A 134,870-nucleotide genomic window follows, 5' to 3' on the forward strand; every position below is an offset into this window, starting at 1 on the left:
CATTCAGCCGCACCGATCAGCGCTGTGGTGGCGGGACCCTGCTCCAGACAGACAGCCGGGTGCGGTCAGGCCCTACTACCAAGCTGTGGCCACGCTGGGCCTGGTCGCCTTCACACACGGGGAGACAGGGCCTGTGAGGGAGGTGGGTGGCGTGGTTCGCTGCTGCTCGCCCGTCCTCAACGGCTGTGTGGGAGGCGGACTCCCAGGTGCTGCTGTGTGACCTGGGGCTGGGTGGCCCTGGGGCTCCTGGGGGTCTGGACTTGCCCTTCGTGCTGCAGCAGCAGAGGAGTGGCTGGTCAGTGCACGGTCGTGCTGCCTACAAGGCTGGCAGGCACGGTGGGCACCGGCTGGGACCTTTTCCCTCTGTGGAAGAGGCCGGCCCAAATTCTCTGGCCCATCACCTCCAGGGCTGCGTCCCCGCACCCCATCCGCCTCTTGCCAAGCAAGGGCAGGAGGAAGGCTCATTCTCTAGATGCCAGCTGACCCCACAGCTGACCCCCACTTTGGGGGACGACAGCAGACCTGCAGGAGCAGGCGGGGCAGTGCCTCCCCGTGCCCCCTCCCCAGGGGCCTTCCCCGCCTCCAGTCCAGCCCACGATGCCTACTCAGTGTGGAGGCAGACCCCTGACCCTGCACGGGGGTGGGTCTGCCCTCTTCACCCGGGGCAGAAGGTGGCATCGAGCATCATGCACAGCGGCAGAGCCCGGAGGAGTGGGTTGGGGACAGGAGCTGCTCCCGCTCGCCCCACATCCCCCCCCCCGGACGGAGACTGGCGTCGGGTGTTTTTACTGAAGGAATTTATTGTTCTTGAACTAAGGGTGCTCACAGTTATTCGACAGGAATACACTGGGTGGGGCTTGTTTCCGTGACGTCCGCGTGTGTCCCGAGTACAAAAGAGGAAGGCTGACAAGAGGTATTGCTTTCGGTGTCTTCTGTCTCTGGAGAAGCCCCTCCCGCTCGTGCCGCGAGGCGTAGCTGCTGTGGGTGTGTGACTGTCTGTGTGCGGAGATCCCAGCGGTGGTGGGGGGCGGCGTAACCGAAGCGTTAAGAGCGATTCACAAGGGGGAGGCGGGGGGGGGGGGGGTGCGGAGGAGACACCAGAAGCAAAGTGGACTCCTTACCGCAAAGGCATGCAATCGGAACCCGCCGGCCGGCCCCTGTCCCCCGGCGCCTCCCGGGGGCAGCCGGGCACCTGGGCGCTCGCAACACGCGGGCTCGGCGCCGGCCTGGAGGGACCGGGCCCACCAACACAAAGCAGCAGAAGCTGGGGACAGGACGAAGCGAGGCGGCCGCATCCCACCACCTCGCTGTGTACAGAGAACACACACTGCGGAGAGTGCCGCTAACTTTCTTTTACTTTTTCCTTTTTTTTTTAAAAACTTTTTGTCATTTTAGTAAAAAAAACCCTGCGGTGCCTCTGCTGTCCTGTGTGTGGGAGGCCAGCTCAGGGCGTTTCTGCTACCCGCACTCTCAGCCGCAAAACCTAGATGGTCCCCAGCCTGCGCCGGGCCGCGCGCCCCTGGGCGGTGCCATCCCGCTCCCCCGACGGCGCCCCGGGCCCCCGTGGGGCTGGAGTCGTTTCTGCGCAGGGACGGGACAGAACATGGGACAGAGCGGACCGCGCCGTTCCTTAAATATATATATATGTGCATGTATATAGAAAGACCCGAACACAAAACCTGGCCCTGCCCCAGCGGCTCCCCCCACCCCCACACCCTTTTCCAAAAACAACCAAGAAAAAAAGTTTATAAAAATATCTTGCAGGAATTCTTTAAAGTTTACAGTAGCTCGCGGGCGCTGCCCCCGCCAGCCTGCCCCCGCCGCCGCCCCCCTTGGGCGCTCTGCCGGCTCCAGCCTCCGGGCGCCGCGGCCCCCACCCCGCCCCAGACACGCAGACAGACCGACGGCCGCTGCCCCTTCCCTGAACGGAGGAGTAAGGGACTCAATAAGTTAACGCAGCAAATAAATAACACTGGTCTCGGCCGGCCCTGGCGCGGGCAGGCGGCTCCGGGGCCTCCAGGGTCCGTGTCCACCGGGCCGGGAAGGGTCGCCAAGCGCGAGCGCACGCGGCAGCCCCGGGCGAGCGGGGGGCGGGGGCGGCGGACGCGAGCGAGCGGCGGGAGGGGCGGCGGGGCGGGGCGGGGCGGGGCGGACGCGGGCGGGCTGGCCGGCCGACTCGGCCCGCCGCGGCCCTGCCCCGGACGCCGGCCTGGGCCTGCCGCGCGGCGGAGGGGCGGGGGGGGGGGGGCGTTCCCCGCCGGTCCGGAGCCGAGCCCGGGCGGAGCCGCCACGCCGGCCGGCGCGCGAAGGGGGCGGGGCCTCGGCGCGGGGGCGGGGGCCGGCGCGCGGAGGGGGCGGGGCCTCGGCGCGGGGGGGCGGGGCGGCGGCGGCAGCAGGAGACGAGGGAGGGCGGGTCCGCGGCAGCTGCCTTCGGTCAGCCGGTGTCCGGCGCGGAGCCCCGAGGACGGCCTCGTGGAGGTGACATGTTAAGTTTTCGGGACAGTTCCTGGTATCAGAGCGGAAACAGTGGCCGCGTCAGAGACAGGCAGAGACAGAGACAGCGGGAGAGAGAAAGCGCGGGCGCGGCGGCGCGGGCGGTGGCCCCCGTGCCCCCTTTCCTCTCCTCCCCGGGCGGCCGGCGGGGGCAGCGGCTACGGGGCTAAGGCTGCTCGCGGCGGGCGGCGGGCGGCGCCGTCCGGGCCGGGTCCGGGGCCGGCGGGCGCGCGGCGTCCCCTCCAGGGCCCGGGCCGGCGGCCGCGGCGTCACCGAGGGGGCCGTGGGCACTCCGCTTGGCGGCCGTGCTGGGGGCCGGGGCCGCCTGCCCGTTCTTCTCGTCTGAAAAAAGTTGTTTAATTACGTCAAAGAAGCTACTCAATGGGCTGCCTGGGTGCACAGAACAGAAGGAGAGAAACAGAAGAGGGGGGAGGGGAGAGAGAACACACGCGTGAACCCGCGGTCGCCGCCGGGGCCGGGCCCACCAGCGAGGCGCGGCCGGCCGGGCGGGCGGGCGGCGGGCGGGGCGGGCGCGCGGAGGGACCCCCCTCCTCCTCCCTCCCCGGGCCGGGCCCCTCCCCTCCCCCATCCCGGGCAGGCCGGGCCGGCCCGTCCCTCGGCGGACCCCGCGGCGGAGGAGGAACCACCGCGCCCGCACGCCGCAGGGCTGAGCAGGAGCCGGGGCCCCCCAGGCCGGCTCCGTGCGTGCGGCCGGGGAGCCGACCCTGGGCCGGGGAGGCTGCAGCCAGCGCGCCCGCCACGCTCCTCCCCGGAGCCTTGGAGCCCCGCCCCTGGCCAGCCCGGGCAGCACCGCATGGACACAGAGGTCAGCAGCAGACAGACAGATGGACGGATGGGTGGACAGGCGTGGAGGGCTTGGGTGTGGGAGGGCCGGGGGCAGGCAGCCAGAGTGGAGCCCTGATCCCAGAGGGCCTGTCCTGAGCGCAAGAGGAAGAGGCAGACATGGTCTGACCACCCCCACCTGGGTGGGCCTGTTCTCGCTGTCCTGCGGCCTCTGCTCTGCTCTGATCGTCAGACCTGACTCCCGCGGCCCCAGCGGCGGTGCACTCGCACCGCACGCCGTCACCCCCCTCCAGGGCACGGAGAGCGTTACCAGCCTCCTGCTCAAGAGCTGCAGTCCACCCAGACCCCAGGCCAGAGCCCACACGCAGGACCCTTGCCAGCTCTGGGGCATGAGGACCCTTTACTGCTCTGAGCCTTGGGGTCCCTTCCTGGCCTGCTTGGATCCTAGGGCAGGGCCTGTGGCTGCCCTAGGGCGGTGGGTGACCGAGGCTGCTCCTCGCAGAGGTGGGGGACTGGGTGGGCACGAGTGTGCACGTCTGGACCCCGCGTATACACAGGAACCCCAGGATGGCCCTAAGGGTGGTGGGGGCAGCACCCTGCCAGGAGCAGGCTGCAGGTGGGGGTATAGGCTGGGGGGTCCCAGGTGAGCGTGGGGGGTTCTTACCACATTTGGAAAGCCTCCCCGTCATCATTTCCATACAGTTAGTGGTGTCTGAAGCACAGAATGGAGAAAGGAGGGAGGGAGACGTGTGAAAAAGTCTTCCCGCTTGGACTCCTGGCCAGGCGCTGCCCTCAGCCTCTGGCCAGGCCCCCGGGGAGGGGCGGGGCCCGGCGTGGGGCGGGGCCCGGCGTGGGGCGGGGCCCGGCGTGGGGCGGGGCCATAGCCGAGTAGGGGGTTTGCTGGGGCCGGCCCACCAGAGGGAGGGGCAATGCCGGAAGAGGTGGAGCCCAGAGCGGGGGGAGGGGGGGCTCGGGGGGGGGGCTGGGGGGTGGAGCCTGGGGTGCGGCCTGCCCAGAACGTGGGCACTGAGTGGGGGCCTTCTCAGGGCAGAGGAAAAGTCCTGCCACCAGAGCCAGAACACAGGCCTTGCCCTGCCCTCGGGTGTCCTGGGCCTGGTCCTCCATTCCCTCTGTCCTCCCCTGGGCCCCAGACATAGGCTCTGGTGCCGAGAATGCCAGGCTCTGGCCACTTGTGTGTCCTCCCTCTGCCACTGTGCGGCTCCGGCAGCTGCACAGCTCCCACCTGCCCTCAGCTCGAGTCGCCTCGCCCTTCTCTGACCGTCTCCCGTCTCTGACCCTAGCCCCCAGCAGGGACTAGGCTGGGGGCTTCTCCCTCAAGGCCCTCACAGGGGCCCCCGCTGAGAGGGAGGTGACCTCTCGGCCTCCTGTCCCTGTTGGAGCAGCCACCAGATGTCTTGCCCTGGTAGCTGAGCGGCCCCCACTTCTGCCCCCTGCTCCCAGCGGCTCTAGGACTGAGCTCGCCAGAGGAGGGCACCCAGAGCAGGGGGGTGGGGAGGGAGGAGGGTGCTGGGAAAGGCCAGAGTCCAAGGAGACCCTCAGAAGGCCTGGGGAGGGGGCTAGGGCATGGGCTGGCGTCCTGGATTAGGCTTCCCAGGTCTAAGGCCCCTGAAGGAGGGCAGGGGAGATGGGCTTGAGGCCCAGACGGGGCACCCAGGAGCTTGCAGGGACAGGGCTAACGGAGGCCCCTGCTCTGGCACGGGGTTAGGACCGGGGCAGAGCCCAGGAGAAGGGTGGTGTCTAGCTCGTTCACTGCTGCGCCTGGGACTTGGCACGAGGGACGCCTGCTAAGGGGCAGGATGACCCCTCTTAGGTTACTGTCCATGGCCCAGCCAGGGGCAGAGAGACTGTGACCCCCAGACAGTGGCTGCAAGCCCAGGCATCCGCTGGACAGCGCAACAGGCACTGGCCTTTGCTCACCTCACTGGACAAGCTCTGTCCTTCCCTGGCCTCAGTTTCCCTCTGTCACCCCTATTCTGCTCTGAGATGGGCGCCTTCAAAGCTCGGGGAGACACCCCTGCCCCACGGCCTGCCTCCTATGCCAACCCGGCTCCCGGGGCCAGGCTGCTGGGCCAGCCCTGCCCTGCCCTCCCCATGGGGCGACGAGGCACATGTCGGGAGAGAACAGGGTAAACACACACAATGAAATGAGGATGGCGGGGGTGAGGGACGGGCGGGCCAGGCTGGACGAGGGGCCCACGGAGGCGCCAGCCAGCTGCCGGGGATGCTCGAGCGACGGGGCTCTGGCTGGATGGGGCGCTCCGGGCCCCAGACCCTGACCCTGACACGGGCCTCCCGGCAAGCCGTGCCTTCCCAACATTCCGACAGCCGCCACGGCCTCGCTAATGGACAGTGACGCAAGCACGTGCCCGCCCGGCCCAGGCACAGGCTCACCCCCCCCCACAGGGGGCACGTAGCCCACTCCCCGCCAGATGCTGAGCGGTGTGGGCCCTCTCGGGCCCTCGGAGCCCCAGCACGTCCAGGCCTGGGCCGACCCTTTCCGTGTGACCCCCTATAGGCCCGGCTGGGGAGCTCCTCCTTTGGGAACTCATGGCCAGATGATCACAGGCCTGTCGCCGGGAAGGCGGGCAGCAGGCAGCCCCACCGTGCGTCAGCCAGCGTGGGCGCTGGGCCCACAGCCTCGCAGGGTACCACTGGAGGAGCCCCGAGGGCGGCCGGCTCCCACGCAGGACCTTGGCCACTGCTCTCCTGCCCTCACTGACCCGGGGCCAGGCTGCCCGTGACTGGCTGCTCAGCCTAGGTGCTGGGCCCTATGCGGCCTCTCCAGGCCCAGGAGTGGCCGCTGGATGTGTGAGCGGGCACGGGGTGCCCTTCTGGGGGCCAGTCTGGCTCTCGCCAGAGGACCTGCCCGCAGCCCCCTCCCTGCCCCTGTGGCGGGGCCAGACACCTTACCTGCCAGCGTCAGAGGCTACTCTCGTAGCTGGTGGCCACCTTCTGGCCCTTAAGCCCAGCACCCCAGCTTAGTCCTGGCGCTGGCGGGGGGGGTTCTACAGTGGACAAGAGGCGCCTTTCAGTGTGGTGTGCTGGGCCCTACCTCCCTGGGTGTGCAGAGATGGGCCGGCCCACTGTGCCGGGGAGGGCCCTGCCCCCTGGGGGGGCCACGTCAGAGGGGCCACACCCCTGCTCACCAGCCCGCAGGGCGGCCCGAGCTGAGCCCCCGCTCACCTGACAAGTGCTGGGCGGAGGGCTGGTCATGTGTGCTCAGTAACTGGGTCTGAATGGTCTCCACGACCCTCTTGAAGCGGCGGCTGGGGCCTGGGGGAAACAGGGCGTCACGGCCGGGACGGGGCTGGTGCCCGGAGCCCGCGCCCGGCCCACGGCTCACCTGACAGGAGCGTGAATGTGACGGAGTAGATGCCGTTCTCCTTGTGCGCCGCCCCGCCCTCGGTGTAGGTGATGTCCACTTGGAATTTGACCGGCTTCTGGAACACGGCCGGGCCCCCCGTCGCCTTATACTCCGCCCGGAAGCTCGTCTGGGAGATGACGCTGTGGCTGAGGCTGGGGATCTGCGGGCGGGAGGGCGGCGTGGGTGGGCGGCGGGGGTGTGCAGGGACACCCGCCCGCACCACCGCACCCCCCGCAAGCCGGGCCCGGACCTCTGCCTCTTGGCTTGGGTGCGGGTTGGGGACGTGGGAGCAGAGTGGAAGAGGAGCGGGCTGGGGGAGACAGGGTCAAGGAGACCCCACGACGCAGCAGCCAGGACCAGGGTGAGGGCCTCCGAGGCAGGGGCCCCACGGCCATTGCCGAGGTTGGCACCCACTGCTCTGTGGGCTCGGGAAAGGGGCCGCTCCCAGGATGGGCAGAGAGGCCTCTGAGCACTTGGCATAGGAGCAGCCAGGGGAAATGCCCTTGAAACCAAGTCAGGAGGCCGTCTGGCCCTGGAGGGGTCACCCCAGGCCAGGGCTCTGCAGCCCAGGAGTGCTGTGCTGGCCTCGCAGTTGGAAGGCCCGGTGCATGCCGGGGGCCGAACCAGGCCGCCATGGCAGCTGGGCCCCCAGCCCTTGGGGAACCTGAGCTGAGGCCACACCAGGCTGAAGAAACCCATGACAGGTCCCAGCCCTGAACGGGGGGGTGGGGGGTCCCCAGGGGACCCCACGCCGGGCCAGGCCCCCTGCAGGACGCTGGAAGCAGACATTCGGGGCTTTCTGTTCCTCGCGCTCAGGGTCTCACAGACGCGAATGGAGCACCCCCAGGGCCCGAGCACAGCCTGGCCTCTGTGGAGCCAGAGGGGCTCCAGGAGGCGGCAGCCAGTGGGGGGTGGGGAGCGCGCATGGGAGCCAGAGACAGGCCCTGGGACGGACTCGGCAGAGGTCCCTCTGTGTCCAGGCCCCGGTCCCCGCCCCCGCGAGCAGCCTGTGCTTCACTCCCTGTCTCAGTGAGCTGTCCCCACCCAACCTGCTGCTCCCGCAGCTGGGGCTGCTCACGATGACAGCCGGCCTCCCTCCCCAGCCTGGGGCCGTGCAGCGACCTTCTGGCTCCAGCCAGTGTCCATGTGGGACGCGTGTCCCCAGCCGGGGGGAGGCTCACCGACAGGAAGGCGTGAACTATGTCCGCTTTGATGGAGCTCAGGGCTTTGTCCTTGATGACCACGAAGATCTGCTCCTCCTTCTCCAGGTTGATAAAGTTCCCGAACCAGGACTTCTTGGCGAGCCTGCGGGAGGGGGAGGGGGCAGAGGGCAGCTCGCGTCAGGGTGTGCTGTCAGCCAAGCCTCCTGGGCAGGGCCAGCTTACTGCCCCGACTCCTGCCGCCCTGACCCTACAGGGCTAATGCTAATGCCACGGTCTCGGCCTGGCCCCGTACCCGCCCCTGCCTGGGCCCGGGCAGTGCCCACCAGAAAGGACAGCAGAGCACACCCTGACACCCAGGCCTGCTCCTCTCTGTTTCAGCCACCAAGTTTTGGGGCAATTTGCAGCAGTCCTGCAGCCACCTGGAAGAAGGTGTCCCCTGGCCCTGGGACTGTATGGGGGGGGGGGCAATGCGGAAGGCCAGGGTACGGGGTCGGGGCTGGTGGGGGAGCTCTGCACCCATACGGACAAGTGAACGGGAGAGACCCTGCATGGACAGTGGGGCCTGAGGGCTCGGGATGCTACGTGCCCCTCCCATCTGGTGGGACAGCCTCGGCTCCCCCCAGCCACCCCGTCCTCGAGGACCAGGGGCTACTCAGCTGCCTGCTGCCCAGCCCAGGTCAGTCTGGGACACAAAGGCTGTTCCAAAGCCCAGTGCTGTGCTGGGCAGGTCAGCGGTATACCCTCCTGCACACAACCCCTCCCTCACTGGTGCCCAGGGCTCCCCTTCCTGCCCTGTCTTCTGTCCAGCCTTGTTACCCTGCCCAGCATCTGCATCTGACCTGCGCTGCCTGCAACCCCCCCACTGCCGTGCACACTAGCATGGGTGCCCTCAGATGGCCCCGTGATCCTGCACACCCCTCCCTGAGGCGGGGACAGGCCAGTACTTTCTTCTAAGCAGAATGAGTGACAGATGTCACCTCCAAAAACATGGCACTCAAGGCCATGTCTCCTGCTTGCTAGCAGGTCTCCACTGCATGGTGATGGAGCGGCCCTTGGTCCAGAAGCCAACAGGCCCTGAATCCCACCGCCGACTACAGGAGCTTGGCCACAGGTCCTGACCCAGCTGAGCCTGGAGGTGACCACAGCCCACAGACTGTAAGGTGGAGGGACCTCCTGAGCCGGCCTGGGGCCTGACCCACAGAACCCGAGACGTGGAGTGGGTGGTGTCAGAGCTGCTGAGCCCAGAGCCATCTGCCAGGTGGCAGGGCCAACGTGTCCTGACTGCCGTCCCGCGGCTCCGCCGATGGAACACACCCATTCGGCCCACGAGGCACAAGCAGGGCCGCGGCCCATCATCTTGCCCCGGCATGGGCATCAGCGCTGGCAGGGGGAACTGTAAGGGCAGATTCTCCGGCACCTCTCGGTGGCTTTCCCAAGCACGTGATTTCCCTTTCCGTGCCCGATTCCACCGCTGGCCCCTTCTCGGCCCAGGGATCCCGGGCCAACCACAGCGCGGAGGGGATGACGGGCAGGCATGTCCTGCCTTCTCCCCCACATCCTGCCTTCTGCCCACTGTGCGCTCTAGGTCCAGCTGCTCCCCGCCGTGCCCTAGCACCTGCAGCCCAGCAAGTACACAGAGGGGCAGTTCTGGGACCCGCATACAGGGTTCCTGCTTCCTCCCTTGACAAAGAACAGCACCAAAAACACGACTTGTTTGCAGTGTGGGAGCTGGCAGTTTGGCACCGGGTGGAATAGGCAGTCCCGTGCCCGGAAGAAGCCTGAAGGAGCCAGAGAGGCAGTGCCAACCAACTGCGGTGCGGGCTGGGCCATCCAGGCAGCTGCTGGGCATCTCGGAGTAAAGCAGACCACTCTCCTGGCGTGGTGGGCCTTGTCCAAGCAGGTGAAGGCCTCCGGAGCAAAGGCTGCAGCTTCCCCAAGTGCTACTCAACGCCACAGCGTGAATTCCCCACCTGCACATGTCACACTCAGGGCTGTGACGTCACCCAAACCGGAACCTGCACCTGCTGAATCTGCGGTCTCAGACCTGCCAGCCTCCAGACCTGCACACTCATGCACACGCGCCGTCCCGGGAGCTTCCCTGCGGACCCCGACACGCCGCAGGCGAGCGCGTCCTCCATAGGAGGCACTAGCTGCACAGGCCTCTGGGGCCACGGCGTGCCTGCTCCGTCCCATCGGCCACACCCGCCAGGCGGTGGGCGCTGGCCAGGACCCCTGGGGGTGGGGGCGGCGAGGCCTCTGGAGGGACTGGAGGGGGAAGGAGGGGAGGCTGTGGGCCACCGACTCGGCGTCAGGTGCCGTGGGGTCTAACCAGCCTGAACGCCCAACAATCCCGTTACAGGGGTGTCTGCGAGCGCCGTGACAACAGCAGGACGTTTCGGCCGAGGGGCACTAACGGTGGGATGGGTTCCCTAACCCCGACACACTGCGGCCCAGAGTCAGCCCGCATCCCCAGGCCTCACGCAGAGCAAGCCACGTGGTGGCACTTCTGCTTGGCGACGAGACTGTGGCCTCTGCGGAGGCTGCCTGTGCCCTCGCCAGCCCTGCCCAGCGTCCGCAGCAGGTTCCTGTGTGCGTCGTCTTCCCGGGGCTGCAGGACCAAGGCCGCTGCCGGGGTGAGGAGAGCAGGCAGGGCTGCTCCAGCGAGTCCTCTCGGTCCAGACTGGCTGTGGGCTGAGCTGTGGCTCTGCTCGCCCACCGCCTCCCACGGCAGCTCCCTCCTCTTGGCAAAGGTCTGCAGAGGGCCTGGCTGCTCCTGGCCTTGAACAACGCCACCCTCCCCTGGACACGAGCTCCCGCCACGCCAGTCCATGGCTCTTCCTCATCCTCTTCGGCTGGCACCAAGTTTTCACCTTGAGACGCTCCGTCCCCGCGAGCCCCCAAGTTTCTGGCCACATTCCGCCTCCGTTGTGTCCAGCACAGGCCTCCTTGGAGGCTGCCCGGCTGCAAACCCCACAGGCCGGTCCTCCTCGGGCTCCCTGTACTGGGGCTGAGCCCGTGTCCAGATCAGGGTGAGCACCCGTGCCATGAGGCTGGGGTTCTGGTCCCCACGGCTCCCCCAGCGTGCAGGCCGGAGCCTTCAGCGGGCAAGCCCCAGCCCCGCCGAGGCCTGGCTGTGCCGTCCGTTGCCTCCTGCCAGCCCCAGGCTGTGGCTTCTGAGCCCAGCCAGGAGGGGCCAGCCAGCTCCCTCTGCACTGAGAGTCCTGCTCCCTAACCTGGCATTCCGGGTGTCCGAGACAGAGCTGTGGGTGCTGGAGAGGAGGTGTCCCAAGCGGGAGGTAGAGGGGGGACCTGGGCAAGCCCAGGGGCACAGGGAGAGAGGAGAGAAGACCTGGAGAGGCTGGGGTGCTTCATCCTGCAGCCTTTGAGGGCCCCCTGGCCTGCCGTGTGGGAGGCTCCAGCGCAGACCCCCGGCCACCTCGGTGTCTGGGCACCGGGATAGCGGCCAGGGGCTCCCCCTCAACCTTGGGCAGCCGCCACTTACTCTGGAGACGACTCCGGGGTCAGGTTGGACATCTCCTCGGGTGTTGGAACTGTGCACGTGGAAAGGACAAAAGACATGACCGCCGTGCTCTTGTCGCCCCTGCCCCAACGCTGTGCCCGCAGTCCCACGCGCCCACGGGCTCCTGCCCCTGCCAGAGCCCAGGGCCAGGGGGCTGCCCCAGCCTCTGGTGCTATAATCAGGCCAGGCCTACTCTGGCCTCCAGCTGTCCCTGCTGTCCCCCGACAGATGGCCCTGGTCCCCCGCGCCCACCCATTGGCTGTGCCGCAGGTCCGGATGGCCTGGCAGTGCCCATGGAGCTTTGGCAGCTGGCACTCTGCAACGGGCTCCCCCCGCAACCCCGTCCCACAGGCCTGCGGACGGCCCTCCGCCCACCCGCCTGGACTCTGGCCTCTGGCTGTCCTCCCAGGGCTCCAGGAGCCTGGCCTCAAGTGACCACTGGGCTGAAGAGAAGCCCCGGAGCTGGGAGGGGCCCCGAGGCCACGGCCACCAGGCCCCCATGCGCAGCGGGCAAGCCTGGGAGCGAGCCGCCATCTGGAGGCCCCGCCTGGGCCTGTGCTGGCCTAGAGAACAGACTACTGCCCGGGGCCCGGCGCAGAGCGGCGACCCGCGTCCCTCCACGGACCCTGCAGTTTCCGGCGGTGGAAGCGGGGCGACCCCAGGAAGCTGTTCTTGATGGAGTTGAGCCGCGTCCTCCAGGGCACCCCTCCGACGCTGGGGCTGGACGGGGGCGTGGGGTTCGGCGTGCCGGCCGGGCTCTCCTTGGGCGTATGCACGGGCGTCCCCTTAGGGGTGGGGAGGGGACTACCCCTTGGAGAGGGGTGAGGGGTCACCTGTATGGTGGGGACAGATTTGGTGTTTGGTTCAGTCCCGGCGGCCAGGAGCCGGGTCGAGGCCGGCAGGGTCGGCGGGCCCGGGGGCAGGGCAAGCTGGGGGCCTGGGCCCCCTGGGACAGGGGGTCGGGCCTGGGTGCCGGCTGGGAGTGGGTTGGACTTGGTGCCCTGCAGCGGCTTGTCGGTCAGCTTGGCCTTGCTCGGCAAGGTCTGGGTCTTGGGGTTGGGCCGTGAGGCGGCCTGTGGAGGGAGGACGTGTCCGGGCCGAGAGGCGCTCCGGCAAGCTTCCGGCTCCGCGGAGGTGGCCAGGGGGCAGGCCACGAAGGGGCTCTCGGGGGGTGGGGGGGGCAGGGCAAACTTTCTAACAGGCTACAGGGTGGTGCGGAGGGCGGGGGCAGAGCGCGAGGGTCCCCGAGGGTCCGCCATGCGAGCGCCCCCCGCCCCCCCCCCGCATGCACACACACAGCACCAGGAGGACCCGAAAGAAATGTTCAAGCAGGACCCCAAGGCAGGACCGGCGGGGACAGGCGGGCATGGGGGGTGGGAGCATTTGCCATAAAAGAAAACAAATAACAGACGAGAAAACAAACAAACAAAACAAAAGAACGTGCAGTTAGCCACAGCAGAAGCAACCACGGGGGCCCGGCAGCAGGTGGGGGGGCACGGGCCCAGCCTGGGCTCTGGGAGCCTCCCTGCCCCCCCCGCCGGTGCACGCTGGGCTTCTGGGAGCTGGGGGTCGGGGCGGGGGCTCACCCGGGGGCTGCTCAGCGGGCTGGCGGACAGGCCCGAGGAAGCGCCACTGATGGACCTGGACCTGGGGACACCGGTGCGGGCAGGTCAGCCGGGGGCCGCAGCTCCCGGCTTCTCTCCCCCGGGCCGACCCTCCGAGGGGCCGGGAGCCCCGGCCGAGAGCCTTGAGGCCGCCCTGGCCTGCGCACACCTGGCCACACGCAGGGCTGTCCTGCTGTCCCCGCCCCGCCTCTCCCAGGACCGGGGAGGCCCCGTCAGAGCCCAGTGGGGGGGCTCGATGCCCGTCTCGGGCTCGTATCCTCCAGGCCGGGTGGCACCAGGGAGCCCTCAGCACGGGTGTTGTCTGGGGCTTGGGTGGACGGAGGGACGAGGGGAGACAGGTGCTTCCTGGGAGCTGCGTCCAGCCCCTGTGTCAGGTCCGCTCTCCAGCTCCTGGTGCTCTGAGCCCGGCCAGAACCCCCAAAGCTGAATTGTCACAGGCCCTGAGTCCTGTGCTCGACAGAGTCTCCCGTCCTAGCGTGTGGGCCACCAAGTGGGCACTGGCTCAGTCCTCCATGCCCACAGCCCACCTGCCTGGCCCAGAGCTGCCCACAGCATGCCAGCCCATAGCCCTCTCCTCACTGGCACCCCGAGGGCTGGGGCCAGGCCAGGCTGGGGTGAGCACTGGCAGGGACCACGAGCCTGGTCCACCACTGGCCCCACTGGGCCCGCAGACCTGGCGGGGCAGGAACCAGGCCGCCTGCGAGGCAGGAGCCTCCCTCTACCGCACCACACGGCCTCAGAAAAGGCCCACCATGCTCGCTCAGCCCTGGGTGCTGGCACCTGCCACCCTTCGAGGAAGGAAATGGGGCGGGGCGGGGGGCAAGGCAGCCCCAGGAGAGAAGAGGAAGAGTGAAGGCCCGCCCCAGGCAGCCCAGCCCCAAGGGGGCCCGCGCCCACCCACTCACACCCCGGTCCAGTCCCTGGGCCTCAGGGAGGCACTGAGCCCACTCCAACCAGGGCTCCGGCATCTGCGGGCCGGGGCCCCATGGCAGGGACCCTCCAACTGCACCACCTAACGCAGCCACGGAGCCAGGGTGTGGCGCTGACCTTGGTCCCAGTCCCCCCGCCCCCCGCCCCGCCTGCGCACAGCCAGGACAGTGCCCAGAGCCAGGCCTGGGTCCAAAGCTTTCAGACGCTGGAAGGGACTGGGGGCCATCGGTCCCGGCTGCTGCCCACCCCAGCAGCCACAGGCCAGCCGGGCAGCCGCCAAGAGCAAGGCCCAGCGCCTGGGGCCTGCCTGCTCCTGAGCCAGCCATGCACCCGTCGCTCGGCACAAGGAAACCAGAAAAGCAGCAGTGGAAGGGGGGGCTGGGGAGCCGCCTCCACACAGTCCTGTCTGACCAGGCCGCACCTGCCAGGGACAGAAAGGAGGGGCCCGCGCGCAGAGCAGCCAGGGCAGGTGGGCGGCGAGAGGCCAGCAGGGCGCAGGCAGGGGCATGGAGAGGCACGGGAGCAGGCGGGAAAACAGGTGAGGCCCGGCCACCGTCACCCACGGGCAGCGGGTCCTGCAGGGACAGGGCTGGGGGCTCGGGAACGCCGGGCCCCATGCAGAGACCCAAGAAACCGTCATGCTTCCTGCCGCCTCCTGGGGAGCCTGCCACGCCCTGGCCTGCCGCGCCGGCTCCGACCCCTGTGGGCAGCACGGCGTGGGGGAGGGGAGGGCAGCCACACAGAGGAGGCCTCGCAGCTCGCAGACACTCGGGGGTCCCCGGGCAGGGAGAGCGCAGCGGGTCTCCCCACCCGGTCAGGCTGGCCACGGGCCTTGCCCCAGCAGCCCACGCCTCCTCAGGGCCTCAGGCCCGGCCCTGCCACCAGGCCCAGCGTCGTCCTTGGGGCTGGGGGGTGGGGGATGGGCGGGCAGGGTGTATACCTGTCTTCTTTGCTGAATTGGGGGTGGGCTTCAGCGATATCCAGGCTTTTACTGAACACTGCTTTACTACAGCAGGAACAAAGTGAGAAAACAGAGTTACTGACGCAGCCCCACTCAGCGGCCCGGGAGGCTGGGCCTCCGCGCAGCCCCACACGAGCTGGGCATGGCCTACCCGGCCCGAGGCCAGGCACGCGGACACGAGGGCAGGTCGGGCAGGAGAGTGCCGGGGCCACGGCGCGCCCCACCCTGGTGACCTGCTGGCGGGGGGCCTGGCCAGGCCTTGGAGGTGCCCAGCACCCACCACCAGTCCGAGGACCCCTCCAGCCCCGGCCAGCGGCCCGCTGTGGCCCAGGGCCAAGCGGCCAAGCCGGAAGAAGAAGCAGGGCCTGGGGCGGCAGGGCTGTGCAGGGGCAGCCGGCAGGAAGGGACTCGCCAGGGACCGCCAGGATGGTCCACAGCGGACCCTGTCCCAGCTCCTCCGGCCCCAAGGTGGCCAGGCCTGGAAGGCGGAGCAGACACTGGGCTTGGCGGCCTCCCGTGCCCGGCCCCCGCTCAGGGCGGACGAGGAGGGAGAGACGTGGGGTGGCCGAGATGCGGTGGGCCCCCCGTTGGCACGCAGCCGCACTGGGAGGTCGACCCGGAGAGCAGGGCGAGGCTCAGGAAAGGTGGGCTGCGGAGAGGCAGCCTCTCGCCCTGGGGGCCTGCTGGGGACAAGGGCGCCCACAACAGGCAGGACCCGAGGCACAGTCAGGGCAGCGGCTCAGCTAGCAGAGACCTTCTCCCCCACCACCCTCACCAGCCCCTCCAGTGCCAGATCCCACGGGCAGGGGCCGTGGTGGTCTGCAGCCAGCCTGTTTCCCCAGTGGAGGCTTGGGACCACCAAGGGAGCTGAGAACCACCAGCCCAGTTTTATCCCGATGGTGGCCATTTGCTGGCAAATACCTTGAGAGGCCCGGCTGTCCCCAGCGCTCAACCCTGAGCTGACCAGGGGCAGCCTCAGAGCTGGGACCCGCACAGCGGGGTCTCCATGTCCCAGGGCTAGGGCGCAAGCCCCCACCTAGACAGGAACACGGGGTCCCTCCCCGTGCAGGCCCTGCCCAGGGCCAGGATGAGGACTGGCCAAGGGCCCTGCCTGGCCAGCCAGAATGAGCCGAGGCTCTGCAGGACCAGGTCACCCTTCCTTCCTCCAGGGGGCGCTGCTGGCACAGCCCAGACCTGCTGGTGTCCAGGCTCCTTCCTTGTCCTTGACCCCCACACTGCCACAGGGGACCCAAACACAGGGCCAGCATCACGTGGGGACAGGCCTTCCGGGTGGCTCTGAACACGGCCTGACCCCACTGTAGCCAAGTCCAGTCCACTCCAGTCCAGCCCAACCAGCCCCGTACAACACAGGCCAACAGAGCACAGCCCAGTCCAGCTCAGCCCAGCCTCGCCCAGTTCAGCCCAGCTCAGCCCAGCCCAGTCTAGCCCATACCAGCTCAGTCCAGCCCAGCCCCGTCCAGCTCAGCCCACCCCAGACCAGATTAGTCCAGCCCAGTGGCTCAGTCCAGCCCAGCCCAGTTCAGCTCAGTGCAGTCCAGCCCAAGCAGCCCGGCACAGCGTTGTCGGGCCCCACCCAGTGGCCTTAGCGCAGCCCCAAGGCCGGGGGGGCAGAGATGAGCCAGGCCAGGCCCAGCACAGCCGGCGAGGGGTGCCGACGCTGGCCAGGCCAGGCCACCAGGAGGCAGAGCACTGGAAGCTCCTGGAAGGCACGCACCTCTGGCCATGCTGGGCCATCTCGATGGCCCTCCGCGCGGGCACCGGGGAGCCGCCGTCCGTCACGCTGAGCACCTCCATGGACTTGCGTTCAGGCCGCCGCTTGCCGTGCCGGTTCAGCATCGGGGAGTCCACACGCTTCCGGGGAGGGTCTGTGTGCAGACAGGGGTCAGGGCCCAGCCTGGGCCTGAGAGGGGCAGCATGGGGCCAGACCACCCTGCCACCGTGTACCTATTTCATTTCTGGGGGGCAGGTCCTCGTCCTCGTGGCTCGGGTACCTTTCTTTCCGGTCCAGGAGAAGGAAATAAATCATCTTCTCCTGGTTCTCCCTGCGGGGTGGGGAGGGGAGGCAGCGAGAGGGATGGGCAAGCCGGCTCCCGGAGGGGCCCCGCCCCGCGGCCGCGCCGCCCCAGCGCCGACGTACTCCTCGGACAGCAGGTCCTGCAGAAGCTTGTTGCGGTCCCGGAAGCAGCCCAGCGAGTGCATGCTGTCCAGCACGTCGGGGTCCATGTCCTCCAGGCTGGGCAGCGAGCGGATCTGCACCTTGCGGGGGATGGGCTGCTCTGGCTCCGGCTCGTTCTTGCCTCCTCTGCGGACGACAGGCACCGCGGGGTCACTCTCCACCTCTTCCGCAGCCTGGGCCTCCTCCACCCCCACCCCGAGGTGCCGGGACGGCGGGGCCCACCCCTTCCTGGGCCCCGAGTCTTACTGCTCTCCCTGTGCCCAGCCCCTGCACGCCTCCTGCGTCCTGCCCGAGCCCAGCGCAGGCCGGCCCGGACCCTGGAGAGCCAGGAGTGGCTGAGGCTTGGGCCAGGCCTGCGCTGGGCTGGGTCACCCCCCGCCTTCCCTAGCAGGCCCTCCAGGCCACAGTGACGGGTGACAGGCAAAGCAGGTGGTGTGGGAGGAGGAGCTACTTACATATACCATATGTGTTTCTGAATGTGCTCTAGCTACAAGGAAAGAGAAACAGGGAGTTAGTACGAGGAGGGACCGAGGAGCCCACGTTAGGAGGCGGGGTGGGGAGCACGGAGCTCAGGAGTGTGCAAGAGAGGACAGCAGGGGAGGAAGGGGCTGCGGGACGGGGACAGGGCATGGGGACAATGTGGGTGCAGGCCGGGAAGAGTGTGGGGAGGGGCTGTGTTCCCGGAGGCTCCAGGCCAGCACCCCGACCCTGCCTACCCCCGATGGAAGAGAAAATGCTGACGCAGAGAGAGAAGGAAGGTGAGCAGGGCCGGAGGGGCTGCAGGCGTGGGGGGCCTGGGCGGCAGAGGGACTGAGCTCGAAAGCAGAGTGGCCTCGGGGGTCTCAGGGCTCTGGGACGGAGGTCAAGGGAGGAGGGCAGGAGGGCAGGGGAAGCGGCCAGGGCGGCCCTCCTGTGCACAGGAAGGGGCTGGGTGCAGGTGTGAGCAGGAGGCTGGGGGCCGGCCCTGCTCTCTGCCCGGCTCCCCGGGGGACAGCTTGGCTGGGGAGGGAGGGGGAGAGTGGCCTCTTGGGCCCTGGGCCGCCCTTGTCCCGGAGAGAACAGCCAGACGAGTCCTGCCGGCATGCTCTGGGGACCGGCCCTCCTGGCAGTGACTGAGCCCCAGGGAGGCAGGAGGTGGCCAGCTGGGGGCTTCTTTGAGAACCAGCTTTCCTGGACCCTCCCCAGCCCACCTGCCAGGAGCAGGGGTTGCGCGGAGCCCTTCACACTGACCAGGCCCCGGAGAGCCCAGGACACGGGGGCCGGCATCAGCCGGCGCTCCCCTGCCAGGCACAGCAGCCCTGTCCACACCCGTGCACGCGCACACCGTGCCCGCTTACCCAGTGCTCGCGCACCACGCACGCCCCGCACGGGCACGGGGAGGGGGTGGCCCCCGGCGAGCGCCCATCCTGCCCCCGAAGGAGACGCCCGGGGGGGACGGGGCCCAGGCAGGGTCCCGCGCGGGGCTGGGGCGGCGTCGGAGGGAGCGGGAGGCCGCGGCACGCACCGTGAGGCGCCGGGCGGCGTCCACCTCGATCATGCCGCGCAGCAGGCTCTGGCAGTCGGGCGGGATGAAGTGGGGCATGTGGAACACGCCGCGCTTCACCTTCTCCAGCAGCTGCCGCAGGTTGTCATCGTCGAAGGGCAGAGCCCCCTGCGGGCAGGGGACGGCGGTCACCGCGGGAGGGGCGCACGGGGCGCGCGGCGGGGCGGGGGCGGGGGGCTCACCACCAGCAGGGCGAAGAGGATGACGCCGCAGCTCCACACGTCCGCCTTGCGGCCGTCGTACTTCTCCCCCTGTGGGCGGCAGCGGGGGACCCGGTGAGCGGCCGGCCTCGCTGGGACGCTGCGGCCCCGGGCGCAGGGGGGGGGGGGGCGGGGGTCGGACGGGGCCCGGGGCATGGGGGGCTGCGAGGCTCCAGCGGCGAACCCCCTGGATAGACGGTGACGAGGTGGGGGACGGGGCGGCGGCTACTCACCCGGATCACCTCAGGGCAGGCGTAGTGGGGGGATCTGCGGGCAAAAGCAGCCGTCAGGCCCGGGGATCGGACCCGCTGTGGGCCCGGGTCACCCCAGCCCGCCCGCACTCGGGGCTGCCCCCCAGGACCAGTGGAGACGCCGGAGGCACACTCTGCCTGCAGGAGGTGCCCAACAGGAGGCTCAAGGTAGGGCCGAGCCCCTCACAACCTAATCCCCACTGCGTGCTTCTAGGGGAGACTGAGGCACAGGAGGCTGTGGGCTCCGCCACACTGCAGGCGGTCAAAGGAGAGAAGCGTCCCGGGAAGCAGCACAGGGCTGAGCGCGCAGAGCGCGTGGGCAGCCGCTGGGATAGGACCCGCCTCCCGGAACCGGGGAGGGGGGGGGCTGTCCCGAAGGGTCACCAGGTGGTCCCTTCACAGCATCGCCCTTGGCAGCGAAATCTGGGAGCACAGGCAGAGGCCCTGGAGCTCCAGGCCGGCCCGGCGGGGCAGCCGCGACCACGGGCAGCGTGGACAGGGCGGGCAGGGGCCTCAGGGTCGGACACTCACCCGCAGCTGGTCTCCAGCAGACTGTCGCCAACCTGCAGCGACGCCATCCCGAAGTCGGCCACCCGGATGTTGTTCTTCTCGTCCAGCAGGAGGTTTTCCGGCTTCAGATCCCTGTGGCTGGAAGGCGGCGGGTTGAGGCTGAGCAGTCCCCCAGCTGCCGCCCCTCCCCAGAAGCCCATCGGCACAGTGTGGGGCCAATGGCAGCCCAGCCTGGTGATGTCACAGGCAGCCAATGGGAAGTCACCATCCTGGTGGCTGTGGTCTCGGGAACGGAGACACAAGGACCCTCTGGGGTCACACCACATGCTCCCGGCCCCACCATTAGTGCTCTGCGCCAGGGCCGACCTGGGACCCCCAATCCAGAGTGGCCTGACCCCAAGCCCCCCCGAGAAGCCTGAGGAGGGGCTCCTGGAGCCTGGGGCAGACACCTAGCAGAAGCTTCCAGACGCTCCCGGAGGGGGTGGGTCAACAGAACGTGTGCCGCCGGCTCCAGGCGCAGAGGGGGGCAAGGGTGGGGCAGAGGTACCTGGTGGGCGGTTATCTGATGGGGTGGGGGGCACCTGGGGGTAGGGGGACCTGGTGGGGGATGAGGGTGTCCCTCGTGGGGAACGGAGGCGCACCCTGCCGGGGCTGGGGACACCGGGCGGGGGTCGGGGCGCGCACCATATAGAGTGGCTGTGACAGAAGTCCAGCGCGGAGATGATCTGCCGGAAGAACTTCCGGGCCTCCTTGGGGGTCAGCCTTCCCTTCTTGACAAGGTAGTCAAAGAGCTCCCCGCCGGACACGTGTTCTAGCACCAGGTATCTGCGGGGCACAGGTGGGCGTCGGGGGCTGCACGACGTCCGACCCACCTGCCCTGGGGCCACTCAGCCACGGGGGCACTGGCCAGAGGCCTCAGGCCGGCACCCCGCCCCAGCGCCACCCCCGACCTGTCCCAGCCTCGATCGCCCTCAGCACAAGCCCCTTCCCCCCACCTCCTGGCAGGCCTGCTTCAGGCACCGCCATGCGGGGAGCCCTCTGCTGTGCAGAATTCCAGGCTCAGGGCCACCCCCGGGCCCCTGGCTGAGGGGCACTGTGGCGGACGACCCCCGCGCGTGACCGTTCCAGGCCCTCCCAGGCTAAGCCAGCTCAGGCTCCCAGAGCAGGGCCCTGATTCAGACACTCGGGCCCTCAGGGAGGCCTGGCCAGTAGTCCGGACCTCTAAATGGGGTGAGCAAGGGGCTGGAACAGGGCAGGGCCCGGGGTCCCTAGGGGTGGCCCTCACACCGGGCCTCGGAAAACAGACGGGAAAGGTGGGCGTGGCCCAGCTGGCCGGTGGCGGGGGCGCGACTACCCCGTCTCAGCTCCCCAGAGCCTAGAGGCCTGGACTGGTGCAGGAGCTGGGGGCTGGGCCACCAGAAGGGCTGTGACGGGGTACGGTGGGCCAGTGGCCTTGAGGCCCACCACTCCCCTCTGCCACCCCTTCGTGCCTTCCCCTCTGCCGCATCGTGTCACTGGCACAGGGGGGCCCAGGGCCACGGTGGGGGCAGGGCATTCCGTGTCCAGCCTGCTGACGAGGGCCGCAGGGTGAGGGCGGCTGCAGGGAGGGAGGGACGCCGAGGCAGGGGGCACAGCACGGCCCAAGACGTGCGCACGAGGACACCTGCAGGACCCCACGGAGGTGCTGGGAAGGGGGCGTCTCCAGAGCAGGGTGTGCAGGAAGGGAGGGGTCCGTGGGGGTGGGGGTGCAGGGGCCCTGCGTGCAGGGGCTGGAAAGGCGGACAGGGCACCGGGTGGGATTCAGGCCGAAGGGGCCATCCAGGGGGTCCCACCCTGCTCCTGAGCGGGAGGGTCCGACCAAAGCACAAGCCCTGGGCTGGCCTCACTGGCAGGGACCCCCGACTGCCCTCCAGCTGCAGGCTTCCCAGGCGGCCTTGGGCTTGGGGGGGTCCTAGGGAGCGTGCAGGGACCTCCAGGTCCCAGCTGGGCCACCCGATCCCCCTCGTGCTGGGCGTGGTGTCCCTGTCACCAGGCCTTTGCCTGGGCTGTGCCTCCCCGCCCCGCACTGGGCTGCTGACCAGGCCCTCCCTGGCTTCCTGACCCCCCCCCCCACCAAGGTGGCCTCCTTGGGGCCAGAGGCTCTGCCTGTCACCCCCCGCCCCAGGTCTGTCCTCACGAAGATCCCCGCAGTAGTGAGACGCGATGCATCTGCTGCTGTGTGTGGAGGCGGCCAACATCACCTGCCCCCAAACTCATGGGGCACCACTGCACACTGCAAGCGGGACCCCAGTCAGGCCGACGGTGGGGGGTCGTGCAGGAGCGTGTCTCAGGGGGCAGGGTTCCTCCTGCCCACAGCATCAGGGACCCCAGGGCCGGGACCTGCCACCCAGCACCTCACACTTGTACTGACCAGCCGGCTCCTGTCACCCGCAAACACTGGGGTCCCAGCTAGCACAGCAGGGACACCGCCCACGGGGCCCAGAGAGTCAGTCCCTTGTCGGAGCGCCCGCGGTTTGGACCGAAGGCCCGTCCTCGACCCGTGTGCCCGAGCCTCCCTGCTCCCCCGGGGCTGCCCTCTGTGGCCAGCTTCGTGCCCCAACCCCATTGCCCAGGACAAGTGGGCTGCAGACGGCCACCTGAGCCAGCGGGCTCCCAGGCCTCCCCGGGGCTGGGGCTTGGAGCTGAGCCCTCAAGGGTCCCCTCCCCTGCTCAAGTTTCTCCACTCAGGGCCAACACGCCCGAGGGCTTGGGCATCACAGGCTGGGCCTCCTGCGGTCACACAAGCGGGAGTGACAGGGCTGGGCACCCCCTTGTTGGGACCCTGGCAGGGTACCGCCACCCACAGCCCAGGTGAGCTCAGGGAGGCCACACAGCTGGCGATCGGGGCTGGGGGGTGCTCCGCTTTCCCACCCAGGTGTGCCTGGGACATGAGATTTCCGCTGGCCTCTGAGGTCAGCCGCGCTCAGCAGCATGGGAGCCGGGCATCCCGGGGAGGGCGGGACAGCGGGTCAGGCGAGGGGCCTGGTGAGCCATCGGCCGGCCTGGGGTCTCAGCCGCGTGGATGAGCAGACGGGGAGCTCAGTGGGAGTGGGGAGAGTCCCCAGGAGCCCCGGCAGAGTCTAGGGGCTTGTGGCATTAGCTCGCTGGGGCCAAGGGCCTCCTGCTGCTTGACCCTGGCTGCCAGCCTCCGCCTCCAGGAAGCCCTACCCCCTGGGTGGTTCAAGCTGATGGCTCGGCCAGGAGGTCTGGGCCAGGAGCGCTGAGCGTGGAAGCCTCCGGAGAGCTCCCCTCCCTGCTCACCGGGGCCCCCTCCCCAGGGGGCTGCCTGTGCCCTCCCCGAGGCCCCACCCCGGCTCTCCAGACCCGGCAATACCTACAAATATTTTTTGTTTTCATAAACATCGTGTAGCTTTAGGACGTGGGGGTGTTCGATGAGCTTCAGGATGGCGATCTCCCGCTCCACCTGCTCGGGGAGAAGAGGTCCGGTTGGGGGCAGGCTTGCTGCCCAGCTCCCCGCACCCACCGCCCCATCCGCCCCGACCCGCAGCCCCGGGGCCGTGCTGTGGGGGACACCAGCACCCGCTGCCCTGCCCTCCACGGGTCTCTGGCTGGTGGGGAGACAGGGCGCTCGAGCGGACCATGCTCCCTGGATGCCTCGACGGGGTCACGGGGGCAGCAGGAGGCTTGGAGGAGGGCCGGCCTAGCGCTGGGGCCCGCACCTCTGTGGACTGGCCCATCCCCCCCAGGGGCATCCCACGAGGGGGCTGCCTCCCGGTGCTTGCACCCAGGCCCTGCCAGGCCTCCGGCAGAGTGCGACCCAGTTGGACCCCCAGGCCCCAGCCATGGAGCTCTCGTCTCTCTGGCTTGGAGCGCTTTCGGGCATCTAGAACACTGTCCTCAGTTGAAGACATGAGGCCCGGGTGCTGTCAAGGCAAGGTCAGGGTCGACCTGCTCCCATCCAAGCAAGCAGCACCTCCCCTTGCAACTGCACCACGCTTGGCCCTCAGGGTTCCCCAGTGGGGCCCACACGAGTCCCCCCCGCCCTCCGACGAGGTCCTCTTCCTCGTCGGCAGCCTCCATCCCACAGGCGGCCGGTCACCGCCCTCCTGGCACGCGGGCCCCACCCGCCCCCTCGGGAGATGTCTGGGAGCGTGTGGGAGGCACCGTCCACGAGGCAGGGGCCGGCGTGGAGACAGGGCCCCGCTCCCAGCATGCCCCCTGCCGGCCAGGTCTGACGGCTCCTCCCCCACAGGCAAGCGGGCAGGTGGGGGAACCTGAGGCCCTTCCTGCTGAGCATCTGGAACCAAAGGGGCCCAGACTCCACCAGGTGAGGGGCTGCTTGGTCCCGGGAACCCGCCCATTCTCTTTCCCCGCTCAGGGGCAGGGGCCCCTCCTGAGTCAAGCTGTGGAAGCCAAGGCCCCAGCGGGTGGGCACAGCGTCCCGGGGGACCCGCTGGCCCGGCTTCCCGACACCCCGGCTCACCTTCATCAGCACAGACTCGCTGAGCTTCTCTCGGTTGACGATTTTAATAGCCACCTTCTGGCACGTGACACAGTGGATCCCCAGCTTCACCAGGCCTGCGGGGTAGAGAAGCCCCTGAGACCCGAGCCAGGACCCAACCAGCACGGCCCTCCCTGCTTCCCCCCGACACCCCAACCCACCCCCGCCCCCGGCCCCTCATCTGGGCTCTGAGCCCTGCCCCCACCCCCATCGGCCCAGCGCACCTCCTGCTGGACGCCGCCGGCCCGTCTGCCGGCCCACACTCCTTGATCCTGCCAGGACGACTCGGTCCTGCGGCGTCCCTGCCCCACAGCACAGCCCCGCCTCGGAACCAGCCCTCTGACCTCCTAGAGTCCCCCGTGCTCTGGAGGCCATGGAACCCAGTCCCCCCACGCCAGGCCTTCCGCCACTGCCCAGCCATCTCCAGTGGGGGAGGCAGGGTGACTTTGGGCTCAGGGCCACCCCGCCCCCTTAGTGCCCCCTCCCCCCAGGATGCGCGGCCTCTGCCACCCGACCCCCAGCCTCCCTTCAGCCTGCATGTCTCTGGACAGAGGAGCCCCGAGTCTGGTCACTGCCGTCTCCAGGACGGCAGGACGGGCCCAAGGCTGCTCCCCGGACAGCAGCACCCCAACCTTCCACGCCCCACGCCCCTGGCCGCCCCCCATGGGGCAGAACACAAATTCACTCTTTCTCGTGGCCCCTCTTCCAGGGCCCGAGCCCAACACCCTGCTCCAGTTCTGACCGCCGGCCCCACGCCTCCACCTCTCCTGCCTCCCCTCGCTGGCCAGGAGAGCCCTCTGGGGCCACCACAGCCCCACCCCTCCTGCAGCCCGGGCCGCTGCCAGCACCCTCCAGACCTCTGGGTGGACTGCTCTGTGGCCTGCGGCCTAGGAACACCCATCTCCATCCCCGAGCCTGGGCGCCGACTGCGACATTCCCCAGGGCGACTTTCATTCCTAGGGAGGCACGTGAAAGCTCTCGCGATGGCTGGACCCACTCCAGCACTTGGGGGCCCAAGGGGAGCCAAGGGACCCCATTCACCTTGGCATCGCACCCCAACCTCGGGACGCCCTGCCTGTGGACACTGAGGGGCACCGTGCTGTGTTAGCCAGACTCCATCAAAGTCGGGACCCTGACTGCATGCGCACCCCATGCTGCTGGGGTGACCCGGCCTCCCCCACTGTTGCTGCTTTAACCGTGACCTTGACCCCTTTGTCATGCTCACCGGCTGCTGGGTTTCGCCTGGGTCGGGGGGGGATTCTTTTTTTTTTTTTTTTATAAAAGATTTTATTTATTTATTTGACAGACAGAGATCACAAGCAGGCAGAGAGGCAGGCAGAGAGAGAGGAGGAAGCAGGCTCCCTGCTGAGCAGAGAGCCCGATGCAGGACTCGATCCCAGGACCCTGGGATCATGACCTGAGCTGAAGGCAGTGGCTTAACCCACTGAGCCACCCAGGCGTCCCGGTCGGGGGGATTCTTACCAACCTGGAAGAGCCCCTCGATTTTTATGGGAAATGAATTCCTTGTCACGTGTGCAGAAGACACCTTCCCTTCACAGACCACACGTCCGTAATTTTACTTGGCCTCTGTGTCCCTCCACGGAACATGGTCCCAGCTGCCCTTCCCAGCATGGCTTCTTGCCCCTGCCCCGTGCTGGGGTGGGTGGGCCTGCGGCCAGCCTCTCCGTGCGCTTGGGGAGCTTGGCCGAGGGAGGACGCCGTGCTCGCCCAGAGGGCAGGAGGGGGGGCGTGGGCCTTCGTGGGCGATGCCCAGGGGTCGTGTGCACACTCAGGGAACGACAGATGGGCTCCTGGGCTCCGGCACGGTGTGCCCAGCGAGCTCCCGCACCCCCGGCTCCCACCCCAGGGAGGCCCGCAGACCCCAGGGAGGCCCGCAGACCCCAGGGCTCTTGCCAGCTGTCTTTGATCTGCTCCGGGCCCTGTGATTCCAGGGCAGCAGGAAGAGCACAGAGAGCCCCGCAGGAGGGCGCTGCCGGCATCTGTCTGTAATTCAGGGCTGGAGGCCCAGGACTCCCTGCCCCCAGCCCAGCCCCCCAGACCACAGGCACCAGCCAGAGTTAGAAGCAAAACTCGTGCCTGACAGGTCCCCGGGACAAGGCTGACAGGACGGGGGTGCCAGGGAGATAAGCAGCAAACACGGCCACCCCATGGAAGACAAGCTCCTCCAAGTCTGGAAGGGCCAGGGACAGACGCCGGAGACGGCTGGCACAGGAGCCCCAGAGACCCCCCAGGCCCAAACGCCGTGGCTCCATTCCCGACCACAGGTGGGCACGGCCCTGGGCCGGCTCTGCGGGCCGTTCCCGCACCGACCAATGGGAGGGACGGGGCATCTTTGGACAAGAAGGACTTTGGGAACCATGGCTCGGGCATCAGGGTAGTGGGCACACGGCCAGGAGGACGCGTCCACAGACGCACCTCACACAGCCATGCACACGGGTCCTCGGAAGGCGGGAATTGCAGACGTGTGGGGAGAAATGTCATCCTGCTTCCAGAAAAGGAAAATAAACGGGCGTCCAAGGGACAGGATGCTGTCCAGAAGCAGAAAGTCGCTCCGTTGGTGTCGCCACCGAGCGCCACGCCAGGCACCGTGGGACGCCAGGGAATGCGGCGGCCGCACCACCAGCCGCTGCCCAGCTGCCCAGGGGAAGAGACGTGCTGAACGAGCCCCGCGCAGGGCAGCCCCAGAGCAGTGGGGACCCGGATGCTACGGGCCAGTCCTGCGTGGAGGCCTCCTGCGGTTCGTCCGTGACCTTCCCCTCCTTCTTGGCCGTGGCCCTTCAGAAAAAACCCTGCTGGAGCGCCCTGCGTCCTGGAACCCCCCAGAGTAGGACCCGAATTCCCTTTGGTCTGGACAGGGGTCTGGGCGCAGGTGACGGTGTCGCATCAGGGAGAGCCACAGTCTGAGTGTCCACCATGGGCCGGGTGTCGAGGGCCCTCCGCAGAGAGGAGCCCGGAGCCTGCGAGGTGCGCAGACAGCTGCGCCTGTCCCCACCGCACTCCAGCTGGCTGTGGACCAGGGCCACATGAATGCCACAGCCTCTGCAGGCACCTGGGAACACCACCGGCCCGAGAGAGTCCGCAAAGGGACGCACACAGGGCACCTGCAGCTCCTGCTCGGGGCAGTGGGAAGCAAAGGGAGAAGTGGCTGTTTTTGCGTTTTCTCCTCCAAATCACCGAGCACCTGCATAGGTGGGGACCTGGGAAGGCCGCTGCCCACGGTCGGTTACTGTCCAGACTCCCGGGCCTTCGATCGCCCCTGCCCTCTCCGGCCCGCATGGTCCCCCCCTCGAGGAGGCCAGGAGTTTCTGCCAGAGGCCCGCCTGCTGCTCCCCTCACCCCCGCAGTCCCTCCTGCCCCCGCCCAGAAGAGGGTGGGAATTCAGGGAGGGGTGGGAGTTGGTGTCCGCGCACAGGGCCCGTGAGGAAGGCCCCCGAGGGCAGCGGATGTGGGACGCGGGCAGGCTCGCGGGTGGTGAGCTGTGGTCCGGTCGCAGCAGAGTCCCCTGGGGAGGAGCCTGGTCAGGAAAAGGACGGCCACTGTCCACGGTGCTGACTGAGCCTGGGGCGCCCTCGCAGGGCCCCGCCTGTGTGCTCACATCGGCCCCCCCACGCTGTGTCAGCGGGCCCTTGGACTTAGGGGACCCGGGGAGGGCTCCCACTGCAGGTTCTGGGAAGGGAGACTCGTGATGGGGGGAGGGGGGTTGCTTCTGCTGGGCCAGGACGGAAGGGCAGGGCAGCGTGACGCTCTGTCTGCATCTCAGGAGAAAACAGTGTCCAGCCGCTGGCCCTCACGGGACCATGCAAGGGTCACTAACACCGGGGATGGGAGATCGTCCCTCCTCCGTCATGAGCTGCCGCACCTCTGGGGCCCTGCAACCGCTCCCAATACCACAAGTGTAGCCAAAGGGGACCCATTTTCTGCCTCCATGGCCAGTGTCACTGTGGGGCCCCATTTGTAGGCACGTAAGGGGGGGTGCTCCAGGGCCCGGCACAGCGGACATGACAGTCTTGCCGGGGTGGACAGGCCCTGTCACCCCTCCTGTCTGGGCTCTCCTGGGAGGAGGGAGGAAGGGGCACCACACCCGTTGTTGGGAAAATGAGTCAGCAGGGCTGGTGGCCCTGAGCCTGGCCCAGCTCCCCGGGGCTGGGCTGCCCACAGCTGGGCAGCGGGAGAAGGCGGGAGAGGGCAGGCAGGGGCACATGGGACTGCGGGGGGGAAAGGGACTGGGAACACCCACCCCCAACATCAGCACACAGACTCCTCCTGGGAGCCGCCTGGACCCGTGCTCCGCGCAGCCCCCACCCGCCACTGCCCTGGACCTTCTCTGGGGCCTGAACTTCCCAGGCTCTGCTCCCAAGGGCCAGCCCGGCAGCCGCACTGGGGTAAGCCACAGACCTCACAGGTGGCCCTGCCCTGGCCACCGGCCCCACATGGAGCAGCTCCGCGTGCCACGGCCAGGACCCACATGCCCGGGTGTGGAGGCGGAACCAGAACGGCAAGGCCCAGGCACAGTGCTCCCCCAGGACCTGCGTGGGCAGCCAGCTGGCCCAGGGGGCTTCCCAGAGAAGCTGAAGATCGAACTGAGCCCAGAGGACAGCAGGACTCAGGTGGGACTGCAGAGGCCCCGCCCCCAGCTCTTGGGAGCAGCTCGAGGGCAGAGGCAGTGAGCACAGGCCGCATGTGCAGGCCAGTGGCCGTCTGCAGGGCCCCCTGCGGCCTCTTCCTGCCACGCTGTCACTGGCCTCTCCGGACTGCAACAGCCTCCCAGAGGACCCCTAGAGAACCCCCCTCCTAGAAGCCTCCCAGCCACGTGGCCCCACCCGTACCGCACCAGGCTGGCCTGTGTGCCATGAGATGTGGTGGAACAACCAGCCATCCTTCAGGCTGGGTGGTGACCAGAGCTTTTGGGGTCTGCTCCCTGGGATCCCTGCTCTGAGGAGCCTGCTGCCTCGTCCTGTGGCCAAGAACCAGCCTGACCCACCCTGGGAGCCTCGGAGGAGCCCAGGCATGGCTGCCCAGCTTGGCTGCCCCATGATTCCTCACCCTCGGGAGCCATGAGACAATGTTCACAGTCTCAGGCCCCCAAGTTTTGGGGAGACGTTGTTAGGTCACAGGACACGGAGACGCTGCCTTCCCGCCCCCTGGGTCCAGGTGGATGCCGGCCCCAGCATTCGCTAGGAGCTGAACCAACTGGCGGGGTGGCCTCCCAGAGGCGGGGTGGCCTCCCAGAGGCAGGGACAGCCAGGCAACCCGGGCGGGTGTGCCCAGACACGGTCTCAGTGTCCTCACCTCACCTGTGCAAGTGGGGAGAACAGCCTGTCCCACCCAGGCCCTTCTGGACACCCTGGAGCTCTCTCCCTCAGACTCTGGGATGGGGGAGGGGGCGGGGGACACACGGGGGAGGTCTGGTCTGCCTCTTTCTCCGCATCCCTGTCTGCGGTGGGCAGCCCCAGAGACCTGCTGGTGGCCTCCCATGGCGAGAGGCACCCCGTTCGCCGGTCTCGACCCCCAGCCTGCTGGGCAGCTCCTGACCCTGGGTCTGAGAACAAATGCTCCCGGGCCCTGGGCAGGAGGTGGTGCGTGGGGGGTGGGGGGTGCTCAGGTGCATGGACGCTGGTGGGGGAGGAGCAGATGATACCTGGCCGTCCCGCTCCTGCTGGGACACAGTGCCGCCTGGTCCCTGGGGGGGTCTGTCCCTCTCCCTTCAGCGCCGGGGATGTTCCTGCCACTGGGTGTCCCCCGAGGAGAGGGAACTCCTCACACTGGCCCTCTCTCTTAGCCTGACCCAGAGCCCCTTCCACGGTGTGCCTGGGCAGGCAGGGAATCCCGAGGCTGGGCAGGAGGCCGCCGAGAGGGGCAAGGTGAAGGTGCCCTTCATGCCCTCCTGGTTCTCCCCCATGCCCTCTTCACCCCCACACTCAGCCTCATTCAGGGCCGGGGGCACCCGCGGAGGCAGTGGGGGGCCCTGGGGGTGCCACAGTGAGACTTTCAAGAACCTCACAGGGGACTTTCCAGGTGACCACCGAGGGCTCCCGGCACCAACCGAAGCCCCCTGAGCCCACGGGCAGGAAACTGCGGTGCAGACGGGGACAGCGTGGGGACCCCTGGGGACCCAGACCACACACAGATTGTGCAAGGACGGGTGGTGGCCTCGAGGAGACACGTCCATGTCCTAATACCTGGACCCCATGGATGCGACCGTAATTCGGGGTGGGGGGAGCCTTTGCAGAAGTATATTTGTAGATCTCGATACGAGCATTCTCGGGGTTTGGGGCAGCCCCTAAATGCAGTGACGGGGCTCTTACTAGAGGCACAGAGAAGTGTCGCGGGGACACGACGGGGCTCCGCGGGGCGGCCGGCACACCAGGGGCCTGGAATGTGCCCCTACAACCCAGAGAAAGAGACATAGTCCTTCCGGGGACAAGGTATGGGGCAGCTCCTCATAGCGGCCCCAGGAGCCCAGCGCAGGACCTGCTGCACTCATGGGAGTGTTTACCTCGAGTTTCCTTTCCTCTCAAATGAGATGAGACTCAGAAGGGCTTTCTGCACCTGCTGCCACAACCCCAGCTAAGCACACGGCTCCAGATCCCTCACGGTGACCAGAGCCCCTCCCCCCGCACGCCCACACTCAGCCAACTGCCCTGCTGCCTGCCCCACCCCCACCACCAGTCTCTCAACCCAGCAGGGCTCCAGGGATTTAAGGACAGGATTTGCTGCGGGGCTGGGGGGGGGGGGGCGCGGATTCTGCTTCCTCCCTAAGCGGCTCTGCCTGCGCCAGGCACAGCCCTGTGGGGAGGCACCCTATGAGCTGCATCTAGTCACCTAAGGCCGTGCTAAGGCCCTGGGGTAGGGCGTGCTCTGGGGGATGGTCAGGCCTGAATGTGGCCGCCCGCTCCAGCCAGACCACTGCCCAGAAAGGAAGCGTCCAAGGATCCTCCTCTTAAGCCTTGATCCTTACAATGGTCCACTTCCATTCTCAGAAGAGGAGACAGGCCGGGCCTGCCTGACCCCAGGGCCCATTCTCCTGCCACTGCCCAAGGGGTCAGGGTGAAGCCTACCCACGCCTAGGCCTCCCCAGCAGGTGCAGCCACAAGCCCCACCCCCAGCACCACCTCACAACAGGCTTAGTTAGTAGGCGGGTGCTGGGCAAAGACACAGGATGAACCCAGGTTCAGGTTCCCAGGGCCCCTCCCCCAGCCACCGCCCGGTCCCTTCAGCACCATGGACGGGGCTCAACGCAGCCCTGGCTTGAGTCCAAGCAGCGGACTGCTCAGGGCTACTGGCGGAGCTGGGGGCGGGACACGGGACACCAGAGCCAGGGTGCCCTGGGGTGTCAGCGCTCCCTGGGCAGCTCCTCCAGCCACACCCCTGCTCCTTTCTGAGCCTGGAGCCAAGGCCTGCCTGCACCGCATTCTGGGGGTCACAGCCCTGTGGTAACCTCTAAACCCAGGATACCAAGGAACACAGAGCTCTCCGGGACAACCAGGGCGGCGCCAGCAGCGATCTCAGGAGATCCCGCCCGAGGTCCCGGGCACCTGGCGCAGGGTGTGGGTAAGCCCTCAGTGTCTATAACGCCTCCTTCCAAAGGGTGGGGAGGAGCAAGCCCCCATCCCTCTGGGAAGAGCACCCGGCTTGTGGCAACCTGCAGCCGGGGAGAGTTGAGGAGGCCAGGACCCGGCAGGGGCGCAGGGTTGGCTCACAAAATCCCCCAGGAGTGGCGTGGGATGAGGATGGAGCCGGGGGCCGAGCGGCTGCCTGCTCTCCAGTCTCCAGAGGCTCCGAGCCCCATGCTCACGGAGAACGCAAGGTCCCTCTGGCCTCCAGTGTGATGACATCAGTGTGCAGGCCCCACGAGCCGTCCCCCCGCCTGGAAGCCCCACCAGGTCTGGGTTGACCCCTCTTTAGGCCAGGCAGGGGGAGGGGGTTACTCGTGCTCCCAGGGAAGCTGTGCTGGGAGAGCGTTCACACAGGTACGTGTGAAAGATGCGGGCAGGGCCGTGCTGAGCCGCGGCCCCTCCACCCCACCCCAGCTGCCTCCCACCACAGGACAGGTCCCTCACCAGCTGCTTGACCGCCATTCCCACGAGCCTCCCCCTCCTCCCGGACTGAGGTGCTTGTGGGCAGGCTGGGGAAGGTCAGGGACTGAAGATCCAACCTTAGACCCCTCACCCTGTGTTTGCTCCCTTGGATAAAGGGCCACACGCGCACCCTCCTGCTGGCAGCACCCCTTGCCCCCCGCACTCTGAAAGGACATCCAGTCGTCAGACCTGAGCCCAGGAAGAGGGTTGGGGGCCACCCACCCCAAGCCCTCAGCAGCCCCCTGTCCCCTCTTCCAGGGGCTGGTCCAGGGCCGCCCACACTCACATCTGGCTTCCAGGGTCGCTCCTGGGCAGGCAGAGGGCAGAAGCTGCGCCTGCGGGGCGGGTTCGGTTCCCAGGTTTCAGGAGACCCTCTGCCCGCCCAGTTGCCTTAAGTCCTAGCCCGGGGCACCTGGACCCAGCCGACGCCCTTCAAACGCACCGCCTTGGCAGACGTTGGGCCGCCAGCCCGCCCTCCCCAGCCCTGCACCGCCGGGGGCCCACGGACTCGCAGACCGGGAGGGCGGCCCCTTTGAAGTTGTCCAGACATCAAAGAGCACTCGTGGCCTCCCGCCCCGCAGCGGCGGCGTCCGGGCCTGCGGTCCTCCCGTGCGCCCACCCGAACTCCCTTCCCGCCTGTGGGCCCCCTGCCCCAGCTCTAGGGAGGGGGTGCGGGGCTGGCGTCTTGGTTCTCTCAGCCTCCTCTGGGGGCTCAGAGCTTCCCCACCCCCTCCTCCGTTTGGGGCGGCGGGGAGGCCCGGATCGCATGCCCCCCCCCAACCTGCGCGCCCATCCGCCCGCGTCCGCCCGCATCGGCCCGCGCGCCCCGCTTCTGGGCCGGCCGCCGCTCCCCGCGACGCCCCCGCACCCGCCATCACGCGGCTGGTCCCGGTCCGCCCCCACGCACGCTCTTCCAGGTTGGAAAGGAGGCCGATGGGGGACCCGGAGGGGGCAGGGACGGAGCGCGGGCCCCAGCCGGCTCCTCTCAATATAGACTCCGCGGTGTCCTTCGCCCACAGGCGCGGGGGGCGGCGCGCGTCTCTTGGGAGACAACTGTTCGCGCTCTGAAAAGGAACCTCTCAAATTAAATTAATTAAGGCCTGGAATATTTCACACCCGCCGAAGCCGCTGCTGCCTCTGCGGAGCTCTCCGCCCTCCCACCCACAGCACCCAAACACGACGCGGGGGCCTGCCAGCCCCTCGGCTCCGTGGACCGCGGCCCGGCCCGCTGCTGCCCTTGACCCAGGGGAGGAGAGGCCGGCCCTCCGCCCCCGCCCGCGCCCGCCTCCCCCTTCCGGTCCCCTCGGGACAGCCGGGATCTTCTGCCCAAAAGCCCTGGCAGGTGGAGCAGGTGGGGGCTGCCGGGCGGCGGGCAAGGGCCACGGAGCCAGGGCACCGGCTTTGAAAGCTGGCTCCTGCGCCCCTCGTGGGGTGGGTGCTTAGGTGGCCCCTTCAGCCTTGAGGGTGTCCTCACACCCTCTCCTGCCTGTGCTAAGTAAAGACGGCATGAGCGCCCCCCAGGTGGCTGGTCCTGAGCCTCCTGTCCCTGATCCCTGCCCCTCCCAGAAGCAGTCTGGGCCTGGCCCCCGGGACGGCCCAGCTATGCAGGTAGCCAGGGGTTCTCTGTGCTGGAGACCAGTCAGTCGAGCCAGGCACACTCTCGCCAAAGCCCAAAGTCAGCCTTCAGAGGCTTGGCACGGTTGGGGCACAGAGCCAGTTAAAGATCCGAAGAGAACTGCATGTGCCCCTCCTCCAAAAAACTCCCTATTGGTTCTTCGCCCACCTGGAGGGGGTGGCCAGGGACCACCCACTGGGACCCCAGGATTAGGAACTGGTTTGCCAGGACCCAGCTGGAGGGTTGAGGGTGCGGCCCTCCTGGGACCGCAGACCCTCCCGCCCCATGTGACCTCCCAAGTTCAGAGCTGAGAAGGGCGGAGATGCTGGGCTTCTGCCGGAGGAGCACAGACATGTCAAGCCCCCAGACCCAGGCTCAGTGACAAAGGCACTCCCCACCCCGCCCAGAGGCAGACATGTGTTCAGGAAGCACCAGAAGCATTTCCTCAGCAAGCCACAAGAAGGTGCCATTCAAAAGGTGTTGCCACTGGGGACACATGAGAAATGAGACAAGGAAACTGGAGGGAGGAAGATGGGCCCCCAGAGGACTTTGCTGGCCCAGGCGCTGGAAGAGGAGGCAGAGCTGGGTGCAGTTCTGGAGAAAAGAGGGAGCCCGGCAGATGCTGGGGGGGGAGGGGGGACGTGGGGAAGAGGCCCCGCTGCGGACAGGTGTCTGGCGAGGCTGCCAGGGCCCTGCGGTCCAAGAGACCTGCGTCCGTTGTGTTTGTCTGCTGTCAGTGCCACCTTCTGGGTTAAAAAATGGTGGTGGAAAGGAGATCTCGAAACACTCCAAAAACAGAAGGCAGGGGGCAGGTGTGGGGGACAGGGCAAGGATGGGGCCTCCAGTTGCCAGGGGACCCAAGAGAAGTGCCAGGTGTCAGGCTTAGCCAGGGACCGCAGGGCAGGCCTGAGGGTAGAGCTGCGGAGACAGATGTGCCACTTACTGAGGATGCAGATGTGGGAGCAACCCAGGCTGGCGCCCCCTTCTCCATGCCCAGAACGGGACACAGACTGGGACAAACCGGGACAAAACCCTGTACTTTAGGGGCCACAAGCCTGCCCTGAGCAAGTCTTCCTTCTCCCGGCAGTCTCACTGCCCAGTCCCCGCCCCGCGGCGCACCCCCCTCAGCCTGACCACACTCTGTGCGCAGGAGTACCCTCCCGGAGGGACCCGGTTAAGAAAACATCCCTCCTTCTCACACAAGGAGCCTCACCACCCACCCAGGCCCCCTCCATGTAGGTAACAGCCAACTGGATGTTACCAGAGGGAGTCCAAGACGGAGAAACAGAACTGACCTGGGAGAAACAGGCAGTCCGAAAGGCTTTTACGGATCACTGCGCTGACGCAGATCTAATAAGTTGCTACATCTATAAAACAAGAGATCTACAAGAAGGATTAGAAAACAAGAAAGAGCTCTAGGAAAGCAATGACAGTAATTGCTGGAAAAAACAGCAGCTGAAAGAAGGACCACACCATGGAAAATGCCAACGAGCCTGCCCAGAGACCGGAAGGAAGGTGGACCGGAAGGTGCTGATAACCCGGGAAGTTGGCAGCTGACCAAAGGAAGAAGCTGAGAGTGGGCAGCAGAAGTCCCCAAGACCCCAGGCCCAGTGGGCATAGACCGTCCCAGGGAAAGGCCCCACAGTCCTGCCCGGCCACGGAACGCAAGCAGAGCCACATATGGGCACAGCCTTGCCAGTGAGATCCCAGGAGCTTGTTTCACTGCCTCAGTCACTCACTGACTCGGCGAGGATTCACGGGGCTTCTACGAGTGACAGGCATTCGAAACAACAGGGAATAAAAAGAAGCAACGTCCACACTGTGGGGTTCACGCCCTGCATATACTTAGCTAGAGCTGACCAGAAACTCCCGGAAGTGACCACTCAGTCTTAACCCAGCCAGAGCCCTGCCCAGATCAAACTGACCTGCCCTGCCCTAAATGCCTGAGAGGGAAAGTGGAGCCCATTCTGGAAAAGCCCAAAACCCTCCCTACTGCAGTTGAACTGTCTTCTTAAAATAGACAGTGTCCAGCATACAATAAAAAGGATGCCATCCATAAAGAAGCAGAAAAGTGTGACCTATTCTCAAGAGAAAAAACAGCCATTAGAAGCAGGCTACAGGGCACCTGGGTGGCTCAGTTGGTTAAGCAACTGCCTTCGGCTCAGGTCATGGTCCCGGAGTCCTGGGATCGAGTCCCGCATCAGGCTCCCAGCTCCATGGGGAGTCTGCTTCTCGCTCTGACCTTCTCGCCTCTCATGCTCTCTCTCACTATCTCTCTCTCAAATAAATAAATCTTTAAAAAAAAAAAAAAAAAGAAGCAGGCTACAGCTAACCCAAATATTAGAGTTTTCAGAAAAGGATTTCAAGATAATATTATAAATACACATTTTTTTCTCCTCTCTCCCCCTCCTCTTCCCTCATAAATGTATTTTTTAATCACAGTAAAGGACAGACCAGAAGAATTCACCAGATGGGCTTGTGAGCAGACCAGGCACAAAAGAAAGGATTCATGAACTCTAAGACAGGGCAACAGAAAGTGCCCAGACTGAAACACAGGAAGCCAAAGAAGGAAAAACCAAGCAGAACAGCACATCAGAGGCCTGTGGGACAACAACAGAAAGTCTCATTGTAACAGGAGCCCCAGGGAAAGAGGAGAGAAAGAAAACAGAGCAGAAGACATATCTTAAGAGGTAAGAGCCATGATCTTCCCCTAACGGTATTACATAGATCAGCCCACAGATCCAGGAAGCTCACCGAAGTGAAAGCGGAACAGAAACACGGAGAGCCACGCCAAGCGCACCCCTGCTACCATGATACAATGGAAAGAGAGAGAGAAAAATCTGAAAACTAGCCAGCGACAAGGAGGCCCAGCACACCCGGGGGAGGGCCAGCTGTGCCCGTCTTCTTGCGGCCAGGAGTCAGTGGCTTGGTCACTACCTCAGTGCGAACTCCAGATTCAGCAAAAATAGCCCTCAAAAGTAAGGGGATATAACGACATTTGTAAGGACCTCCCCACGGGATCTCTGGCCCGAGATTCTGAGAATCACATCCATAGAGTAACCCCTCATGAGATTCTAAATGGAAAGACGTATAGCAAAAATATGAATGAAAAAGAGATTAAAGTAACTTTAAAAAAGACACGTTTGACACAAAATAAGACAGGGAAAGAGGAACACGTGTAGCAAGACGGGACAAACGGGAGGAGGGCACGCTCGAATCACACCGTGTCCGCAGCTACATAGAACATCTACGCAAAACGTAAATGGCCAAATGCTACGGTAATAGGAGGCTGTTACGGGGGGGGGGGGGGAGCCCAGGGGCTGACCGCATGTTGTTTACGAGAGACACACTTTAAATCAAAGGACACACTAGGTTGTAAGCAAAAGGGTGAGGAAGACGGGCCCTGCCAACCCTCGGCACACGGGCAAGGACAGGATCCCCAGGATGAGCAGGGACGGAGGACGGGCGAGCTGACCTGGGCGCTCCTGGACGGGGAGGAGCCGCTGGGCAGACTGGGGGGCGTGGGGTGGGGACAGGACAAATGTGGAGTTTCATCCGTGAAGTGCAGAGCGGAACACAGAACGTCCGACTGCGCCACGTGCTCGTTGAGGAAGGCCTGAGAAGGGACCCTGGTGTGGTACCGCACAGGTCACTCAGCAGGGTGGCAGGGTCAAGAGACAGACAGATGTGGGCTCAAGAGCTTTAATGTACATGGGGGTGACGAGAAAGGCAGGTGAGCCAGACGGGCACCTTTCCTCCGTCCCCCTGAGGTCAGGAGTTAATGGAGCCAAAGTCGCTCAAAGCGCCGGGGGCGAAGGACTGCCCGCGGGGGCCCGGGTGCACGGAGAGGGTCCTCTCAGCTGCGCGACAGAAGCCCGCTCGCCCACGTACCTTCTCCGAGGAGGTCACCTGACACAGTGAGCGGCAGAGGAGGAGGACGTAATGGATCCCACCCAGAGGGGGCTCCTGGGAAACCCCCTGAAGGTGGCTTCTTGAGAGAGAGAGAGTGCTGAGCAGACTCCACAGCCGGAGCCTGACGCGGGCCCGGTCTCACAGGGCCGAGCTCACGACCTGAGCCGGGACCAGGAGCGGGACAGAACGGAGCCGCGCACGCAGCCCTGAGGGCCGCTGTTGCAGAGAGACACGGCGGTTTGAAGGACGTCCGGGGACTCTCAGGAGGCCACCAGGAAGACGGAGAACTGGAGAAGATGAATGGGCTGCGCGCCCCCTGCGCATCCCCCATCCTCCTGTTTTTCTTTCTCTCTTTCTCTCTCACACACACACTCAATGAGTTTGTGATAAATAGTGCAATTTTTTTTAAAAAAGGCAACTAGTAACTCTAGAAAAATCAAAGGACTCCAAGCAAGTTGTGTTGCACAAGGAATGCGTCACAGATGTAAACATTCATGGGATATCAGAAAAGAGAATCCACTCAAAGGACTTTGAAAACTCGGATTTTCCCAAATCCTAACAGCCCGGCCTCGGGCAGGCGCACAGGCGCGGCCTCCTCCCAGTGGCCCCACCGCTCCGGCCCGACAAGGGAGAGATTTCGGGCCTGCGACCCCGCCCAGCACTGAACGACATCCCCCCGTCGACGACAATCATGAGACCCTCCTTGTGACGTCCGTTCTGAGAGTCAAGCTACGGCCACCAGACAACGCGGAGCGGCTCAAGCACAGACGGGGGTGTGATCTGGGGCACAGGGACAGGAGGAAGAGACGCTGCTGCCGCTTGGAGCCAGGCCAATGTGTTGGTCACAAACCCAAACCTCGCCGGGGCGCCGGGGACGCGCCGCGCTGCCGAGCACGGCCGACACGGGGGTGCAGGGGCCGCTGGGCTTTGCCTCGAGTGCCAGTCCGGATGCGGGGATGAGCCCCCCTCCGGGAGCACCAAGACTGGAAACAGCTCAGGGAAGTGGCCGTGGGGGCTGCACGCGGGGTGTCGCAGAGCCAGACCACTCGGAGCGGAGCCCGCAGCCCGCGACTGGCCCCGGCGCGCGCTTGTGACCCCCAGGAGAGGACAAGGTCAGAGGAGCCGGTAAGGTGTGTGGCGCGTGTGCAGACTTCGGAGATCCTCCCCCCACCCCCAACCGCTTCCCTCCGACGCGTCACACTGCCGTCCGGAGCTGAGAATCACACAAGTCAGCGCTCCGCGGAGGGGCCGCAGCGCCCGTGCGGACCACGTGTGATCGGCCACTCGGGCAGCGCCTTGGTACAGAATAAAGAAGAGCCAGCGCAGGGTCTCTAGGGCTGTCGAGACCAGCGGCGAGCTCTCAGGCCCTGTAGAAAGCCCGGCGGGCACAGGGGACGGTCCCACATCGATGCGGGACACAGTTCTGGGCCACCCCAGGCAGGAAGCAGTCCTCCCAGGAGGACTCCCTGCACCTGCCGCCTGGCCTCCCAGCGGCTGCCTCCCCCCAGATTGCCCCCCCCCAGCCATGGGGAGGGACCCCATGTGCTAAGGGCCCCGGGGTTGCCACAGGGGCCAGTAATGAACTCTGTCCATCTTGTTCTGAGTGCCGGCCGGCCACGGACTTCAGAACTCCTGACTTGCACAGATCTGTAAACGCTAAGTCACAGAAGTCCTGAGAGCAACGGTGGCCCCCAGGAGTTCTGGTGCCTCTGTGCAACCAGGAGGGGGGCGGCAGGGCGGGTGACCAGGCAGCAGGTGACCAGGTTACCCACGTGGCCCCCCCAATCCCAGAACTGTGCTCCGCTTTAAAACTTTAACCAATGACACATGGTGAACTGCAGGCACAACTTTCTTGATCAGTACAAATCTCAGTTCCTACGTGGGGTATTTTACTGTTTGAAAATGGAAATAAATTCTTCTTTTCAAATTGATGATCATTAGTTGTTCTAAAACTAAAGCCCAGGGGGCATCTGGGTGGCTCAATGGGTTGAGCCTCTGCCTTGGACTTGGGTCATGATCCCAGGGTCCTGGGATCGAGCCCCACATCGGGCTCTCTGCTCAGTGGGGAGCCTGCTTCCCCCTCTCTGCCTGCCTGCCTGCCTGCTTACTTATGATCTCTCTCCCTCTGTCAAATAAAAAAAATCTTAAAATCTTAAAAAAAAAATTTATTAAAAGAAAAAAAAAGAGAACTAAAGCCCAGATCAAGAGAAAGCAGTCGTCGCTGGTCAGCACTTAATAGTCACCCACTGGCCATACAAAGGACGGCCCAGGCGGCCCACTCTGGGCATCAGGGTGGGACAAAGGTGCCGGTCCTGGGGAGGGGTCCCTTCTCCAGGGGGAGTGCAGCGGGGCTGCAGCCAGCTCCCCACACGTCCCCACGGGCATCCGGACAAAGCCGTGGTGGGCAGCCCCACTCCCGTGCCAAGCTCTGCGGATAAGCCTCGACCCCAGGGGTGGCCCCAGTCCCATGCCCTGCAGCGCTGACCGGGGCCGCCTCTGGCCTTGGTCCTTGAGCCACTCCAAGGGCCACATCCATCTCACTGCAGGCCACCCAGGCCGGGGCCGGCAGCCAGTACGCCCAGCAGAGCATCCCTGCCCTTTCCCAGGAGGGCCAGAGCCACTGCCAGGTTCACCGGCCCCTGGACCACCAGTGTCACCAAAGACAGCACGCGTCACTGGTGCAGTGCGGGTGGGTGGCAGCTCGTCCCTCCAGCTGTGGAGCTGAGCCCAGGACCCCTTCTCCAGGCTCCCGTAGCTCTGGGGTACACGGGGTCAGGGCACAGCAACCACGTGGGAAGCCAAGCCAGGGCTCAGCCCCGGCTCCACAAGCCCCGGCGCTCCAGGTCCACTCCCCTCCTGCCCTGGGCGGCCTGGGTGCGGCCAAACCCACAGCCCTGCACAGGCCCCTGGGCCCCAGCCCAGCCTGGCTGGCGCCCATGTCGCCACACTCAGTGGGCTCACCCCAACTTCGTCTGCTCGGGCTGCCCCTCCCCCGCCTCCCAGGAATACTTTTCTTAGACTGGAAACAGTCAAATTAAGTCCAACCAAAAAAAAGCGAGCATTTTACCAAACCGGCTCTGAAATCTGTCTGCTTGTCCAGTGCCAGGAGCAGCGGACACCCCTTTGCCGCCAAACGGCTTCTCAGGGGAGCAAGCACAGCAGGTATAGCCCCAACTCTGAAAACGACCCCTCAGAAAAGGGACAGGAAGCTGCTCCCAGTGCTGACCCAAGGCCTTCTTCCTGCTTCCCACCTGCTCTCAGAGGCCTGTGTGCTCCTACCCCAGGCCCTCAGCCAGAGGGGAGGGAGGCTGCATCCGCCCGGGGCCAGGACCCCAGCCTTGGGAATAGACGGAGACCGCACAGGGTCATGAGGGCAGGGGAACAGGGGAGCTCCCCCAGAGCCAGCAGCCGAAGGCCCCCACCAGTGGCTTTCCTGGGACCCTCCCTGCCCCCGGGAATAGGTCAGCTTCTCTGCTCTGAGGCCACGTCCCCAGAGGGAGCCTCCTCACCCCAAAGGGGAGGGCAGCCGCAGGGGCCGGGCATGGGGAGGCGAGCCCACCACACACGCCGGCTCTGCCCCTGCAACCGCCCACTGCACTCCCTCTGGTTAGTGCTGGGCAGGGAGCGCGGGAGGGGCCGGAGAAGCACACTCACACCCACATACACACGCATGCACGCCGCGGTCCCAGTGTGACGTGCTTCCCATCACCGAACGCCTCCTTCCTAAGGAAGGATCGAGAAGCCAGCCCGCAGCCTGGGCCTTCTGAACCCTCTGCCACCAGGGGACTGCCCAGGCCCCAGGCTCCCCACAGCGGCCAGTCTCCCACAGCCGCCTGCGCAGGGCCCCTGATGGAGAAATCCAGTCCCGGGGAAGCGCCCTTGGAGCGCCCCCAAGGGTCAGCACTGGGCCTGCAGGGCCGTAACAGAAGGTGGGGGCGGGGTCCCCTGGGCGGACGAGAGGGCAGCCACGCCAGGGCACAGACCAGGGGCATGCGTCCGTCCTTGGAGGTCCCAAGGGAGCCTTCGGAGGCATCAGGCTGAAGGCTGCGGTGGGGGTGGGGGGGGGGGACATTGCCGGGCACAGCTGATGGGTCATAGGCCCCCAGGGGGTCAGCACAGCAGCTCCAGGACAGGTCCTGGGATGCCACCGGCCCCCTCTGACCCTGGCTTCTCTCCCAGCCCTGAGGTCTGCAACGTGTCCCGGTCCTTCCCAACAAGGCCCACAGGGCAGAAGGCATAGAAGCTCCTCCCACGAGCCCAAGAGCCATGGGGGGACCTCTGGGTGGGGGCAGGGGAGGGGCCAAGGGATAAACCCCAGGGAAGAGAGAGCTCCTGCCCGCAAGCCCCACCCACAGCTAGTTTTGGGGAGGAGCTAGTGGGGTGGGGGGGGTGTGCAGGACAGGGCCTCTGACACCGAATCGCGTGGGAGAGCCCGCCCCTGAAGTGGCCCGGCCAGGGGACCCCAGCCTCAGCGGGCGGCCAGTGGCCTCCTCAGCCACGGGGTGGGCAGTGGCAGGCCCAAGGACTCGGCTCAGGTGCACACCTTCCCACCTGGGAACCTGACAGCTGGGGCCCGCGTGGCCCAGGGGAGACACGGAGCCCTTCCCATGGGTGGCTCTGTCCCACTCGGACCCACGCGCGCCCGCACGGACTCACCCTCGTGTGGGGAATAAGGCGGTCTGGGCTGAGCCCGCGGGTGGAAGGTGCCTCTGGGGTCAGGGCCAGCCTGGCTTTGAGAGCTGGGGGTGCGGGCTCCAGGGGGCCCAGGTGGTTTCCCAGGGGGGCCCGGGCCCCGCCTCTCAGCAGCAGAGGAGCACAGGCAGGGGAAAGGGTGTGTCGCCAGAGCTGGCTGGGGTCGCTGGGGTCGTGGGGTCGGAAGCCTGTCCGGGGCCGGGGGGGGGGGGGGGGGGGGGGGGGGGAGAGCCCCGCCCACGGGGCAGCTGCAGGCCCCTCCCCGCCCCGACTCCGCTGACTCGGGCTGGGATGTCGGGTGGGGGCTCTGGGCCAGGAGCCAGGACGAAACAGGGAGAAGCAGGCGAGAGGGCCCCACGGGGAGCAGGGGTGAGGCTGGAGGCTGCCAGTGGGGTTACCTCTGCCCCCCGGGGCAGTGGGGCCACTCTGGAGGCCAGGTTGGGGAGCCTGCTCAGCCTGGTGGCGGGCGCTCCCACCGCAGCCCTGAAGGACCCCCGGCTGGTCTCCAAACCCTGGAGGACCCCGGCTGGTCTCCAAACCGGAGCAGCCTCATACAAAGCCCTCCCCTCCTCTCTCCTGCCAAACCGCCCTCTGTTGCCATGGCAACCAGAGCGGAAAAGGCAGGCCGCACTAAGGCTCCCCCTCCACCCCCCGCCCCTGCTCTCCGGGCTCCTCGGCCGGGCAGCACCCAGCGGACACCCGGCCTCCCGCCCCCGGCACGCGGGCCTGGCTTCAGCTCTCGAACACCCGCTCCACCACCCACTCGGCGCCCCCCCCAAGCCCCGCCCCGGAGCACCCTGCCCCGGGCAGCGCCCGCCCGTCTTGCACTGGGGAATGGCTGGTGGCCTGTCTGGTCCCTGCTCCTCCTGCCCCCCAGTGCTCAAGCCCAGAAGCACCCAGGGGGGGCCAGCCCCTCCCCGACGGCCCACCCTGAGGGATAAGGAGACTCTGCTGGGGAGGCTCAGGAGGGTCCCGGCTAGCGCGTGGGTGCGCCCCGCAGGTGAGCCAGCCGCAGCCGAACCCGGGCCGGCCAAGGACACGGCCCAGAATCACGGCGGCCCCCAGGCTCTGCTGTCCGGGGCAGCTACAGGGGCCCGAGGGCGCGGGGCGGGTGCAGGGTGGAGGCGGCCCAGAGCAGCAGCGGCCTGCGGGCGCCCTGGTGCGTTCTCACACCCCTGGCAGGCCGACGGCACACGGGTGCCTTTCTCCACAAGGCCCCGCTCGGGTTCCTCAACCTGCCCGAAGGCCCTCAGGCGAGCGCCCGGCGTGCGGGATGGAGGCGGCCCTCGGGCTCGTCCGGGTTACCGCCGAAGCCCGCCTCTCCCCCGGGCTGCCCGCGGCAGCGGCTCGAGGCAGCTCCAGGGCCAGGAACCATGCGGCCTCTCTCTAGGTGCACACCGAGACCCATCTGCATGGTCAGCCAGCCATGGGGACCCCCCAGGGTCCACACGCCCCCGTAAGAGCCCTCGGCCCCTGCAGCGGCCGCCCGGTGTGTGCAGGGGAGCACTGCGGGCACGGGCGTCCCTGCTCCCCCGACCACGGAGGAAAGGCCCACTGCCCTGGGGAAGCGGCCCCCGACCGGCTCCTTCAGAAGCCGCCGAGGCCACGTCGTTCGAGAGTGCCAAGGGTGAGATGAGCAGCTCATCACACACCCACCCAGACAGCGGCTGCGGGCCGGCCTGCGCAGCGCCGGAGGCCATCCTGGAGGACCGCTCCCGGCCTGGCCACAGCTCTCCACACTCAGGCACAGGACCCGGGAGCGGGGGAGGCAGCCGGGCTCCATGCTGCTCCGGGGACTGCAGGAGCAAGAGGATGCCAGCACTCCCGGGTTGGTCTGGCCCTTTCTGCCCAGGGACCCCCTGCACCGGCCACCTCCCTGGTGGTGGACAGGGCAGACATCGAGTGCGCCCCCCCGTGATACTGCATCCGCCCTCCGAGGGCTGCTGCCCAGGGACCCGTGCCCCAGGTCTGTCTGGACTCGGTCCCACTGCAAGCGGGGACGTGCTCAGGGCCACAGAAGGGGCGGGGGCCAGGGGGCCAGAGGGCCGGTCTCTTCTCCCAGGAGTACGGCTGCGGAGGAAACCAGAGGCTGGGGGCTGCCACAGATCCCCAGACTGGCGGGAAGGGCAGGAGCCCCCTCCGGGGGACTGCTGGCTGGGAGGAGGCAGGGATTCCCTCTCCCCCAGAGTCACAAGCTTGGCGCTGGGTGGTTGCCATGGTAACCACAGAGGCACCAAGATTCACAGGGCTGTGTGATGCAACGGGCACCGCCTCCCCCCGACCCCCTTGACCATTCCTCCAGGACGAGGAGCCCCAGATGGCCTCCTCGCCGGGAGCCAGGCAGGGGGCAGCCGTTCCTCCCTCAGCCGCCTGCCCCTGGCTGACAGCCAGAGCAGGGGCTCCCGCAGACCCAGCAGGGCCCACGCGCCCAGCTAGCATCCCCAAGGGATGACCACTGACGGTGTGCCCAGCTCTGCGCCCTATGGGCATGAGCCCCAGGTGCTCGGGAACCTGAAGACCCAACCTGAGAACCACAGGGGCCCCTCTGCCTGGGGGAGTCGGGGGACAGTGAGGAGGTGCCCCCCAACCTGGGTCCCAAGGCCCCCTGGCCACATGCAGGCTGGGGCAGGATGCCCAAGGGACCCCGCAGCCTGGCCTGGGGCACAGAAGGCTGTGGAGCCAGTAGTCCTGGGGCTAGCCCGGGAAGTTGCCCAGCAGACGGCGGGCCCCACCCCTGCAGGTACCCCCTGCCCCCCACCCGGAGCCTCCGCCCACTCTGCACCATGAATCCGGTTCCCACAGGGGCAGCTGAGCGCAAGAGACTTTGGCTAACTAGTTTTTCAATTCAATACTGTAAAATTATCCCAGTGAAATATTTTGATTAAGCCGAGTAGCTATTCAGAAATTCAACCTTGGCAAGTTCTGTTTTTTGTTTTGTTGCTGTTGTTCAAGCTGGTGCCCTAGTTTAGAAGCCTCAGGACTGGGGCTAACGTGTGGGGCCAATGCCCACATGCCGGAGGGGAAGGTGCGGCGCTGAGGAGCCTCGGGAAGGGGGTGGGATTGCGGGGAGCATCCGGCAGAGGGCGAGGGCCTGGGGGCTGCCGCGGAGGGAAGAGGGCTGGGGAGCCCCACGTGCAGCGAGGCAAGACCCCAGGGGGCCAGGCTCACACCCGCAGAGTGGACGCCATGGCGTGGCCAGCAGCTGTCCAGTGCCCCAGGGAGGTGTGGAGGGACAGCCGGCAGACTGCCTGAGTCTGCGCCCAAGCGCCCGGCAGGGGAAAGACCGGGGGTTGCCCAGAGAGAGGAGCAGCTGGCAATCCGGGTCCCCGGGGTCCCAGCAGCAGACTCAGACCTCAACCTACCTGCCCAGCAGAGCACAAAGGCCTTCCGTCCGCACTGTCTCCACACCTGCCAGCGCCCGTCCCGCCAGGCCCCCGCACAGCAATGCGCTTGCCCGCCCTGGGAAGCCCGAGGGAGCCACCACCTGCCACCGCAAACACAGACAGACACCCACGGCCTCTGGGGGCCAGGCCCAACCCTGTCCAACTCCACACACACCTGCTAGGCATGAGGGACCCTCCGGCACAGAGCCAGGCCCAGGGCCACCCAGAAGCCAAGGCAGGGGTGCAAACACTTCCTAGAAGCCGTGGGGCCTTCTCAATGGGGCAGGAGCCGCGAGAGAGCAGACGCCAGAGGCCGGACACCCTCCATGCGTGCCTGCTCCCCAGCTCCCAGGAGCACCTGTGGCCCAGCCGCCAGCCCGCTGACACAGGACACAGGGAAGCCACATGCTGCTGAGGGCCCCTGCATCTGCCAGCCAGCCTGGGGTCAGGCAGATGAAGGCGTAGTCCCCTGCCTGGGGCCACCAGGCACCCCCAGATTCCCCTTAGCCCAGCATGCCCAGGAGGGCTGCCCGGGTCAGCCTCAGAGACGCACAGGCTCCCATAGCTGAGCAGGCTGGAGGGGAAGAAGCGATAGGGCAGACGGAGCCCCGTGGGGCAGCAAGGCCTGCCGTCCGCCAGGTAGGACAAGTCTGTGGGGCCTTCACAGGAAACCAAGGCCATCCCTGCAGGGGAGCAGACAACACGGAGCTGCTCAGAACTCCGTCGGTGCGGGGTTTAGCGCTGAAAGCAAACCAACCAACGAAACAACCAACCTGGTCAGCACTTAAAACACTCTGACTTGGTTTCCCCAATCACTAGGATGGTTTTGTGTCCGCCCTCCCAGGGGCCCGCAAGCTTGTGCCCTCTCCCTGCCGGGGGGGCGGGGGTCACTGAGTTAGGCCCTCTGCCCGGACTTCTCCCGGGGAGAGCAGTGCTGGCTCTGCGGCCCGGCAGGACAGGGAGGCTCTTCCTAGAAAAGGAAGCCGGGGCAGGGAGCCCAGTGCCGCGGGGTGTGGCAGGGCAGGCCCAGGCCCCAGTCCATACCAAGGCACAGACACCCCGACTGTAGGGACCACCTAAGCCAGGGGAGTTAGGGGCTGAGGCGGGTGCTGGGGCAGGGTGCCTGGGCTCAAGGACCCTGGCCAGTGTCGTACATGACCCAGATGTGAAGGCACCGGGGCTGGAGGCGGGGGGCAACAAGTGGGTCATTCCGGGTCCGGCCAAGGCTGCCCAGGCAGCCTGGTACTGGGCTTGGGTGAGGCACAGCGGTCGGGGGTACTTCTCAGCCCCTCTGCCAGGGAATGACCTCCATGGGGGCAAAGCCAGACATGCTCGTGTCCCTTGGGGGGTCATGCTTCCAGACACACAGAGGGCGGGCCACACACCCTGCGCCCGATCCCCGCAGCGGGGGAGAACCGCGCCGTGGCCCCATGCGCCCCCGGCACCCCGCTGGGGTGGGAGCCGGGAGTGCCAGGAGGACGTAATCTCCGGCGCGGCGCGGGCGACTAATGGAATCTGCTTACCGGGCGCGGGCAGGCTGCGGGGAGACGCAAAGACCCCCTGCCCACAGGTGTCCCTCTCATCCTCCCAAACCCCTGCCCGGGTCCCCTGCCTGGAGCTGTCCGCAGTCACCTCTGTCACCTCCTCTCCCCTCAGCACCGGCCCTCGGGGGCTGGGGATGGGTTCAAGACCCCAGAAAACGAGCAGCCCCTCCTCTGACAGCCACGGCCTGCCAGCGCCCAAGCTCAGGCCTGCTGCTCCCGGGCCCAAGGCCCCTGCTTGGTGGCCCTGGACCACTGCCCTGACCTGCTAACACCCAGTGACCTGAACCCCGAGCCAGGCCCAGCCCCACCAGCCTCCCCCACCCCCAGGAGCACCCACTGCCCGGGGCCTGGGCCGGGGAAGGTACTGATACTCACACATGTGCCCTCTGCCCTCGGGAACCTGCAAACCAGTCTCAGAGCAGGCCCCCTGGACACGGGCCATGGTGAGGAAGGCCTGTACCCAAGTGGAGGCCACCCGTCCTAAGACCACACACACCAGACCTGCCATCACCCTGCTGGCCTGCGGCTCCCAGGCTGTCTCTGCTGACCTGTGGATGGGCCCCCGACCAGCCGAGGAGAGGCTCAGGGCCCCTTGCTCCCCAAACGCCCAGTCAGCACCTGGCCTGAGCCTGCCTAGAGCTGATGCCCCCGCCACCACATGCCCATCCTGTTTCTGGGGGCTACAGGGCTCCCAAGGCAGAGGCCACTAGTCATCTAAAAGAAGTGCCCCGAAATAATAAAATTAAATTGAATTTTATAAAGTAAACTTAAAAAAAATAAAACAAGTGCCCCTGCGAGTGGGCCGGCGGGTGGGGGGTTGCTGGACAGCAGGATGCCCCACAGCAGTGAGCTGCTGAGACCAGCATGGAAGGGCAGAGCCGGCCCGACGGGGCCTGCATTGCGTGCCCACAGCCGCCGGCAACTCTCGGGGGCCCGGCTTCCCCAGGGGCCTCTTCCAGGCTCCGGAAGGGCCAGTCACGCAGACACTAAGGTTAAGGGTGTCCCTCGATAGAGTGACCTACTGCCCCCTCTTGAAGTCCTGCTGCAGAGGCAGATGGGGGGACCCTGCTAGGGGCCACCAGGGCTGTGCCTGTCCCCTGGGACTGTCACCTATGGGCCCCCAGCCAGGTGGACTCGGGATGCGGCAGATGCCTGGACAGAAGGAGCAGCGAAGGAGGCTGCAGGGCTAACAGGCTCAGCCCTGGTCCCCCAGCCCTCCCCTGGACCTGGCCTTCTGTCCGATCCCCCGCTGGTCATCTGTACCCCCCGGCCTGGCTTCCAAAGGGGGCGGCAGCAGCCCGACGAGGAGGTAATCCCCACACTGATCCATGGACCAAGGATGGCATGGCCTGGGGTGAGGAGCGGCCACCCTTCTGGGTCTCTGAACATGGGGATACCATGACTGGCCCCCCACGTGACCCAACCGGGCTCCCCAGCCCTCTCCAGCAGACGTGAGGGCAGTGCGGTGCAGAGGGGCTGCTAGGACACAGAGCCCCAAGGTCAGAGGCCCCAAGGCTAACTGACCAAAGGCAAGCTGTGGAATAGGGTCTGAGCACCCTATTCGGGTGGGGCATGGATGTGGGGCATGGATGTGGCCTGTCTCTACCTCCCTGGGCAGCGCCCAGGACAGCAGCTCTCTGGGGACGCAGAGGACAATGCACACCACAGCCCCTCCCCTAGCCAGACTCCGACAGGTGCTCCCCTGAAGACCCCAGGCCACCAGGTGCCACCTGGGGGTTCCCCTCCAGCCTCTGCCAAGCCTCATGCGTCTGCTGTGCCAGCCGGGACCACACCGCCCGTGTGTGCAGTTGCCTCCATGGCGTCTGCTGGAGGGTGTTCTATCTGTGCCACTTTATGATTAGTTATAAATCCCCTGGGATTTGGGCTTTAGAGTCAGCAAACCTCCAATCTGAGACAAGCCCTCCGCCTCTTTAGAGATAAACCAGCATCAGCCCCTCGCTCTCCACCAAGCCCAGCAGCCGTCCAGCAACAGGAAACACTCCCTCCTGTCTTGTTCTCAGCTCTCGTGGGAGACACCCACGCCCACCCCCAGCTAGCCCAGGATGGTGGTCCTGGGGTTGAGGGCCTGGCTTCCTGAATTCTATCCCCTGCCCCAGTGCCCAGCCCCAGGGAGAGGGTGGCAAGAGCAGACTGCGCACGGAGCGCCATGGGCCGGGGAGACAGGGGCACAGGGTGATACTTGACGCCTCCACCCCCCACATCTCTGTCCCCCCAAGGTGAGGGCTCGAGCAGGCACACTTCTAACCCACAGCCCATCCCCTTCGGCCACCCCAAGGCCATCCACTGAGGGCTCAATGTCCTGCATAAACCCCTGCACGACAACCACGCTCAGGCCACAGGACCCCTGAAACAAGGGGCCCCAAAGGGTTGCCACAGGGGACTGGCCAGTGGGGACCAGCCTTCCTCCCCAAGGAGTCCCGACGGTGTCGGCCACCTGCAGCCTCCAGGGCACTGGGCCAGGCAACGGGTCAAGTCCCCCAGGTTGCTCTGTGCCCTCGCCACTCCCCCCCAAACACATCTCCACGGGGACCCGAGGGGAAGTTTCCTGCCTCTGGAGATACAAGGCAAATACCACAGGAGGACCAGGGGCCGCCCAGGGAAGTCACCTCGAATCAACCCCAGGGCGAGGGAAGTCTCCCTCATGGCCCCAGCCTTGGAGGACAGGCAGCAATGGCGGTCGTGACTCTGGGGCCTCAGCCTCCCCTTGCCCCCAGAGTCAGTGGCAGCCCCAGGAGGTCTGGCCCCCAGCTCCTTCTGCAGGGAGAGCTCCCCTGGGAGCTGCCACTAAGCACACCTAGCCCCCCAGCACCTTCCTCCTCCTGCCCCTTGTCAGCACAGAAGTGGCCCGACAGCCGGGCTAAAACGCAGGCGCTGGCCGGACACCTTCCCGCAGCGGCAGAGTGAGGACGCGCCAGCCGCAGCCTCCCTCCCCGGGAGCGGAAGCTGCAGACTTCAGCACGGCGCTGCTGGACAGCTCCCCACCCACAGGCCGGCACCGCGGACAGAGAGCAGCCCCTTGGCCTGGGCCACAACCAGGACCCCGCCCAGGGCAGTTTTCTCTCAGCCCTGAAGACCCCAGAGTCAGGGTGCAGCCAGCAAGGCCCCCCACCCAGGAGGGAGCAGGAGAAATGGGGGCATGACCTGAGGCCTTGTGGCTGCGCCCCCTGGAGACTCAGGAAGCAGGGGGTAGGGTAAGGGGGGCTGCCGGCTGCTGGCAGGAACCAGTGAAGGGCACTCCGGGACAGAGTGCAGGGGTCCCAGGTTGTCCCACGCACCCCCCCATCCCTGTGCCAGTTCCTGATGGCCCTGCTGGCCGGCAGGCCATGCTCCAGGGACAGGGCTCACAGGGAGCTGGCGCCGGAGCACAAGGCTCCCGGGGGGCCCCTGCCTTTACAGAGGGGCAGAGGGCGTAGGCGTAAAGAGGGAGGCTTTCAGGTGACCGTGATCCTGGTCGGACGGTTCAGCAAGACGCACACGCCCATCTGGGGAACACACCTGCATAGGCAGCCTGAGCCCTGACCACGGCGGGAGCGGCACGGCCTCCTCAAGCAGGCCTAGCCCCAGGCAGGAAGCCCAAGAACACACACAGTGTAGGGGGTGCCAGGAGTCCACTGGTTCTGCATGAGGTCACATGCGGAAGGCCCAGGCCTGGTGTGCTGGCTGAGCCGCTCGGCGAGGACGGAGCCGGCCCGTGGGCCCAGGGTGGGCAGGGCTGCGGCCCCCCGGCCCAAGCTCCGGCCACAACACGCGCTGCTGTCCGCCTGCCTTTCCAGGCCACAGTGAGCCGGCTCTCAGGGAGACGACCACCGTAGCCAGGGCCTGAGGCTGGTGTGGAGCCAAAGGCCAGCGGGATACAAGGAGGGGCAGTGGGGTCCACACGCTGATGGAGCCTCCCTCTGCCACGCTGCTATGGTCATGGGGTCTTGGGAGGCGGGACCAAGGGAGAACCAGAGGCCGGCCCCACCTGCATGACCCTGCACGACCCCCACTCCTCCACATGCAGAAGCCCCGCCGGGCCTGCACCTCTGTGCACACAGCAGTCACCAGAGCTTCGGGACGGGGCAGGGCTATGGTCCCTAGGCAGCCCTGAGCCTGTGTTCTGCCGTGACCCACACCTGGCTCCCAGCCCGGAGGGTCCATGGTCTAGACGGTGCGGACCACAGGCCGCTACACCGACCTCACTGCACCGGGACAGGATACAGCCTCACACCGTTCACCCCCCTACCAGCAGCTGCATCCCGGGGGAGCTCAGGAATTCAGACCCTCACGGTCCCAGGCCTCGGGGTGATGCCCAGCTGAGGACCCCAGGCAGCAGCGTCCGGCCCCGGGTCCCGCCGGCCTCCAGGCACCCCGGGCAGAGACCCAGCCAGTGGTGGAGACTCAGCCTCCAGGCAACGGTCACTTCTTATGAAGGATCTAGCATCTGGCTGACTTCTGCCAGTTTAGGGACCTGGTGCTGGCTGCACGGGGTGACCTGGCACTGTGCTTTCCTAGAGTCTCTGTCAGACACCCACAGCAAAATATCTAAACCATGGCTGGGACTCGCCTCCAAATAAGGCAGGCTGGGGGGAGGGGGCGAGATCGCTCTCCTGTTGCCGGGGCTGGGGTGGGCTCTCGGGGTCTGGGTGCTCTTCTGTGTCTGAAAATGCCCCTGTGTGGAAGAAGGGGGGAAGCCAGTTCCCATGAAGCCCCCAGCTGTGGTCCCAGCAGACAGGCAGGGCCCCATCCGGGGGGATGGCGGGGGCAGGACAGAGGAAGCCGCCGGCCGGCCAGCAGCAAAGCATGGAGCGGGAGGTGTCCCAGGGCAGCAGGGCGCTGCAGGGTGGGGGAAGGCACAGGACGAGCTCTTCACCGGCCCAGAGCCTTCGGGGTGAGGCAGCCACCACCCTGAGGCCCCGCGACTGTGCCCCCTGCTCCCCGACCCTGCAGCCCAGCATAGCTGGCCCCGCTGGCCTTGCATCAATGCCCACTCGGCCCCCGATGAGAACTCAGAACATCACACCCGCCCAGGACACGAGTCAATGAGACAACTCACCTGTCCTCGTTCCTCCCCGCGGGCCCCTGCCCAGGCCGGGGGCTCCTTCACGCACCGTGGCCGGCACATGGCCCGAGGGGGATACTGGGTACAGCAGCCACACTGGGCCCCTGCCGAGCCCTAGGGTAGCCGTGTCCCTCACCAGCGTGACACGTGAGGAGATCTGAGAAACAGTGTAGGGACGGGACCCTCTCCAAGGGGTCGCAGAGACCACCCACAATCTGAGCTCTTCACGGATGGCCCGGTGGGGGCCCGGCCCTGGGGGGTCTGGGCTGACCCTGGAGACCCCAGACAGTCACAACACCCCACACCTTCCGGCTGACTCCGGCAGGGGCGGCCGGCCCAGCCCCTTCCAGGCTCCCACACGCCATATGCCAAGAGAGGACGCAGGAGGTAGGGACAGGTCAGAGGCCTCAGGGTCACGCCTACAGCTCAGCTGACCGCACACATCTCGATGGTCCCAGGGGACCTGGGGCTCCCCAAACACATGGAAACTGCCCCCCTGAAGAGCAAAGAGTCTGGAAAGTTCCACCTTGTCCCTCACCGCAGGCATCAAGGGCTCACGCCTTGATGCTGTCCATACCCAGCAGGAAAACTGCCCAGGCTATACCCAGGCCCCGGGCTCCCCACCCCGGCGAGGGGGCTTCATCTGGCCTCTGCAGACCTGGGCTCCCGACGACCCCTGCCCACCTGTGCCCTGGCCTCCAGCTTGAGAGCAATAGTACCACCGGGGAAGCGGGACACAGGGGCCCAGTCTGCTGGTGACCCCCATGTCTCAGAGAGAATTAGGGGCCTTAAGCTACCCTGCCTCAGGGCTGCCTCCCCACCCCAGCCCTGCCTCACCCCGTGGCCGTCTCTGTCCATGTCTTGGCCCCCCTTGGGAGGCCCCCTAGTCAGGGAGAGAGCCAGCCAGGGCTCAGGAGAGCTTGCAGCCAGGCCAGGCCAAGCAGGGGCTCCCTAGCTGGTCGCCTCTTCTCGCTGGCCACAGGGAGGGACCTGCCAGGTGCCCCCAGCACAGAGGCCCCAGGCCCCTCCCACCCTGACCCTTGGCCCAAGCCAGCAGCTCCCCAGGAGGTACCCGGGCCAAACCGGCCCTCGCAGATGCCACATTCCTGGCCAGGCAGCCTCCCGCCGCCCCCACAGACGGCCCACGGCTCCGAGGCTGACGTATCCCCAGCGCCCGCTGCACCACTCAGCCGCATAATCGCGGTTTGGGCTGCTCTCCCACCTCCGCCCCGGGGCCAGCCCTGCCCTCCAGGGCACACAGTCTCCCCTGCCTGAGCCCAGAGCGGGCGGCAGTGGGTGGAAGGTGCCTCCATCACGCGTGGGCTGTTGAGGGCCTAGTCCCGGGGACCCTCAGCCCCTCCACCAGTCCCCAAACCAGAACCAGGAGGCCCTGGGAATCCTCTGTGCCCTGTGGTCAGGCTCAAGTGGGGTCGGCCCCAGGCCCCTGCGCAGACAAGGATGTGGCAGGCACCGGGGGGTGTGGCTCTGTCCTCACAAGCTCGCCCCCAGCCAGGGTGTGTGTCCCCAGGATCTCATGCGGTGTTCTATGCTTCCGTGTCCCCTCCAAACACACCCGGAGGGACCCCGCTGCCCCAGGGCACAGCAAAGAGACCGCCCGGAAGAGAAGCGCTGCTCTTGGACGCCGCGGGGCCTTTGGGAGCACTGGCCGGGGGGTGGGGTTGCTGCCTGGGTCCAGAACACTGGCCCCTCAGAGGCTGCAGAGCACGGCCTGGGCCACCTCTCGGGGTGGGGCCCGACACAATCCGGGCTTTGTCCCTGCAGCCGCAGGCCCGGCCCAGCCTCCATCTTGTCCAGCGTCCGAGACAGCCGGCCAGGGGCAGCCCTGCTCAGCTAGCCGGCACCCCTGGGGCAAGGCCTCAGCCAGCTTGGACACCTGTAGCCAGGCTCAGGGAGGCTCACCCCAAGCCTGGGGCTGACGGGGCCCCGCACCCGGAAGGGCTCCACCAGAGTGGCTGTCGGGAGACACCAGCCCTCCCCACACCAGACAGGGCTTCCTGCAGGGCCCCAGGGAACCCAGGGGCCCCTCCTGTCCTCTGGGAGCCCAGATGGGACCTGACAGCCGTGGACCCGCTGTCCCTCCAGACCCTGCCCGCCGCAGATGTACCCTCCCACGGACACCACTCCCAGCACGAGCCCCACAGAAGCTGCAGGAACCCAGCTCAGGGGCAGGGGGCTGAGCAGCCAAGTCCGGCCAGCCCCTGGCCTAGGCCTCTAGCAAAGACCCACCCCATTAAGCTCTGAGGTGGCCACAAAGTCCTCTGGGCCCACCCTGCATACCCGGAGGGAAAAGCCGATGTGGGGAACACGTGGGGCCCGAGGCTGGTGGCAAGGCCCCTCGGACGCCGTGAGAACCCCGGGAGGCGTGCGGCCCCCCCAGGCCCCAGGGACACCGTCCACCAGAGGCAGGCAAAGCAGAGGGGGGCTCTGGGGCCCAGGGAGCCCCAGGCACAGCCACAGCCCAGTGGGCAAAGGCAAGGTGACCCCGGCGGTCAACCGCCTCCTCTCCCAGCACAGCCCCTGGCCAGGGTGCAGGCAGCAGAGCAGCCTCACCCACCCACGACCCCTGAAAAAGCCAGTTCGGGGTCCCATGGCCTTGAAGGCACAGGTGTTCTCCAAACCAGAGCAGCAGGCCACCGCGAAGGTGCCCTAACTGCCCCGGCCCTCAGCAGTCCCAGACCCTCCCTCCCATCCGTGCGCACAGGCAGCGTGGCCAGGGCGCAGGCGGCGTGCATTCAGGCCCTGAGGTCACCCACCAGCACCTGTGAAAACCAGGACTCGATCAGCCGGAGACCCGCGCCCCTGGGTGGGGCCCAAGTCAGGCTGGTTTTCTGCGCCAACCCCTGTCCTGGCCCCACAGGGTCCTTCTGGAGACCCCGGTGGGAGTGGGGGGGCAGGGGAGCCCAAGGAGCCAGCCCCGGAGGCCCCCGTCCCACACACTTCACCAGGCGTGGCCAAGCCTCTCAGACCCCAGACAGGGTCAGGATGCCCCTGGCCACGCTCAGGCAGGCTGGGTTCGGGGGCAGGACCTGGAGCACCTCACTGTGTGGCTCCTCTGCCCCAAAACAGTCCTGGGTGGCTGCCCCCCCCCCACGCCAGAGCCTTCCGTGATGACCTGCTCTGGTCTCTACCCTTGCAGGTGGGAGCACCCCGTTCCCAGACAGCTCTAGAGACAACCAGGCTCGGGGCGCAGGACACGCTCTTCCCACCTCACCCTGGGAGCCCTGGCTGGGGGCGGGGGTACTGGCCTCGGAGCTTGGAGCCGAGCCCAGCAGCACCTGGCTTCCCCTTCGCACTGCTGCCCGGGCCGAGCCCTCCGCCTGGCACGTCCTTTCGGCTACACACAGCTCCCCGGCAGGTGGGACCTATGAAAACTCGGGGTACTCAGAGCTGTGGCCGACCATAGTGGGCAGGGGACACTTTTGAGACCAGGGTCCTAGGCCTCAGCCCACCCCCTGGACCCTCCCATCTTTACCTTCAGAAAACAGCCTGTCCTTTAAGGCGTGACCCCAGAAACCTCCAAGCTGAGCTCCCCTCCACTGGCAGGGACAACCCCCGCAGGGACAGCTCTCAGTCCAAGCCCGGGGCTTCCGGGGGACAGCATGCACTGTGGGAGGGGGGCTGGGGAGCGCCTGTGCTGCTCAGTGGCTGGCAGGACACAGGCCTTTCCGGCAGCTCCAGGGGCCCGAAGGAGACAGGCGCAGGGGGCTCGGACCACAACTACTGGAGAACAGGGTCCTGCTCGTGGAACACTGAAGCCGAGCCTGTGCCGTGAGCAGGCGGGGCTTTCCCTCCACCCCTGGGGAGCTGCTGTCCTTGAGCAGAGCACTCGGTTCAGAGCCTGCGTCCTGGCTCAGAGACGGGTTAGACAGACAGAGGCCCGCCTGCTGCACCGAGGGCGGAGGCTCACGGGGGGGGGGGGGGGGGGTCCCCCAGACACAGGAGGTCGTCCACACACGGCCAGCAGAGGCCCAGCCACTCTCCGCCCCGTCTACCTTCCTTTTGCTCTGGCTGCATCCCCTTCTCTGGGCCTCAGCTCCCAACAGCACCCTGGGGCCGACTCCAGCCAGCCCACCCCCGTCCCCCATCCCCAGGGCACCCCCCCGCAGCCTCTTGCTGGCTCCCAAGCTGTCTTCTGCTCAACTTTCTAAAACCAAACACATCCTTGGTGCCCTCGGCACCTCCCCTCCCCCTCCTGCCTCGGGCCTGCCCAGCTGCTCCAGCTTGGGGCCATGGGGCACCTGCGGGTCTACCTGTCTCCCCTCCCTCACCTGTCCCATCGTGACCAGCTTCCCCCACCCCAGAACTCCTCTCCAGCCTACCTGACACCGGCACCCCATGGGAATTCTCCGAGGGTCCCTCGAGGACCCCCAGGAGCCGACCCAGCCCCCTCCGTGAGGCAGCCCCGGCTCCTCCCTCTCGCCCCCCCCCACCAGTCTCCCAGCGCAGCCAGGTGAGCTGCAGGGTGCCCCCTGCCCCATGTCTCTTGTGAGCTGGACTGACCCTTCATCTGAACACCAGGCCCCAGCCACGGCCTCCTCGGTTCCCACCCGCAGACAGAGGGTTTCCGAGAGCCCCGCATCTTACTGGGCACCGCCGCTCCGGAAACCACACCCAGAGCCCACTGTTCTCCTCCTCCAGCGGGGTCCCCCGGCCTTCTGGTTGCTGAGCCGCAGCCACGTTTGTCAGGCTGGGGTCTGGGCAGGCCCTGCTCTGCTCCCCGGCTTGAACGGCCCAGAGCACTATAGTGCACAACACCCCCCGGCTCTACACGCCTACCAGGACCCACTTGGGACCCGCCAGCACCCTCCACAGGTCCTCTGCCCCCCAGGTGAAGACGCCTTTCCTGGATCAGGGACCGGATGGACAGCCTTGGCAGTGACACCTGTCTCCCCGAAGGTCCTGAAAACCCAACCCCCCAGTGGAAAACACGACACTGGCTGGGACAGAGACCTCCCAGGGGCTGCCGCCCCAGGTGCTCCCAGAACGTTAGGACAGCTGTGCGGAGACGCCCAGGCAGAAGGAAGATGCACTGGAAACCACAGCCACAGCAGCCTGGAGAGGTGGCCTGACACCCGCACGAAGGACAGAGCCCGCCTGCAGAGCCCAGCACGAACCAAGAGCTGCGGGCCACGGGAAAGCTGCGGTAAAAACGCTGGACCAGGCTTGCCACCGGCTCCGCCCTGGGCCGCACTCCCCACCCCACCTGAGTCCGGATGTGCAGGGCTGAGAGGACCAGCAGCCGCCCGGCTGACTCCCTCCCCAAGCGCAGCTTCCCCTTCGCAGGACGCGGGCAGAGTGCACGGAAGAGCAGGGAGAACCCGGGCACGCTGTCATCCGCAGCGGGCTGGCGGGGGGGGGGGGGCGGGGGGGCGGCACTTGGAACTACAGTCCTTCATTCTTCCGCTGAGGTCTCCTGGCAGAAAGCCTAGCCCCAGATAAGGTCACACGTTTATCTCCGGAGCAAAAGGACAGGCCTAGGAAACTGCAACTCTCTTGGCATTTGATGCTGAAGACCAGCCAGCAAGCCCCGGGGCCAGGCCCAGAGCACCCACACCCCAAGGACTCCCGTCCAACCACCAAACTCCAGGTGACCCTTCCACAGAAGGGACAGTGAGACAGCACCAAGAGGACAGTCTCCCCCAGCCCTCCTGGGCTGCCGGCACTCGATGAAGCCAGAAGGAGCGCGGGATGAACAGCCCCCCCGGGGGTTTCCACTAGGCCAGCAGCGACTGCCCTCGAAGGGGAGAAGGCCGCTCACTTTGTGCGCCCCTGGGAGCGGCTTCTAAACATCGCAGGGCAACGTGTTGTTGACACATACGCACAGCACACCCTTTTGTATTCGTTACTGGTAATTACAGTGGAAACCTCCCGTAATTACCTGTACAACAGACAGCTCGAGGGCGAGTACGAGACCAGCCCCCGCCATGGAGACGGGCGAGCACGGCCCACGTGTAACTCCTTGCTGTCACCACTCACACGGCGACGCTTCCTTATAATCACATTTTATTGGTACAATAATTAGATTATTTCACTGCTTCCCACATTCCGCTGCCCCAGGTCCCTCCCCCACTGGGGACTTCACCAACCACAGTTGTCCCTTGCAGGAAACATGCATGTTCTGAACTCAGACGAGCACCAGCTGTTTGCCACCACCTCCTTGAACCCCGGGCCGCACCATCCCCTCCCCCAACAGTGCTGCCCCACTGCCAGAGGCGCCTTGGGATCTCCGTGGTGGGCACAGAGGCTGTGCCCCCAGAGTGGGAGAGGGGCAGCTCCCACCGCCCCTGCCGGGTCCCTTCCTAGGCACTTCGCCTTAGTTCCATCCCAGCCGCCGCCCTCCCCGGAGAGCCCAGGGCCTGGCCCACTTTGCTCCCTCACACCACCTCCTAGCTGCAACTCCGCGCCACCCAAGGGCCTTGGGAAGGGCCTGCAGCCTCCTGGCCAGAGCAGCTCCCTCCTGGACCCCCACCCTGCACCGGCAGGGTGGCACCAGCTCTGCTGCACCCTCCTCCTCCCTTCCTCCTCTCCTCTGCCAGCCCTGGGTCCAAGGAACTTCCAGAGAGACAGGGAGAAGCAGTCAGTGCCAATCGGACCTCTGGACTGCCAGGAGAGGCCCATCCTGGGAGAAGAAAGAAAATGGCTGAGCCTCCCACAAAGCCACTCTGTGAACGCCTGGCCGGCTGGATGAGGGGATGGTGCTCGGCTGGGCGCTAGCCTGATCCCCAGAAAGACAACCCGGACGGCGAGGGCCCTGCCTCCTCCCACAGGCTGGGATTTGGAGATGTATGATCCGGGATCCCGAATAGGGCCGGGCACCAGCCTTCCTGTCCCTCCCCTGGGGGAGTGCAGTGTCGCAGACAGGCCAAACAGCGGCTAGAGGAGTGCAAGGCGCTGTCCAGCCCTCCCGGGCGCCTGGGTACTCTCCCACTCCCACCGTGGAGGAAGGTCCGAGCCTGGCCAAGGTGGCCTGGTTGGCCCGCAAGACGCGTAAGGCCGCCTCCCTGCCCGCCTGCCTGCTTGCTTGCCCACCGCCGCCACCACTACCGCCGCCGCCGCCGCCGCCGGGAGTTGGGGGTCGCGGCCGGGGGCGCGCGGCCCGGGGCGCAGCTGCTCGGGCAGCACGCCTATTAGCGCGGCCGCGGCAGACGGCAGATGGGCGCCCGCTCGGCCCCCTCCTCCCGCGGCACAATGGGCCGGGTCGCTCCGGCGCACAATGCGGCCGGGGCCGCGCACCTGCAGCCGGAGCCGAGGGGCGCTGGCCCGGTCCGGCCCGGCCCGTGCGCCCCCGTCCGCGCCGCGTGTCCTTGGGCCGCGCCCGGCCGACCGCAGCCGCGCGGCCTGCGGGATCCGCGGCGGGACCCGGCGCCCAGCCGCCCATTGTTCGCGGCCGCCGGCCGGAGCCGCGGGCCGGGCCTACAGCTCCCCGCTCGGGACGACCTCCTTCCGGGCGCCCCCCTCCCCCGCTAGGCGCGCAGTCAGCACGGCCTCCCCGGTCGCGGGCCTGTGCGCCCCTGCTCCCCGGCGCCCCCGGCCCTTCCCGGCGCCCGGTCCCCATCCATGCCCCCAGTCCCCTTCGATGTCCCCGGTCCCCGGCCCCCCACACACACACACGTGTCCCCGGGCCCCCTCGGTGTCCCCGGTCCCCACGGACCCCTGGTCTCCCCGAAGCCCCCGTCCCCCGGCGCCCCGGTCGCTCCGGCCCCCGCTCTCCATCGGGGTCCGCGGTCCCCTGCGCCCCCCCCCCCCGTGCCGCGGTCCCCTGGTTCCCTGCGCCGGGTCCCGGGCCCCCCTCGGTGCTCCCGCTCCCCCCGGGCCCCGGGCGTCCCCGAAAGCCCGCACGGCCCCCCGGCGCCAGCCCCGCACGCACCTGTCTGCCCCTTGCCCAGCGTCTTCTCCAGCCGGTAGGGCCCCACATACTGCGCGTGCTGCGCCGCGCCGTCCTTCCCCGTCGATGTCATCGCTCCCGGGCCCGGCGCCGGCGACGTGGGAGCCCCGGGCGGGCGGGCGGCGGCGGCAGGGAGGGGCCGCGTCCGTCCGCGTCCGTCCGTCCGTCCGCCCGTCCGCGCGTCCGTGCGCTGGGCCGGGTCCGCGGCGCCCCGGCGGGCCGCGCTCGCTCCGCGCCCCGCGCGCCTCCCCGCGCCGCCGCCCCCCGCGCCCGGCTCCGCTGCGGCCCGGCCCGCGGCGCTGCCTCCGCTCTCGGAGAGGACCCGGCGGGCGGGGGCACCAGGCTTCCGCCGCCGCCGCCGCCGCCGAGGCCCGCGCCCCGCGTCCCGCGCCCCCCGCGCACGCCCGTCCGTCAGTCCGCGGCCGCGCAGCCCAGCCGAGCCGAGGCGCCGGGCCGAGCCGAGCCGCCGAGCTGAGCCGAGCCGAGCCGAGCGGCCGAGCCGAGCCGAGCCGAGCCGAGCCGAGCCGAGCCGAGCCGAGCGGCCGGGCCGAGCCGAGCCGAGCCGAGCTTAGCGGCCGAGCCGAGCCGAGCCGAGCCCGAACGAGCACAGCGGCCTGAAGCGGTGGCGGCGAGTGGCTCCTGCGCCCGCCAATCAGCACCATCAACCAGTCAGCGGCGCCCTGGCTCTTCACTCCGCCTTTCGGCCCGCCCCGCCGCTTGAAGCTCCCGTCAGAGCAGGACTCTGTGAGGCGAGGCCGGGAGGGGCCGCGAGAGGCAGACGCGCAGGGGCGGGGCCGGGGCGGGGCCGGGGCGAGGCCGGGGCGGGGAGAGGGCGGGGCGGGGCCGGGCCTGGACGTCTCCAGCTCCGCCGTCCTCCCCCCGGCCCTCGCCCCGCCCGCGCCCGGACCCCGCCCCGCCTGCCGCGCTCCCGCCGCGGAGCCGAGGACCCGGAGGCTCCTCCCCGGTTGGTGCTGCGGCGGGGCCCCCGGGGCCCCCCGTCCCCCTGGCCCCTCCCGGCCCCGCCGCGCCCTCCCTGCTGGCCCCGATCACCGCGGTCGGAAGGAGTCTCTCGCCCCGTCCCCTGTCCCGGGAGGGGCGGCGCCGCGGGCGGGGAGCGGCCGAGCCGTGACCTTGCGCCTCCGGCGGCCGCGCCCGGGGCGCTGGCCCCCGCTCCATTCGCCGGGGTGTCCACGGCGACCAGCACAGCGCGGTCAAGGAACTCACCCAGAGTCACACAGCAGCGCCCCACCCCCCGACCCCGGCGGCTCCCGGGCCTCTGCGCGGGCTGCCTTCCGCGGCTCCGCGGCGGGGCCGGGGCGCACTGGCCCCGACGGCTCCGCAGAGGCGGCCGCAGAGGCCGCCGGACGTGGAGGCCCCGATTCTCTCGCGAAGACGCTGGCGCGGCAGAGGGTGGGGGCGGGGGAGCCGGAGCCAGGAGCCCAGGACCCTGCGGGCGCCGGGGCCGCAACCTCGGGGCCGCCGCCGGGCCCCCGGGCCGAGGCGCTGGGCACGCCTGCGGCCCGTGTGCTGCGCGCTCCCCGCCGGGCACCACCAGCGGCCCCCAGTCCATCGGGACCAGCCCCCGCTCCTGCCCACCTTGCGGGGAGGGCTCTGGGGACGCTGCGAACTCCGGACCTTTCCAGCGCCCGCCCGGACTGGGGGGCTGGCGGAGCTGTTCCCACGCGCCCTCCCCTTTCCCAGCTGGTCCAGGGGACACCTCGCTCCGCGCTCTGCCCAGCTAGGCTGCGCACGAACCAGGTTCTGTGCTAAGTGCCGGGGCCTCGAGAGGTGTGCAGCCCTAGTCAGGGCCCTGGCCGGGGGGGAGGGGGCTCCTGCCCGGGGGTGGGGGGGTGGGGGGGTCTCACAGCCTGAAACACAGCGTCAAAGGCTCAGCTCCAGGCGCGGAGTTGTGTGGATTTAAGGAGCGTTTGGGACCTTGGACTAAAATGGCCCCGTGGCCAGCTCCCCCTGGACACAGACCAGTGTGCCGGATGCAGAGGGTCCTCTGTAGGCAGAGGTGGGGGCTAACCCAGGAGTGTCCCCAAGGGGCACCTGCCCGTTGCGGAACAGAGTCACCACAGTCTCCTGAGCCCCCAACCTGCAGTCCTTGTCCCAGATGTCCTGCAGAGTCCCTGTCAGGACTCACCTTGTGGCCTCAGCAGCACTGAGCAGTTACCACTCACATCTGACACTCCCGGCTGTCAAGACTCCCACTTCTCCCCACCCCACCCTGCCCCTGGCTCCTGGGGTCTGCCCTCTGGGGCCATTTCTCAGGCTTCTCTGTGGAGCCCCACCCCACCCACCCACCACGGTCTCGCTGGGCTCTGTGTGGGACCCCTGCATGTGCCACTCTGTGTCCTCCAGGCCACCACCTTAACCCATCGCCAGCCCCATCCCCAGCTCCATGGCCCTGGGGCCTTCTGCACCTCTCCTTGTGGCTGTTGCACAAATTCTCAAACTCAACACGTTCCCAGCAGAACCCCTCATCTTCCCATCTTTGTGGGGGTCAAGAACACGACTCCTCTGGCCAGGCTTCCGTTGGCCCAGTCCAGTGCTGGTCTTGGGGCAGGTGAGGGATCTGGGGGGAAGACCCCAACACTTGAAGAAGAAACAGCGCAGACACTGCAGAGGGCTTTCGGAGAAGCGGGCTGCTTCCGACGCCTCTCGTGAGACCATCCCAGTACCAGATCCGGACGCGGAGGAGGTAGGAAGCGCAGGTCCAAGGCCAGTGTGGCTCCGCAGCGCAGACACAGGACTCCTTCACAGAGTCTTAGCAAGCCGATCTCCGCTTGTGCAAAGAAGAGTGTCGCGCACGGCCAGGCGGGGCTTATTCCGGGAACGTAAGGTTGGACTGACGTCTTAGGCTGATGGATAGAGCTGGCCGTGTTACTCAGCACCCGTTCATGAGTCAACAAACAACAAATCTGGGGAAACCAGGACCAGCGTCCTCCAATCTGATGAAGAAAGGGAAACAGGAGTCACCCCAGTGGTGAGGGACCGGGTCGCGGTGAGGCGAGAACGTGCCCCAGCATCACTTTATTCCAGGTAATAAGTCAAGGAGAGCAAATCCCCAAGCCCTTCTGCTTATACTTTGACATGCTTGGAAAGGAACAATTAAGACCATCTCAATTCACAAGTGACATTATTGTCCATAGAAAACCCTGAGCTATAAAACACGAACAGAACTGCCAAGTGTTTGGCAGAGTCACATGGGCTACAAGGCCAGGGTATAACAGCCCTGCTTCCGGGGCACCTGGGTGGCTCAGTGGGTTAAAGCCTCTGCCTTCGGCTCAGGTCATGGTCCCAGAGTCCTGGGATCGAGCCCCGTATTGGGCCCCCTGCTCCGTGGGGAGCCTGCTTCTCCTTCTGCCTGCCGCTCCCCCTGCTTGCACACGCTCTCTCTCTCTCTCTCTCTCTCTCAAAGGAATAAAATCTTTAAAAAAAAAAAAAAAAAAACAAGAACAACAACAACAAACCAGTGCTGCTTCTATATCCTAACAATGGACAATGAGAACCTGAAGTCATAAAAAAAATACCATGTACAAATAGAATCAAAACCCTTGAGATACTTGGAGGTAAATTTAACAAAATATGTGTGAAATCTGTCCACAGAACTACGAGATACCACTGAGATCAGACCCAAAAAATGACCTAAGTAAATGGAGCTGTGTGTGCCCGTTCACAGATTCCAACACTCAGTAATGTTAAGATATCGATTCTCCCCAAATCAATCTGCATTTTCAATGCAATTTCCAGCAAAAGCACAGGTAGCTCCTTATTTTCTTTTTTTAAAGGAAATTAACAAGCTGATCCTAAAATTCAAAAGGAAGTACAAAGGACCGAGGAAACCCTTGCCGTGCTGAGGAGCGGTCACATCAGGCGCTCATCCTCCCTGACTTCGAGTCTCCCTCCGAAGTTGCATCCGTCAGGACAGAATGCTGTTGGCTTAAAGATAGACCTAGAAACCACGGCACGACAGCAGAGCCCAGAAACCAAGAATTACAGCAAAGGGTTTTCAGCAAAGGAGGCCGGTAACCCCCTGAAGAAATGTACTCATTTCAACGGAAGATGTTGGACTGGACATCTGTACGCAGATCAGGAGCCTGGAAAGTCACGTGGCACTCCCTGCCCAAATCGAGCAGATTAACCAGTCGACGTTCACAAGTATTAACGAGAAACAGTCACGCAGCGAAACGTAAGAGCGATGCCTGTAAAAGTTCTGGGAGAAAACGTCTGCGTCCTTGGGTTAAGCAAAGATCTCTAAGATAAGATTCCAAAAGTACAAAGCAGAAATTTTGAAAAATAATACTTGGACCTCAATAAAATTAAAAACGTTTGTGCTTCAGAGGGCACCGTGAAGAAAGTGAAATCCACAGGTTGGAGGAAACGCTTTCAAAGCTTACCCCTGCTGAAAGGTGTGCGTCAAGAATATGTGAAGAGCTCTTACCGGTCAATGAGAGGAGACCGCACTGGGAAGACTGGACAGACGCTTCATCCACAGAGAGGCGTGGACGGCCGACCAGCTGGGGAAAACCTGCTTCACCATCTGATACAGGAAAGGTGACCCCACAGCAAGACCCGCTGTACGCCCGGGGCATTGGCTGAACCTCGGAACACCGGCGAAAACTCTGGAAGGCTTCCGTGTGCCGAGGGGAAGGCAAAAGGGTCTGGCTCCTCTGGAAACCGGCTTGACAGGTTTTCCTAACATGCCCGCACACTTAGCACTCAATCCACAAATCCCACCCGGAGGCGTTTGCCCAAGAGAAAACCAAAACTTCGGTGCACACCAGAGCTGGGTGCCAACGTGCATAGCGGCTTTATTTATAACGGCCAGAAAGTGGAAGTGACCCAGATGTCCTTCAGTGGGCGACCGGCTGGATGGGCTGTGGTCCGGTCACACCGTGGGATCCCACGATACAAGGGGCGCCCTACACAGACGGAGCTCAGAGACACATTGCAGGGGGCGGGGGGAGACTCGGGGGACACACGCTGGGGTTCCACGTATATGACATCCCAGCAAAAGCAAAACTGCCGTCACAGCAAGCAGACTGTGGCCGCAGGGTCAGAAGCTGCTGGCAGAAGGGCAGGAAGGGGCCTTTAGGGGTGCCAGGAATGCTCCCTAGCCTGACAGTGGCATTGAACAGCTGTGCAGTTGTCACCGCCCCCAACTGTGCCTGCAGGACGGCCCGGTGTTTCTGCCCAAGGGTGTCCCTCCATGAAACCGGCTGGAGAGAGCGAGTTCCGTCCACGCTGAGGAGCGAGGGAGCAGGTCAGGAGAGAACGCCCGCAGCCCTGGGGGCTTCCTGCATCCGACGGCTGTGGGCAGGTGAGCAGGAGAAGGCCTCCTGGAGGACACGGGCTCGGGCTGCAGGACGTGGACGCAGAGCGCAGTGGGCCACGCCCCCGCTCGGAGATTGGTGGGGACAGGGTATCTCCATTGCAGCCTAAGGGTTCCCATGGGCTGGGCCAGGGCTGGGCGTCCTGGCGTCCACCACCCCGAGCGCAGGCCAGCAGGAGGACGGGCCAGAAAGAGCGGGTCTGCACGTGGCCTCTGTGAGAGACACGAGGCCCCAGAGCAGCCATGGCCAGAGGCTGGCGTGGGGGCGCAGACAGCTACGGCTCAGGCTGGAGGGGCTCAGGGTGTGCCTCGGTGCGTCCCACACCCCCTGTCGAGTCCAGCCGGTGTCAGGCTGTCTGTGGTCGCCCTGGGTCCGGGGACGCCTCCTCTCTGCCTGTCCGACCCGCAACGCGCCTCCCCAGCCCCCAGGATGAGATCTCCTGGGTCCACACTGGTTTCCTGAGGCCTAGGGCTCATGGATTCACGCCGCCGCCTGAGGTTCTTGGACACCCGACATTAAAGACGGTAGGACGCCGCCACCCCACTGCTGACCCTCAGCCACACAGAAGGTGACAAGTCCTGGGTGGAGGGCATAAGTGAGCTGGGTCACTGCTCACGGCCAAGGAGGCTGGGCGCCCGGAGCCGACTCCTGGGGAGAATGCACCTGCGGACAGCTGACCGGACGCGTGGGCAGGCCCTGGCTGATATCTGGCTTCCTGGGCCAGGAGAGAACCAAGGGGCCTCCTAGCCCTCCCCCCACCCCTTCACCCACAGGGAAACAGGCTTCCCACACGCCTTTGCAAGAGCAATGTGCCCAGAAGGGGAGGACGACAACCTTCTTGCTTCCCAGCATCATGTAAGGACTCGGGGGACCCTCCTGGACCCCAGCCGCCTTGGGCACTTGTCCATCCTGCCTCCAGGCTTCCTTCCCTGCTCACGCACCACCCCAGCTCTCCCGGGCTTCCCTGTGTCCCCCACGCTGTGCACAGACCCCTGATTCCCTCAGGGGTGCACTGAGCCACCTGACCTACATCTGGCCAGGGCCCCACCAGTCCCTCGACCTCACCCTGGGGTCAGCTGTGACCTGAGAGCTGGACCAGGGTGGCTCTGGTCAGGGTCTCTGTTGCCACTGCCCTAGCCTGACTCTGCTCCGCCTCTGGGTCTCGGGGGTCCCCGGGAGGGAGCCCTAGCCTCCCACCTTCCTCTGCCCCACACCTCTGTCCGTGCATCTCAGAGGACGACGGCCCTGGGTCCTCCTGCCGCCCCCGGGTCCGTCCACTGTCCTCTCTTCCTCTTCCTGCCCCCACGGCAGCCCACAGTCACTCAGCTTAGATGATGGCCAGCCCCGACCCACTCTGGAATGGAGCGGAGCCGTCCTAGACACGACAGCCTCTGCCCACCTCAGGGGAATCCAATACACGCCCTTTGTTGTCCATCGGGGGCTGATTGCTGTGTGGCTGGGGGGACCTCTTGTACCGTCCTGGCCCTGAGGGCCACCCTGGCCCCTCCTCCCCCAGGCATCTGGAACTGGGCAGGGCTGTCCATCCCTGAGCTCTGCCAGGAAAGGGGACTGCGGCCAGGACCTCCCTGTGCCCGACCCCTTGCCTGTACCCTGCTTGATGACTTCCGAACGGGCCCACCAAGAGCCTCCTTCCTGACGGTGACCCTCGGTGCCCACACCCCCGACTCCAGGACCCACCTGTCTTCACCAGCAGGCTAGGCCACGCTACCCCATGTGCCCTCTCCCCCACGAGGAGTCGCCACTGTCCAGTGCTCCCCACACCTGGTGCCCCCATGCCTGGTCCCCTGAAGCTCTGCTGGGTCACTCTGGGAGGGGCGCACGGGGCGCAGCCCTATCTGCTGGGTGCTTCCTGCTCATGCTGGGTGGCTCGAAACTCTTTGTCTGTGGCAAGTGGGTGGTAATAATGGTAAGAAGAGGAGACGGGAAGGCACAGTGTGGGAGGAGGTCAGCCAGCACCCCGGAGGCAGGCTCTGGACAAGCCCCCAGCTGGGCCCCGGCTGGCACAGACCCCAGGAAGGCACCTGTAGGAGGAGCCTGGCTTCCTTGTGTGCAGAATGAGGGTGACATTTCCCAGGTGGGCAGAAAACCAGTGAATGAGTTATGGAGGCGGCGGGGACGGGCAGAGTGTGGCCTCGGAGCTCACCTTGTGCCGAGAGGGAGCAGAGGTGGAGCCCGACATCGGGACTCTGGGCCTGGGGGTGCAGAGAGAAGGCGCCGGTGTCGGGACGCAGGTTCTGGGGGAGCCGGGGGGAGCCCGGCATCAGGACCCCGGTTCTGGGCCGCGGTTCTTACGGCAGTGGGAGCTGCGGCCGGACACCAGCGCAGGGCCGCAGTGGGGCTGTGACGGGGCTGCGGGTAGAGGACGGGCTGGGGCGGAGCTGGGAGCAGGCGCCTGAGGGCTGGTCTGGGGGTGTAGCGAGGCCCAGGCTAGGGGGAGCCGGGAAAGGGGCAGTTGGGAGTCCTGGAGGACCCTTCCCGGTGAATGTTCGGTGTGCCGGTGAGGGGGCGGGGCCAGAGCGGGAAGGGGGGTGTGAGTCCCCACCGGGCTGTGGCGTGGGGGGTGATGAAGTTCTAGAACCTAGGTGAGGTTTGGTGGGCTGAGGTCCGGAGCCGATGACCAAGAAAGAATTCTTGAGACATCTTTGGTGCAAAATGGTGGTTTATTAAAGCACGGGGACAGGACCCGTGGGCAGGAAGAGCTGCTGCCCCGGGTTGTGAGGGTAGGCATGTTATATGCCCTGCTGTTGGGGGAAGGTGAGGGGAAGGGAGGTTTCAGTGGAGTTTTTATATGCTAAAGAGGGCCTACAAGGTGCCAGGATGTTCCAGGCCTGCCGGAGGCCTTGCTCTTGCTGCTGGATCAATGTTGTCTTTAGACCAGCCATTAACATTAAGATCTTTGGGAGACTTTTTGGTGGGGTCTCACAATCCTGCTATCAATCGTCTTTGTTAGTGAGATTTAGGACATTTGTAAGCCAAGGGAGACTCCTGTCTAGCAGGATTGTGAGCTCTGCAAGTTAACTATTTGCTTATTGTTCATGGCAGTCAGGGCTGCCTGAGGGATGCTACACTTATGGAGGGGAAAGGATGAAGAGGGGGTGCAAGGCGCCAGCTTTTGCTTTGTCCTCAGCCAGCCTCCTGCTCCCTCATCAGGGGGCGCCAGCGCCCGGGGCAGGGACGTGGTGGAGAAGCCCCGGAAGGACATGCCAGGCCTCAGATGCTCAGAAAGACCAACACGGATGAACCACCTGCCCCACGACAGGCCACAAGCTCCTCCCACGTGGCCGCACGGACGCCTTTCCCCCAGGGATCGTGCCCAGGCCCTCGCCACATGTCACAGAGCAGCGTCTCCCCAGCCTCAGGGCCAGGCCCTGCCGGGTGTCTGGCTCTTTGTGTCCTTAAGCCACCCACAGGGAGGGAAGTCATGCCTGGGGTGATGGGCCCCAAGGGTGGCGCGTGCACGAGAGCAAGATGGGCCACGGGGCGGGGCTGGGGGACTCGGAGGGATGGCACCATAAGGCCTGCGGAGGAGACAGAGGACCCAGGGTGGGGGGCGGCAGAAGCCAACAGCCAAGGGTTAGAAGGAGGCTGGACGCAGGGGTCTGAGTAGTCTCTGCTGAGAAAAGGACACTTGCGCATCTCTTAATTACCAGAGGACATTTTGAAAAATATAAACAAGTAGAAGCAAAAAAAAAAAATCACTTTTGGTCAAACCACGCAGAGAAGACCACCATGCTGGTGTGGTTAGCTGTGAGCACGGGTGACTGCCAGGTCTTACCTCGGCTGAGTGTGCCGGTGTAGGGCCTCCTTGCTGAGCGCCGTCAGGACAGAGAAGGAGCGGAGCAGATTTTCTCTATGGTGCCCGCGAGCCTCCTATCCACGAACATGGTCTGTCTCCACATTACATGGTCTGCAGTACTTTCCAACTTCCTGAAACAGACTGGACGCTTCTTTTGTTAAATTTATTCCTAAGTATTTCTTCTCCTTGATGCTGTAATACATATAATTACTTCCTTAAATTCCTCTTCAGGTCTTCCTTGCTGGCACAGAGAAACAAAAATGATGCTGGCCAGGCTTACTCGTTCTGTCTTCTGTAATCAAGCTCGTGCCATCAGCAAATGTAGTTTTACCTCTTTTTCCCCCAATCTGCATGTCTTTATTTCCTTTTCTTGCCTAATCATCCTGCCCAGAACCTCCAGTACTGGATCAAGCCAGCAAGGAGACACAATCTTTCCTTGTTTCCAAACCGTGTTCTTGTTCACAAAGAATGCGTCCGATCCCCATTATGAAGGTTGGCGTTAGCTGCAGGATTGTTTGTAAATGTCCTTTATCAGGTTGAAGGAGTTCACTTCTATTCCTAGTTTATTACATTTTTTTTTTGGTCATGAAAGGGTGTTGGATTTTGTCAAATGCTTTTTCCACATCTATTGAGATGACACTATGCTGCTTTTTTTTTTTAAGCTATTGATATGGTATCTTACATTAGCTGATTTTGATTTTTTAAAAGATGTATTTATTTGAGAGAGAAAGTGCATGCATGAGTGGGGGAGGGCAGAAGGAGAAGGGGAAGCAGGCTCCCCACTGAGCAGGGAGGCCAATGCTGGGCTCCATCCCAGGACCCTGGGATCATGACCGAAGCTGAAATCAAGAGTCAGATGTTGGGGCGCCTGGGTGGCTCAGTGGGTTAAAGCCTCTGCCTTCGGCTCAGGTCATGATCTCAGGGTCCTGGGATCGAGCCCCACTTCAGGTTCTCTGTTCGGCAGGGAGCCTGCTTCCTCTTCTCTCTTTGCTGCCTCTCTGCCTACTTGTGATCTCTCTCTGTCAAATAAATAAATAAATAAAATCTTTTAAAAAAATGAGAGAGAGTCAGATGTCTAACTGCGCCACTTAAGCACCCCAATGTTAGCTGATTTTCAAACCCTAAACCAGCCTCACATTGTTGGGCTGCACCCTGCTTGGTCGTGGTCTACGATCCCTTTTTATAGGACTATAAGCCTTGCTGGATTCCGTCTGCAAATACTTTGTTGAGGATTTTTGTGTCTATATTCATAAGCTATGTCAGTCTGTAGTCTTCTTGTAATGTCTGTCTGGTTTGGAATCAGGGTTGTTTAGCCACACAGAACGTGTGGGGAAAGGCTACCTCTTCTTCTTGGGGCAGTTTGTGAAGGGCTGGTGTGAATTCTTCATTAGCTTTGGGTAGAATTCATCAGAGAACCCATGTGGGCAAGGGTTTGTCCTTGTGGGAAGATTGTAAATCACCGACTCACTCACTGTACTTGTTACAGGTCTATCCAGGCTTTCCGTTTCTTCTCGAGTCAGCTTTGGTGCTTTGTGTCTCTCTAGGACTTCACTGCCCCCCCCCCCCCAGGTTATCTGATGTGTTGGTGTACAGGCACATTCATATTTCAGAGTCCCTGGTGGTCTTTGGCTTTTACTCTCTATTCTTATGGGGTAACTACAGTGCACAAGGGACCCTCTGAGAATGCAGGTACAATCTCATTCCTTGTCTGCACACACCTTCGCCGGGTCCTGTGTCCCAGGCGTCCTCTCTCATGCATGTTCGTGTCCACATCTCTTCTTGTAAGGCCACCTCGTGTAGTGGCTTAGTTCCCACACTCACGACAGGCGGTGCCGCCCACTCGACCTGAGGACACAGAAGTCTGGGAGCTGTGAGGGTGGGGTGGCCCCCAGGAGACCTGAGAGGCCGGCAAATTCAGATGACAAAGGAGAGGAGGGACACCTGGCTGGCTTAGTCAGTAGAGCACATGACTGCTGATCTCAGGGTCGTGTGAATTCAAGCTCCATGTTGGGTGCGGAGCCTACTTAAAAAATAAAACAAAATAAAAGTTTAAAAAAAGAGAGGGAGGAGGAGAGGGCGGGGCTGGGAGTGGCTTGAGGGGATGGGGACGGGGCCAGGGACAGAGGCAGCACCCTCGGCCTTCCCTCTGGCCCAGGAGCCTCCTGTCCTGTGTCCTTGAGGTCATTTTCCACTTATTCTTGGCTTAGTGATGTAGGCCACTTACCAAGAGAGATCCTTGACCAAGCTCATCCAGAGACACAAGGGCTGGGGGGAGGGGTGTCTGGCAGCCTGACCGGTCATTGTCAACATGGACATGAAACCCTTGGAGAGCTACCAAGCCCTGCCCACCTGTGTCACTCCTCTCCCGCCTTGCCCTGGAGGCAAACCTAAGAGCTCTATTTCTTCCTGGGCTGCTGGGCACCATGGTCCCCACTCGGGGTCACCACCCCCCCCTCAGCTCAGAATGGGGGAGGGAGTGGTGACAAAAGCAGGGGCCTGGAGCGGGTGCTGGGACACAGCTCACTGCTCAGGCCCTCAGAGCCAGCCCGAGGTGCCCTCCCTGCTCTGCCGTGCTAGGATACGCCAGTTCCCAGTGGCTCTGCAGAGGGTCCCAGTGGCGATGCCTCCGTTCCTTCTGCCTGATGGGGGAGAGACTGAGCCCCTGCAGCCGAGGACGGCAGCTCCTCTGGCCGCCCTGCTCCAGTCCCCTGCCACAGCCGCTGAGGCTCTGCCTCCTTCCCCATCTTTGGGTGCAAGAGAAAGAGCTAGAGAGGGAGACAGTAAAGAGTTCAGGAGTCTGTGCCTGTCTCCGATGGGCGAGGGCTGTCCTGGGGAAAGACAGGTGAGCTCGAGAGCCAGAGGCACCGGGTCCAGAGCAGAGGCACCGGGTCCAGAGCCGAGGATCTGGCCTCAGGGCACAGAAAGATGCCCAGGAAATCAAGGGTGGGATCGGCTGCCCTGGGGCTCCAGGAGGCTGTGAGCTCCCTCCCAGGGAGGTGGGGAGTCTGCCCATCAGCAGGTGGCCATGGAGGAGCCTTGAGAGTGTAGGGACCTCTGACCTGCCAGGTCAAGGGGAAGGGCACACGGCCTTGCAGCCGGGCCCATTAGAGGTCATGGGTGGGAAGGGGAGGCAGCTGCGTGATGCACACCCCCACGTGTGTATTTCCGCGGGCGACGGAATAAGAAACAGAGCTGGAAGGCCCAGGCCGCTGGAGACAAGCCGCAGGACCGCAGGAAGGCACAGCGCACCACCCAGCAGCCGCCCGTGCACTTAACAATGCTTAAGATGGGAAATCTTACCTATATTTTTAGCCGCAATTAAACGTTTAAAAAATAGGCTGGAAAGAAGATGGGGGTCATATTCTTTAAAAGTGAGGGGCTTTCATTCCGTCCCCCTCGGCCAGGGATGGGGAGCGGGGGCGACAGCACGGCAGGCAGCCCAAGGGCGCTGGGGGCAGGGGTGGAAGCAGGGCATTGTTTCCCAGCGGCTTGCCCTGCGCAGGCCGGATATTTTTGGAGCATTAATCCGGTTCCTCCGGGGACAGCCCAGCCCCACGCCCTCTCCTCCTGCCCTGGAGGAGGAGGAAGGAGGAAGCAGGCCGAGCTTGCAGGTGCACTCGCGGGGTGAAGGGCTCCGAGCGGGAAGCACCGGTGGGGGAGTGCGTGTTTTTTCCGCCCCGCGCCCCGCGCCCCAGCGCGCAGGAGCACGGAGCGCGGGGTCCCCGGGGGCGGCTGGCGGCCTCTGGGGAGGTGAGGACAGCTGAGCGCGCGGGACTGTGTCCTCCATGCACCACGGAACCGCTGTCGGTGCAAACCACGCTCCTGTCCCCGGAGAGGCCCCGGCAGCCCCACCGCACCCCGGGAGCCGCAGCTCTGCGCCCGCTGACCAGGCCAGTTATTTATGTTTTCATTTTGTTTTTCTTATGATTATCATTACTGTTATTTGTTTTTCAGAATTAGAATCCATCAGATATTCTCTCGCCCCAGAAGCGGGTCACATGTCTCCAAAGGGCGGGCAGACAGCTTTCCTCGGATGGGAGCGGAAGAAAAATATCTCGTAATTACGATGAATGTTAATAATTAAACTTCCTGTAAGTCAGCGGAGAGTCTGTTCCTGGAAGGTGTCTGCTCCACCCGGCATCCGGCGCACATCAGTGTTTCCGCCGAAACTCAGGTTGAAGAAGGGATTTGTGTCCGCACTTTTCTCCAGACCCACAGCACGATGGGTCCCTTGAGCTGACCCATCTCCCGAGTCACATCGTGTGGGTGTGAGGCTGCACGCTGGTGTTTGCGTCTCTGATGCGAGCGGGGTCCCGCCGCCGTGAGCTCTGACGCACACTCACTCCCGTCCGCTCACTCACATGTGCCCACACTCCCAGGCGCCTGTGCTCACCGTCCTGTCCCACCATCCCGTAGAGCCCTGATCTCTGGGTCCCCAGACCCCCCTCACCCGCTGGCTCCTCCGGTGCACTGCCCAGGGCCCAGGAGGAGGCTTAAGCTCCAGGCGGGAGCTGGGGGAGCCCCGGCAAGGCAGGTGCTCTGGGGAAGCAGCCCCTGGGAGGACGGTTCCCACCCCCGTTTCTCAGACTGCGGGTTAGAATTTGGAGTTCTTTTTGGTCACCTAAAGGGGACCCTTTGTGGTTGGGTGTGGCTGTTGGAGGCCCGTGTAAAGTCCCAGAGACCATGTTCTTGGGTCAGTGCCTCTGTGCCACGTGTCAGGACTTCGGTGACTGGGTACCACTGGTCAGGGCAGCGGAGAGTGGCCAGCGGCTCATCCCGGGAGGACCCATCCCGGAGGACAGGGGAGCGCTGGAGCCGCCCCGGTCGGGGAAGACGGCCTCCCTTCCCGAGGATTCCCTGCCCCTCGGCTCTGGTGCGCGCGCGCGGCGGCCTCAACGGGGCAGCGCAAAACCTGCCTCCAGGAGCCTTCGGCCCTGCAGCCTGACCCTGACGGCGACTCTCGGAGCTGCTCTTTGCCGCGGGCATCGGCTCCTTCTGCACTCGCCCTGCACCTGCTGCCCCTCTGAGCAGGCTGGGTCCTACCCAGCACTCTCTGTGCATGGGGCTTCCGTGGCCCCGTGGCCCCCTCGACCCGCTCCGGAGGCTCCGGGGCTCCCCTTCTGCTGCTTGCCCTCGCGTGCAGGCGTCGGGTCGCTGTCTTCCAGTCTCCTGGCCTCTCCGGTACTGGTCCTCGGTCCACAGCTCCTGTCAGGGAAGAGCCCAGCTGGACCCAGCCCGGACCCCCCTCCCCCAGAAGCCCCATCAGCACGTGGTGTCCATGTCCCCCTACTCCTCCAGCCACTGGCTTCTCTCTCCCTGCCTGCCCCTCTCTGAATGAATGAATGAATGAATGAATGGGTTGGGCGGGAGCGAGGGAAATACCCGCGGTCCAGGGCAGAGAGCGGCTGGAGGCCGACCTTCTCCCCCAGGAGGACTGGCCAGAGTGGGGCAAGGTGCCCACTCCAGACGAGGCTGCTGCCTTTGCTGAGATACTGGCTTCAGGGTGGTCCCCGCGGTCTGGTCACGCCCAGGTCATGAGATGGTCACGCCTGGAGGAGACGGAGCCCTGACCCCCTCCTTGCTGTGTCCTGGATCGTGGGCCCCAAATTTATACGTTGAAGGCAAACCCCAGTGGCCCAGGATGGGGCCGCATCTGGCGCTGGGGCCTCTAGGAGGTGCTGGAGGGACCACGGGGGCCCCGGGGTGGCCCTGATCCCATGTGACCAGGGTCCTTACAGGAATTCGGGATCAGGACAGACACGCACAGAGGGATGACCTGTGAGGACCCAGGGAGCGCGCGGCCGTCTGCGTATGAGGGGAGGGGCCTCGGGGGGACCCCGCCCTGCCCGCTCCAGCATCCGGGGCATGGGCCACCGGGGACACAGGGGCATAAGCCCTGGGCCGTGGTGTTTCACTGTTTCCGCATTGCCTCATCTCACACAGGCCTCGCTCTGAGTCTGCTGAGGCTACGGGGGTCAGAGAGCTCCCCCCGAGACAGGCCACGGCCCGTCCATCATAGAGTTCCTGACCCAGGCCCTCCCTCCGCCCCGTCACAGAGCAGGACGCCCTCTCCATGGACAGGTGCCTTCTGACGGCACAGGTGTCCCCTCCTGTCCCTGGAGGCCTCGCCAGAGGGGACCCAGGGAGCAGGCTGACACCAGGCCACAGCCCGCGGCCATAGCCACTGACCCCAGAGCCAGGCATGGCTCGGCTGGGCCACACACGTTCATTTTGCAGACTGGGATCTGGTTTCTTTGTTAGGTGACACTTCACAGCAGGGACTGACTGGCCCAGGAATGCAGGCTCCCACGGCTCTGCGCCCCCCGTGAGGGGCCGGGGAGCTCACTCCCCTGCACGTGCCTCTTGCCCCAGCGCCGGGCTTCCCGTGGGTCACAGCACCAGCTCCACCAGGGCCCCAGGCCTGAGCGCCTACAAGGAGCCAAGAGGGCCTGACCCACGACAAGGACGCGAGATCCCACGAAGATGCTCAGAGGCCACGCCTCATCCCACGAAGATGCTCGGAGGCCACGCCTCATCCCACGAAGATGCTCAGAGGCCACGCCGCTGAGGTCACTCCGCGGACGGAGCGCCCTGCCCAGGGAGTCCTACAGACGGCCGAGCTGCTGGTGGGGGCGGGGGAGGCTGGTGACCCCCATCCGGAACGTGAGACCAATGACACAGGGAGATCTCGGGGAGGGGCGGGGTGGTCAGCCTGTTTGGTCTCCGTGGCTGCTGTGTGAGCCCAGGCCAGATGGGCCTCTGGGGCCCACGGGCCACCGCCAGCCAGAGCTGCTGGGAGCTGGTGTCGCCAGCGAGCCTATGCGAGGGGACCGGGCTGCGGGCGTGTGGGCCAGCGCGGGACCCCGCGTCACCCACACTCTCACCACCACCACCGCAGCTGCCCAGAGAGGCCTTCTGCCCACAAAGGAGCTGGTCCCTTCTTTTAAAGTCTGGTTGGGGCTTTCTGCTTGTTTCCAGAAGGTCCCCGGCGTTACTGAGGACAGGAGACTCCGGGTGCCAGTCTACCAGGATGGTCCAGTGGTTACACGTCCCAGGTCAGGTTTCCGCCCCACCCTGGCTTCAGTCTGCACCCCCCCCAGCAATGGCGGGGCCCCTCCCCTGTTCTGGCCTCCCCTGTGCGTGAGGGAGGTGGTGGCAGTGGTTCCCGGGGGGCAGGCACCCAGGCAGGAGTGCGTTGGGGTCCTGGCGGCGCCCTCTTCTTGGGCCTGTCCCGGGGACAGTGCCCGGTGGTCTGGCCACACAGGAGAGACCAGCACAGCTAGTCCAGGACCCCTGGCTGGTCCCCAGGCAGCAGCCTCCAGAGAGGGCTCTGGGCCCCACGTAGGCACAAGCTTTGCTGGGTGGGAGTCCCGGCCTTTCTCTGTGCCGGGGAGGGGGTCTGGGTCTGCCGCAGCGTCTGCCCTCACTGCTGCCCCCACAAGAACAGGCTGGGCGGCTTCGGGGTGTGCAGGCGGTGAGGCAAGGCTGGGGCCCGGGGCCCGAGCCACAAGCCCTGACGTCGGTCCAGCCCAGGCGGGGCACCTCTGCCCGGGCTCACGGCCACCATCCCGCGTGGGAGTAGCAGCAGGCACAGCAGTGTTTCTGGGGCAGCTGACGAGGGGCAGGACGGAGGCCAGGAGCAGGGAAGCGTCCCCAGGACGAGGGACTCACGGGCGGTGGCAGGTAACAAAACGCCACAGACAGGGCGCAGACAGCAGCCAGGCTCGGGCCGGGGTACAGGGTCTGGGGCAGGGGCAGCAGGACCTGGGGCCCTTCCCCCACAGGACAGGGGTCCTATGGGACCAGGGCCCCACCCTCATGACCTTATTTAACCAGAATCATCTCCAAAGGCCCAGTCTCCAAATACATCACACTGTAGGCCCAGAGCTTGTCCTGTGACTTGGGGGGAAACAACTCACAGCAGGAGAACATCAGGACGCCTGCGGATCGGCTTTTGGGGCCTTCACACCTGCTCAAGTCTTGGGGATTCTGCTTTGTCTTCTTTCTGGGGGGTGGGCCTCTCTTCCTGGATACGGGTCTCCCTCTGGGTTCCCGGTGCCCTTGCCCTCGCGGCAAGTGTGCAAGGCAGCCCGCCCTGCCCGTCCCCCGTCACTGTGGTCACTCCGGAGCCCAACTTGGTCCCAGGGCCGCTGGGCCTGCCCAGTGGGTGCCGTGTGCTCAGGGCACCCAGAGGGACCCCCGACCTGGCCGGGCCCCTCCTTCCCCCTCCTCTCCAACCCCTCAGGCCCCAGGCTTGTTCTCAAACCTGTGGCTCCACGGCCGTGCACCAAACCTCCCCAGAACTCCGTGGCAGCAACAACCACCGTTCGGCTCACGAGCCTGCGAGTCAGGAGCCAGGGCATGGCTGATGCCTGGGGCCGCAGCTGGAGCCTGCAGGGCTAGGCTAGGCTCTGGAATCATCCAGAACCTTCCAAAGGTCCTCACCTCCTCTGACTGGTGCTCTCTCTGCCCATTTCCAGCTCAGAGCTTCTCGGGGGCCCTCAGCTGTCACTGCCTCTCCACGCTCTGACGGTCCTCGGCACTTGGTGTCTGGCTTCCAAGATCGAGGAATGTCCTGGCCTCAGAGGTCACTCAGAAGTCCATGCAGACCTAAAGGCAGGCGAGCAGCACCCCCCCCCCCCACCTTGATGCAGCCTGCAGGGCTCGGGGGAGCACGAGGGCCCGCTACACGAAGAGTGGCCAGCCTCGGTCTCCGGCCGGACTGGATCTGCTACCCCCCTCCCCTCGCGGCTGCCCCAGCTGCCAGTCCCCAGCATGACCTGCTTCTCCCTGCCGGACTGCTCACGGGCCCCAGGCACGCAGCACCCAAAGCCTTGGCCCAGCCTCGCCCTCCCCCTCCCCTCGAGGTCCAGAGGGACCGTCCGCCCAGGGCCCCTCACTCTGCTGGCCAGGAAGTCACTCATGGAGACTTTCCACTGGGCTGGTAAGGAGGTGTCAGCTCCTCCTGGAAGCCCTCCCAGATACTCCCGCCGGACCACGGGTCCCCCCAGGTGCTTCCTGGGGCCTCGCGTGCACCCAGCGGGGTCCTGAGATCGGCAGAAAACGTGATGTGAGGCCAGGACACTGTGTCTGGGACCCCTAGCTGCCAGTCCCCACCTGTCCCCAGGGGACCAGCCCTGGGGCCGGGGCACTGCTGAGCCTGAGTGCGCGTGAGGGTCCCCGCCGGTGCGACCAGAGGCTGTGGGTGCGGGAAGGCGAGCGCGTCACATGAGCCTCCCCGGCGTCGGCCGGACGTCAGCGCACACGGTCCTGCTCACCAAAAGCCCCTCCCACGCCTCTGTGGGATTTATTTTGGGTGGGTCCCTGCTGCTCTCCTGACTCGGGCGCAAGCCCCGAGACACTGGGGACACATCACCTCCTTCCTATGCCCTTTGCGGGGCCTGAGACCAATGACTGTACCTGAGCCGAGCTCTGAGTCTCCTAAAACACACTCGCCCCGTCCTCTCACCCTCCCAGCGGCCGTGCAGGGGACAGACTCGTCCCCAAGGAGAGGGAGCCCACCGCCGCTCAGGGAGAGACCCGAGGAGGTGAGCGGCGGCAAGGGGACGTGGGGGACGCCGAGAAGCCCTGCAGGCAAGGAGGGGGTCCCTGCCAGTCAGTCCCGCGTTACACTGGAGGGCTGGGCGCGCCGGGACTGCGCGAGGATGGGGTGGGGCCGAATCCGGAGTCGGTCAGGCGGGTGAGCAGCGGCGAGGTGAGGCGGAGTGGCGGCTGCGGGCCCCACAGAGCGTCCCCGGTGCGGAGCACATGTCCCGATTCCCGGACGCAGCGTTGCCTGGTGAAGTCTCGGGCACACGCGGCGTGGTGTACGCCTTCGCTCCGTGGACCCGGACACGGCGTGTTGCTCTGGACATTGAATTCACACTGGAAAGAGGGATGTCCCCACAGCGCCATCTCAGGGCACTAGCGTGTTTATCGTGGGACTCAAACCTCCCGGAGAGTGACTGATTTTCCCCATTTTATTATTTACCAAGGGAATGGGCCAAGACAGCCAATAACGAACACGGCTTTGCCTACTTGTCATTTAGATCACCCGTTTTTCTCGACCTGGGAGAAACAGGAAGATGTTCGGCGAGCTCGATTTCAGGAGTTTGGGTGCGCACATGCGTGTGCGGTCGACACTCTCCCTGGGGGCGGGCGGGCTGCGGCCGGCCCTGGACACTCCCGCGGGCCCCGCAGGGCCCCCCCGTTCACCGTGGGCGAGCCCGGCCCCGCCCTCCAGCGCCCCACACACGCCGCGCCCGTTCTGGAATTTCACATAAATGAAATCAAACTGGACACGTTCTTTTGTGTCTGGCTTCTTTCACGCATAATCATGCTTTAAATTTCCTTATTTTTGAAAGGATTTCACAGCTTGATGGAGGCACAACCAAAATACCAGTGATGGAAACAGAGCCAGCGAGTGAATGCGCTCCAGAGAAACTGATATTTTAAAATTGTGGTAAAATATACACAGTATAACATTCATTGCCGTCACCCCCTGTGAGCCCGTGGCTCAGGGGCACTAAGCACGTTCATGCTGTGCGATCCTCCTCACCGTTCATCTCGGGAGCTTCCCATCTTCCCAAACTGAGACTCGGTCCCTATTAAACAGTGATCCCTACCAACCCCCTGAGCCCTGAACCCAACGTCCACTCTCCGTCCCCCTGAGACCTGGATCCCCATCCCTCCCCTGGCCCCGGTGCCCTCTGTCCACTCTCTGTCCCTGCGAATCCAGAGACTCCAGGGACCCCATCTGGGTGGGATCCCGCAGTGTTTGTCCCTCCGCGTCTGGCCTATTTCACTCCGCATCATGTCCCCCGGCTCCAACCAGCTGTGGCCGGTGTCAGCGTGTCCCTCCATGGGGCTGAGGGACAGTATGGTATGTGGATAGACTGAGTGTGTCCGTGTGTCCGTCGATGGACGCAGGGGCTGCTCCCGTGGGTCAGTGGCGGTGAACGCGGGTATGCGAGCGTCCGCTCACGTCCCTGCTTTCATTCTTGGGCAGAAGTACCGAGGGCTGGGAGTCAGATCATACAGTGGTTCTGAAACCGCCCCTGTTTTTCCCTGGCAGCCACACCAGCTTACATGCCCGCCGACGGTGCATGGCATCCCAATTTTTCCATGAAGTCACCATCACTTGTTAGCGTGTGGGTCTTTCTGACAGCAGTCATCAGGTGGGTGTCATAATTGGTGTGAGTGATGTCTCATTTGCATTTCCCTGGTCATTAGTGAAGTTGGGCGTCTCTCCACATGCTTGATAACCATTCACGTATCTTTGGAGAAATGTCTACCCGAGTCCTCTGCCCATGTAAAAGTAGTACAGTCTGTTTGTTGTTGAATTGTAAGAGCCATTTATATGTTCAGGATATTAATTATTTATCAGTTACGTGATCATATAAAATTAACTTTGTAGAGTAGTCTGACAAAGGGCACTTAGGACACTCAAAAATGTAAATGGAGGATTGAAGTCTGTGTTGATCAGGGTTCTTAATTACAGACAACAAAACCCACTCTTGGTAACTGAAACAGAGAAGCATTTGTCCAAAAAATGCACAAAAATTCCTCAGGAATCATTGTTCTAGAAACAACCCCCAACCCCAGAAGAGTCCTGGCTACCAAAGGGGCTTCTGGCTCTGCTCCAGCTAAGACGCTGCCAGTGCCAGGAAGGGCACCGTGGACCAGTGCTGGGCAGGTGGCCCTCCGGGAGAGCACCTAGCCTGGCAAAGTGTTTCCCTCCCTCCGGTCTGGGACAGTGACTGGTTCTTTGATGAGCCATTGCAACATTCTATATACGTTACAGACTAACAGAAGGAAACCCGTGAAATAACAGGAAAGATGCAATCAATTCAAAAGAAATCAGTATTGGGGAGAAAAAGAAACATGGGGCAGTCAGGACCAGTGGAAGTCATGTAGCCGGCGGGCACCCAGCCCTTCAGGGTGTCTGTGTCTACACTGCATGTGAGTGGACTAAAGGTTCTCCCTGGAAGATGAAGATTGTCAGATTGGATAAAAGTGAACAAGACCCAACTCCATCATGTGCACAGGAAACGTGTCTCAGTCACGCAGACTGAAAATAATGCTGGAAAAGCAAACAGCGCGGGAACGTTGGCCGGAAGCAGGAAGTGGGCCACGACATCACCAGAAGGGAGTGAATTCCGAGCCGAAAAAGCACGACTAGAGACAGGACGTCACTTCATAATGGACACAGGACTGTTTCACCAGGGAGGTGTGAGTCTTAATTTCATGCACCTCATAATGACCTCAAAATACATGAAACAAAAATGCGTAGTACTTCTAAGACAGGAGGCTCACCCCCAACCGCAGTGGGACTTTTGACGTCGAACTGGCAGCACTCGATCCAACGTGAGAGAGGACCCCGACCAGCACGCAGACCGCACGAACAAGACCAAAACGATCGTGACCTGACGGGTGTGCAGAGCGCCAGCCCGGACGACGGCGCCGCTCCTTTTTTGTTTTTTACTTTAAGCGCGTGGATCATTTACAAAAGCCAATCCTATCTCAGCCCATAAAACAAGTCTTTAAAAACTGGAAAGGATTGGAAGTGTGTAGGGCCTGTTCTCGGGCCACAGTGGAATCATACCAGAATCCGACAGAGGAAAGATAAGCAGAAAAATACTCATATATTTAGAGACGAAGACAAACGTCCGGTACCAGCCTGTCGCCAGCTCTGCATGGTCTTCTTCCCTGCATTCTCTTCCGTGTCCCTGTAGAGAAAGCTAGTAGCCGGGCTCCCAGAGCCCCTTGAGTGGACGTTCTGACAGGGAGGGACACTTGAGCAGGATTTGGAAGGCAGAGGGAAGGAGCGGCCATTCCTCGCCGTGGCATCTACAGGGGCCCTTGCAGCTGGTGGCGGTAGCTTCCCTTGGCTTCCAGGGTCAGTGTGAGACCCTCCCTGAGTGCGGCAGGGGGCTGAGGTCACTGGGCAGCCTCTAGCGTCACCTGAGGTCCCAGATACAGCCCCCCTGCCCTTTCCGAAACTGACTTTCCGCTCCTGCAACTTCCAAATTTCCCACTGTTCATGTAAGCCCGGAATTTCCTACAATAAATCTCTATCGTGACTTCAGTTTTTCTGACCAAGTACCCTCTTCTGACCTTCCCACGTACCAGCAGCGCTTCCAGGAGTATCGAACCTTAAACATGGGAATCTGAGGGGCACCTGGGGGCTCAGCTGGTTAAGCCACTGCCTTTGGTTCAGGTCATGATCCTGGAGTCCGGGTTCGTGTCCCGCCTCGGGCCCCTGCTCTGCGGGGAGTCGGCGTCTCCCTCTGCGTCGCCCCTCTCGTGCTCTCTCTCTCTCTCTCACTCCCTCTCTCCCAAGTAAATAAATAAAATCTTTAAAAAAAAATTAGGAATCTGGGATTAGTTATCAGATCAGGTTAAGTTTGCTGTCAGTGATGAATTTAGGACCAGTATCAAGCAGGATACGGGGCGCCTGGATGGCTTAGAAGGTGAGGCGTCCCACTCTTGCTTTTGACTCAGGTCCTGATCTCAGGGTCGAGGTCAAAGTCTTTACCAGGCCCCGCACGCAGTAGGGATCCTGCCCGAGATTCTCTCTCTCCCTCCGCCTCTGCTCCTTCCCCCTCAAATAAATAAACAAATCTTTGTTTAAAAAATCGGGATACAGATAGTCTGTGAATATAGTTACCAACAAAATTATCACCTCTAATTGTCTGACGAAGGGGCTCTCGCAGCAGGACGTGACATTGGAAGGTTGTGAGACGCGGCTGCGTGCACTGGGGGGACAGCGAAGAAGAGACTCGCCCCATTCTCAGCCCACGGCACAGCCAGGGAACCAGCGGGCTTCCATGGCTCCTTTGAAATAATAAAAAAAAATGACCTCTTGTAGGTTTCAGGCAATTTTTTGAAAAGAGGACCGCAAATGGATCAAGAAGACGGGGTGTGTCCGTATGTCCGGGGCATCCCTCGGCCGTCAGAAAGCACGACCGCTCGCCGTTCGCGGTGATGTGCGTGGAGCCCGAGAGGCTTTTTAAATAAAGATTTTACTTGTTGATTGATCGATCAATCGATCGGTCTGAGACAGGAGGCGCACGGCCGTGAGCGGGGGCAGGAGCGGAGGGAGAGGGACGAGCGGACTCCAGGCCGAGCACAGCGCCCAAACCGGGGCTCGATGGAGCCCGAGGGTGTGCTCCGTGGAAGGACGTCGTCGGAGAGAGCCCGCGATCGTGTGAGCTCACTCGTGTGGAGCGCGAGGAGCGGGACAGATGAGCTTAGGGCACGGGAGAGAGACAGGAGGAGGCCGAGCGTGGGAGACTCTCCGTGAAGCGGATGGAGGCGGCGGGGGCCGGGCTGGCTGCGGTGGGCGTCCAGGAGGGCACCGGCTGCGCCGAGCACTGGCTGTTGTCGGTGCGGAATCCCCGAATTCCACGCCGGAACCCGGCACTGCGCTGTATGCCTGCGAACGAGAATTAGATACAAGAAAGTCCTTCTTCTTCTTTTCTTTTTTTTTTTTTTTAAGAAGATTTTATTTATTTATTTGACAGACAGAGATCACAAGTAGACAGAGATACAGGCAGAAAGAGAGGAGGAAGCAGGCTCCCCGCTGAGCAGAGAGCCCGATGTGGGGCTCGATCCCAGGACCTTGAGATCATGACCTGAGCCGAAGGCAGCGGCTTAACCCACTGAACCACCCACGTGCCCCAAGAAAGTCCTTCTTAAACTTCAGCGAGTGTAAGAAAAACCCACGTGTACAAAGCGGACCTCAGACTTCCGTCGCGGCTGCAGAGTTGCAGCTGCCATAGAAGTCCGGGTCTCCAGCCGCTCCTTCAGCCGTTTGGGAGGAGCAAGGGCACGAGAACCGGAGCGGGTCGTGCTGGGTCCCAGCGAACCGCCCTCGCCAGCAGATGCAGCCCTTTCTGCCCACCCGAGGAGGCATGTCTGCGCCCAAGGACCCTGGGAGGGCCTCGCCGGCGACACCGCGGGGAGGAGGGGCCCCGCCTCGAGCCTCCGCCACCGCCCGTCACCGTCTCCAGATCCACGCACCTGTGCACCTGTTCATCCCCCGATCTCTGTGACAAGAAGACGCAGCAGAGGACGGCCGTCTACAAACCGGACGCAGGTCCTCCCAGATGCCCCATCTGCGGGCACCTGGATCTCAGCTGTCCAGACTCCAGAGGTGCCCGGGGTGACGCGGGGTGTTGAAGGGCCCCTCTGCGCCCTTCCGGGGCAGCCGCCCAAACTAAGACACGTCTCCCCTCTGTGTGCTTCCCATGTCCAGGGTACGAAGGAGTAAACTCAGACCGTTCTGTGTCCCGTGCTGAAAGCGACGGGGGTGGGGGGGGCACGAAGCCACCATGTGCCCCAGAGGACACACCTTCCAGTGGGCAGAGCCCGGAAAGGAAGTGGCCGAGGCTGCCCTGCTCCTCAGGGGTGCCTGGCGGTTTGTTCTGATGGCGCCAGGCTTGGAAGCGGCTGCTCCGGAGGGAAGGCTGGCGACAAGGAGGTCGGGACGGGCAGGGCGCGTCCAGCGGCAGGCGGCTGGGAGCTGGCCCTTCACACCAGGAGGGGGGATGTCACACAGGCCCACAAGCAGGGCGTCCCCGCGGCAGGCAGGAGGCTACCGTGGCCTCAAATGTGGCTTTCCCTCCACAAGGCTGTGTGGTCACCGCCACGGAGGGCCCGGCTCACCAACACCAGAGCCGAAGCTGAGCCCCAGAATAGACCCTTCCCCAGAGGGACAGGCCAGTCACCAAGGGGACAGGTTGACATTGTCAGCCCCCTGCTCTGGGGTGGACCTGGGCCTGGAGCCTTCGGGGTCATCTGGGCACAACGTGCCTTCTCCGGCCTGGACCTCGGAGGAGACGCTGGCATGGGGGTGGGCACAGGACCTCCTGTGCTCCGTTTGCCTCTGTCTGGGGAGCACAGAGGGGACTGTGCAGGAGGGTCCCGTAGTCTTTTAAAGCCATGTCCCAGCTCTCCAAGTAGCGTGACGGCAGGCTCCCTGCCTCTCAGCCCCCCTCCCCCGACCCTCCCGCCTGGGAGCAGGCGCGTACCTGCCACCGTCCATCCACACACCAAACCGGCCGCTCCGACCCACCTCCCAGCTCTCCGATGCTCTGCCCCATTCACCCCGAGCCCCCCCGCACCTCGCCGCAGGACACCCTCCATGTTGGCTCCTGTGGTCAAACCCAAGGTCCTGTCCAGCCAACCTCCTTCTCCGTGGCACCAGATAACCCTGTGTGACACTGCCTGGCTTCCTCCATGGCGTCTGTCTCCCTCCATGCCGGGTCCCGGGCAGCTCCTGCCCGCTGTGGCCTTCCTGCCTCATCCGCGTCTCTCACTTGTGATTACCTCTGCGTCCCCGACGGTCCCCGACGTCCAGGCCATCCACCAGCGGGCACCGTGACACGCCTCCCTCGGCATCCAGCAGGCATAGCAAAGCTGCCGTGTCCAGGACTGCACTCCTGGTCGGTCCCTGCCCAAGGCGGCCTCCTGCGGAACTTCCCCACCCAGTTCCGTGGGTGGCAGCTCCACCCCGGGGCGCTCCAACCCAAGCCACCAGCCCCGGCCTCCGCACACATCCTGACATCAGCTCTCCTCCCCTGGCTGGCCAAGGAGCTTTCTCCTCGCTCACTTGTCTGCTGTGACCCAACCCTGGGTAGATGTTCCAGCAGCCAGAGCCGAAGCACCCAGTACCATCACCCTCTGTTCAGAGCCTCCAGTGAGCAAATGACTCCCCATCAACTGGGCCCCTGCCACCTTCCTGGCCTCACCACTGCCTACCTCCCGGCCACCCCTAAGCCTGGCCCCATTGGCCTACTTGCAGGCTGCACATGCATGTTGGGCCTACTGTGCCCCAGGACCATGGCACATGCTGTTCTCACTCCCTGCAATCCTCCTCTCTTGAACATGCACGTGAGTGTCCCGGTATCAGGTCCCAGGGCCTCTAGGGTAGGGGAGGCTTCACTTCTCCCTGTTTAAAGCGCCACTCGCCCTACACACACCAGAACCGCCCGCCCTCCCTCCCTTACTCCCCCTGCACTGTCCAGCCCAGCGGGATCATGTACTTTTGCATCTCCACGTCGTCTCCTCAAGGCTGGGGTCTCATCTGCCGTGTGCACAGAGGCGTCAGCAATACTTCCTAGACGCACACAATTTTATTTGCTATTTATTTCTTCAAAATTTGTAAATTCTGGTAAAATAGACATAGCACAAAATGTACCATTTTAATCATTCTCAAGCATGCGATTTGGTGGCATTTAGTGCATTCTCGTACGCTGGGAAATCATCTGCTGTCCGCTACTGACTCCTAACTGGTCACTGTTGGACCTTACCCGCTAACTTCCATTACACTAGAGGAGGACTAGCTCTGCCACAACACCCACCTGTCCTCTCCCACACCCTCAGGATAAAGAAAACTTATTTGAATGAACAGTCAGTATCTATGCCACCGTGACCAAGTGCCACCCATCCCCACGCGCAGACAACGCAGGGCTCCTTCCTCGGACAGCTGACCGGTTTTCCTGGACTTAATTATTGCCACACTCTGTTGCTACCCTTTTCTCTTTAATTCTTTCCAATTGCTCTGCCCGCCGTCGCGCTTTTGATTGTTGCTATACCAATGGGACAGCCGAGTGCTGAACAGCTCGAGAGACGCGGGAACCCACGGGAAGCGCTGGAAGCTTCTCGGCGTGTCCGGCTGGAGCAGGTCACAGACGCCCTCGGGCGGCCACAGCGCCGGGGCCGGGGACCCGGCGTACGTGAGGAAGAGTGTGAAGGGGCTTCTGCCCCAGTGTGGAAGGCGGCGCCCGCCCGGGAGGAGCTGTGACGGGAGCAGCTGGCACCGGCCACGGCATGTCAGGAAGGGCAGAGGCTTCCGTGCGACCAGAACCCGTTCCGCGGGCCATGCACCATCTTGGCCGCTCCCTCCCCACAGCGCAGGACCTTCTGGCTCTGCCCCAGCTACGACAGCCCCTCAGACAAGCACTCTGAGAGCAAGTAAGTTCTGCAGCGAATGTTGCCGACTCGGGAGCGGACGGCCGGGGTGCTTCCGCAGGGGGCCAGCCTCCAGCTGAACCTGGAAACGGAGGAGAGCAGACATTCCTGGGAGAAAAGAGGGGGACCCGGGAAGTGGGGGCAAACAAGCAAGGGCTGGCTGGCGGGACAGCAGGGGCAGCCTGTGCAGCGAGGGCGGGCTGAGGGGGACACCTGGGGACTGTGACGGAGTGACCCTCGCTCCAACTGCCTCGGGTAGGACCATGGAGCCCTCGAGTCAGGCGCAGCCCCGGGGCAGGACACAGGTCGGATGCGACCGGCACTGCAGATGGCTTGTGGGTAGGAGGGGGCTGGGTGTCGGGACAGGCAGGGGAGTCAGCCCAGACAGCCCAGGGTGAAGCACCAAGATGGCAGGAAGTGAGGCCAACGGAAGGTTCTGGAAGGCCAGGAGGACACGGGCAGACTTGCTCCAGGGACAGCAGCCTGGGTTTGGATCTGAGCCTGGGCCGCACGCAGCCCCAAACCCCACACCCAAGGGACTCTGTGGTTTCTCGACAGCAGGCCATGGGCACTCCGGACAGGTGTCTCTCTACCTGAAAAGCCATCCGGCCGAGCACCCGGCCAGCCCCCACAGTCACCGGCAGGCCGGTGGGGCGAGCGCTCCCAGCCTGGGTCTTGGAGGAAGACAAAGGCAACCAAGACAGCAGCTGAAGCTCAGGCCCGTCCCCACGCGGCCAGCCTTGCCCGCCCAGAGTCAGGCCAGATGGAGCAGCCGGGCCCCTGGGGACTCAGGGCCTTTGTGCTCTTGGTCCAGTGACAGCCACAAACCATCCATCAAACTGAAGGACCCTCATTTAAATTCTAATAGGGAGGGGGCCAGGAGGCAGCGGACTTCCCTGGGGCTGTCTTCCCTGTCTGCTCTGCTGACCGTCCGCCGAAGGCTGTCCACACTGGGGTCGCACGGCCCCACGAGAGGCACACAGAAGTGGGGGGCTTTCCTCTGGAAAACTCGGGATGCGTGCTCTTGGTGGTGTTCCCAGGGACCCCCCGAATCACGCCACCTGCCGCAGGAAGAAGGGAAGCTGCCCCGCCGGCTCGCAGAGCCGCTCCTCCCCGACGCTGTGGTGGGGCCCAGGCTGAGCGCTCCGGCGTGGACAGACGTGTGTCCCACGAGTGGCTGGATTTTCGGAGAAGGTGTCATTCTGGCTGGCATCTCGTCTGCCGGAGTTACAAACGCCTGTTCCCTTGGTGCTAGGACGCAGCTCGCCCCCCGGCGCCACGCGGGCACACACGCCACAGGCACCGCTGCCCAGGCCCAGCCACCCGGCCGTCCAGCTCAGCCTCGTGCCTGTGCGTTCATTTGGTGCGGGCAGGGGCAGTGGAGGGGGTGCCAGCTAACCCCACAGCATGTGTGACAAGCGGGGGGGGGGGCGGGGGGCGGAGGCTGCCGCATGCTGGGGAAGGCGGCACGGACAGAGGCGGAAGGGGTCAGAGGCCGAGCGGGTTCCGGTGGGCACAGCCAGGACTTGGCATTTCATTCTGAGGGAGTGTCCGACGGATCACTAGGAAGACCCTCTCGCCGGACCCCGCCGTGGACTGGAAATGGGGTGAGGCTGGTGGGAACGTCGCAGAGACTGTCGGCTCTCCTTCTGCCTGCGCAGCTGCTGGTGGCCCGTCCGCTCACAGGGATGGTGTGGAGGGGAGCGCGGGGCCCTGGGGAGAAGCCAGAGCTGCAGACGCCCGCTCGGGGGGTCCTGACAACACGAGCCGCTGCAGTGAAAGCCATAAAGGCCAACCTGTGGGACACGGCCACGCGCGAGGTTTTCCTCTCCATGTTAAACGCGTCGTCAATCCCAATAGTGATTCTATGACGGAGCAATGGTTCCCGTCCACATCCGGAGATCGAGGGATAGAGACTCAGGGGTCAAGGGCCCCAGAAGGCAGGCAAGGTGAGCCCCCCGGTCTCGACACAAAGGCTTGGTTGACTCGGACAGATACCCTTCAGGGACGGGCTGGAGCGGACAGACGTCCTAGCACGACCTTTGACGGTTGGCTCCCACGCCGACTCACTGGGCGACACGCCCACCTAGAAAAGCTCCTTTTTCTCCGCGATCCCATGGCGTGGGAGCGTCTCGCCCGACAGCACACGTGTCTGTGTTGCACAGACTCGGTGCCCAGTCATGCCGCGGGTCCGGGAGGCAGTGCCTTGTTATTACGCCGCGGGGAAGCTGCCCCCGGGGTCTTGCCGGAGGGGTGACATCCCCCTCCGCAGTGGGCTCCGAGTGCTTTGCAAGGGCCGAGCTCTCCGGGGCCTCCGGGGCACACAGTCGTGAGGACACCGGCAGAGGCCGGTCTCCTAGGAGCTGCCTCCCCCGCCGCCAGCCAGTCCCCGACCGGTGTCCGGGGCTCACTGGAGCCCCGCGCAGGGGGCCTCACTGTCCAAATCAGAGTCATTGGAAACAACCCATTTGACGGCAGCCTGTGTTCAGCCCTATCAGAAAACCCGGGACTCGGGAAATGCGTCTTCCGGCAGCCGTATCAGGAAGTGTGCGGACCCTCGGGCCGGGCTGGCCCCACACAGCATCTCTGCCTTTCACACCCCGCTGTCCGCCAGCCACCAGGGGCCACTGGCAGCCTCGAGTCCTATCTCCCAGACAGGCGTCCCGGCGGCAGCTGGGTGTCCCGGGAAGGAGCGACGTGGACAGACAAGGGAAGGCAGGAGGCTGGGCGGTGGCAGCCCCGGGGCAGGGCCTTGGGGCGCAGGCACCCGTGGCAGGCGCGCAGGGAGAGGACGGTAGGCTCTCTCGCGGCTCCCCCGGATCAGAGGCTCTGAAGGCCCCGTCCCCGCCCCCTGTGCCCAGTGACCCCGGCCGGGCTTGTCAGCGGGCCTCCAACCAGCCGGGGCTCCGTCCTGGAGCGGCCCGGAGCGGCCTCCCAAGGTGGGATGGGGCGAAGCGGGTGCGAGCCCCGTGGGCCCGTCTGCGTTTGGGGAGGGTCGGTGTCCCGCAGTCCCTCCAATCCACTTCGGTAAAGAATTGCTTTTTTAAAAAATGTTCTTTTCCGGGGCGCCTGGGTGGCTCGGTCGGTGAAGCGTCTGCCCTCGGCTCGGGTCACCATCTCGGGGTCCTGGGATCGAGCCCCGAGTGCAGTCAGGGTCTGCGCTGAGCAGGGAGTCGGCTTCCCCCTCCCTGTGCCCCTCCCCCGAGCCTGCTGGCTCTCGCTCCCTCAAATAAGTAAACAAAATCTTAGAAAGCTGGTTTCCAGAGTTCGGCACAAGGGCTCACCCGGGAGCCCCTGCAGAGCCGCGAGGGCCTGTCTCCGGCAGCATCGGGCTGGTCCTTGCTGGCCGCGTGGGAACGGATGGCCATTCCCTGGACGGTTCTAGGCTTGTGCCGCCGCCTCTTCTCCGGGCTGATTCTGGCTGAGGCAGGGGCTGGGCGAGGCAGCGGACCCCTCTCCCGGGCCCACCAGCCCTCTGTCCACCCCCAACCAGGGAGTCCTTCCCTCAGCCTCGACCTGGGGGCACCACCCTGTGCCCTAGGCAGACACAGCGCCGCCCGCCCCCCAGCAGTGGCCAGAAGACCCTGCCCCGTGAGCTGGAGGCTGCCCACGGCTGCCACCCCCGACCCCGGGACTGCCAGCCTGTTGGGGGAGGGGCTCTGACCTTCAGTCCGCACTTCTCCCAGCTCGGGAGACTCTGGGCGTCTTTCTGTGACTGACCAGGGGCCGCTTTTTTTTTTTTTCTTTTCAGCGTAAGAGAATTCATTGTTTATGCACCACACCCAGTGCCCCATGCAATCCGTGCCCTCCTTAATACCCACCACCGGGTTCCCCCAACCTCCCACGCCCCCCTTCAAACCCCTCAGATTGTTTTTCAGAGTCCATAGTCTCTCATGGTTCACCTCCCCTTCCAATATCCTCAACTCCCTTCTCCTCTCCATCTCCCCTTGTCCTCCATGCTATTTGTTATGCTCCACAGATAAGTGAAACCATATGATACTTGACTCTCTCTGCTTGACTTATTTCACTCAGCATAATCTCTTCCAGTCCCATCCATGTTGCTACAAAAGTTGGGTATTCGTCCTTTCTGATGGAGGCATCATACTCCATAGTGTATATGGACCACATCTTCGTTATCCATTCCTCCGTTGAAGGGCATCTTGGTTCTTTCCACAGTTTGACGACCGTGACCATTGCTGCTATGAACATTGGGGTACAGATGGCCCTTCTTTTCACTACATCTGTATCTTTGGGGTAAATACTCAGGAGTGCAATGGCAGGGTCATAGGGAAGCTCTCTTTTTAATTTCTTGAGGAATCTCCACACTGTTCTCCAAAGAGGCTGCACCAACTTGCATTCCCACCAACAGCGGAAGAGGGCTCCCCTTTCTCCACATCCCCTCCAACACATGTTGTTTCCTGTCTTGTTAATTTTGACCATTCTAACTGGTGTAAGGTGATATCTCAACGTGTTTTTAATTTGAATTTCCCTCATGGCTAGTGATGATGAACATTTTTTCATGTGTCTGATAGCCTTTTGTATGTCTTGATTGGAAAAGTGTCTGTTCATGTCTTCTGCCCATTTTTGACATGATTATCTGTTTTGTGTGTGTTGAGTTTGAGGAGTTCTTTATAGATCCTGGATATCAATCTTTTGTCTGTACTGTCATTTGCAAATATCTTCTCCCATTCCGTGGGTTGTCTCTTTGTTTTCCTGACTGTTTTCTTTGCTGTGCAGAAGCTTTTGATATTGATGAAGTCCCAAAAGTTCATTTTCACTTTTGCTTCTTTTGCCTTTGGAGACATATCTTTTTACACCATGTGTGTGAGCTGCTCGTGTCGTCCCCACCCCCCGCCTGGTCTTCCCGTGTTTGAGCTCATTTCCCTCAACTCAGAAGGGACGTTCTGTGCACAGGACGCTGGCCCCCATTCTGGCAGCTCCGCCGGTGGGAACCCTCCCCCAGTTGAGCCGCAGCAGCTGCTTTGTCGGTGGGTTTGCCCAGCAGCGAAAGCATTTGCTGATACAGTTAGACTTCTGTGTCATCTTCCTTCGCAGCCTCTGGTTCTGCCTCAGGCTGGAACAACCGTCCCCACCCAGTGCGCAAAGAGGCCCCATCATGTTTCATCGGCTCCTGTGGCTTCCTTTCTGGTTCCCTGTCTAATCTGCTTGGAGCGGATCCAAGGTCATCTCCATCCACAGGGCCACTTGGGTCCCCTAGCACTGCTTACTGAGAACCCCATGGTTCCCGAGGCCGCCCCTGTCCCAGATGGGCCTCCCACAGCAACCAGCGCCCCCAGGTCGGCACCAGCCGCCAAGCCGCACCAGCTCCGCTGCTCACGGAGGGCTTGGGAGGCTGTCAAGACATCCCTGCAATGGCTGCTCCCGTCCCTGCTCCCCGTTTCTCTCCTGAGAGAACTTCATCGCCAGCTCGTTGGTCGGCATGGAATGGCTTCTTGGGGTCTTTGCAGGGGACCCTCCGAACCTGTGGGCTCGTTTAGGAAGCACGGAGCTCTGTTCAAGGCCGGACACCTCCCCCATGTGCGAGCCCTGGGCCTCTTGGGAGGTTCGGACTCCCCCACCCAGGCTTCCCTGTGGCGTTCCTGCTGTGGTCCCCAGGGTCCTTCTAAGGGTCGACACCAGTTTTGCAACTTGGGATGCCAGCACTTAAAATCTCCTGCAAGATGCGAAGCAGGTCCTCAGACAACAGTCCGGACTCATCTTCTTTCCAGAGGGTCTTCGGTGGCTTTCCGTGGGGCAGGCGCAGAGCTGATGCACTTGCCCAGCCGGGTCCCGAGGTTGTCCCACATGTGGGTGGTACCGCACGTTGTGTCACTGTCCTCCCCTGGGAACAGCAGTGACGAGACGGCCGGTGCCCTGATGCCGTGGGCGGGGAAGGCCTTGGAGGACCGGCCTGTTGGGACTCAGGGCCACCGGCTTCCCCTGTGCCTGCACGCCTGAGGAGATGGGGTTCTGCCTGCTTCTCCCCTTCTCGCGGTCACGCACATGGTCGAACTCGGCAGTGAGGGAAGCCAGCCCCAGGCACCTGCTCTCTGCTTCCTCACTTCCGGAGAGTCCCAGAGGGCTCGCTGGGACAGCGCATCTGGTCCACACCCCGGTCTGCTTTCTGTGCCACGGGGGAGCACAGAGCGGTGGCCTGCGAGAGCCGGGTCCCCTTGGAGGGCTCCCCTTCAGTCAAGATGGACGTCCCTCCTTTTCCGTCCCAAGCTCCTGACACGGACATCTGTGCCGCAGATACTGTCTGTATCGTCCGCGTGGGGCCGCGATCCGTCCTTTCCCTCCTGTCGGGAGCCCGCTTTCCGCGCAGGTCCCGATGCCGTCTGTCGCCTGCGCAGTCACCGCAGAGCTGGAGGCCTCCCCGGAACCGAGGCCCGGCACACTCCTCTGGGACCGCCGAGGGCTGTGCGTTTTCTCTCACGTTTCTCACCGCATTCCCTGGCTTTGCCTGGTCCCCGAGGCTGCTGGGTGGTTCGCATCCTGCCTGAATTCTAAATTACTGCTGGGGCATCTGGAGGAACCGTGGGCAGGGGAGCACCACTGTGCCGTGGTCCGCTGAGCAGGGTCAGAGCACGCTGAGGGACGCGGGGACATCTGCCCCCTGCTGGTCAGCACGGAGTTTGGAGCCCCGTGACCCTGGGCCGTGGCCTTCACCCTCACAGCGTGGGGGCTCTCTGCCGTCTCCGGAAACAGAGAAGCCTCTTACACTGGATTTGAAAGGCTCCCGTTAAACCCCCCCCACACATGTGTGTGCACACACGCATGTGCAGACATGCCTGGGCACCCCTATGCGCACGCACCCGTCGCACACATCGTGCACTGTCATGTGGGCCCCACGGTGCGGGGCTGGGAGGCCAGGAGTGCGGCCTGCCGAGACGCCCGGAACGGTGCGCCGAGAGGCAGACCGCGCCGGAGCACGCACGGGCGTGGCGTGGCCCTCGCGGGAGCTGGGCGTCTGCAGACACTCAGCCACGCAGGCAGGACGTGGCTTTCCTTTGGAGGCCACACAGCTGATGGCGGGCCAGCAGCCCGCGGAAACCGAGGGGCATAAGTGCAGGGATGGCTCCCGGCTGCCAGCCCTGGGGCACACTCTGGAAATGGGGCCACAGGGGACAGGGACAGATGGAGGGCGAGGACAGGTGCAGGGGAGGCGGGACCCCCGGCCGTGGGTGGGCTCAGGAGCGCAGGGACCCCCCGGCTCAGAAGGCAGATTCGGAGGAAGGTGCAACAGCCCCTGGGGAACGAGCATCTGCCCAGGAAGGAGAACCTCGGCCGGGGGCGGGGGGGGGCGCAGAGACGGACAGAGACTGAGACACTGAGAGACAGCGAGACAGACAGGGACAGGGACAGGCCGCCCCAGGGGACGCCCTGGAGCTGGATCATGGGGTCCGTAGGGGACAGTGGAGTCTGCGGACAAGGTCATGGAATCCAGGGACACCTCGTTCACCCGAAGAACGGACCAATGGTGGCGTGGGTGCCGCCGGGTCCATGAGTCCAGCCCACGGCACCTCCCCGCACAGACGCCGCATGTACCCTCGCATCCCCGCGGACGGCCTGTCTGCACCAGGTCACCCTCGGCACCACTCGGACAGTGCATGTGCCCATGGGTCGCCACCAGAGGGCGCCGCCGACCTCCAGGGACGGCGTGGTGGGGCAGGCGCACACGCAAGTGGTGGGACTGGGGAGTCTCCCCCCTCACTATCTTCCCAACCGCAGGTCCCCCAAGGCTGGGGTGGGGAGAAGCCGCTGCGGGGGGCGGGGAGGCGGGGAGCAGCGTGGCGGGCGGGGCCCCGAGAGCCGTGGAGCCCGGGGTGCCGAGCCCAGCTTCCAGGGAGACTCAGAGAGGGAGCCAGAGGTCCTAGTGGGCCCCATGCCGCTGGGTCCCCCGCCTGCAGCAGGCCCCTTGATCCCACCGTGCCTGCTCCCATGGACGCGCCTCGGCTGGAGGAAGGTGCTTTCCGGAAGAGCGTCTGCTCCGTGTTTTAATCCGCATCACTAACCCTTCTCCGGCTCTTTCTGAGGCCCTCGGCTGCCTGAGGGGGCAGGGGGACACTCGGGCTGCATCTGGGGCATCCCTGCGCACCCCGCGCACTGTGGGGACAGCGCCCGGTGACCGGGAGGTGCTGAGTTTTGAGTATTCGCTGCCTTTGTCTCTGGTCCAGCGTGTTTCACTGGAAGCTTAGGGACGCTCCTTCCTAGCAGGGCTGTTTCTCGGGGCGGGCTCGCCCTCGGACAGTCAGCCGTCCGCTCCGCAAGCCTGCGGGAGCTGGGGCCAGCCGGGCGGCCCCGCAGCCGGACAAAGTGGCCAGAGGGTCAGCTCCCCTGGGCCACGCGTGAGGACGTGACTCAGGAACAACGGGGCGCCCGGCTGGCTCAGTCCAAGGGCCCGTGACTCCTCATCTCGGGGCCTCCGCTGGGCCTGCGTGGACGTCGTGGGTGGAGATCGCTGAGATAAGGGAACAAAACCACCAGACAACGAAGACCTGCACTTTGTCCCCGCAGCCCTCTCAGTTCTGTCCCCCAAGGTCGTGTTGGTTCAAACTCGCACCTCCAAACATCTCTGACTCGGTTAGCGCTTTGGAAGCTGATGCCCAGGGCTCTGGGAGGAGTTGGGGATTTGACAGGTTCTCGGGAAAGGCCATTCCTGACCCACTGACGCCGTCTCCCTCCTGGGCAGCCGACTTCCTGCATCTGCCTGGACACACCTGCCGCGAAGCCTCGTCGTGCGAGGCTCCCCTGAGCTCGGTTCCCCCGTCTGCCCGAGCCCAGGTCCCAGGGAGCCGTTAAAGCTGCCCAGAGTGTGAGCGGAGAGGGGACGTGGAGCGGGTCTTGATGGCGGAAGAGGACTTTTCTACGCAGTGGGTGGTGGAGAGGGACTCGTAGGCGGAGAAGCAGGTGGACGAACGCGGGAGAACCCGCCGCGTGGCGCCCTCAGCATGGAGGGCCTCACCCGCGCATCTTCTCGGCCAGCTTTCTTCTGCACCGGCTACTGTCCTTTGTAATAAAGCCGTCACCTAGCACGCTGGCTGGTTTCCTGAGTCCCTTGAGCCCCTCCAGCAAGTTACCTGAATCCAAGGGGACCTGTGGGAACCTCCGATTTGTAGCCAGTGGGTCAGAAGCACGGGGGCAGCCTAGACCAGCATCTGCAGTGGGGCCATCTTGGGGGACCCGGCCGTACCCGTGGGGCCTGACACTATCTCCAGAGACTCCGGTCAGAGTCGAATCCACCCTGTAGGACACCCCGCCGGTGCCCGGGAAGGGTGTGGGGCCGTGGGGAAAACCAAGAAGCATGGAGACACGTCCAGGCCAAAGTGGAGACCCTTGCCATGGCCACGGCGACGTCATTCCTACGACAGCACATGGGAACAAGGGGCAAGTGAGGTGCCGTCTCCAGCCGCGGCAGGCTGTTGGGCCAGTGGGACGAAAGGAGGCGGGGGTGAGAGCGGGAGCTCGGAGCGCCTGGCTCAGCCCCGCTCATGGCAGGGGAAAGGTAGAAACAGCCTGGGGTCGGTGTCCGTGGCCATGGCCGTAGACCACGTGGTCTGTCTGCACAGGGGACGATCCCTCAGCCCGAACAAGGGGGACACGCTGACTCTGGCCGCAGCAGGGACGGCCCTGGAGGATGAGATATTACCAAGAAGAAAATGTCCGAATGAGGCAAATCTAGAGAGACAGAACGGATTTGTGGTTGTGGGGGCTGGGCGGGGGGTTGGTGAGGGCGAAGGGGGTGCGGGCTCTTTGGGGGGTTAGGAGAGTCCTAAAGTTGGAGGGGGGATGGGCGCACGATTCTGACGCCCTGACCGCTGTGGAGTTGCGCGGAGTGAAAGGCTTGTGGGGTGTGCGGCCCGGGGAGGGGCAGGGGCATGTGGGGTGTGCGGCCCGGGGAGGGGGAGGGGCAGGGAAGCAGCCCAGGCTGTGTGCGGCGGCGGGGGGACAAGCAGGACTGGGGTGACCCAGAGCAGGACAGGTGGGGGTGGTGGACGTGGAGGACGCGGAACAGAGGGGACTGCGAAGAGGCGACCCCCAGAATCTGTCCTTGTCTCCTTCCAACAGCAGACCCACAGCCCACCGGCCAGGACCACGTTTCCCAGCCACCAAGTTCTGACCATGCGTGGGTCACGTCCTGCGCCCTCGGAAAGCAGCCCGGTCTCCTCTCTGGGGCAGAAGCAGAGCAGGCCCCAGGCACGGAGGCCGGGCAGGCGGTGCGCCGCGGGGCGTGCGGCCTGGTGCAGGCGGTCCCGGAGCACTAAGGCCGGGTGGACCTCGCCGGCTGCGGGGGGCAGAGGGGGCAGCGGCCCAGCCTCACCTGCGTCCAGGCTGCACCGACGCGGGGACACAAGCCAGCACGTTCCAGCCGCCGGGAGAGTATGGGATGTGCGGCCGCTTCCTCCTGCCTCCCCCGCCGGGCGGACCGCGACCCGGAGATGGTGGGCCACCCCCTACCGCGCTCGGGGACCCCAGAGCAGGGAGGGCCCTCCAGGCCCACTCCTGCTCAGACGTGCTTCTCCGGGCCTGGCAGCTTTCCCCACAGAAAATCGTAACTGCGCTCGCTTTAGAGGTCGTTTGTCTTTCCTCACCTGTGGCCTTTGCTGATCCATGACGTGGCTGGCGTGTGTCCAGCCTCCTGTGACCGCCGGGGCCCAGGGGGCCGGCTCACTGGAGACTGACCTCCCCTCGCTGTCCTGAGAACAGGCCCCCCCCACCCCGACCCCAGCCACCGCAGCCTCCACCTCGTCCCCAGCCCAGGCACAGCGGCTCCTGGAAGACACGGGGCAGCCGTAGAACCAGACGCGGCGGGGGTCCCGGGCTCTCAGCCCCGGGGCCGGAAACCACCAAGACGAACACGCTCGGGTTCCAGGGCACCAGGCCGCCCGTGGGCAAGAACAGAGGGCACGGCGAGCGGCCAGAAGGCAGTCCTAAGAAAACGGAAGGAGACACCAGAGAGCGGCGCCACCGGGACAGAAACGAAGACCGTCTTCGGTGGGATCATCCGCAGATCGGACGCGGCCGACGGAGGAGTCTCGGAGCTGGGGGACCCCCGAAGAGAAAGCCCAATGGCACAGCAGACGGGCTGCCTTCACAGAGACAGATCGGAGCCCCGCAGAATGGCCAGGGACCGTGGGACCACCGACTCGTGGGTCAAGGGGGACACCATCTTGTCGAGGAGCAAATACTGGTTCTTTCACTTGGGGATGCCCCTTGTTGCTTTTCCTTGAGCGACTGGCCTGGACTCAGCCCTGCACGAGGTTGGATAGACGCGGCGAGCGCAGGCACCCTCGCCTGGCTCCTGGGCCGGCCCGATGCCCACCGTGGGCACCTCTCAGATGTCCTTCACTGTGGGCACGCCCCTTCTACGCCTGTCTTGCCAAAAGCTGACACCCAGGAGGGATCTGGGGGGCCGTCCATGCCTTTCCCGACTCTGGGTGCCCGTCCGGCTCTTCTCCTGTCACTGTGGGGAGTCACACGATAGGACGACTTCCAGGCATTCACTCGCCCTTGCGTTCCGGAGAAGGCTGCCATGTCGTCACGACGTAAGGTCCCGTCCGCATGCGGACGAGCTCGGCTGGCTAAAAACCGCGTGGGATCATGGTCCCGAGGAGTTTTCCCGCAACGTCCGCATCTGGCTTTGCGGCGAGTGTGGTGCCGGCCTCAGACTGGGCTGGGGAGAGCCTCCTCATCTCGTCTCCAGAGAGTCTGGGTAGGGATGAGGCTGCTTCCTTCTCACGTGCTTGCAGAATTCACCAGCAAAGCCACCGGAAAGGCTTTTAACTTCTTTAATAAAGAACCACTTAAGGGCGGCCTGGGTGGCCGGATCCGCTGAGCGCCTGACTCGTGATTTCCGCTCAGCTCGCGGTCTCGTGGCCGTGGGATCGAGCTCCGCATCGGGCTCTGCGCTCGGCTCGGCGTCTGCCGGAGACGCTCTCTCCCTCTCACGCTCTCTTTCCTGAGTAAATCAATAAAATCTTTTTTCTTTTTTTAAGGAACAATTTGGGTTCTCTATTTCTTTTCGAGGGAGCTCTGGTGATTTTTGTCTTCTAGGGATTTTTCCTACTACATTGTCTTCCACTGAAATTCAGTGCGGTCCCCTACAGCGCCCACTCACTGTCCCTCCTCTAAGTCGCCGGGTAATCAACAGACGAGGTCGTGCTGTCTCCGGCGTACGACAAAGTGGCCTGGCATTTGCAGACATACCACGTGGTCACCACAGTCGGTCCCGCTGCCACCTGTCACCTCGTGGGTTAGCGTGTCACCACTTCCTGTGCCCTGCATGACGCCCCACCCCCGGCGCCCACCAGATTGATCTCTGCGTCAGGGAGCCCGTTTCTATTTTGTTCTGTTTGTTGTTTCGTCCCTTAAGTTCCACATGAGAGAGACCATGCGCTGTTTGTCTTTCTCTGACTGACCTCACTCAGCGCTATAAGCTCTAGGTCCACCCAGGTCGTCGCAGATGGCAGGATCTCACTCATTTTCTGTGGCGGAATAATGTTCCATTGCGCCGGTACCACATCCTCTTCACACACTCATCTACCGGTCGATGTGTGAGGCGCCTCCGTATCTCGGCTACTGTCAACGATGCCGCGGTGAGCACGGGGCAGGGATCTCTTTGAGTTAGCGTTTCATTTCCTGCCTAAGAACCCAGTCGTGCAATTGCTGGGTCACATGCGTTCCCTGTTTCTTATTTTTTGAGGACCCTCCGTACCGCTTCCAGAGAGGCTACACCCGTCTGCGTCCCTACCAACCGTGCACGAAGGTTCCCTCATCCCCGCCGACACGTGGGATCTCTCTTGATTTTCGCGGTTCTGACCGGAGTGCGGCAGCGTCTCATCGTGTCGATCGCGGGGCGCGGGGCGTCTCTCCATGTCGACACGTCTTCTTTGGAAAAGTGTCCGCTTGGGTCCTCTGCCCATTTTTCAGTTGGGTTGTTTGCTTTGGTATTGAGTTGTATGGATTCTTCCAACGTTTTAAACAGTGGCCCCTTGTCAGAGATGTCATTCGCAAACATCCTCTCCTAAACCGTGGGCGGCCCTCTCGTTCTGCTGACGCTTCTCTGGTGTCAGGCAGCCTCAACTGAGGGGACGTGTCCAGATGTGCATTGCTAGGACGGAGGTCCCAGCGTTTACTTCCTCCATCGAGGATTTCCGTGTGTGTGGTGTGAGGAAGGGGTCCGTCTCATCCTTCCTCACGGCGCTGTCCGTGTCCCCAGCACCATTCGTGGAAGGGACTGTCCTCTCCCCATCGCGTGTGCTCGCCTTCCGGTCGCGGACAAATGGGCCCTGTGTGTGCGGGCGCATTCCTGGGCTCTCTGTTCTGCACTGTTGGCCTCTGTGTCTGGTTTTGTGCCAGCACCACAGTGTGGGGAGGACGATAGATTTCTGGGGAACTTGGCTCCTCAGACTGCACTGGCCCCACATCACTCCTTTACCATCTCTAGAATCTGAAGTGACACCAACTTTCTCATTCCTGGTATTGGCAATGTGTGTTTTCTCTCTTTTTCCTGATCAGCCAGACCAGAGGCTTATCAATTCTATTGTCTTCCAAAAAAAGAACCTTTTTTTTCTGATTTTTTTTTCTGATTTTCTGATTTTCTCTGTGATCTATTTTCTATGTCATTGATTTATTCAATGACGCTTATTTTCTCTTCGTTTTCTGTTCGCTTAGGAGGTACTTTGCTCTTCTTTTTCTCGTGTCTCAAGGTAAATGCTGCGGTCAGTGACTTCAGACCTTCCTTCCTTTCTAATGTAGAGATGGATTTCCCTACATGCCGTGTTAGCTGCCCCCGCAAAACACCCTGGGCCGAGTTTTTAATCTTCACCCAAATCAAAACACTAATTTTCTTCTTAATTTCTTCTTTGACACGTGGGCTAGTTATTTGGTTTCCAAATAATGGGGGGATTTTCTATATATATTTTCTGTATATATCTTTATGTCTAATGTGATTCTGTTTTGGCCAGGCAATGTAATGTGTATGGTTTGAATCTTTTAGACTGTTTTCTGGCCCCCGATACAAGCTGTATGGTAAATGTTCAGTGAGTGCTTACGAATGCGTATTTAACTGTTATGTGAGTTTTCGGTGTCGATCAGATTAGTTGTTTGGCGGTGTTGTTCGGGTTGTGTCCCCATCTGTCCTGCCGCACATCGAGGGGAGGGTTATACCTGGACATGTAAACTTGTAGAACTTTTACATCCCCTTGATTTCTTTATCCCTTTAGCATTTTAAAGCGACCAGCCTTATCCTCGGTGGTGCTAAGGCAGACCCTGCCCGGTGGTCCACTCCAGGTCCCGTCGGTCATGTCATGTGAATTTCTGCTCTGACTGGTGGGAAGAGGAACTGGTCCAGGCCCTGGGTGGGCTGCTGGCATCACTCTGTAATTCTTACAAGCCGCTCTTTCCCCAGCCATGGGCAGTTTATCCCATGTGTTTGCTGATGTGTCCTCAGCGGGAGACCGTAGGGCACACGTTGCAGACGCCATCGCTCTTTCTCTGGGCGGTTCCCTCCCTGTACCCCACACTGCCGGGGCCGAGTCTCCTAGCTCAGGGAGACCACTGGTCCTCCCTGCCCAGCGGCCCTGAAACCCTCTGCAGGTGGCAAGCAGGGGCGGTCCTCGGGCTCACCTCTGGTCTCCGGTGTCACGGGAATGCTGCCTCAGCCGCCTGACGGGAGGGTCCTGAAAGCTGCCGCCTAAAGCACTCGTGTGGACTTAAAAGCGCGTGGAATCGTCCTGTGGACACCCGCCCGTGGCCCAGCATTCTCGGTGCATACCTATCACGTCTGGTTTTTCCGCGCTTCTGGAGATGGGCGATGAGGCCGGCCACTTCCCCCGCACAAACAACCTGCAGCAAACAGCCTGAACGCGTTCCCTTGTGCATCCGTGTGCGTGCATCCAGAACGGGTCCCCGGGGACAGCTCAGCAGCACAGCTTACCCTGTGTGGCGGCGCCGCTTTTCCAGAGCACATCCTGCTGCCCCTCTTCCCACCAGCGCCCCAGAGCTTCCCAGCACAGTCCTCCACAGAGCCTCTGGCCCTTCCTTCCGAATTTTTACTCTTCTGGTAAATGTCAAGTGCTGTCTCACGGTCGTATTATCTCCCTTATTATTCGTGAGCTTGGGCGCATCTCCTTACACCTGTCAAAGCTTTGACTCGCCAGCTTGCAACACCCATTCCTTTACCTGCCTGGTCTCTGTCTCATGTTACAGGAGTTTTGTGACTCATGGGAAGTGTTTGTACGCTGTCGGCACTAGTCACTTGTTGGAGGTGGACAGCACAGACGTATGTGTCCTTCAGTCGTAACCTCATCTGTGACACGGGGGAGGAAGGCGTGCCATCCGTGGGACCAACGGGCAAACTCACAAGATGACAGGTGTCAAGCGTGTGGTCGATGCCTGACACAGACTGAGCACTCCAAATGTTCTTTTAACATTATTTCTCAAGAATCCCACCCAACACCCCCAGAAAACCTGTCTGGGGCTCCTGGACACATTAGGGGACCCCACAAATGTTGAGACCCATGTGTGCCATTGACACCTGGACACAGAAAGGCCAGGGAGGGTGGGACTCCCATGACAACGTGGAAATGGCCTGGGAGCAGTGACCCCACGGGCAATGACACCACTTGGGACACACAGGGCCGAGGCTCCGAATGTCAGCATTGGGTCTGTGAGATAGCGTGAGCCGTCAGTAAGGGGAACCAGTTTGTGCTCCCTTCACAGCCTGTGCTCTCTATGGAAATACAGTTGGCCTCTAATTCGGCCAAAGGCGTGTTCTCGGCCCCACTCTGTGGCCTCCCCACTCTGCTCATGAAGGGCCCGTGATGACGGCTCATTATTCCAGCTAACATCCCACTCTGGGTTTGAAAACCGCCTCTCTGGCCCGCCTCCCTCTCCTGCTGGATCCCTGCGCCCTTCCTTCTCAGGGACATCTGGTTCCTGCCCCGATCCAGCCTGCTTGGCCTGCTGAACACCTTGCTGTCACGTGAGGTTTGCTACGAGCTCCCCGCCCATTGTAAGGGCCACCTCCCAACTCCCACTCACGTCTTTCCAGAGGGATCAGTGCAGAGTGACAGCTTGTCCCCTTGTTACTCTTTCCAAACGTCACACAGACGTGGGCTCCATCAAGTATGTACTGGATCGACTCCACCCAGCCAGGAAGGGCTCTCTCGTCTGGCACGAAGCAGGAGTCCCCACGTACAGCAGACCGGGTCAGCACACTCACTCAACCACATTTTCCTTTCCCATCTGCTCAGCCAGGCCAGCATCTTGTTACTCATTCCCATACTCTGCCCCACTGGCGAACGTCTCCCCCACACCGCACCAGGACCTTGATCGCTGGTTTTAGGGTGTTTTCACATCTCCCAGGACAGTTCCTCTCCATCCCCGCCTCCTTCTCTTCCTTCTTCTGGAATGTTCCGGCTGTTACTCAGCCTTCGTTCTTCCACACACATTTATAATCAGTTTGTTGAATTTCTTTTAAAAAGCCCATTTGGGGTTTCAAATCTTTTTTTTTTTTTTAAGATTATTTATTTATTTGACAAAGAGAGACATCGAGACAGGGAACCCAAGCAGGGACAGAGGGAGAGGGAGAAGTGGGCCTCCTGCTGAGCAGGGAACAGGACGCAGGCTCAGGCCCAGGACCCTGAGATCATGACCCGGCTGAAGGCAGAGGCTTACCTGACGGAGCCCTCCAGGTGTCCCCCCATCTGAAGTTTTAATGAAAATTTCTTTTGAGGGGCAATTTGGGGAACAACTGTGTTTCTGCGGCTGAGTTCCTATCCATGAACATGGTACACCGTTCTCTATGGACTCCAGGACTCTTTAGCGTCTGTCAATAAAGTTTCATAATTTTTCCTTAACTACCTCTAGGAAGTTTCCTTCTGTGTCTTTTCTGTTCTAGAGAACTGCGTCCGCGGTGAGCGTGTTCGGACGCGCGTAGGCCGGTCTGCACCTGCTCCAGGCGCACCGGCCCCTTCCCCCGGCGGTGTCTGGGCTCCAGGAAGGAGACCTCCGCGAACCGGGGCCTGGCTGGGCTAGGGGGAGACACCTGCAGATGAGCGTGTTGGGGGTGGTGGGAGTGTTCACTTCCCCAGGCCCGGGGTTCAGGGTGCATTCCTCTGGCTAGGCCGCGCCTTCTGCTGACCGGGCCTCTTCCCGGCTCCCTCGCTTAACGGTGCCCCGCGTAACCGTCGGTTCCCTAAACCCCGCTGTCTCCGCGCGCTGCCGTCTGCTTCCGCCGGGACCCTGACCATGCGGTCACCGCCGCCAGGAGTGGCCCCCGGACGCGGGCTCTCGAAGTGGGGCTCCGGGCCCGAGCTGCTCGTCGGTGCGGCCCGCAGGCAAACAGACGGGTCGTCGGGCGGCGGGGACTCCCGGCTGCTCCGGCGAACACGCGGACCGCCGACTCGCGGCGGGCGGGCCACTCGCGACAGCCCGGGGGCGGACGCGGGGGCGGACGCAGGCCCCCAGCCTCCGCAGGTGACGAACCGCAGGGCCGCCGAGGGCTGCGCTTCAGCGGGGTCTGCTCTGACCGGCCGCTGCCGGCGGCCCGCGCGGTTCTGAGCCCCGGAGGCCGGGGGAGGCCGGAGCTGCAGCCTCTGAGCCCCGCAGCGGGCGCGGGCGCGGGCGCGGCCTCGGGGCGGGAGCGGAGTGTGGGGCCCCGGGCGGTGGCGGCGCCGCCCGTCACGGCCCGGGGTGGGAGACCCGGCGGTATGGGTGGGGGGCGCCGCCCGTCACGGCCGGGGGGACCCTGGGGCTGGAGGGACGCTCGTGCGGCCTGAGACGGTCCGCCCCGACGGCCGGACGGCAGCGCTCACGCGTCCGCGCGAGGCCTCCCGCACTCCCAGCACCTGGGGCAGCGGCAGGGCTACGCCGTCGCTTTGCCTCCGAGGTGGGGGACCCTGCGGCCGCCGCCCTGCTCCGCCGCAGCGGCGCCTCGAGGGGGTTGGGGGTGGGCCTCACCCGGCCACGTGACCGGCGCGCGCCCGCCACTGCGGGCATGCGCACACGGCCAGCTCGGGAGGCCTTTCGCAGGGCCGCGGCCCGTGGAGAGCGACTGCGCAGGCGCCTGCCGGGGCGTGGGTGCGTGCGGCGCCGGAAGGGGCGGGGCGGACTTGGCGCCTGCGCGGTGAGCGGCGCGGGGGCGGGGCCAGCCGTCAGCTGACCGAGGCGGCGGCGGCTTCGCCGGGACCGGCCGTTGGCGTCGCAGGCTCCGGAGCCGAGGGTCGCGGACGGGTCCGCTCCCGGGGCGCGAGGCGGGGGCACCATGGCGACCACCGTCAGCACGCAGCGCGGGCCGGTGAGGGGGCGGGCGGGCCGGGCGGGGCGGGCTCCGGAGCGTCCGGGCGGGGCGGCGGGGCCTGCGCGGCCGAGGAGGCCCGGCTCCCTGCGTGGGTCCCCGCACCGGGGAGGGGCCCGCGGGCCTCCCGTGCGGCCGGCGCAGGTGCGTCTGGGCAGGGCCCGAGCCGCAGCGGCCGCCCCTCCCCGGGCCCGCGGGCCCCTCGTCCCGCCGTCGGCCTCGGTTTGCCGACGAGGTCCCCGCGCGGTGCCGTCCAGGGGGCGGCTCGGTGGCGCGGGGCCGGGGCCCTCCGCAGCCCGGACCGCGCCCGGGGCGTCGGAGGCCGAGGTCCGCGGGAGCAGCCGCTCGGGACGCGCCGCGGGGCGGGAGGTCGCGGGGCTGCTCGCCCGGTGCTCGCCGGAGGGGCGGCCCCGGCGTCGTCGGGAGCCCCGGGCACGCGGCCGCCCGGGAGCTGGACGCGGAGCTGGCCCCGCTGCCCGCGGGACGGGGCTGTGGCGGGGCCCCGCGGCGCGTGCGGAGAGCTCGGGCCGGCGGCGAGCCCCGGGCGGTGTCCCCGGCGGTGCCTCGTGTCCGTGCGACTGGCCGAGCCCGGAGCCAGGGAGCCCGGCCCGCCGCTCCTCCCCGGGCCTCCCGCGCCGCGCGCCGAGGCTGCCCCGGAGGCGGGTCCCGCCGCAGACGCGCACGAAGCCGGGCACCGCGTCTGCTGGGAAGGGAGGCTGCACGGGGCTCGCCCGTCCGGTGTGCGGGGACGCTCCGCTCTGCGGCCGCGCGGAGCCCCAGGCTGGGGCGCCGGTGTCTGCGCCTGCGGCCGGCGCTGCCCGTCTGTCCGACGTGCGCCGCCAGGGCCGGTGCTGGGGCTCTGCGCGGCCGCGCGGTGCGCGCTGTGGGTGCCCTCGGTGACCTGCAGGCGCGCAGTGACGTCAGGGCTGGGCGGGAGCGGCTGGGGGCTCGGGGACGGTGGCGTCTGGGGCTGGGGTCGTGAGGGCCGGCGCAGGACCGTGCCGTGGTGCTCAGCCGCTGTCGCGGGCCCTGGTGTTTGGGGCAGCGTGACACAGGGAGCTCGGGGTGTGGTGCCCAGTCAGGGTCTTACCGTCCTGCGCGGGAGGGAGCTGCGGGCGCAGAGCTGTGGCTCTTTTTTTGTTTTGTTTTTAAGTTTTTATTGATTTGAGAGAGAGGGAGGCGCAGCGAGGGGGAGGGGCAAGCAGACTCTGCGGGTCGTGGAGCCCGATGTGGGGCTCGATCCGTTGACCCTGACCTGCGCTGGAACCGGGAGTCAGACGCTCCACCGGGGGAGCCACCCAGATGCCCAGAGCTGTGGGTCTCGACTCTTGACTTAGACGTGGGGGTGGCCTGTCAGGGGCCGTGGTTGAGGTGGGTAAGGTTCTTGGGGGGACCTGGCACCTAACCTGACACTTGGAGCAGGAGCCCGGCGGGCTGTGGGGAGGGGCTGGGGGCTGCCGGGGTGGGGCGGGTGCCTGTGCCAGCGGGAGCAGCAGGCCCGCGGTGCGTTTCCCGATGAAAGGCCAGCAGGCAGCAGCTGGACTGGGCGCTTCAGTTTCACCGGTCCCTCCGGTGTTCGTTTCCGACAGAGCCCCCTGCCCCGCACACAGCCGCGTCAGCGCCCCACTCCCCCCGGGCCCAGCGGTCCTTGTGAGGACTGCGGCAGTTGTTCGAGTCTGGTGGGCCTTGTCCTTCAGCTGGGGTGCCCCGCCTGGACTGGGTGCCAGGCGCTCGGCCATCCCAGCGGGACCGGGTGGTGGTGGCGGAGCGCCGGGCAGCGCTCAGCGGCTGGGTGGGGGCGGGGCACGCTCTTGCGTGGGTGTGGCTGGGGATGGGGGGCCACATCCCTGCGCGTGGCACACAGGGCTCCGCTGGGCTCCAGGGTGCCTGAGCCTGGACTCAGGTGCACGCGGGGTGTCCCACTTGCCACAGGAGCAACGGGCAGTGTCCTTGGGGGTGTGACGGGGAGGGAGAGTCTGCCTGGTAGGGGATGGGGTGTCTCCTGCCTCCGTGCACAGGGAAGCTGGAGGGGCTGGGTGAGCTGGGCTGTGGCGGGCCGTGCCGGCTGCTCCCCTCGGTGGGGCTCAGGTGGTTCTTGGGCGTCTGTCTGTTGGGGCGGGTTCCTTCCCTGCGTCACCGCCGGGCCGTGCCCCGGGCCTGGCCTGTTGGCCTCGCTTTTCCCACGGCCAGTGTTCTCGCGACCACATCTGTTTCTGCCCCGGCCCACTGCATGTCAGAGCGCCGGGCGGGCCCGGCCTTCCTCGTCGGAGCTCGGGGAGTTGGTGGGAGACAGGCTGCTTTACACCTCGGTGGGGCCCGCCGGCTCGTGGGGACGGTGACCGAGGCTCCATCAGAGGCAGCGAGAGCCTTTCCAGCCTTCCTCACAGACGCGCGGGGTGGCCCCCTGAGTCCAGGCTGACCCCGACCACCCGACCTCCTCCGGAGGTGCTGGCGTGTGAGTGGGTTCAGGCCGAGCGCACACCCCCCCCCTCCTCCTCCTGACGCCTTTTCCTTCCTTGCGGGGCGGCCCTCGGCTGACCTGCGACTCCAGGCCCTCATGGGCCTCGCCGACGGCGATTGCTTTTGATAGGTGACGCGGTAGCCGCGTCCTTACGAGCCTGGAAACGTTCGCGTGTGTATGAGTTCAAGTGAGCCGTGAACGCGCGTAGGACTCGCGGATGTCGGTGGGGACGGCCGGGTCGGCGACGTGGGGCCCGCGCAGGGCGCGTCGGGTGTCTTAGGGCCGTTTGCACGGATTGACCAGAGCGGTGTGAGCGGTCTGCAGAGCCGGCCCCCCCAGTCCCCGTCCGCTGGTCGAGACGTCGTGCAGGGAGGTCAGGACGCGCTCGGCTCCTGCCCGTCCATTTTCAGGACTCGGCTTTCCCTTCAGGCCTGCGCGTGGCGGCGTCTCCTTTGTCCAGCACCGTGGTGGGCCCGTGTCTACCGCACGCGCCCCGGCCGCCGTGGCCCCCCGCTCGCCCTGCCGGCGGCCCGGCCCTCCCCGCCACTGCAGAGCCGAGCCCCTCCTCCGGCCTCGCGGAGCCGGGCACGGGTGTGCCCAGGGTCAGCGCTGCCGAACCCCGCGCCCCATCTCCCGGGCCCTCTGGAAATGGCCGTCCCCTGTGAGCCAGGTGACCGCAGACTCTCCTTGCTCTGGGACCACTGTCTGCGCTTGGACCTCCTCCCCCAGCTCCTCCCCCTCCTCTCTTCCTGTGTGTCCTCTCCCCGTTGGGAGCCTGGCTTCGGGGGCCAGCATGACCATGACTCCGCCTCCTCCCAGCCTCCTTCCTGAGCCGCAGGTCCCTGCCCTGGCTGCCCCCGGTCCCGGAAAGGCTCCAGGCATCGCAGACAGAGCGGGGCCCTCCTTCCCGCGGACCCCGCTGCAGTCTCCCCCAGCGTCAGGATGAGCCGTGAGGGAGCCCCGCCTTCTGAGCAGAGTGGGGTTCTCAGCCTGTGCCCCGCCCACACGCCTCTGCTGTCCCCGCGGCCCATCGGCTGTCACCCTGCAGCAGGTGCCCAGCTCTTGCGCCGCCCGGGCCCCCTCCTGCAGGGTGTAGCGAGGATTCTGTCCCAGCCAGGCTGGGGGTCAGAGCCGCACCCTCATGCAGGCGCTTGGGAGATAGGACCCTGCCGAGCTGTGGCCTTGGTCAGTCTGGTGACACGTGTCCCCTTGCAGGGCCTTCATCGTGACTGGCCCCTGCGATGCCGGAGAGGTTTGGGACTCCTGGCCCACCAGACACCTCCCTGCGGTTGGGGCGCCTCTTGTGAGCTGTGACGTTACCGCCTGGCCCTCGGCCCCTCTACAGCTCAGGGCCCGAAGGGCTTCTCTTTGTCTCTGGTGTCCCCCTTCTTGGTCCCTTTCAGCTGTGGTTCCAGCACGAGTGATGTGGACCGAGGAGGCGTTTGTGTTGGGGTATCTCTTCGGACCACGGTGGGGCTTCTGGAGCCCTGAGTGCCGGTGTCCTAGGGGTGATGCTGGCCCCAGAGGGCGGAGCAGGGTCTCAGACGAGCAGAGCCGTGGGACGGCCTCGCAGCGGCTGGCGGCCTGCGCCAGGGCTGCTCCTCCCCGTGGCGTCATCCTGCCTGTTTCCCTGGGCGTCGCGTGGCCGTGGACCTGGTGGGGGACGCGGACACGGGAGCTCTGCCCGGTGCCGCTGTTCCCGTGTTTGTCTCCGCGCCACAGTTCTCCACCCCGTCACCTTGTTGGGGGCCGAAACAACGCCCCGCAGGAGACTAAACCTGTTTCCGCACATGAAGCTAAAGTTATTAGTTCGCTAAAAACACTAAGAAAACTTCCCAGGTGTGTTACTGGGAAAGTAACAGTTGAATGAGGTTTTGAATTTGTGATTTTGTTGGTACAGTATTTATATAAGTCGCTGATTTGTGTGTGTCATTTGGTACGTTATAATTTATAAATAGACGCATTCAAGGTTGTTCAACAAATGTATACAAAACACTAACAGTTTTTCAGTTTTTTAAAAAGACGTTATTTATTTATTTGACAGATCACAAGCAGGCAGAGAGTCAGGCAGAGAGAGAGGGGGAAGCAGGCTCCCCGCTGAGCAGAGAGCCCGATGCGGGACTCGATCCCAGGACCCTGAGACCATGACCTGAGCCGAAGGCAGAGGCTTAACCCACTGAGCCCCCCAGACGCCCCTAAGCAGCTTGCCGTGGCCGTGCGTTAACTGGGGACTGTGCGCCGAGCACGCGCGGCTCTGCGGCTCCTCAGCTGACAGACGCTGTCTGCGGACTGTGTGCGTGGGAGAAACGGGGAGCTGCGCCCGGCGGGGACCGTGGTGACATCCCGGCCCAGAGGGCCACCTGCCCCGGCTGGTGCGCGGCTGACGTCGTTTCGGAGTCACTGTACCGCCTTGTAAGCGTGAGCCGGTGTCCCTTACATGTCTCTGAGCAGGACTCACGGTCCTCTAGTCTTCGAGGCGGGATGAAGCGCGGGAGCCCGAGTCCCTCACCGTGCGGCGGGGCTCAGTTTGGGGATTAGCCCGGAGCTTCTGCCTGTGCGTAAGGCAGGCGCTCCCGACGACCTTCCCTGCTGGTCTCCGAAGCGGTCGGGCCCGTGTGGGCCCCCGGGCCGGTCCCCGGCGTGTGCTGCGTGGACGGGCTGGTGGCGACGGCAGGTGTGGGCGTCCGCTCACTGGACGGAGCTGGTGGTGGCTCCCGGGGCAGCGGTCCCGCCCGCGTAACCAGGAGCTCCGTGCTCCGGAAGAAGCCGAGCGCCGCTTCCTTCCTCGTCAGCGAGGTCGACGTTTTCTCCTGACCTCGTGCGCTCGCGGTGCAGAGCGGCTGTGAGAGTGCGAGAGCTCCTGCGTCTCTGCGCCTTGTGGGAGGTCCCCACTGGGGACGTCAGCAGGGCACGACTGATGTCACCAGAGACCGGCTTTGCTGCGCAACCGCTCGCCCTGGGCTTTATTTGGATGACATGTACCCTCAGTGGCCTGCTCTCTGGGCCCGTCTCGGACTTGCCTTGTTCGGGGGACCTGGACTGTCTGAGGACTGCTGGTCAGGGACGCTGTAGCCTGTCCCTCAGGCAGGAAGAAGCCCCCAGGGCATGGGGTCCTCCTCGCGGCTTTTCCAGAAGCTGGCGTCCCCTATCCTGTCCGTGCCGGCCTTGGCGGGGCGCTCAACGTCTGTCCCTCCCCGTGGTTTGTTTGCACTGTTCATTTATGTCGTGAGAACCCTCATTTCATGGTTATGCTTTCAACGTTGAAAAGTGGTTGAGAAAGAGCAGTAGATGTTTGATCTTTTTTTTGTTTTTCTTTTGAGGTTGACTTACCTGAAAGTCAGCGAGCAGACCGGAGCGCAGTGGGCCGGGCACAGGGACGGAGGGAGAATCCCAAGCAGATTCCACACGAAGCAAGGAGCCCATCGTGGGGCTCGATCCCAGGACCCTGAGATCAGGACCTGAGGCGAAATCAGGAGTCCGAGGCTCAGCCGGCTGCACCCCCGGGCGCCCCGCTCTCTGACCTTGGTGTGGTGTTATCCGCCCCTTCTAGGGCGCGTTCTCCTTGAAGAAAACCCAGATGAGTGCCGCAGAGGCGGTTCTGCAAGCCCCGGTCTGGGGACGGGAGGTCGGGAAGTAGCAGTAGGTCCTGGGCCTGTCACCGCTGTCGCTGCCGACACCTGCGTGGCCGTCCCTGCTGTGTCCCCACAGGACCCCCCGAGCTGCATTGTGTGGTGCGCAGGGAGTGGTCATCTGTCAGAATAACGGAGAATTCGGTCTGTGTGCATTGATGTTTTGCGTTTGGTTAGCCCGAGTCCCTGTGCGCCAGGTCGCCCTCACGGGAGTGGGCAGAGCTCTCCGCGGCCGCTGCGGGCGGAGGCTGGGAGGCCTGTGGCCGGTTGGCAAGGCGGCATCCGGCCCTGTGGCCTCTGGGAAGAGCTCTGGCTGGGAGTGTGGTTCGCATGTACGCACATTTACCCAGCGTGACCGTGGGCGTCCGTCGGAGAGCCGCCAGCGCAGCCGCAGCGTCTCAGCCGTGCGGGAGGGCACGCGGCCTCCTTTCCAGGGCGAGCCCTGGGCCCTGCTGGTGAGCCGAGCGGCACGCTGGGGGAAGGGCACCTGCGAGCCCCTTGGGAGCCGTCCTCACCTGGCAACCCGGGGCCTCCCGGGCCCCACTGCTTGCCCTCGTGTCTGGACCGAGTACATGAGTCCCCGGGGCTGCCCACTCCCGACGCAGAGACCGTGCGAGGGGCCCTCCTCCCCGGGCGCCTTAGATGGCCCCGCGTGGGCTGCGGCCAGGAGAAGGGGGGCTTGCTTCGCGGAGAGAAGCCTTTGGAGCACCAGGCTGCCGGGTGCTGAGCTGGGGGCCGTGGGGAACCCGAGACGGGCGTCTGGGAGTGGCTTTCCTTCGGCTTCAACACGAGGCCCGTGATGGGGACACGAAGGAAGGGTCTAGACCTTTCTGGGGACGTTTGACGGGAAACAGCAGAGAAATGCTTTCCCGTTGGTGCTTGTGACCTCAGTGGGTGCGGAACCTTCTGGGATCCTGCCCGACCGAGTCACCTGGGACCTCAGCAACACAGGCCTCAGGGGGTTTGGTGCGTGCACGTGCGGTCCCTAGTGGCCACCGTCAGTAATGCAGTTCGCCACAACTCGCTGTGCCGCCGGGGCCTTTCCTGGAAATAACACTCCTTCGAGGCTCCCCTGAATCCTGGTGACGTCCCCATGGGGCGGCCGAGGAGGACCCGGGCCCCCTGCACTGTGGTCTGCTGCCCCTCCCACGGGGCTCTGTGGCCAGCAGCTGCATCCACTGTGTCTCCCTGGGCCGTCTGTCCTTCTGCCCTGAGTCTGCAGACCCTGAGCCTGCCCTGCCTGGGAAGAGTGACATGCAGGCCGCCGTGCATCGAACACCCCGCGGGGCCCTGCTCTGCTCGTCTCCGCAGGGGAGGCCCCGTCCACGGCGGCCACCACGTGTGGCAGCCGGCTCCCACGGTAGCCGCTGCCTCTTCCTGGATGACTGGCTCCTGGGAACCCTTGGGGCCTCCCACAGTCCACCGTCTGGCGCATCCCCAGCCCCTCCTCTCCGAGGCAAGGCAGCCTCGTGGACAAAGGGATCAGCAGGAGGCAAAAAGGGGAGGTGTTGGGGCTTTGTGGGGTCTTTTGGGCCGTTGCTGGTTTGAGCTGTGGGATTCCATACAGCTAGAATCCAGGCTTCCGGTTCCGTCTCCCCGCTGCTCTCAGCCGGCACCTCGCATCCCATCCCAGTGGCTGCGGAGCAAGCCGACGGCGGACACGTGGGTTAGCATGTGTGACCCCGAGCATGGCCCCCGCAGAGGCCCGGTGTGCATCTCCGGCCACTGAGAGAGGGCTCCTTGCCGGAGGGCAGGGGGCTGGTTCGAGGTGCTCGGGCTGGAGACCCCGTGGGCCCCCGGCCCTGGCGATGCTGTGGCTGGGCTCCCGCCCCACTGACGGTGTGCTCTCCCCGAAGGTGTACGTCGGCGAGCTGCCGCAGGACTTCCTCCGCATCACGCCCACGGCCGCGCAGCAGCAGGTGCAACTGGACGCGCAGGCAGCCCAGCAGCTGCAGTACGGAGGGGCGGCGGGCACGGTGGGCCGTCTCAGCATCACCGTGGTGCAGGTGCGTGCCGGGGCTCCCCAGGGCGGCGGGGGGCGGGAAGGGGGGGGCGGGAAGCGGGGCAGTGGGACCGCACTTTCCGTGGGGATGGGTGGCTTTTCTGCTCCGTTCTTCTGGAAGCGAATCTGATGAAAGATGCGGCTGAGTCCCCGGGCTTCTACCAGCAGTAGCGGGGTCACCAGGGAGGGGTGCGGTGGGCGCGTGCCACGTGCCGGCCGTGCTCCTGCCACTCGTGCCTTTCCCGCCCCCCACGGCTGCTGGCGAGGAGGGGGCACGGACCCTCAGGAGAGCCAAAGGCATGGTCAGGGCCTAAAGTGGTTTTGGCGTCCGTGACTTTCTGTGGAAACCAGGGAGAAAGGGGAGTCACTGGGAGGCAGGAGAGTCACAGTCAGGGCTCGCGAATACCGTGGGTCTTACGGGAACTGTCTCCCAGACACCTGGCCACACTGTCGGGGTGACGGGGTCACCGCAGATCCTCAGGTGTTGATGAAAGTTGCGTCTCGTGCGCCTGCACGAGCAGCAGGTCTGCGCCCTGCTCACCGTCGCCCCAGCCCCGTGTAGCTGCTGGGCCCCTCAGCATGGCCCGTGGCGTCCCACTTCCTCCGTGATTAGCCTTTCTCCCCTGTCCGCGGGGGCCCCACGGTGCTTCTGGGCCACCCCAGCGCCCGCGTTCCTGGTGGTTCCTGTCCATGGAGCGCCCCGCCTCTCCCCTCCCTCTCCCCGCGCCCGGCCTCCACCCCGCTGTAGCTGGAAGCGTCCATGGCACAGCCTACGGGGCCTCCATGGGTGCCCAGCGGGTGTGTCGTCGGCCGCCTGCGCACGGGGCGTGGGTGCTGTGCGGCTCAGCACAGTGTCGGTCTGGTTTGGGCTCGTTGGGGTTTGAGCTGACGTCCCTGTGACGGCCGCCGGCTCGGAGCCAGCACGTTCCCCCGCAGGTCTTCGCCCGCATCGCACTGGGCTGTGTTCTCGTCACTGAGGTTTGAGAGGCTCCTCTGTCCTGGGCATGGCGCTCCGTCCCATGCTCGTGCCCCTCTCGCAGACACGTCCGGGCCTGAAGGGTCAGTGTTGGTGGGCGGCGGCCGCTGTGCTCCTCTCCCGGGCCGCGGTGGCGCTGGAGCGGTGACATCCGCTCGGAAGGCTGTTTGCGGACAGAGACCCAGGCAGCCAAAGCCGTCGCTGTTCGTCAATGCCCGCACTTTCTTCCTGCAAAGGCAGCCTGTCCAGCTGAAGGTCAGGCTCCTCGGGCTTCATAGCCCCCGGCACTGGACAGAGCTGAATGGGGAGCCTGGCAACGGCTGGCCCGTGGCCTGAGGTTGCGGCCCCGCTACTCCAGGCTGGCCCTTGGCTTGGGGCCCAGGACAGCCTGCCTGTCACCCTGCCCTGCAGCCTCTTCTGCGGGGCCGTTGGAGAAGGAGCTGCCCGTGTGGCGCCATGGCTCCCTTGACCTGAGCAGGGACCGGACACCCAGAGCCCAGGAACACAGTGGCGGCCGTATCCTGGTTCCCCAGGGAACTCGGAGCGGGTGGACAGCGTGGGTGAGCACGTGTCCTCCACTCCGACGCCGGCCGCCCCTTTAGTGACTTGCTGTGTTTCAGGCCAAGCTGGCGAAGAATTACGGCATGACCCGCATGGACCCGTACTGCCGCCTGCGCCTGGGCTACGCTGTATACGAGACACCCACCGCCCACAACGGCGCCAAGAACCCCCGCTGGAATAAGGTTATCCAGTGCACGGTGCCCCCGGGTGTGGACTCCTTCTACCTAGAGATCTTCGACGAGGTGAGAGGGCCGGCTGCCCATCGCGGGCCCGGGGGTTTGGGCCACCCGGGAGCTGCAGGCCCGCCCAGACACAGGGCTGTCATTGCTTTGTGACGGGCGTCCTGGTGTCCCCAGCAGCAGCACACAGTCCATGGCCCCATACGGGTCTGTTGACCAGTTGCCTGCAGAAACGGCGTCCCGGGGCTGGGGACCCGGCACTCTGAGGAGACAGTGTTGGCCGCACCCCCTTCCGTAAGCCCCAGACACGTCCCCAAGCCAAAGGCATAAAGTGGCTTAGACCCCGCGCCAGGTGGAACTGGGTTCTTGTGCCGTGTGCTAGCCCCCAGGCGTCCCTGGGAGGGTCAGAGGGGTGCCGTGGGGCTCGTCCTGAGCCTGGTCCTCTGGGCATGTGCCTGGGGCCGCCCAGCCCGCTGTGGCCGGCCAGGGAGCCCCAGGGGCTTGGTTGGCAGGGGGAGAGGTCGGAGGGCTGGGGGTTGGGCAGCAGGGCCCAGTGGTGCCCTCTGCTCTCTTTTGCCTTCTAGGCTCCTTTCTTCTACTTCTCCCCTTTTCTCAGCACGGGGATAGGAGGAAGGGCCTGCGTGCTCGCAGGGAGAGGGCCTTCTCTCCTCTGTCTGTGCCCACTAGGCTTTGGACCTGCAGGGGATTCCGAGGGGCGGGCAGAGGCCAGACTGCCCCTGTCCAGATGCTGACGGAGGCTTCCTGGCTTCGTGGGGCTGGGGCTGGGGGTCCTGTGGTATTGTGGGGAGGACCAGGCCTTGGGGTGGGGTTGGGGGGTGACTTTTGGAGGAGGTGGGCCCCCAGCCGCAGGGTGGGGGGTGAGGCTGTGGGTGGGGCTCGGGCTGTGGGGGCGCCTGGGGAGTGGGCGGCAGCAGCACCTGCGACCCCCCTCCCTCAGCGGGCCTTCTCCATGGACGACCGCATTGCCTGGACACACGTCACCATTCCCGAGTCCCTGAAGCAGGGCAAGGTGGAGGACGAGTGGTACAGCCTGAGCGGCCGGCAGGGGGACGACAAGGAGGGCATGATCAACCTGGTCATGTCGTACGCGGTGAGCACAGGGCAGGGGGGCGGGCGGAGGGGCAGCTTCGGCTCAGGGGGCCGTTTGCTCCCGAGGGACTGGGACCGTGGTGCATTCTCGTGGGGGGAGCAGCATGGTGTGGCCTCCCCCATGGCCGGAGAGGGCCTGCCGTGTGGTCCGGGGTCGGGGTGGGGAGGGTCTCAGGACCACATGGGGTTTGAGGGAACAGCTGCTGGCCCTCTGGTCCTCGGGTCCCCTGGCTCGTGCCGGATCCTGTCTGCAGCCCACTGCTCTCGGAGAGGGTGGGGGTCTGGGACTTTGTGTCCCCGAGGCGGTGGTGGTGTCCCTGCTATCGTACATCGGCCTGCACGAGGGTCCCTGCAGGTGTCCGAGCCCAGCAGATCTTGGTTCCTCCTCTTTACTCCTGGGCTGTTTGAAAGCAGGTAGTAGCATTCGTGTCATTTTACTCTTAGACGTTTCATGACACGACTGACGTCTTCATGTGAGCGCACAGCCTCGACTGCGCTCACCGAGGGCTGGCGTGCTCGAGGCAGTCGGGAAGCGCTACCCCTGTGGGGCCTGAAAGTACTTGTTTGCTTCCGGGGACCACGTTCCCTTCTGATGTGTCCGGTGGGCCACAACTCTGGAACAGCCCCGTAGCCAAGGCACTCGCCCCGGCCTGCCACCAGGGTGTGCCCGTTTCCCTGTGTGCTGGGTTCTCCTGTGACCCCGTGATCGTCTTCCGTGTGTTTCAGTCGCTGCCGGCCACCGTGATGATGCCGCCTCAGCCCGTGGTCCTGATGCCCACCGTGTACCAGCAGGGCGTCGGCTACGTGCCCATCACAGGTGTGTGCCCTTCCCCTCCCCAGGGCGGTCCTCGGTCCTCGGGGACTCGCAGCACAGTGCGCAGGCTAAGTCCATTCTTCGTCATAGGATCCTTCCGAGTGAGAGGGTTTGGTTTTAGGCATGAGTTATTTTTTACATTTCTAGGATACAGAATATTTTACCCCCAAACTGTTGGCAAGTTGAACTTTTATGGAAGTTTAGAAATGTAGTCTCTGAACGCGTTAGCGCAGTTACTGTCACGAGAGATCCTGCCCTGTGAGGTGAAGTGAGCGGGTGCCCTAACGTCCCCGCTCTGTCGTGCGCGTCCGTCTCTGTAGAGTAGCAGCTCGTGACGGCAGTGGGGTTGCTTTCGTGTCTTTCAATTTCCAAATGTTACCGTCGGCCTCAGTTTACTTCTGTTCCGGCCACGATGGTGACTGGGCTCGACCAGCTCCCGCCGCGAGCAGCCAGGAAACGGGCAGAACGGCCGAGCTGAGCTGTGTGCGGGCGTCCGAGGGCAGGCTCGGCGGGGCCGTGAGCGCCGAGGGCAGGGAGACAGAGGAGCCCGGGTCTCCGCGGTCTCTGCCCGAGGCGGTGTGGCGGCCCTCTCTGTGCCAGAGGGGCCGGGCTAGGGTGGCACACTTCAGGGCACGGGGGCTGTGCCGCCCAGGGCTGGGGTGGTGTGGGGTGTCCTGCCGTTTCCACTGAGCCGGACGAGAGAGGTCTCGTCGTGCGCTTGTGGCCAGTGCAGGACCAGCGTGTCACCCGGAGCCTAGACGTGCCGCACAAGGAAGTGGGCGAGGAGGCTGCCTCTGCGTCCAAGGAGCCCGCACGGGTTCGGGACTCGGAGGGGAGAGCCGTGGACTCCGATCTCCACGCGGACCATCCCACAGATACGGGGGAAGGGTCAGCCCTGGTCGTGACAGAGCCAGCCAGTAAGACGTGGCCTTGGTGGCCCAGGAGCTGCGGAGCAGCCTGGGCAGGTTCACAGAAGGGAAGGATGTCGCGCTGAGCGGGCGACAGGAGTCTCGGCAGGGACGCGGCAGCTCAGGAAGCCAAGCGCACGTGGTCGGCGTCGGAAGCCCCCTGAGTGGGAGAGCGCTCGCTCACCGGTGAGCTGGCCTGTGACCTCTGCGAGGTCAGCGGAGGACCTTCCTGGGGGCTCTCCCTGCCCCTTCCCTGCAGCAGTTGCAGGGTCTGGAGGAGATTGGGGTTTCACTGCCCACCCTTGGCGATTTGAGGAGGAACAGGCGCCCGATGGGCCAAGGGGCGCATGTCCTGGGCGTCTTAAAACAGCAGGAAGGTCTGCCCTCCCTTCTGGACGCCAAGTCCAGAATGAGGATGTGGGTGGGCAGTAGGCCCTAGAGGCACAGGAGGGACGGCCGGACCCTCCCAGACCCTCTTGCCGCAGCGCGGTTCAGCCCCGCGGCCCCCACCGTCACTTGGGCCCCTCCTGGGGGAGCTGTGCCTGTGCCCCAGGCACCCCTTTCATCAGGACACGGCACCAGACGGCCTGGCTCTCCCCCAGTTTCCAGGTGGGGTGTCGCCAGACGTCTTTCTAGGGGCACCGCAGCCACAGTGTCCCTGCTCCGGGACCCCCGTGGGTAACCAGCAGTCCACTCTGTCAGGACACGCATTTTTTGGTTCCTTAGCTTGCTCCGTAAATGCCTTTAGAGTTTGTCCTAAAACATTTATTCTGGAAAAGGCGAGTTCTGCGTAAATGGGAACTTGGAAGTTCTCTTCAGTGCACACTTGTAAGCTGTGGGACAGTCAGCTGCTCGCAGGAGGTGACCAGGGAGAGGAAGGAGCTTTTTGCCTGGACCCCAAGGCCAAGCCGCCCACCGGCTCCAGCGCGTTTCCTACAAATAGGGACTCGCGCTCACCGCTGTGTTTTTGTGACGCTTGTGCTGCAGAGTGACCTCCGCTGTGAATAATTTATATCCCACGTCCCCAACCTTGTTGAGATGTGTGCGTGTGCACGTGTGTTGTGTGTGTGTGCGTCTGTGGAAGGGGGCTGCTTGCAGGTGCTGCCCCCCAGCAGGGAGAGGTCCCATAGTGGAGTGAACCCTGGGCTAGGGGCGAGAGCTCTTGCCAAGTGTGCAGCCGGGATCTGTGCGCCGAGCAGTGCGTGGGCGGCACAGAGGCCATGGAGCCGGTGTGTGGTGTGTGGTGGTCAGCTGTGCCCACTGGACAGTGGCTGGGAAGCCTTCGGGCTGCTCTTCTGCCCCGTGGTTCCGCCCACCCTGCAGACCGCGGACTGGAGAGTTGGGCTCTTGGCGTCTCGCCACCGTGGCCCATGAGAGATGCTCTGGGTGTGCGCCTCGCCCTCGGAGATCCCGTGCTGGTCGGCGTCAGAGGGACCCACCGGCTGCGCAGCCTGGCCCACCGTCACCAGCCCGCAGGGGACAGTTCAGGCCTCCTGCGTGCTGTGCCTTCTCTGACAGAGAACTGCATTGTGGCCTCTGGTCAGCGAACGTTGGCCTCTGTGGCGTCATCTGGAGTGTGAAGGGACCACAGCGCGAGCAGCTGCGCGGGCTCTGCGTGCCGCTGTCGGGGAGGACGCTGCAGGCCCGGACCTGTGCCTGGGGCCGCGGCGGGGGGCCCGTGTGTCTGCTTCCAGGGCCGGCCCTCGGCGTGGACGCTGGTGCCGCCATGGGTTCCCTAAACCACGTCTTGTGCTTGCAGGTGTGCCCGCGGTGTGCAGCCCCGGCATGGTGCCCGTGGCCCTGCCCCCAGCGGCCGTGAGTGCCCCGGCCCGCTGCAGCGAGGAGGACCTGAGGGCCATCCAGGACATGTTCCCCAACATGGACCGGGAGGTGATCCGCTCCGTGCTGGAAGCCCAGAGAGGGGACAGGGACGCAGCCATCAACTCCCTGCTCCAGATGGGCGAGGAGTCCTAGAGCCTCGCCCCACCCCCACCCCCGTCGTGCCGGTCCAGCCCCTCCCCCACTCCTGTGAAGGAGCCCCGTGTAGCCTTTGCTCGGACGTCTGTAGTCCCGGTCCTCCCCTCGTGTGGGATGCATGTGGGTGGTTGGTCCCCGGCCGGCCGCCGAGCCCAGCGGCACTCAGGCGTGGGTGGCTCTCCTCCTGGCCTCGCGGGGAGCAGAGCGGGCACGGGGGCTTGTCCTCTGTACGCACGCTCGCCCTCCCGCCGCTTGGGGAGGAGCGTCTTCAAGTGCCGCGTGCTGCTCCTCGCACGCTGTCGCAAGCAGGCTCTCTGCGAGCCGCCGCCTCTGCCAGCGCTGTGGAACGCTGGCCGCCCCCCGGCTGGCTCGTGGCATGCTGCTCCTCTCCTTAGCCGGGCTAGACCTGTTCCTTCAGGCACGTAGAACACGCACAGCTGATTTGGGGTTATTTTCACAACTTGCCTGTCTTCCCGTGGATGTTCCTTGTGTGTGGTTCTGGGCTGCTCCCCCGTGTCCTGGGCGGGCGGGCTCCTGTCTTGCCGGTCCAGCGGCAGGGTCGGCGCGGATGCAGAACGCACGGGGTCCAGAACGCAGGCTCTGGAGCAGGGCTGTCCGGGCCCGGGGACCCCGTGGGGCCTTTTCCTGCTGTGTGTCCTGCCGGCTCTGTGGGGTGGGCCTCCGAGAGGCTGCTGCTCCCCTCTGACCGACTCTGGGAACAGAACCTGAAAACGGGGGTAAAAGTGGTCGTTCCAGCAGTTTGTATTTGTTTATTAAAGGGTGTTCAGGAGCCGTTGGCTCACTACTGACGCTGGTTTAAGTAGCCGCTGTAACAGTCCCGTGAATTCCCTCCGGTGCAAGGAGCGGCCGCCCGGTGAGCGTCCGAGTCCTCTCGGAGGCAGGAGGGGCGTGTGCCATGCTGTGCGCTGCGTGGCGGCCGTGGCCCCTGGTCTGGGACGGGTAGGGCCCCTCGTGGAAATCAGCAGCATGAGCCGCTTCTCGGTGCGGCCCGTAGCCCACACGCGGCACGCTTGCCTTGGAAGATGGAGTCTCCGCCGTGGGCGCGATGGGCTCCGATGGCGCGGACCTGCGAGGGCTCGGCATGGGGGTGAACCCCCGTTCCGCCACCCCCCTGCACGGGGGCATTTCCTATCAGCTGGAGGATGTTGCTGCTGCCGGCAGACGCGGGACAATCAGGGATCCGCACGTGAAAGGCTGAAGGCGTGCGTGCCGGCTGCCCGATGACCACACTGGCCAGGCTTCTCGGTGAAGACTGCTGCCGGGGATGGGCGCCGGCCGCTGGCTCGGACACGGGAGCCCTGCTTTCTCGTGGAGCGCCAGTTCCCGGTTCGGACAGCTTGGGGGCCACACAGCACATTTCTACCCAAAAGCACCAGGCAGGCATGCAGCGCACTCCTGTGGGGACGACCTCCACAGACGCGCAGCTCGGGACCCCGTGTCCAGGAGGCCCCGCGGACGCTTTCCGCCTCTCCGTTGCTGGGCCGTCGGGGTGCGTCGGGGACGTGCTCCTTGTGAGGACGCCCGCGGAACGCAGCAAGCAGCCGCGGTGGGACTCGCGGGGCCTCGGTTGGCGGGAGAGACCCTACACCTGTCACTTGTGCTCCCCTTCCTCGCGAGCACTGATGTCAGAGCCCACGCCCTGCGAGGCCTTCCCTGGTTGTGTCAGGCCCTTTTCCCCTTCTTCACGCCCTGCTGTCCTGCCTGCGGGTCGTGGCCTGTGGCTGCTCTGTGGGCAGGAGGGGGACCCGTGGCAGTTCCTCTGAAGCAGGCCTGGGACAGGCCGATGACGCCGCAGCGTGGCCACCACAGACTCCCACGAGCCAGCGTGGCTGCTGGTGCCGGGCCACTGTGCCCTGTGGCCCCGTGCACGCCAGGCGGAGACCCCAGGGGCCTTCGTGAGCTGGCCGGTGGCCTTTCCACCAGAGGCAGCCCCGCCGCACTGTCAGCCAGGACGGAACGTGGGTGTGTGCCGGGACTCCTCCTGCCTCCCCGTCACCCTTCCGGAGGCTCCCCTCCCTGTAGCGGCGCCCTCTGGCCGCAGCCCTGCACGCCGGTGGGAACAATTCTCAGAGCTCTGTGTTTCCAATGCTTCTGTCGGGTCCAGTGTCCGGATTGATCTTGAATTGTAAAGTATATTTTTGCTTTTTGGCCTTCTAATTTAATACATGATATCTATAAAAGTAGAGAATTAAACTTCTCCAATGAATCTTTACCGTTTCTGTTCCTGAGTGTTTTTTTTTGTTTTTTTTTTTTTTAAGATTTTATTTATTTGTCAGAGAGAGAGCGAGCGAAAGTGAGCACAGGCAGACAGAGTGGAAGGCAGAGTCAGAGGGAGAAGCAGGCTCCCTGCGGAGCAAGGAGCCCGATGTGGGACTCGATCCCAGGACGCTGGGATCATGACCTGAGCCGAAGGCAGCTGCTTAACCAACTGAGCCACCCAGGCGTCCCTCCCGAGTGGTTTTTAACTTCGCTCAGAACACACTCGCTAGCAGAGCACGCACGGGTGCGCAAGGCAGGGTGCGATCTACCGCTTGGATTCAGAGGGAACCCGAAGCGTTGATACTAAGCATGAGTTTCATTTCCCAACTAAAATGACAGAGACAGGCTCCTGGGTGCCCCAGTCGGCTGAGTGTTTGCCTTCAGCTCAGGTCATGATACCGGGGTCCTGGGATCGAGCCCCACATTGGGCCCCCTGCTCAGTGGGGACCCTGCTTGTGCCTCTGCTCCCCACGTGCTCTCTGCCTCTCTGCGTCTCTCTTTCAAATAAAATCTTCCATGAAGTAGACCGGGGAGAAGGCTTAGGGCTGCTGGTGTGAGTCTGCCAGCACGTTCGCCCAGTGTGCACGCCCGAGAAGGGCTACAGGGACCAGTGTCGTGGCCCGGAGCCAGCAGGGGAGGCGGCTGCGTGCCCCCACCACCCCCGACCCCAAGGTGGGGTTCTGCAGTGTGTTTCCTTCCTGCGACTTGCTGCCGCTCACTGTGTCGCCATGAATGGGTTTTGGTGTTTTTTAATTTTTTTTTTTTTTTACTACTTTTTAAAAAAGATTGTATTTATTTCATTGACACAGAGAGACACAGTGAGAGAGGGAACACAAGCAGAGGGAGAGGGAGAAGGTGGCTTCTGGCCGAGCAGGGAGCCCGATGCGGGGCTGGATCCCAGGACTCTGGGATCACAACCTGAGCCAAAGGCAGACGTGTCGCTGACTGAACCGCCCAGGCTCCCTGGACATGACTCTTTTGCTCAAAGCAGCAGAGCGAAGCGGGCGTGCTCATTGGGCGGAAGCAGGGCCTCCGGTTCTGCATGTCCAGACGGAGGGCCCTGAACACTGGGGGGGCCGAGCTCCTGGGCAGAGCCAAGCTCTGAGTGCCCCCGGCATGTGAGGGGCTGCGCGGGACAATAGTGTGGGGCCGTGGGGGTCCGTCCGTCTGCCGTAACACCGCGGACGTGCGCGCGGCAGGTGCCAGGCCGTGTTCGCTGAGGTCCTGGGTGTCCGGACGGAGCTGACTTGGTTCGGTTCGCACAGTCTCCGGTGTGGCTCCCACCAGGGGCCGGCGTCCCGCTGGCGGAGATGAGCTCCAAGCAAAGCGCCCGCCACAGAAGGAGGGGACAGGCCGTGGCCCAGGAAGCCCCGCAGGGGGAGAACCGTCAGGGGTGGTGGAAGCAGAAGCGCATCCTGTCTGGAGGAACGCGGTGTTGGTTCAGCCTCCGAGGCCCCGTGCGCGCGTGGGGTGCACGTACCGTGCGGGCGGGCAGTGGCCATGACCAAGAACCAGGCCTTGGGCCACGGTGTCAGACTCAACTGAGCGCCATGTGGGGACTTAAAATGTGAGAACCCGACCAAACCTCAAGTGCGAGCAGAGACCAGGAGGCTGCACAGAGACGGGACAGAGTCCGACAGCCGCTGGCGTGAGGATGCGGCCCCCAGGGTGGGCCTCTGAGCAGATCGGTGGCAGACCAGACACTGCCCAGCGGGGCGGGGGGACGCTTGGCTCGGTTCAGGAGTCCCAGTGAGCCGCACGGGGTGTGGCGCTGAACGTCCATCCCCCTTGTGACACGCACCTGCACCGGTGGGAAGAGTGTGATGCAGGGCACCCAGTTTCTGGTTTGGGGGACGGTGGTGATGGGGAGGGTGCGTGACGCCGGCTCGCTCCGTGTGAGTCTTCCTGCCTGTTACCACAAGCCCAGTGGTACTGTGGTCCTGGTGTGGGATGTGCAGGTCGCAGCCTGGGCTCAGGGCCTGCGCTCTGCCATGCCCTGGCGCTGTGGTTCGGACACGCGGCTGGGCTCCCCCCTTGCCGCGCTAGCAGCTACTGAACAGTGAGGGGAGCCCGGGTGGGCCTCTCCACCCCAGTCCCGCGTCCCAGGCTTGGGGACGTGACCACAGCCAGGTCCCTGGCTCCGTAATCTCCAATTTTTTTTTTAATTTTTATTGTTTAAAGTTTGACTTATTTGAGAGTGCACACGTGTGTGTGAGTGAGGGGGGCAGAGGGAGAATCCCCAAGCAGATGCCGCCCCCCCCCCCCACGGAGCACAGACCTGATGCGGGGCCCCATCCCAGGACCCTGAGGCCACCACCTGAGCCAGGACGAGGAGTCAGACACTCAACTGATGGAGCCACCCCAGGCTCCCCCTTAAGCCCCGATGTCAAGGGGACGCTGGTGGCCCATCTCATCCCAGGGCACCTCTGGGAAGGGTCGGGGTCCTCGCCCCATGTTGGCGGCACAGCATCGCAGGGCCGTCCTCCGGCCGGCGGCGCAGGTCTGGACCCGGGGAGGCTGCCGGCCTTCTGGCAAGGAGGCTGCTCCGTGTGCTGTTCCGTGGGAGCGCGCCGGGAGCCGCTGTGCCTGAAGCCTGTCCCGCAGGTTCCTGTCACCCCTGCCTCTGCTCTCTGGGGGCCGGTTTCGTCCCAGTGTCGGCAACTCCCAGGTTCCCGGTGCAGATGCCCTCGTGCGTGCCGTCCTGGGAACACGGGCTCACCTTCCAGTTCCTCCCCCAGCACCACAGAGGTCCTTTGCGGGGGCCCCGACCCCAGAGCCAAGCCAGCGGCGCGCAGTCATGCTGCAGCCCCGGCCTCCGTGCTGCCGCCCAGAACGCGTCCTCGGAGCTGTTTGGACACGTGGCATTGGCTGTTGTCGCCGCTTGTCAGGGTGGCTGAAGGCCCCTGGCCGGTGGGCCGGGCCGCCGTCTGCCACTCTCCACTGTCTGCTCTGCCTCTTCCATCGGTGGTTCTGGGTGTCCCGGAGACGTGCTGACGTCCTCGGCCGTCCTCGGGCGCTGCCGCCTCACAGCTGCAGAGGCTGGGCGTCCCCTCTGCGTCCTCACTTGGCAGAGGGAGCAAGGGGGTGCCCTGGGGCCTCTCTACAGGGCACCCATCCCTTCCTGGGGACTTCCTGGCCAACAGCCACGTGTCCAGACAGCGCCACACATGAGTCTGGGGACTGGATCCAAGCAGAGGGCTTTCGTCTTCCCCGTGCCGCGCCCCTCGCGCCTGCACGCCAGTGAGAGAGAAGAGGTCCGGAACAGACCCTCCTGCCCAGCGGCTGGGACGAGGCTGGGCCCCCCGCTGAGCTGCTCGCTCCGCGTCCTGCGTCCCTGCAGGTGCACACCCTGAGGCTGAGGCAGAGATGCAGGAGGAGAGGGGGACGCAGGGCGGTCGGGAGGACTCTCCCGCCTGCATTCTGGGGGCCCGGACAGCTCAGACGCAGAACGCGAGCTGGGACGTGGACACGGAGCGTGTGATTGCAGCGCCCCACCCCACGGACCATTGCCGTGTTGGACACAGCCCGGAGGGCTCGGGTTCCGTGGGCAGAAGGTGCAGCTGGACGGACAGCCAGGAGAAGCTGATGCGGCACGAGTGGGGCGCGTTTGCTGAGGCAGGACTGGGGTGCAGGGGCTTGGGGAGGCCTGCTCTCCCCTCCACATGCTCCCTTGTGTCTGCCTCACCTCTGCTCAGGCGAGATACGTCCCACATGTGCTCAGAATGGCCCGGGTTCTGTCCTGCTGGGATCAAGGCTTGGGCCCACCCATGTCCCCACCTAGCTCCAGCCACTGCGGTGAGCCCCGCCCCAGGGACTTTGCATAGATGCTGAGCTCCGTCCAGCCTCTCCTAAAGGTCCCCTCTTTGGGCAGCTTCCCTGGCCACCCTGGCAACTCCCTGCTCCTTCCCACACCTCCTAGACCTTCTGGACGGACACGCGTTGTCCTTGGTCGTCTCACCATCTTTGCACAGGTGCTGACTCACCTGGGGACTCTGGAGAGCGGGCTCTGCGGCTCATTTCCTCTGTGCCCGGTCTGCCTGTGGACAAAGGGAGGGAGCGCTCGGTCCCAGCCTCATGTCCCTGCTGTGGCCCGGGCATCACTGGGAAGGCCCCACCAGCTGCCTCCGGAATGCGAGTGCACGGGGTGCCCAGCATTTGGGGGCGCACAGACCCCGGGACTGGGCCTCTTCCTGGTGCTGAGGGAGCTGAGATGTCATGACCTCTTTGATCTTTACTTTCGAGAATGATCCCAAACCTGTTTTGAACTGTTAGTTTCTGAAGAGCGGTCTTCATGGTAGAAAAGCCACAGGAGGGTTTTGTGTGAGGCTTCAGGTGGTCAGGGCAGGGGCTGTGCTGCTGCCCACCCAGCACAGACTCCTGGGCCGGCTCCGAGATGAGTCACAGCACAGTGGCCCCTTTGGGAAGAGGACAGAGTGTGGCCCTTCTTGAGAGAGAACAGGAACACACCAAGTTGGCTTTATCAGGAACATCCCTACTGAAAACAGTCCCCCAAATGCTAATAATATGTGTTTAAAAATTCTTTCTGAAATGTTTGAAAACATGACAAAGAAAAGGGAGAACTCAGAGAGATGCTTCCAGCAAGTCTGAGCCGTTCGGGCAGCTCCGTGGGACGGAGGGCTGGACGGTGTGCGTGGATCGAAGTGGCACATGCCACTGGTTGGTCTCATGGTGATTTCCCTCGCCGTGACCTCCTTCCCCACGGGTCCTGCGCTTTGTTGTTCTTGAGACCAGGGAGGTTGATTCTAAGCATACGAACGTCCAGAAGGCTAAGAAGAGTCAAGGATTCTTGTCAAAGGAAGACGAGTGGACGTCTTGCTCAGGTAGAAAGCGAGACTCAGCTTGTCCGGATGAGGATGACCGAGGAGCGTGCAGTGCAGCCGAGCAGGGGCGAGAGTGCGGGGCGGCAGTGAGGCCAGTCAGCCGGGGCTAGACACGAAACACGTGGAATCTGGTCCCTGCTTCGCGCCACGTCCAAGCATCAATTCTGGGCAGACCCCAAATGCAAAGGCAGGAAGATTCCTGCCACCAGGAAGGTGGCCAAGCAGTCAGGAAGGTGAGAAGCCGTCTCCCCACCTCACAACAGCTGCACAGGCAGACTCTGATGGACCTGTTGTCGAAGGTGTGCAGCTTTCAGGGGGAGTGCTTGGAGAGCGCATCACAGTCTGTTTTGGTCAGTGTTAGCTTTCACAGCAGCAGCCACCCACCAGAGCCCTGGCCCCGGGCAGGCAGTCATGCACATGTTCCTGGAGCAGCCAGCACACAACAGGTGAGCAAGAGGGGCCCTGCCCTCCAAATTCCAGGGGTCTGCACTCTGATCGCAGAAGGGCAAACAGCTAGGTATCTGTGTTGCACCACACCCCTGCCCTCACATGTCCCTCCCCCGTAAGCGGAAGTGACTCCCAGAGGATTTAGAGGGTGAGTGCCCATATTCCCTTCATTCTTCTCTTTTTGCCTTTTTGGGAGCCAGTAGTTAAAGACTAGAATGTTCAAAAAGAGCTACAGATAGGAGGAAAGTTAGAACATGATCTTGGATGCCTGGGAAAAGGCTCGGAGAAGACCTGAGCAGACATTATATTTGCAGGTCAGGCTGGTCCTTGCACAGAGACAGTGCAGAGCAACAATAAAAGTGAACAATTTAAAAAGCCAGCCCTGAGGAAGGGGGAGAATTGGATTTCCAGAGCTACCACATTATTCAACTCAGATGTCCAGTGTCCACTAAGAAAATCACAAGGCAGGGGCACCTGGGTGACTCGGTTACTTCTCTGCCTTCAGCTCAGGTCATGATCTCAGGTTCCTGGGATCAAGTCCCATGTCAGTCTCTCTGCTCACTGGGGAGTCTGCCTCTCCTTATCACTCTCCTTCTGTGCTCACTCTCTCCCTACATCCCTCCCAAATAAATGAACTGAAAAAATCACAAGGCATACAAAGAAACCAGAAAGTGTGGTTTATAAAAAGGAAAAATAAATCAATGAAACTCTTCTCTGAAAAAGACCTGATCTCAGGTACACCAGACAAAGACCTGAAAACAACTAAAAGAATTTGTGGAGAAAGTCAAGAAAACCATGTCTGAACAAAATGAAGACACGATAAGCAGATGGGAAACCAAAAAACAAACCAAAAAGAAATTCTGGAGCTTAAAAAGTACAATAACTGAAATGAAAAGTCCACTAGAGGGGCTCCAAGACAGAATTGTGCAGACAGAAGAAGAAATCAGTGAACTTGAAGACAGGGTGGGAAATTATCAAGCCCAAGGAAGGCAGAGAGAAAAGCTGGAAGAAAATGGAACGGAGCCTAAAGGACCTGTGGACCCCAGCAGGCAGACCAATACACGCATTGTGGGAGTCCCGGAAGGCGAAGGGAGAGGGGCAAAGACCAGACTTGAAGAGATAATGCCTGGAAACTTCCCCAGTTCGAGGAAAGACATGAACATAAGCACCCAGGAATCCCAACAAACACCCACGAAGATGAACATGAAGATCCACCCCGAGAACATTGTAGTCGAACTTCCAGGCCCAGAGACAAAGAATTTGAAAGCAGCGAGAGAAGAGAATCCCCACGTACAAGGGATCTTCAATAAATTATCAACAGGTTTTTCATGAAAAATCTTTAGAGGCCAGAAGGCAGTGGGTCAATACATTCAAATGCTAAAAGAAAAAACCTGTCAACCAAGAATCCTATATTCAGGAACACTCTCCTTCAAGAGTGAGGGACAAAGTAAGACGTTCCCAGATAAACAGAAGAGGGTGTTCATGACCACTAGACGTGCCCGGCAAGGAATACTCGAGTGAGTTCCGGAAACTGAAATAAAACGACGTTAGTTACTTTATATGGAGAGACAAAGATCTCAATAAAGGTAAACACACGGCCAGTCCAAAAGATAGTTTTGTGACAACGGTTGGTAACTGCAGTTTTTGTTCCTGCATGGTTTAAGAGGCTAATACATTTAAAGAAAAAATATTAGTGTAAAATCTAGCATCACTCTGAGTTTAGTTTGTAACTCCAAATCTTGCTTTCTACAACATTGAAGAAAGTAATGCATTCTGAGAGTTATTTTTGGCTGGGGGCACATGTTGTATGAAGATGTAACTTTGTGACGTCACCAACCAGAAGGAGGTGGGGGTAGGGCTGCCGAGGAGAAGAGTTTTGTAAGTTACCGAAGTGGCACTGGTATAAACGCAGATTAGTGTGTGACAACTGAAGCAAGTTAAATGCGTCCCCAGGGACACCACAAAGAAAATCACTATAGAATATACATGAACGGAACTGGGGAGTTCCCATGTTTTACTGCAAAGAATCAGCCAAACACAGGAGAGAGCAGTGCAGGAAACAAGGGACAAAAACAACAAAATGAGACCAAAGGACAAACAGGAAGGAGATATCACAGCAGCAGAAGGCGCACTTTACCGGTAAACACATGTACATGGCTGAAGCTTTTCAGAAGACAGAGATGGGCAGAATGGATAGAAACACACTGTCCAGCTATGTGCTGTCTATGAGAGACCCACTTTATTTTCGTGAGAGTCTTGCTTCAGAGCCAAAGACACAAGCGGGTGGCAGGGACAGGATGGAAACACCTTCCTGCAAAGACAACAGGAGTGACTTGACTAACGTCAGACCAAAGGAGACTTGAAACCTTAAAACTTTACAAGACAGAGGAGGACGTTATGTATTAACAAAGGATTCAATACAGCAAAAACATACAAGACTTGTGAACAGTTTTGTCCCAAGTGACAGACTATATGAAGCAAAAACTAACAAAATTGAAGGGAAAAATAAACAGTTTTATAATAATAGTTGGAAACTGAGTGCCCCACTCACAATAGTGGACGGAACAACCTCACAGGAGATTAAGAGACAGAGGACTCATATAACACAGCAAAGCAACTAGATCTACCAACATACACAGAACACCCACCCAACAACACATTCTTCTCAAGCGCATGTAGGACATTTGCCAGGATGGACCATATGTGAGGCAGCAAAGTCCTGACAGATTTAAAAACTAGCAATAAGACAAGTATCTTCTCTGACCACAATGGGATGAAGTTGAAGATCAATAAGAAAAGGAAAACTGGAAAATTCACAACATTATGGAAATAGAGCAACAGGTTTTTAAACAACAACAAATGGATCAAAGAATGAATCCAAAAGAAATGAGAAAATACTTAGAGATGAACAGAAATGAAAACACAATATACCAAAACGTGAGGAACACAGTGCAAACAGTGCTAAGGGGGAAATTTATAGCCATACACATTTGCATTAGAAAACAAGGAAGATCACAAAACAGCAATCTAACTTTACAACCGTAGGAACTAGAAAAAGAAGAGCTAACTAAATTAGCCGAAGGTAGCAGAAGGAAGGAAATCATACAGATTAGAGCTGAGATCAATAAAATAGAGAGTGGAGAAACAATAGAAAGACAAAAGTTGGTTTTTTGAGAAGATCAACAGGTTTGACAAACCTTTAGCTTGATGGGCTAAGAAAAAGAGGAAAGATTCAAACTACTGAAATCATAATGAAAGAGGAATATTACTACTGATTCTACAGAAACAAAAGTGATGATAAGAGTGCTGGGAACAATGATATGCGAACAAACGGGGAACTAAGGTGAAATGGGCAAATTCCTAGAAACACAGAACCTACCAGGCTGGATTGCTATATCGTTAGTTAACTGCATGGTAACTAACTGGAATTTAAATAAAAACTAAAGAAGGAAACAAACCTACCAAGACTAAATCATGAGAAAATGGGAAATCTTAATCGATTTATAACTAGGAAGGAGATTGAGCCAGTGATCAAGATTCTCCCAACCAAGAGAAACCATAGAGAAGAATCCCAGTGCTTCTTAAACTTTTCCAAAACACTGAAGAAGAGGGAATACTTCCTGACTCATTCTGTGAGGCCAGCAGTCCCCTGACAACAAAGCCAGACAAAGACACTGGAAGAAAAGAGAACCGAGACCAGTATCTTGCACTTGCACTGGTGCAAAAGTCCTCAGCAAAATACTAGCAAACCAGTTCAGAAGCATGTCAAAAAATTATGTACCACGACCAAGTGCAGTTTATTCGTGGAATGCAAGGACGGTTCAGCACACACAGATCATCAGTTTGACACGCCACAGCAGCAGCACAAAGCGGGGGAAACATTTGGCAAAAGTCAACACGCTTTCATGATAAAGACATTCAACACACCAGGAATAGATGGAAACTACCTCAGCCTAAGAAAAGTCGTTGTTAACCTTAAAATATAAAACTGCCAGTTATTTTACCGGCAAAAAATGGATTTATTTGGGAGTAGCAGAGGCCTGTAGCCCGAGACAAGGAAGCCACCGCAAAACCAACCATTGGCAAGTCCTGAGGACAGAGGAGAAGGAGGCCCTTTCACAGAGGAAGGGGCGGGCTGGGAGGGGCTTCTCACCGGCTGGGCCGTTGTCTCTCTGCGAGGAAAATTTCCTTTCTCCTGACGGGTAGGAAAGCAGTTTTCACCTGCAAGGTGCCTCTCTTCCTCCTGGATTTGCAATTTATTCTCAGGACACCAAAGTGACAGGTTAGGGTTCGGGTTAGCCAAAGAAAACAAATAAATAAATAAATTGAACTTCATAAAAGTTTTAAAGTTTTGTGCATCAAAAGACACTATCAGAATAAAAATCAACTCACATAATGAGTGAAAATATATGCAAATCATATATCTGATAAGAGAACATCCAGAAAATACTCCACAACAAAAATCCCCAAACAATCCAATTCAAAAATGGCCAAAGGACTTGAACAGACATTTCTCCAAAGACGATCTGAAAGGGCCAACAGGAGCATGTAAAGATGCTCCGCGTTGCTGGTTATCAGGAGAGTGCGGGTCGAAACCACAGTGAGGTACCGCCTCACACCCACTCGGCTGACTGTGGTACCACAAAGTGTGACGACAGCCAGCAAGGCGAGGTAGAAACACTGGAACCGCCCGTTCACTGTTAGGAATGTAGACCTATTCAGTCGCTGTGGAAAACAGTACGGCAGTTCCTCAAAAAATTAGAATGAGAACTGCCGTACAGTCCAGCCATTGGACCTCTGAGTACGACCCTAGAAGAACTGAAATCAGGGTCTTGACGAGACACGTGTGTTCGCCGCAGCGCTATTCGCAGTAGCTAAAATGTGGGAGCAACCCCAGCGACCGGGGTAAGTGGAACGCGATCCACACATGCCCTGGAATGAATGACGCCCGGTGTAGACGGAGGGAGACTGACGCGTGCTTCGACTCGGACGGACCCACCAGCCATGCGGCCCAGGGAATAAGCCAGTCACCGTCCGGCAAATGCTGCGGGATTCCACTCCTTTGAGCTACCTAGACTCACCAAAATCATAGAGACTGAGAGTGGAGGCTGGTTTCCAGGAGCCACAGGGAGGGACGATGAGGAGTTACTGCCTCCTGTGTACAGTCTCCATCTTGCAAAGTTAAAGGGATCCCGGGGATGGACGGGTGGACGCGCGGACGAACGGACTACGGTGCGAGGGTATTCTACACCACTGATCTGTGCACTTAACGATGGCTAAGATGGTAAATTTTATGTTGTGTTTATTTTATACCCATAAAAAAAAAGTTAGGTGGAAGGCAAAATTGTCAAGCTTTTAGGAAATAACCCAGGAGACCATATTTCTGGTTTTGTGAAATAGGGCCGGGCAGCGCTAGCCGTGAAGAACACGGACGGCTGCGGCCCACTCGAGTCACGAACTTAGCGTGCCGCGTGCTGCTGCCTGAGAGGTGACGCTGGCTCGCCGGTGTCTCTCGCACAGGGTCATGGGAGCCCACGTTCTGAGTCCTTGCATGTTGAAAATGCCTTTTTTTCATTACCAATTTTTTTTTTTAAGATTTTATTTGACAGAGAGAGATCACAAGTAGCAGAGAGGCAGGCAGAGAGAAAGAAGGAAACAGGCTCCCGCTGAGCAGAGAGCCCGATGCGGGGCTCGATCCCAGGACCCTGAGACCATGACCTGAGCCGAAGGCAGAGGCTTTAACCCGCTGAGCCACCCAGGCGTCCCTTCATTATCATTCTTAAGTGATAGTTTACTTGACTGTGGAGTTCAGCGTTCAAGGTCTGTGCGCTCAGCGCCACGAAGGTGCCCCGCGGCAGCCTCCGGGCGCCGGTCCTGTCTCGCGCTGGCGCAGGCGCACAGTCCGGTCACCCTGGTGGCTCCGAGCTCTTCCCGGCCTCGCTGCCCTCGGGTCTCCCCTCCAGGACGCATGACCCTCTTTACCTTCCCGGGCGCTCGCCGAGGACTCGGTGGAGGGCAGGCCTTCCGTTCCGAGAGGTCATTGTTGTCAGGCGTGGATCCAGATGTCGCCCTGAGGCCACGGGCCCGGCTTGCCACTGGCGCACCCCCCAAAACCTCTCTTCTTCCGGCTTGTCTGTCTGTATTTGCTCTTCTATTTTCAGACTTCTTTCTATCTTTATCGTGGTAAGTTTTGTGCCCGTGGGGGAGGACACGCCACGTTTCCATCTGGACACCAGAAATCTCTTTTTAAAAATATTTGAAGTTTAGTGACTGTTTTGTTTTTATGCCCCGTGTTGGTTTTGATAGTTCCCTTCTCCAGGGCAATGGGGCCTGGCTTCACTCCTGGCTGAAGCAAGGCTTTTCGCCATGGCATGCCTCAGTTTCCCCTCCGTAAAGCGGGAGAAATAATGGCACACGATGGGCGCGCTGGGTGCCGTCAGGGTCGGAGGAGAGCTCCCCCGGGACACGGGCCGCACGTGGTATATGCACACCTTGGTCTGTGGCCCGTCACACTCGTGCCCCCGCGGCCTTAGGGATGTACTTCAGTTTGGTGAGGGCTGCATGAGTCTGCAGAGCGGCTGTGCCAGGGAATGGCAGGGAGGCTTGGGGAAGGCTGTTGTCCTGCACCTGGTTTCACAAAGACTCAGTGGGGGCGCGGCCCCAGCCCCCAGGAAACCAGACTGGGAGACTCAGGCTCAGCTTCCAGAAGGCGGCCCTGGGAGGGGCGGCCAGCCGCGATTGCAGGCCTGCCTGGCCAGCCCGGCCAGGTCCCAGGGGGCCTGCCCTGCCCAGAGCTCGTGGGCTGGGTGGGAAAGGCAGGCCGTGGCCTGGAGAGAGCGCAGGCCCTCCGCGCTCAGCCCCCGCAGCGGCCCCACGATGGGAACCACACTGAGAGCAGAGGCAGGTCGTGGGACTCAGGGGAGGGGAGAAGACCCCCCCCCACGCGCCCCCACGCC

The 134,870-nt window shown here is 63.8% G+C and overlaps 2 protein-coding genes across 15 annotated transcripts; one reads left to right on the plus strand and one right to left on the minus strand.

The window, feature by feature from the left end:
* Positions 1 to 2,332: 2,332 nt before the first annotated feature.
* Positions 2,333 to 60,552, minus strand: BRSK2 (BR serine/threonine kinase 2). Of its 13 annotated transcripts, none has more exons than XM_082749281.1 (21): positions 60,279 to 60,550; positions 24,066 to 24,160; positions 22,960 to 23,045; positions 20,267 to 20,407; positions 19,604 to 19,720; positions 19,055 to 19,088; positions 18,804 to 18,872; positions 18,583 to 18,729; positions 17,534 to 17,565; positions 17,040 to 17,204; positions 16,847 to 16,944; positions 16,617 to 16,767; positions 14,861 to 14,926; positions 12,952 to 13,012; positions 11,991 to 12,198; positions 11,348 to 11,396; positions 7,864 to 7,987; positions 6,662 to 6,842; positions 6,502 to 6,591; positions 3,962 to 4,009; positions 2,333 to 2,835 (listed from the first exon to the last, which is right to left on the minus strand). In XM_082749281.1, the coding sequence occupies exons 1-21, from the start codon at positions 60,367 to 60,369 to the stop codon at positions 2,660 to 2,662; spliced, it is 2,229 nt and encodes a 742-aa protein (XP_082605407.1). In that variant the 5' UTR covers positions 60,370 to 60,550; the 3' UTR covers positions 2,333 to 2,659. The 13 variants fall into 13 exon arrangements, with proteins under 13 accessions (XP_082605407.1, XP_082605402.1, XP_082605403.1 ...); XM_082749276.1 differs by having other exon boundaries at positions 2,333 to 2,883; XM_082749277.1 differs by having other exon boundaries at positions 2,333 to 2,506; positions 60,279 to 60,548.
* Positions 60,553 to 105,544: 44,992 nt separating this feature from the next.
* TOLLIP (toll interacting protein) lies at positions 105,545 to 122,579 on the plus strand. 2 transcript variants are annotated; one of them, XM_082682752.1, is made up of 6 exons: positions 105,545 to 105,729; positions 113,676 to 113,825; positions 115,418 to 115,600; positions 116,496 to 116,648; positions 117,374 to 117,464; positions 120,129 to 122,579. In XM_082682752.1, the coding sequence occupies exons 1-6, from the start codon at positions 105,697 to 105,699 to the stop codon at positions 120,341 to 120,343; spliced, it is 825 nt and encodes a 274-aa protein (XP_082538878.1). In that variant the 5' UTR covers positions 105,545 to 105,696; the 3' UTR covers positions 120,344 to 122,579. The 2 variants fall into 2 exon arrangements, with proteins under 2 accessions (XP_082538878.1, XP_082538879.1); XM_082682753.1 differs by lacking the exons at positions 115,418 to 115,600; positions 116,496 to 116,648; positions 117,374 to 117,464 and having other exon boundaries at positions 120,129 to 122,573.
* The last annotated feature ends 12,291 nt before the right edge of the window (positions 122,580 to 134,870 follow it).

This window comes from Mustela nivalis, assembly GCF_964662115.1.
Source record: "Mustela nivalis genome assembly, chromosome: 9".
In the NCBI taxonomy this organism is placed as follows: Eukaryota; Metazoa; Chordata; class Mammalia; order Carnivora; family Mustelidae; genus Mustela; species Mustela nivalis.

Excerpts from the sequence above, each read along its gene's own strand:
- TOLLIP (XM_082682752.1), top strand. The coding sequence starts at position 105,697 with ATGGCGACCACCGTCAGCACGCAGCGCGGGCCG. Across the intron at positions 115,601-116,495 it reads ACCTAGAGATCTTCGACGAG|CGGGCCTTCTCCATGGACGA; the intron begins GTGAGAGGGCCG and ends CCCCTCCCTCAG. Across the intron at positions 117,465-120,128 it reads CGGCTACGTGCCCATCACAG|GTGTGCCCGCGGTGTGCAGC; the intron begins GTGTGTGCCCTT and ends TTGTGCTTGCAG.
- BRSK2 (XM_082749276.1), bottom strand. The coding sequence starts at position 60,369 with ATGACATCGACGGGGAAGGACGGCGCGGCGCAGCACGCGCAGTATGTG. Across the intron at positions 23,046-24,065 it reads GCGAGTCTGTGCTGATGAAG|GTGGAGCGGGAGATCGCCAT; the intron begins GTGAGCCGGGGT and ends CTCCCCGAGCAG. Across the intron at positions 14,927-16,616 it reads ATGGCCCAGCATGGCCAGAG|TAAAGCAGTGTTCAGTAAAA; the intron begins GTGCGTGCCTTC and ends TTCCTGCTGTAG.